This window comes from Ammodytes marinus, assembly GCF_949987685.1.
Source record: "Ammodytes marinus genome assembly, chromosome: 16".
NCBI classification, from domain to species: domain Eukaryota; kingdom Metazoa; phylum Chordata; class Actinopteri; order Uranoscopiformes; family Ammodytidae; genus Ammodytes; species Ammodytes marinus.
In genome coordinates this window covers 20,211,605-20,335,464 of record NC_137220.1, presented here as the reverse complement: position 1 = coordinate 20,335,464, position 123,860 = coordinate 20,211,605, and the positions used below count along the sequence as shown (strand labels likewise).

At 41.1% G+C, this 123,860-nt stretch overlaps 6 protein-coding genes across 7 annotated transcripts; 1 reads left to right on the top strand and 5 right to left on the bottom strand.

The window, feature by feature from the left end:
- Nucleotides 1–14,895: 14,895 nt before the first annotated feature.
- On the bottom strand, nt 14,896–30,664 carry LOC307263231 (ral guanine nucleotide dissociation stimulator-like 1). Its single transcript, XM_080044339.1, has 17 exons — nt 30,351–30,664; nt 27,026–27,318; nt 26,082–26,126; nt 25,720–25,919; nt 25,395–25,552; nt 25,043–25,291; nt 24,753–24,856; nt 24,281–24,365; nt 22,871–22,942; nt 22,244–22,330; nt 21,891–21,923; nt 19,218–19,339; nt 18,071–18,160; nt 17,725–17,854; nt 16,163–16,468; nt 15,581–15,695; nt 14,896–15,470 (listed from the first exon to the last, which is right to left on the bottom strand). The coding sequence occupies exons 1-17, from the start codon at nt 30,372–30,374 to the stop codon at nt 15,331–15,333; spliced, it is 2,253 nt and encodes a 750-aa protein (XP_079900465.1). The 5' UTR covers nt 30,375–30,664; the 3' UTR covers nt 14,896–15,330.
- Nucleotides 30,665–37,439: 6,775 nt separating this feature from the next.
- Nucleotides 37,440–57,607, bottom strand: LOC307263315 (choline transporter-like protein 2). Of its 2 annotated transcripts, none has more exons than XM_080044444.1 (22): nt 57,457–57,607; nt 49,024–49,072; nt 48,858–48,931; nt 48,659–48,743; nt 48,059–48,143; nt 47,760–47,873; nt 47,564–47,624; nt 47,300–47,423; nt 46,699–46,782; nt 46,449–46,561; nt 44,353–44,484; nt 44,161–44,260; nt 43,983–44,075; nt 42,857–42,941; nt 42,306–42,568; nt 41,998–42,092; nt 41,651–41,754; nt 41,462–41,535; nt 41,275–41,345; nt 40,653–40,741; nt 40,439–40,523; nt 37,440–38,195 (listed from the first exon to the last, which is right to left on the bottom strand). In XM_080044444.1, exons 1-22 carry the CDS (start codon nt 57,482–57,484, stop codon nt 38,089–38,091), a joined length of 2,115 nt encoding a protein of 704 aa, XP_079900570.1. In that variant the 5' UTR covers nt 57,485–57,607; the 3' UTR covers nt 37,440–38,088. The 2 variants fall into 2 exon arrangements, with proteins under 2 accessions (XP_079900570.1, XP_079900569.1); XM_080044443.1 differs by lacking the exon at nt 57,457–57,607 and adding an exon at nt 51,017–51,397.
- A 2,658-nt stretch (nt 57,608–60,265) lies between these two features.
- Nucleotides 60,266–67,048, top strand: gcdhb (glutaryl-CoA dehydrogenase b). The gene is made up of 12 exons (XM_080043807.1): nt 60,266–60,324; nt 60,945–61,060; nt 61,565–61,591; nt 61,690–61,830; nt 62,146–62,208; nt 62,583–62,753; nt 63,285–63,414; nt 64,456–64,672; nt 65,052–65,155; nt 65,254–65,379; nt 65,860–66,020; nt 66,370–67,048. Exons 2-12 carry the CDS (start codon nt 60,958–60,960, stop codon nt 66,441–66,443), a joined length of 1,317 nt encoding a protein of 438 aa, XP_079899933.1. The 5' UTR covers nt 60,266–60,324; nt 60,945–60,957; the 3' UTR covers nt 66,444–67,048.
- Nucleotides 67,049–72,157: 5,109 nt separating this feature from the next.
- On the bottom strand, nt 72,158–78,848 carry farsa (phenylalanyl-tRNA synthetase subunit alpha). Its single transcript, XM_080044170.1, has 13 exons — nt 78,685–78,848; nt 78,313–78,450; nt 77,654–77,752; nt 77,425–77,543; nt 76,154–76,246; nt 75,381–75,509; nt 75,042–75,157; nt 74,869–74,953; nt 74,690–74,789; nt 73,998–74,166; nt 73,831–73,908; nt 73,391–73,505; nt 72,158–72,622 (listed from the first exon to the last, which is right to left on the bottom strand). The coding sequence occupies exons 1-13, from the start codon at nt 78,829–78,831 to the stop codon at nt 72,517–72,519; spliced, it is 1,494 nt and encodes a 497-aa protein (XP_079900296.1). The 5' UTR covers nt 78,832–78,848; the 3' UTR covers nt 72,158–72,516.
- Nucleotides 78,849–79,436: 588 nt separating this feature from the next.
- ilf3b (interleukin enhancer binding factor 3b) lies at nt 79,437–94,046 on the bottom strand. Its single transcript, XM_080043916.1, has 18 exons — nt 93,987–94,046; nt 92,461–92,558; nt 91,360–91,571; nt 91,045–91,219; nt 89,525–89,666; nt 88,084–88,175; nt 86,879–86,974; nt 86,439–86,550; nt 86,213–86,310; nt 86,019–86,130; nt 85,782–85,895; nt 85,271–85,476; nt 84,981–85,151; nt 84,620–84,901; nt 84,006–84,138; nt 83,835–83,882; nt 81,788–82,207; nt 79,437–80,248 (listed from the first exon to the last, which is right to left on the bottom strand). Exons 2-18 carry the CDS (start codon nt 92,467–92,469, stop codon nt 80,106–80,108), a joined length of 2,565 nt encoding a protein of 854 aa, XP_079900042.1. The 5' UTR covers nt 92,470–92,558; nt 93,987–94,046; the 3' UTR covers nt 79,437–80,105.
- Nucleotides 94,047–95,152: 1,106 nt separating this feature from the next.
- Nucleotides 95,153–100,633, bottom strand: LOC307262656 (prostaglandin E2 receptor EP1 subtype-like). Its single transcript, XM_080043608.1, has 3 exons — nt 100,462–100,633; nt 97,586–98,514; nt 95,153–96,087 (listed from the first exon to the last, which is right to left on the bottom strand). The coding sequence occupies exons 2-3, from the start codon at nt 98,462–98,464 to the stop codon at nt 95,764–95,766; spliced, it is 1,203 nt and encodes a 400-aa protein (XP_079899734.1). The 5' UTR covers nt 98,465–98,514; nt 100,462–100,633; the 3' UTR covers nt 95,153–95,763.
- Between the last annotated feature and the right edge of the window lie 23,227 nt (nt 100,634–123,860).

Here is a 123,860-nt window from a genome sequence, read left to right as displayed (position 1 = left end):
CACTGGAAGCAGCTGGCAAAATGTAGGTCAGCTCCTCCTATCGTCGACATGGCCCTGCCTTGCCTTGGCCTTCTATCAAATATGTAGCGGGAGCCTCAAGTGAACCCACGCGCCAACGCAGAGCAGCTGATGCCTGTGAGACTGTGGGCTAACACAGTGGTAAAGGAATAAAGTGGGGGATGTGGGGCAGTTGGTCAGTGGCAAAGAGAAACTCCAGCAGAAGGAGGGCATGCTTAAAAATCTAGATTTGTCCCACCTAACATGGCTCTGTCCCCTTACGACCCCCCTCCTCACTTTTTTCCTCTCGCACTTCTAAAGAAACCTCCTCTCTGCTCCAAGAATCCTGACCATATACAGCAGCCAGTGGGATCGCACACAGACTACAGACTAAACTGTACAGTCACGTGTCTCCGCTGGCTTTGATTCTGCCTCAACGGCCCCGACTGCAGGAATGCCAGGTCTCTGCTGTGACCCCTCTAGAGAGCAGCCGTTATCTATGAGCGGGTTCAAGTCAGTTTCCACTGGTGTTAACGCAGTGCCACGACTGTTTAGTCTATGAGGCATTAACAAGGCCACCTTTTAAGGAGGCAAAAACAATGTTTGATGTCTGGTACAAGAGTTAGGATGGAGTCAGAAAAAAAGAGAGAGGAAGGATGGGGGGGATTTTTATTTTCTCCTCAGACTGGAATGTGTGCAGAGATGCTCTTGGGGCCCCCTCCAGCAGCTGACTGCGCTGTCGCCACCACCGTGGGTGGGTGACTAGCAGTGTTGGGAATAACGCCGTTTAAAAGAACGGCGTTACGTAACGCCATTCTTTTTTCAGTAACGGGGTAATCTAACTAATTACTTTTTCCGCCGTTACACCGCCGTTATCGTTACTGAACGTTAAATGCGGTGCGTTACTTTAAATTGATTGAATAAACGGTGTAATCCGAACGCACCCCTGGCTCCATACTACACAAACTGCTAGTGAGGAGACCGGTGTGTGGATGACATTAGAACTGTCAGTTAGCGCCGTCACGTCAGCGCCTGTTTAGTGAAGTTTCTTTTTCTTTCTCTCTCTGTTGTGAGCTACGAGCGTGCACGTTGGCGCAGTAACCACCTATCAATCCACGATTGAAACGTGCTCTCCCTGAGTTTGTTTGCATCGCCCTTGTGAGTAAATGCATTGAGTTTCCCGATCTCTATAAATTATAATTTATGCACGCTATTAAACGGACGTGATTCGCCGGTTGCAACAGCTGTTTAGCGTGTCATCACGAGCCGAATATTGCTATTGTTCTTTTCCTGGGATCTGTATGCTGCTGTGCTTGTTAAAGAAGGAAATAAACAGCGGATACATCCTTACTCCTCCTCTCATCGTCTCATGCTTCATAGTCTGACGTTTTTGGCCTGAAGTGGTGTTTTAGCTGACACCCCTGAAGTGAATCCAGTGATATAGCAGATCAGCACGGTACATTCAGCAGTTTCCTCTACTACTTTTGTTGAGAACAAAATACTGCAGGTGCAGGATAAACCTCTTGCTGTCTGTTGATGTGCAATACATATTGAAGGTGATGTAGCTTACAAGTAGGCCTACCTGTCTGTTCTACTCATTTCAACTGACTTGTGAAAACTGCTCAGAAAAATCAAAATTTTGACATATAGCAACTTTTTTTTTCAGTAGGCTAACGCAAATAGTTACTTTCCCTGGTAACTAGTTACTTCTATTATAAAGTAATTCAGTTAGTAACTCAGTTACTTTTCGGAACAAGTAGTGAGTAACTATAACTAATTACTTTTTTAAAGTAACGTTCCCAACACTGGTGACTAGTGACTACACCCTTACGCTATGAGCCTGCTGTTCAGGGCAGTGTGTCAAAGACTGGGGGGGAGCACACTTTCTCTCCATCACCATCACACCACTGGCAGCCAATCAGATTCAAACAACAGGGAAGTTAAATCATATGGTATGCATCAACAACAGCTGATGAACATATTAAGGCGGAGGATTAAGTCACTGAGATCACAGCGATCAGTCAATGTCCTTAAGATAATGATAGGCCTTCAAACCAATATTATTTATGAGGAGAATGAAAGTTTACGTCAATCAAATTTAAGTTGGATGCAGAAAAGGGATCACCTTTTTCCCCCTCACCATTTCCATACCTATTGAATGATTTAAAAGGTCAGAAATGCTAATTTTCTGGTTCAAAATAGTCATTCGGTTTCCTACGAGAAACAGTTTTCATAGTGTAGTGTCCAAATAAAACCTTTATATTTCTCAGAGTGCCATTGCTGAATTTCCTCTTTTTAGCCTCTGTCTGAAATGCCCCGTTTTGGAGCCTGGAGATGGAGAAAAAGAGAAAGGGTGGTTTTTCTCATACTTGTGGAGTCTCTAGTCACTCCGGGTACTCATATTCATTTTGAAAAAACGTGGAAAAGTGCTCATAGCCAACCTGTAACTTGAACCGCTTAGCGATTAAACAAGCAGTGATACAAGTGTTCCACACAGCAGTGGGGTATCAGCATCGCCACTCCCAGTGAGGTAACAATAACATAATCTGATAGCAGGGAAGCTAACCTGCATCCAGTGGCCTGTTACACAACTTGGAACAAAGAGAACCTTTGTTATTAGTCTGTCAGCACAGAATAGCTCCATCTAATCCATGGAGGCCTTTGTATAGCAAAGAGATGAGGCTCACAAACAAACGGAACAACTCAAAAGAGGGTGTATACATTGTGGCTGACAGATTGTGGTTATATTCCTTGGCGTACTGCCGGAGCATAACAAGTTGTGTACAGCGTCTTATTAAATTCATATGCATAGAGATTGCCCTGACCTCCATTCAGTGACATACATACAGTACACACTGTTGACATAGATTTTCTGCTAACGTTGCCTGTTGCCTTTTCTTACATGGTTGTTAATCACACACACACCTGAGTGTGTCACAGTGTAACAGATGCTTCTTCCCACACACAAAGCTATTTAACCTAGTTTCTCAATCAGTACAATCCAGTTTGTCAACAAGCAGCACACAATGGGCCTCAGGTGAGAGAGACTTGAAAGGACTACTGAGCGGACATTCCAGAGAGCGTTGACTAAGATTATTTCTGGGATCAAGTTTCAGTAAGGGGAAAGAAGGCTCTTGCATTTCCTAACAGGGTCAAAGGTGAAAGCAACACTGGTCAAACATCACATGAAGAGCAGAAGCAACCACATACAAAAGTCAACATAAGGTTGGTTCTGTTGCAATAAAGTAACGTCTGGCTGCCTGTCATGGTCTTGGTTACAAACAGATACGCTGCAGTTGGTCAGCCATATTGAATGGTTGGGATGCAGGAATACAGAAATGAATTTTTTGTAAAGAAACGTACTACTAATTTATTTTAAGACTGGTAAAAGGGGGAAACTGCTGGCTTAGCTCTGTCCAAAGGTTAAAAAAATATGCCTACCGGCACATCATTAGCTCACTCTAACGTAATGTAATATCTAATTTAATTTGTTTAATCAGTAGGCATGCTAGCTGTTTTCCAGTTTCCAGTCTTTGAGCTTAGTTTAGCTAAGCAAACCAGCTCAAGATGTGTATCCCTCTACCGCAGCTCAGCATGGAAACTCAATATGGAATCAGACAATTTCATACTAGCATACTAAAGACAGTCATTTTGTAACAGAAACCACTTAATTAGGTGAATTTGTGTCATATGCACTTTAGCTCAACTTCACAATGATGATTTTAGATTCAAAGTTAAAGGAGCCGCATAGTTTTTACAATTCATCCAGAGGGAGACATGATTGTCTGTACCAAATTCCTTCTGTTGGCTCTAGAGGAAAAGAATGTAGGAAAATAATTAAGAAGTGAAAGAAACCTCACACACAAAGAACCCTAAACACAGTGGGATCCATAGGAACACATGATAGATGCAGGTGTCCTATTGACATACATGTTTCAGGATATGTTAACCGCCCCCACAGTGGTGATGGCTTCCTGCCACAGACAAAAGACCGGGCAAGGGGTGTGGATTCCACGTAGGCCTCCATGTGTATCTGGTATATTGTGCCAGTCAGACACTAGCTCTAAGACAATGAAAGGCCTTGTTTCTCAGTCCATGTCTCTGTAGCTCACCATCGTTCTCTATCACATGCTATTTGTCTGCTTACTTTACCCTCCATTCTCAGTCTCTTGCTCTCTCTTAAAGCCTTCCCTCAGTAGTCCAGGTCCAAATAAGATTCATGCTGTAACAGCTGTTCATTGTTCACACAGACATCTGCCTTGACCTTGGAGCAAAGACGTAAGTCAATGTTTTTATAAGACAAATAAATAACAAAACAGAGCAATAATGAGGGGGCAAGGACTCTTTATGATTGTTTGGTAGCTTTGTTTATGGTGCCTTTTCCGCAAAAACATTACAGCATATAAGATAGGGCACACTTTATTGCATGAGGCTTATGTTTGAATCAGTAATGGATTTTTACATGTTGTAAATCAAATGTATGTTATCATTACCAAAGCTATTTTGTGTCTGATTACCAATAACAGTAACATCACTTCTACATCTGACACAACTCAAATGTATATAATAAAAGATGTTGATTAGATAAACTACTTCAAATTAGACAATTGGACAGCTCACTTTAAATGGTACAGCACATGGTGATGATGTTGAGGTTGTCTTGGTCCTGCCAGAGTCTGCAAAAACATTCAATACCCAAACTCCCTGTGACTCACAAACATATTTGAATCATTTTCAGTGAGATGTGTTTCATGTTTATGAGAGTCCTCTGACATTCTGCACACAAAGAAATTCATTTAGCCATTCAGCTATCGCAACTGCACGTGTGCACATTTACTTGTTTTCGCCAAATAAAACTTATCATCAAGTTTGAATCATCTTCAATTGAACAATTATCATAAAGTCATCTTTAGCAATTGTAACTAAAAAACAGTTTTAGTTCTGTTGGTTGGCCTTCACATGACTTTCCACTTCTCTATTGATTAAACATTGACAGAAATAATCAGATAAAAAGGAAATCCCTGGTGTCCTGGTTCCTTGTTCCTACTCTTGTCTTTTGAACCAAGGTCTTGCACATGTCTCAGCAAAAATAACCACTTGCATCATCTTTGTAACAACACGTAGGACCCTGGTGCACACACGTAACAACTTGCCTTGTAAGGATAATAACTAATAAATTGTTAATCAGAGAACAGGGAGTTTTTGATAAATTCTTAAAAACAATTTGGTCAACTTGGAGAATAATTGAATGTCATGGTGAAGTTATCAGTGATTTTGTACGCTTGGCGGCCTTCATAGGTTAAGTGTATAAAATATTGATTAAATGTTGTCACTTCAAACTCATTTAAGTCCCGGCATTGACATACTATATTACTGCAAGGTGTAAATGCAAAAAGAACACATTGTGATGAGAAAGTGATCCTATTAGCAGACCACATCTGGCCTCTAAAGTATACTTTACACTTTAGTTTATTAAGAAATATCTGCAATACCTTGTGTTTGGAGCTACTTAGCAAATCATTGTCATTTTTAGCATGTACTGTAAGCACTGCTGATGTAAGCATTTGGCTCAAAGCACTGCTGGGGGATTAACAATTGGGACATTTTTGGGCTGGGCTGGCAAACAATTAACAGTATACTTCATAGATAATTATACATAATGGCTATAATAGGCCACCCACCCCACGCACACTCACACACATGCACATAAATCCAAGGATAAAGAAGACTATAGAATGTATCAATGATCAAATCAGTTGGTAATGTGAGCAGCACGCACACGCGCGCACACACACACACACGCACACGCTGCATTTTACAGTCCCCTTTACTTCTGGGAAAGAAGCAGCAAGTACGCTTGGCCTTGTTTTAGTGCCACGTGAGTTGTTGGGTAAGTAGGTCAGTCAGTAAGTCAGGAGTGGCAGGGAAGGAGTGCACAAACGCAGGCTAACTCCATTACCTCACACAGTGGATTAGTGTCAACAAGCCCATCCATCTGTCTAGAGCCGTCCTGTTTTAAGTGACCATAAGGAGAGCAGCGCTTACTCATGTGTGTGCCTGCCCTACGGTTTGGCTCCATAAAGCAACGCAACCGCACACATACCTGTGAGCAATACACATAACACATCCAAGTGTGTGTGTCCATCCATACACACACACAAAACATAAGGTTGACAGCACACTGATTCAGGCCAGCAAGGTTACACCTGCAGCCCTCTAGTCTGAATTAGTGTGAACAGCCGGCAGACCAAAGGAGTCTTTCCTGTTTCTTGAACGAACTGAACTAAGAGACAACAACACAAGAGAAGGAGGGGCTTTCCGGTGCAATAAACCCTTCAAAAGTGTGCCGACTGCTGACAAACGCATAAGCCTAATACAGGAAATGTCTGATTGCAACGTGTCCAGTCAAACCAGTAAATGAGAAATTTCCAATGAGGAAGTTATCTGGTTTCTATAACCTATTAAAATAATAACTAAGCTATTACTTTTATTATTTCAATTCTGATCACCTGGGGCCAGCAGAAACAAGCTGTGCCTAATTATTTACACATACAACAGTTACAGAGCAGCTTTAATAATGTATCATAATTGTAGCTCTGTTTTGGTCTCTACGAACTCCTGGAGGAAATGTCTGGTACTATAGCTGATAAATGACCCACTGTGTTCCCCGGCTAGTTTACATCTTTGTCTGTCTTTTGTTAGTGCTCACTGGGTTTGGAAGGCACCGTGAACAGCTGCATGAGAGCCAGGAGAGTGAATCACAATAGCTAAATTGCTAGCCATAACAATAAATCAGTCGGGCTTAGTTCTCTATGGGTTTGTCGGTAGGACGGTTGGAATAAATTGTGAGGACATTTTGAAATTGGTGAATTGCCGAAAATTCTTCTTTCTCGAGATACCTATTTTGAGAAACTATACCAAGCAATATGGCAATAATATGTATTCTGTCATATTTATTTTCCACTCAAACACTTGGGAGCAATTATGATGAACTTTGAGCTTTTTTGTTTTTCTGAGTTTATAACCTGTAACTAATAGCCTAAATGATGGTGAATCTATATTTTACCTCAGCTTTATACATGAATCATATGAATACTATATGGGTGTCCTATGATTGTAGATTAAATATCGTCAGGTTCAAACTGGTCAGAAAAAAGCCGACATCTGAACACGTCCTCTTGGAATTGAGAAGATAATTGGTAGCACTATATTTATTTAAGTTCAATTATTGCCAAATAAAAAAGTACAGTTTAAAGACTGATGGGAAAGGGGAAAACCTGACAAACCAGAACTATATTCATTTCAACAGCCGGACATTATTTATTAACCAATAACAAAGCCATATAAACCTTATATGTGGTACTGATTTACTAATTGCTGTTATGTTGTCTGTCTAGAGAGGATCTAATACAGTAAATCTTATCGACCACAACCTTGAATTCATTTCCTTGATGTGTTGATAACAAAAACACACCCTAACAGTTGCATAACTTTAATCTAAGAGTAAAGGAGTGTTGCAGTTTCAAAATAGCAGTTAGGAATGAATAGCTGCCCGGGGAGATGTTTATGAAATGTTGCCTTTAGAAGCACTGGGTCTTATTGGTCGTCAAGAAAAACTGGAGCATGCTCGATAGTGCTCAGCTCACCAACAGTAAAAAGAAAGAAAGAAAGATAAGCAGATAAGATAACAGAAGCAGAACACATAAAGTCATGGCAGTCAAGCAAACACTGCACATAAAGGTCAGAGAGCTTTGACACGGATTGAGACAAACTAAGAGAAAGAAGGAAGTCGAGGCAGAAGTGGGTTACCAGTGTAGCCTACACAGTGACAGCCCAGGAGTTGGTTTACATTAGGGGCCTCTCCGCTCCTCCCCGCCATTCAATCCTTCCTCTTCTAATCCAAACACCTGGAAGGGTTGGAGGGAGGAGGGGCCACAGGCAGGCTCCATGTGAGCCCTCACTCACATGCTGTCGGTACACAACGTGTTACAGTAACACATTTTACTCCGGGCCAAGGCGGGCGCTTACGCAAAGTGCAAACACACGCATTTACGCAAGCACAGTGTAAGAAGGGCTGGGGTGGTTGGGTTAGCAGGTGGGTCAATTTGAACAGGGGGGAGGGGGGGGGATTTACAGTATGAGCTTTTGTTTGCGTCTGCTCTTTCACTGCTTACGTGTGCCACAATTAGCTCCATCACTGTAAACACAGTGCTACCAAAGCAACACAATGTGTGAGTAGTTTACATTCAACAGCTTTAGTGGAGGTGAGATGATGGTTGCAGATAGTCAGACAAAGTATTAGAGCCAAGGTGAGGAAAATAGAAAAATAAAATTACAACTTTTTCTTCGTAAAATGATGACTTTATTCTCGTAATATTGAGCTCTCACTTTGTCGTAGAATTACGACTTTTTTCAAAATTTTTCTAAAAAAATTCTCTCTAATATTGAACAATTGCTTCTTTTTTTTATTACGACTTCATTCTAGTAATTTATCGGTCGTTGTTAGATGCAATAACAATAAAGTAACACAAATAAAATTGTAGAGACTAACAAGGATTATCATTTTTCCATAATAACGTACAGTGTTTCACACTGGTATTCATGGTTTTTACACTGTGTCTTGCTGTGACTGACACATCTGAACAGAAAAGAGACTACACCAGAGACAAACACACATTGCATTCCTAGAAGGTTAAGCTGGGATTTCTCTTAGATCATGTGGGTTACTGAACCGGTAGTACCAGGTTTCTCAGACTCTTTCATAATGCTGGCAATGACAATTAAACAGGACGGCCATGTTGGTTCAAATGCTTCACTGCTGCAGGCTGAGTGACCTTCAGCCTCAGCCGTCAGCAAATAAATGCTGCAATGCTGCTCTTTGTCTCACTGTGGGAACACAGTAGCTGCTGTTAATTTGCATGGAGCATTTTCTAGCTATTATTTCATGAGCTGGTTGAGAAGCTTCCCTAATTTGATCTGACCTCCAATCCTGTACACACTCAACACATGTCCAAAGAATCCCTCCCACTTCCAGAAAAACCACTGGAATTCATGGGAAAGATAGTTATTTTTCCAGCTCTTAAGCAACTCCTGCCCAGAGAGATCACTCATCACAGCGACAGAATGAAAAGAGTAAGACATGTTTATATTCAGTAGGGGGAGGACTGTCGTGTGTTACAACAGAGGTGGTGAACAATCGCCACACTTCATGGTGGGAAATATAATTTATTTTAAAGAAAAAAAGGGGAGAGTGAGGTTGGGGCAGAAGAATAATGTGGACCGTGAAAACAGGGGAGGGGGAGAAACAGCCCTTCCTCTCCTTGTTGAGCTTGTTGTTGAGAAACTAGGTTAATCGATAGGTAAATCAGGGGATAATAATGGTTGCCATTGTGTGGGAAGGAACAGAGGGAAAGGAAGGGTGGAGGAGGAGTGCACGTGAAGGCAGGGAGTGTGTCGCCGGAGAGCCATGTGCTTGGGCCAAGTGTGTGAGTGATCGAAGCTGTTCACGTCACTCTATGACTCATCCTGCAGGAGGCAAACCATCCACACCAATTTGTCCGTCAAGGTAATGTGCGCAAGTATCGTCTAAAAATAGACACGCACAACACACACACACACACAAACACTCAACAACATAAATACACACAATAACCAGAAAAGGCAGGAAACTACAAGGAAAACATTAAGCCTGTTTACAAGTGAAGGAGGAAGGAATGGAAGTGTTGAAGTCTTCTCCTGAGCTGACAACTGGCACACTTGAGGACTTTGATAAACATGAACTCCTGTACCAGTATTAATTCATAGTAATTATTAATAAGGAAATATGACTGTGACGTAAGTGTTCTTCTCACTGAACTCCACGTTCTTTCCCTAAGTCACTCAAACAGGACAATGTGGGTTTTAAACTAAGAAGAGCAGCGAGACAACATGCTATTTAGTATAAATAAATGAATGAATTGTATTCATTTATTAGAGTACAAACATTATAAGCCGTTAGCTAAGAAGATTGATGATTTACACAATTGAAAGCCTTCTGCTCAGTATAAGGATGGGTCACGTGAAGTCATTAAAGACTTTATAGAGAAGCAGTGGCAACTATCATTATATTGAAAAACACATAGCACAACCCATCTGCACCTGCCAAGAATATCAAGGGCTGCATGAGGGCAAACAGGCACGACTGTCACTCATGGTGTTTAGTGTGAATGTGTACAGGGTCAGGACGCCCCGCTTCCTCTTCTGAAAATAGGGAAGAAAGATATCATCACCTATGCAAACAGGGCTTGCAGCTGGCTTTTTTTTTTACAGCTTTTACAGCCACATGTGTGACATCTATAAAAAAAAAATCAAAACATGGCAGTAACTCACTGACTTCAATCAACACACATTCAATATCTCTCACACACACACACACACACACACACACACACACACACACACACACACACACACACACACACACACACACACACACACACACACACACACGTGCAAGTTGTAAAGTCAGCTGAATGCCTGTGTCTTCCAATGGGGGAGAGCAGCAGTCCAGGTGAGGCATGGAGGGGTAGCTGTCTGTCATCAGCTTTACTGGCTTTGCTCGAGCAGAGATCAGATGAAACTATTGCCTACAACTTTGGGGGCTTCCACACTCTCATACGATATCAGGAAGAAATGCTACTGTAAATGCGATAACACTGTTGAATATTTTGATGACTATATCACTTACGAGGAGCATTGAGTTTCTGTTGATTCTAGCGGTAGCTTTTGATGAAAGCGGTAGTGTTTTTATGACACCAGCGCCTAAGCTTGTGGCGACAGCTTGAGGACACTTGATTAGGAAGCGAGTGGTAAAGAGAGAACCATGATGGAAAATGTATTCATACGTGACTAGGTCAGATTAATAATAATATGATGATGGGGAAGCACAATAAACTTTGATTTAGTATTTTGTCGGGATTCGGGAAACAGGCTTTTTCCCAGCTGTAAATTCCCTGGAAAAACTGTTTCACTGATGGCCTTGATTGCTGTTGCACTGCAGGTCATTTATGATCATCTGAGGAAAGAATGAGACCATTTCATAAACATTTAAAAGTTCCTATTAGGAGGTTTAACTAAAAAAAGAAAAATGGTGATCATGACCTCTGATACAAAACTAACCATCCTCATGCTGCTTTGTTTTTACTACTTCCTTATTACCCAATACACAGGGCCTGATGTCTTCACACATTGTGCTTGGCCGGCCCCTTTGATTTGCTATCAATAGTCCATGACCATATTGAGATCTTGATATTACATCTGTGTGAGGAAACAAGAAGCTCAACAACAGGCCAATGATTGTTTGAAAAATAAAATGGCTTCTCTGTCTTGCCCAACTCGCTTCAAGATTGCAAGCTGCAGCCTTGAACCTGAAACGCCTCCGACTTCCTCACACACTCTTGGGTCAACAGAGGTGAAGATCATCGATTGTATTGGCAAGTCAACTCCACGTCTCATCAATCCTCATTAGAGAGAAGCTACACGCCCATTTCCTGGCCAAATCCAGATAAGACCTTGAAGCTTTTCGTCTGGTCTGCAGAACACTGCTCGTAAAGGCTGGTAAACACTAGTTTGAATGTCCCAGGGCTAAGGGCAGCTGTCGATACGAGTGCCTCCATGACTACATGTAGCTCTCATACACACGTCCGGAAATCACAGGCATGCATAATACATGAGAAAGTGAGGGGCAGTGTCCTGTATCACCTCCAGAACTGCTGACCTGTGCGTCCCCCTCTTACACACACACACACACACACACACACACACACACACACACACACACACACACACACACACACACACACACACACACACACACACACACACAGGAGGAGCTGCTGGATTCAGTCCATGGAGATGTCATTATTTTTTGGAATATAAAAAAGAACGGGTTATAAAATCCCCTCCACTTAAAGCAAACTTCACTATCAGGTTTGATGTAATGAAGAGGTGGGTGCCCCGGGGGTCTCAGGTTATGCAACGGCCGCCTGGTTGTTGTTGCACTATAAAAACATCTTTATTTCACACAAAAGCTACTTCACTGCCAAATATATAAAGAGCCCAACGTGAGACTCTTCTGCACCCGCGTGGCGTCTCCATGTCAATACAGTGTGCTGGTAAATGAGCTCACAACAGGCTAATCATACAGCTCTCTGCCGCCATCTAGTGACGACGTTTAACTGTTGAGAGTTTTGTAAACATGAAAAACTTGACCTACTCATGGACATATTATAAAACGACCTACTCCACTATGTGGCCGGTAAGGCATTTTTTAAATTTAAGCTAGCTAGTTAGAATTGGTTAGCTCTTTGTCTTACCTTTATAACTGCAGCTTCTCTCCTTCGTCGTGTCTGGCTCTCTAGGACATGTTGGGTCTTTACTGGTGAGGTAGTCAACTCGTCGTAGAAAATGTTTTTTCAATTAGTAAAACGCATTTTACCGAATGGCAGACACACATTTAGGTGGTTTAAGGTGTGTGTTTTTTTTTCTTTTTTACTTAAAAAAATAGGGCCTTCAGGAGCATAGATATAGAACACGTTCAGGATTGGCGAGGCCTCGATGTAGCCTTCCGAGCACGAGCGACTGCATGGGTCACTGACGTCACACGAAGCAGGTGAACCAAAACCGCAAAAATAAAACGTTTAAAATGTTTATTAAAGCACTTCCAATGGGAGTTATTATTCTGCTGTAATTTTTTAAATCAAGAAAAAAGGGAAGTAAAATTTCTTGTAAAAGTTTAAAAAAGACGTATTGGATTTACCCTGAATGCTTTGCTTAATTGTTGTGTTTGCTGGCCTATATGCTAGCACACACACACACACACACAAGGATTTCCCTAACAAAAAAGACTCAAGCTTTCAGAAATCAATCTTGTTTAGAGCTCATTTAAATGAAGATTAGATGAAGAAAAAAGCTTTGTTGACTCCCAAAAAATAATAAAAATTAAAACTCATGATTGCCTTTGTATATAAACGTAGCATGTTGTACAATACACTCTATATTTTGTATTGATTTATATTATTTTTGTAAATGTTATTGTTCTCATTGTAATACACCTTATGACTAGGCCTACAGTAGGTCATTTATATCATGTTCTACTCTGCCTATAGGCCTAGTGTGTTATGAGGTTCAATAATCAAAAGAAGACAGTATACTACTAAAAACTTGCACAAACTTTTTTTGTTGGGGTATGTTACAATTTATGATGGCTTGCATTTGGGAGATGAAAATGTATCTTAAGCACTTCTATGATTAAAAAACATACAGGGTGGCGCCCTTAGCTCAGTTGGTAGGGCGTCCCCCCCATGGGCCTCGGCCAGCAGCAGACCGGGGTTCGATTCCAGCCTGTGGTCGTTCTCTGCATGTCACTCCCCCATTTCAACTCTGTTTCTACACTATCAATAAAGCATAAAAATGCCAAAAAGAAATCTTAAAAAAAATAAAATAAACATACAGGGTCTAAAAGTGAAGATGAATCTACATAAAAAGACAAATGGGGAGAAAATAACCTCATTTGAAATGTAAGGATGTTATAATAAATCATAAAGGAAACACTTTATCATGATAGTTTACATTGAGCTTAATAGCAGAAACCAGTCAAGACAAGTAAGAATGAAAATACATTTATTTGGAAAATATCAATAGTGTGAAATATATCAGTTCATGGATACTTTTGTGTGTTTGTATATCTGTGTCTTCAAAAGTGTCTGAACAAAAAACTGTTTATATTGATAAGCCAAGAAGTACCTTTCATTCATTCAGCTGTGATGACGTCTGTTCCTTTTCTTCCACAACTATCTTAACCCCTTTAATAGGGCTCTTGACTCCCAGACACTCCAGGGAAACTGAGTGGTAAAACTCATGATTTCTCTCTTAAAGTGTTATCTGTTCATTGTGCAACTCATCTCTTGCGAATACTCCCAACTTTAAGATGAAAGACAATATGATCGCTATCAACTATCTAACTCGAGTCTCGGCCTCAATTGTCGTCATTGAAATGATAGCATCACTCAACTCACCGTTCGGCTTTTAACCAAGCCATTTAAGCACCAGTTACATCCAGGCTTCACAAGTCTGAACCTAATTTGTTATATACAATTTACATAAAAAATAAAAAAAATCATTAAAATATTGTTCAAATATTTCAATATGCATTGTAGAATAAGACATTTCTAAAATAACAACCTCACTAATCAAAGCAGTTTCAAAATAAACTTTTGATTCTCAAAAAATACTTTACGCTCCAAGTCAATTGACAAATTAAATCCAACTAGTGAGTCGTCCCAGTGCTCATCAAAAGAAGGTGCAAATATCAACAGTGAGATAATCAACAGTGACATAAAAGTGAACCAGAGTGAAATAAATACAAAAAATCTAAAGAGTCAAATTAGCTCAGAACAGTGAAGGCACATTCACTCACTCTCTCTCACACACACACACACACACACAGTTCACTCTTATTGTCGTTACATCTAGATACAGCAGCAATTTGCAGTTCTACCTCCCCTTCCATCAAAGTCTCTGCTGCCGTCATGGAAACCCATGGCTCAGGAATGCCATCCTTCCAGTCGGGGCTGCAGGCTGCACAGTGTGACAGCAGCGGCTGAGACTTTACAGGAACATAGTTTTCCCTGATGAGAACGTCCCCTGCACGGCAACACACCGGGCCAACACATCCCCATGAGCCCCAGGAGTCCAACGCCGACTGTGCGTCCTTTATGTCTGACCCATTTTCCCTTTTTAAAACACACAGGTTATAATTGGCACCCAGCTGCGTTGTGAAATGTCCAGGCGTTTGTCAATGTACAGTATATATAGGTCACTCTCTGGGGGGGGGGGGGGGGGGGGGGGGGGGGGGGGGGGGGTGTTTCTGTGCGTCTTCATAACCATAACGTTATTGGGAGATACGTCTAGCAGCAGTCTCAAGAGCTAAAAATCAATCAAATGCATCAAGGAATGAGCACATTTTTCCATACCAAGTTTATTCCAATAGGAAATAAAAGCATGTCCGATCCAGATGTATTTTTGGGTTAGGGTTAAGCTCCATCAGTTTCTGTTGAGGTGAGCTTTCTTCTTCATAAAGTGCTATTGCATCCTCAACTTGTCAGTTGTACCGATACCATAAAAATATTCACATATTTAAGTATTTGGCATCCCCCCTAAATAAAGGGATGTACCATCTTTCAGAACACATTTTTTTCCTTGTAAAAAAAAAACTACCAAAAGAAAAAGTCCCCATGTATCCGACATGAGCTCATTTCCTCTGCCAGGTGCAGAATTCCCAGACTATAGGGTGTGCTACTTTGTGAAGCGTCCGAGGCTAGACGTGGCTGTCAGTGGTTTCTTCTGGCCTTTGGAGAACTGCCGCAAAACAAAGTCAAAGTTCGCCGTCGTGCACATGGCGTAGAAGACGTTTGCTTTGTCCGGTATGAGCAACTCTGAAAAGGGGGAAAAAAGAAGAAAAAAAAATCGTAAGAAAGAGTTTTTTTTCCCCCTTTATTTTCAATACATTTCACTTTGATAGTAGAGTCAGTCTGATCGGTCTCACCTCTTTCCTGGGAGATGACCTGTGTCAGGGTGAAATCCCTCCAGTTCATATGCTCCAGGTGATGCTTCTCCAATGCCCTTTTAATCACCTGTGCCGTTTTGTCCTGGCTGGTCAACTAATGAAAGACAAAAAAAATTTCAACAGAACGTGATTAACAACTCTAGCTGCCATGTCAATGTCGTACAAGTACAATATTTATCTCAGAAAATGTAGTGATGTCTACATGTAAAAGGAGCATCACACGTAGTGGGATACATTCAGGTTACACTTTATAATAATAGTACATTAATTTACTGTTAGTTAATGCTTAGTAAATACATACTAAACATCATTAGGTTACCAAAAATAAATGATTTGGAAATGCTTAATAAGCATTAACTAACTAGTATTAAGCATTAGTTAAATTGGCATAGTTAATGCCTTACCAAACATTGACTAACAGTTAATAACTTAGCATTAACAGTAAGTTAATTAAACATTAACTAACCGGTAAATAGCATTGAGTAAGCATTAATTTACAGTTGATCAATGTACCCTTATTGTAAAGTGCTGCCTACATTCAATACCTGAGGATAAACTCACCAGGATGCTTTTGTACATGTTGCCGTTGTTGTGGCCCAGGTCCACGCTCACCCTGACTATACAGGAGTCGGCCACCTGCCGGTTATACACGGGCAGGGAGGTCATGGAGACGGAGCGCTTGTGGTGCAAGGCCTCGGGGGGCTTGGGCCGTGCTCCGCTGTGGGGAGCGGGGGCAGGGCAGGGGTCGGTCTGGCCTTCAGAGGAGGAGGAGATGGAGGGAACGGGGGAGTCAGAGGAGGAGGCAGCGGAGGACGAGGAGGACGAAGAGAAGGCCTCAGACACGTTGCCGCAAGAGCTGTGAAAGGACTGCAGGGGAAGATGGGGAGGAATATTAGGATGAGTGCGCAGGTAAATATATGGTCATCGTAGCATTAGTGGTGCGAGACAACAATAAAGCCTTTGATCCACTGTGCAGCAGTGACAACTCAGATTTTACAAAGCCTACTCTAGTTGAGCTAAGGACCGGCTCAATTGATACTCGACTTTTTTGAGGGCTTGCGCCTGGTTTCGATGGCCATTCAAAAGAGGATCGTCACTTAAGAGTGATGATACAAGTTTTCCCAAATTCTATAAGCCAGCCTGTGTGTTTTACTTCTCTTTGGAAATGCTTCAGGGTTTGTTTGGACTATTAAACGGGATGTTTGTTTGTGAAGTGCAAAGAGTGGACATTGTGCTCTACGCAAACAACCATTCAATCAATCAATCACACTTTATTTACATAGCACTTTTCATACAATCAAATGTAACACAAAGTGCCTAAGACAATCCCCCCCCCCCCCCCCACTGTCCCACGACAAACCCAGAGATATGCATGCAAAAACAAGCCCCCCCTCCCACCCATCCATATCCAAACAGGAAACGCCATCATCAGTAAAAAAAAATACAAGAGACTATATAAAGAGATGAAATAAATAAAAGCTCTTCATAGTGATTAATAAAAACATAAATATACATAGTAAAAATACATTAGATAGAAATTAATAAAATTATAATAAAATAACTAATAAAAGTAGTTATAAAAAGTAAATAGAAGCAGACGACATAAATAAATAAAATAAGCTATATTAGATGAAGGCAAATCACAACAAAGCTTTCTACAAAGACACCACCATTGGTAAGATTGAGGACAGAGGATGGACAGAAAACAAGGTATTTATATGGTATTTTATTTTTGTATTCTATGCTTATTATTATTATTTCTTCTTCTTCTTGAGCCTTGTGGGGGGAGGGGGTATATGTACATGTTTTTCTTCATCTTGTGTGGATGTCTATGTATTGTTTGTGTTATTTATATCCTAACACACACACACACACACACACACACACACACACACACACACACACACACACACACACACACACACACACACACACACACACACACACACACACACACACACACACACACACACACACACACACACACACACACACACACACACACACACACACACACACACACACACACACACACACACACACACACACACACACACACACACACACACACACACACACACACACACACACACACACACACACACACACACACGGCTGTTTACCTGGAGTCTGATGGAACAGGCTGAATTTGCGCAGGAGAGATCCTCCATCTCAGATCCACTGGACCCACAAGATGACACGCTGATCTGGTCCGCTGGCACTTTTTTCGAACCATCAGTCACTGTCAGGAGACTGGAGAGAGAGATTGAACTTTATTTATTTTTTAATCTTTTTACTGTGTATGAAGTACACCGCATACGCAAATCAACCAAATTAATTTAAAAAAATGTTGTCCCCTCTGTAACTTCAGTGTGTCAGCGTTGCATGTAGGGCAGTGCTTACAGTAAAATGTGTGCATGTACTCTGGCTGTTTGAATATCCAAATGAGACCACAGCATGATTACTCACGAGGAGAGTTTCTTTGTGAGCGTGCGATGGCTCCAGGGAGTCGGCGAACACAAGTCCACCGGAGGCTCCAGCTGCCGTGACAGTTCATAGCTGCAATAAAAACATAAATGAGTCCCGTGATCCTCCACCATATAGGCTTTCAGGTAGAGAGGGACACTTTAGCTTGATAGTGAATTGTCAGGTCTATATGCATTTTGAGCTGGGGTATCTTGTTGAAAAAGTAGTTGTCAACCCTATTCTTTTAAATACTCCGGGTGCACTGCAGTTTGTTGTAATCATGAACAGATATCAAAGAATGGGTTAAGTTTCTGATTGTAAATTCTTAATTAATTAATAAAACAAAACCTGAAAAAGAAAAGAAAAATGTTGCAGCTTGAATTAGTTGTAGAAAGACAAGACTACATATTATAAAATGTCCAGACTGTGTAATGGAGGCTCATATTTTCAAAACTGTAGTAAGTTGAAAAGAAAAAAATACTTTTTTTTGTTTGCCCTGAAAGGAACTAAGAAATTGCTACTGTTGTTTCTATTATATAAAGGTCTATGGTGAGGTGGTTGGAGAGGAAATGCACAAGACTTATTTACTTTTGCAACAGAAACAAGTCATGAGGATTTTTGTTTTGGTATTTCCTGTAGGTAGCAGACTCCCTGGTATCGATAAAGCCTTGTCGGCCTTCATGTTAGCTTCCCTTTGTTTCCCCTTCAGTTTCAAACACACACCTCTCTTGTATCAGTTAAAGATTGTATTAAGTGCACCAGGTTAGGTTAAGCAAGTATGCAACAAACTTTCTACATTAGAAAATATCCAACAAGTGGTTCATTCGTGACAAGGCTCCAACTGTGACGGGGTTACACCCGCATCTCAACTGATAACACGAACTGATTAACTAACCCGATGCCATTACGCATCACGCCAGGGACATTTTTATCAATTTGCTGCACCCAGCAACATATCTTTGAGTGGAAATGTATTAAAAAGCAACACACCTTCATTTGTCCACTCCACATGGAGAATTTTTTTTTTACAGCGCATGTTTCAGATTATGCAACTAAACTTTTATTGGGCTGTCAAGCAGGCTGTCCTCTGCTTATGGTTCCCAGGTATGTTATATGAAAGGGGGTAAATAAAACTCTCCCTTCAGCTCACCTCTCCTGGTCTGTGAGCAGCTTGTGTCCCTGCAGCCAGGCAGCGATTCTGGGGTGATGGGGCAGGTTGTACTGGGAGCTGGAAGCCTGCAACACGCAGATCTGTGACAAAACCTCAAACTCCTGCAGAAAGAGAGAGAGAGAGAGGGATAAGTGTCAGTGAATAAACAGAAAGAGGGAGAATGCAAGATGTCCTCCTAATCCCTGACATTTGTTTGTTTGCATAACCAGCCAGGAGCAACGAGATACACAGCTGTATTTGTATATGTATGTATATCAGGTAACAACGTTTTATATAAGTGTTACGTAAGGCGAGACACGGCAGGCAAAGGATAATTTTTCCAAGCACTGGTCTATGTAGCTTCCATAACATGTCTTCTTTCATACTATTATAAATAAAATGTCCAACATTTACATTTTGTGTGTGGTGTTAATTTGACTAAACCTTGTTCGTCTGAGTCTGAATATGTCTACCATTCAACCATCAACCATTATCTCAAAATTATTTTGTTCAATACTCTTTCTAAAGCATTTGCATCAACCGAACTTTCATTAATCATTCCTAGCACTATTCTGAAGGTTATTACAGAAGGATTTGTTCATATGTTGGGACCTGTCTGATATATGATACATTTTGTTCTTAAAAACTAGCAGAAAATGTATTTCTTTAAAAACCATACCCCTTGAACTTTTCCACATTTTGTCTCATCACAACCACACACGTGCATTTATTTTATTGGGATTTCATGTGATAGACCAGCACAAAGTGGCGCATAATTGTGAAGTGGAATGAAAATGAAATATGATTTACAATTATTTTTATAAATAACTGAAAAGTGTGGCGTGCAAAAGTATTCAGCCCCCCTGAGTCAATACGTTGTGGAACCACCTCTCGCTGCAATTACAGCTCCAAGTCTATTTGGGTATGTCTCTACCAGCTTTGTACATCTACAGACTGACATTTTTGCCCGTTCATCTTTGCAAAATAGCCCGAGCGTCAGATTCAGCGTCAGATTGGATGCAGAGTGTCTGTGAACAGCCATTTTCAAGTCTTTCCAGATATTCTCAATTGGATTTAGGTCTGGACTTTGACTGGACCATTGTAACACATGACTATGCTTTGATCTAAACCATTCCATTGTAGATATGGCTGTATGTTTAGGGTTGTTGTCCTCATTGAAGGTGAACTTCCACCCAGTCTCAAGTGTTTTGCAGACTCTAACTGTATATGAGTATTTGGCTCAATCCATCTTCCCATCAACTCTGACCTACTTCCCTGTCCCTGCTGAAGAACAGCCCACGGCATGATGCTGCCACCACCATGTTTCACGGTAGGGATGGTGTTTTCAGGGTGATGTGCAGTGTGAGTTTTCCGCCACACATTGCATTTTGCATTTAGGCCAGAAACTTCACGTTTGGTCTCATCTGAATATGCTGTGTCCACCGAATGGTTTGTGGCAAGGGTTGGAGGAAGGTGCTCTGGTCAGATGAGACCAAAATTTAAGTTTTTGGCCATAATGCAAAATGCAATGAGTGGTGGGAAACTCACACTGCACATCGCCCTATACACACACCATCCCCACTGTGAAACATGGTGGTGGCAGCATCATGCTGTGGGGGTCCTGTTCTTCAGCAGGGAAGGGGAAACTGGTTAGAGTTGATGTGAAGATGGATGGAGCCAAATACAGGGCAGACAACCGGTTAGAGTCTGCAACAGACTTGAGTGGGGTGAAAGTTCACCTTACAGCAGGACAACTACCCTAAACATACAGCCATATCTACAATGGAATGGTTTAGATCAAAGCATAGTCATGTGTTAAAATGGCCCAGTCAAAGTCCAGACCTAAATAAAATTGAGAATATCTGGAAAGACTTGAAAATTGCTGTTCACAGACGCTTTCCAACCAATCTGACGCTGAATCTGAAGCTCGAGCTATTTTGCAAAGAAGAATGGACAGAAATGTTAGTCTGTAGATGTACAAAGCTAGTAGAGACATACCCAAATAGACTTGGAGCTGTTATTGCAGCGAGAGGTGGTTCTACAACGTATTGACTCAGGGGGGCTGAATACTTTTGCACGCCACATGTTTCAGTTTTTTTATTTATAAAAAAAATTTAAAACCATGTTTCATTTTCATTCCACTTCACAATTATGCACCACTTTGTGTTGTTCAATCACATGAGATCCCAATAAAATAAATGTACGTGTGTGGTTGTTACGTGACAAAATGTGGAAAAGTTCAAGGGGTATGAATACTTTTTCAAGCCACTGTATATATGGCCTATTGCCAATTTGCTGAAAAAAAAAATACTAACACAAAAAAATATTGTTTTAATGTAATTAATCAACTGGCAAAGTTCCATAATTATATATATATAAGTTAACAATCACCCTATTCACCTGCAGTGCCTCACCTTAAAGAGAAATGTGAATGTTTGGAAAGGCGTGAAGAATAAACACAAGGGCCCTATAGCCTTCAGTATGTCATGAACCAAAGAACAAGTGTGAGAAAAAAATCTGGGTCTCTGTACTTTGACAATGCAAACACACTGCACACACCCAACCACACAAGCATGTAGTGTGCTGCTGACACGATGTTATGTGGACACCTTTGCACTTTCTTTCTGACTATTGGAGGGGGGAAAAAATGAACACAAAGAGGAAAACACTTACCCTCCTTCTCTTCTCAAAGTTGATCAGCCCACCCTGTCAAAAGAGTCCATTGTTAGTACGCTACTCATTCAGTGCATTAATCAAAGTGTATAAACGCCCTTTTGATATATTGGATCAAAGAGGAAAAAAAGGAAACCACCAATACTCAAAACCCATATAATATAGCATTTATAAGCAGAATATTAATAATTAATTCATAAATAGTCTATTACATACTGCACTTTAATTGTAAGTATAGTTGACAACCCTTGAAGCATTTACTATATATATATTTTTTTTTAATAGAATTGTGCACAATATGAAAACAATATTGTCAAATATAATGCAGAGCTGCTAACAATATGTCCTACTACCTCCAAATTGTCTGGCAGAGCGGTGTCCAGCATGGTGAGGACGGTCAGATAGGTGCCCAGGTATGGAACCACCCCGCTGGAGGCACTCTGTGGGAAAAGAACGCAAGCACAACTGCCCATCAGAATAACAGCAGTAGTTTTCCATATGGCTCAAGTTACAGCCCAGGGGGACTTGTGCAATGCATTTGACTCATAAAAAAGACCCCGGACACGTCTATTATTACTGTCCTATAACCCTGATGATCTAAGGCTATTCGAAACTCGTTCAAACACAGAGCCAGGCTAAAGATAGGTTTGGGTCTCTGCCATGCTAGGAGATAGGAGACACACCACCCACCACACCGAGAGAGAAATCAGCCCACTTGTGTCTTTTGGAGTTATGGAATACTGAAGGGCCTAAAGTAACCCCTGCATAAGGTATAAATGGCTCCCAGACAACGTCACATGATAAATGGAGAATATTTTCCAACATTATAACTACAGTTTGGTGTGGCAAATGGAGAAAAAGGGAGGTTGATGCTAAAGAATTTTAGGTCAAAGTACACCCCTAGTGATATATGGCACCGGGCTTCATGTCATGTCTTCCCAAAAACTTCCCCTCTTTTCTCAACCTGAAGTATGGCTTACCATCTGTCTGTGGATCGGAGTCCGCTTGGATATCTTTGGAGAAATGTTATCCACCGTGGCTTGGTTTCCATCCTGTCAAAGTAGGTCAGACAGAGACACATTCAGTTGGAGGTTGCAGACAGACGTAAAGAAAAAAAGAAAATAAATCGAGAATAATTTTTTTTATTGTGCAATCATGTGCATTCATAAGTACAAGCACACAAATATATGCATGCACACGTACAAGGGGGCTTAGAGCAAAGTGTAAAGTGGATTATGAAGCAAGTTCTTCTATACAAACATTATGATACATTAGCTTGGACATCCCGTTTAATAATTATCTTGAGGGGGGGGGGACTTTCAGGCCTTTTCTTTATGTATTTTAATGATAATGTGAAGCAGTAAATACTAGTCCCGGTTGCTTGGCAGGTGTGCAGAGAGAACTTGTCTATGATATATTGACTTTAGAGTCCTATAGTAACTGTAACTGGACGGAGCCGCTTAAAGGAGAGACTACATAAAAGAAAAAAAAGGGAACACAATGTGCTTAAGGCCCCTAGTTTCCACTCTGTTACACATTTCTGCAAAATATTAACTCAAAAATGAAATTGAGTAATGATTAAAAAGAAAAATCCATGTACTCCCGAGGGCTCAGGGAGACAATCATTTCTAAACATGTTTTTTTAATATGTGAAACATTCTTTGTACTGTTTTCTTAAATCAGCAGTTCATATCCTGTATTGACATTTTAAAAATGTCTGTGCTGAAAACTGCCGTACAAGCCTATTGGTAGTATTAGTTACTTAATTACCCTTATGTTCAGCTCACTATAGCCCCCAACCCTGATCTCAAATGGACTGCTGCTGGGACTGAAAATATGTGACAGCTGCAGAGGATTGACCTGCATTTGTAAACGTTGACCATTGAAAAAAAGGAATTGTAGGTGCTATTCATTTAAGAAATCTATATTAGGAATATTTCCTCCTTATCAGTTACTGCTGTCAGGTAAAGGCTATACAGAATGTACCTACTGTGAACCAAATTGAAATATGTATCTGCTATTATAATCAAAATGACTCTTCTTCATGGCTTGCTAACCTTGGCTAACCCTAACATTGTATTGTGGATGAACTGTTCCATAAACAAGTAGCTTAGCGCGCTCAGTAGTTAAAAAGCATAACTGAGACATACAGACTATTAATTGTAGGCTACTCATAGGTTGTATAATTTGATCATGAAAATGCTAAATATTCCAAATGTTATATCGTGCTTGTGTGAACGTACAGTATATTTTGAGAATCCTTATGAAGATGGTATTATTTTCAAAACAAATAAAAGGTTCCAATGACCTTTGTTTTTAAAAAGGGTTAACACTAAAACACTGCAGTAAATGTTGGCTGTTTTGTGTGCAACAAGTGGTTTCATCCTCACCTCCACCAGAAGCTCTCTGTTGGTCAGAACACAGTTCTCGTCAGGGAAGGTTTCCCACAGGTTATCAAACACTGTCATGCTCTCCCTTTAGAAAACAAAAACAGACAGAAATTGTTGTGAACACGCAGCTATTAAGTCCAGAATCCGGTCCTTTATTCAATAACTGTTGTTAAAATGTTACATGACACTACTTGGCCTATGAACAGATCTCAACACCATAAAGACAGCCAACAAGTTACTTAAGTTTATCCTTGACACTATAATAGCTTACTGCAGTGGCCAGGAAAATGAAAACGGGTCAGCCAAAAGTCAGAAATTTGCTGACTCGCTCCGTCAGTGGCATTCAATTGCTCTTGATGGTGGGTTCAATGTCCTCATTAAAAAGACGCTTATGTAGGACACAGGACAGGCAAAACTATAAAGACCGACAACAGCTGTGGCATATATATAAATGGCAATAAAGCAACCATACCTGCTGACATAAGCCCAGGTCTTTCTCAGCCTATAAACTGCATTAGACTGAAGGGCCGACAGGATGGCCCTCAGGGAGGAGAAGTTCTTCAACCGGCGACAGTCCTGCAGGAGAAAACCACTTGCGTTCAGTCAATTCACGTCATTTAAAGTAGTCGATGGTTTGTCCACTTGGATAAAGTATTTTCTAATAAAAATAGGTGTGCACATACATTAAAAGCCAGTTGCAACCTATAGGGGTCAGAACTAAGAATACAGCCTAATCGTTATGCACTTCTCACACACACACACCTGTGCTACTCTGATCCACTTCTCTATGATGCGTGCCCGTTGGGAGGGTGTAGTGATGGGGCGGCGAGAGGCATTGGGACTGGAGGTGGGGTCTGTCGGCCGGCAGAGCAGGGACAGGATGACCTGGTTGGTGATGGCGTTGAATTGCGCGATGGTGGCCCGGATGGTGGAGGAAATGTTCTCCTTCTTGTCTCTTTGCGACCACACGCAGCCCAGACACTGGTAGGGCACCACTTTGACAAACAGAGCCTGAAACACCATTAAAAACAAAACTATAGTCAGCCTCTAATCATCGATGTAAAACCAGAGAAATGTTGGGAACGTAAAAACATAGCCCACATAGCTCACTTACAGAGTCCGTTCGGGTGAGCTGTTCGGCGATGGCAGCAGCGGAGAAATCCATGATGCCTCCTTGTTCGGGAAAGTTTTCACAGCCTGAATCCTCATCGGTGGAACCCTCCTCATCTAGATCCAGCTCCGCCTGGGCAAGACTCACATTTGTCTCAGATTCTAAAAGGTAAACACACAAAGCGTAATTCAAGAGAGTTTGAGCCTTGGCTTAAAGTATTGGAGGAGAGGTTTTTCCCCACATTGCTGATTTCTACCATAATGGTTTGTGGCTTGCAGACAAACTGGCCTCATCACTTTTAATGACATGTCATGTGGCGGAGAATCACCTTCTTTCTGTAAGGTCCTGAGCAGCTCATCAGCTTGCCCAGCCAACGAGCAGTAGTTGGGCTGGGTGCGAATGTCGCAGTGGACTGCCGAGCTTATGCTAAGGTGGTCCAGTAGCAGCTTGAGTGCAGTGTGCAGGGGAGGATCCCTGAAGTCCTCACTGTACTCATCCAACCATGTCTGGACAAAGGCCAACAGAGGGCTGAGGAGGCAGAGGGAGAGAAGTTACAGGTTAACCCTTTAAATCACACTTACAGCCAGAGTGACACACTCGTGAAATGAACTAGAAAAGGTTTCCAGCACACTTAAATTTGAGTTTTATTTAATTTAATTTAATTTAATCTTTTAAAGGTCATCCACCTACCTCCTGTAGCACTCACTGTTGCCCAGAGCTGAAGCAGCACTGTCTCTGTTAGGGGAAAAACAGGGAATAATGTAAGAGAAAAAAAGATAATAAGACACACGACACTTAGTACATACTTGTTTTATTTTTTTTTTTAAATATCAAATCGATTCCTTTTAATCATTATTTGTCCTTGCTCTGCAGCCAACCCCAGTCTAAAAGCGCTCTGTGCATAATTGTTGTTGTTGAAAGCCTCCTGGTAATGAGCACCTGCTAGCTACTCATTATTACATCAAAGCTGGCAGGGGATGGGCTGCTCTGTCAGCGATACAATGTATAAAAAGGTCCTGACGCAACACGGTGACTTAGCATGTGCAACAACCAAAGTTGTTTTCCTAAAATCAAGCACGAAAAGTGACTCCTCATCATGTTTAAGAAATAAGGCTGTACTTTTGTTTCCTTTCTTGCAGAGACTTGAAGGTGGAGTCATTGATTCTGGAGGACGCCTGTTGTCAAAATCCCTTTTTGTCAAAATCAGTGAATATCTCTTCAAGAGCCGCTACTTCTGGTGTTACAAAGCCTAGTCTCGGTAAATGGGCATGTAAACAGAGGGGGCCCACTGTAGCTAGCAAAGTGCCCCTTTACAGAGAATGTGCTAACACTGGATTTTGTTTTTTCAACACACACACAATGTATACAGATACCGGATCGTAAAGAGATACTCACTCTTTTGGAAGAAAAAAACCGAGCATTCTCCAGAATCGCTGACCCCATTTTTAAATGAGGAGACTCTCATGCTGAACATAGAGCTACAGCCAGCTGCATGGGGAAACATCTAGCTAACCAGAAATCAAAAACCACCAACCAAATCCTCTACAGCTAACGGATTGTGATGTAACTGTCAAACAAACAAAAGAAAAAAACAGACAAAACTAGGACATTCAGCGTGACAGACAGTATTGTACCTCTGGAAGATCAGCTCAATGAGCTCCGAGGTACTGGTGAAGGTTCTATATGTGGAGAGGAAGATCCTGCCATAGTCCTGCTCCTGGCAGCCGGGGTCTAGGAGGTGGTTGACCAGCCGGTCCAGGGTAGAAGCCTTCAGGCGCCGCACCTTACAGGTTCTGTACTGGACAAAAGCCAGGCCCGGACTAGTCACGTCTCCGGGGCATGGGGAAGAGAGGACGGGCTCCCGGTGCAGTGTCACCCCATACACTGCACCATCTTCAATCTCCTCACCCCATTCCTGCACTGGGTTCTGGGGACAAAAATGTTTAAAGTTTACACTCACTTATTCAGATGTCTCTATGGCCACATCCTCCATCCTCCCAACCCAGAAAAACGGCCATTCTATAGGCTGGTTCAAGACAACTTTAAGTCAATGGAAAGCTCTGTCGATCCAGTATGGGATGGTGATCGCGGGGGGAAAAATATTCTTAAAAAGGTTTGGAACCAAGAGGTAGCCTCCTGTTTTGACATCTGGCTCTTAGAGTTCTCCAGTACTCTACATATGGAGACAATTCTATATGAGATTTCAGGGGAAGCAAAGAGGTTTAAACAAATGTGGCAGCCTATTCAGTTCTGAAGGGACCTACTTGACACCTCAAATAACTTTAATTTTCAGTTTGACATTTGCCATAGAAACCTGTTTCTCGTTTATTTTATCTTATATTTTTGTATTCCCTTTTGTAGTGTTTTGTATGTGTTTTATTCATTTAAAAAAATTTAAGAGTTTACACTCACATCTTGGGAGTCGCCTATACCATCGAAGGTTGTGTCTCGAAATATATAGAGATACTGGTCAAGTACACAAAAGGTATAAATAGTTCTGTTACTGGTCAAAACATTAGGGTCATGAGGAGGTTTAAAATAGCAGCATGACCAAACAGCCAGGTGAGCCTACACACACGCAAACATGTGACACACAAACCACAGAGACCCACAGGCTGATCCCATATGAACCACACTGGTAATATTTGTTTACACGCACAGCGATCATTTGAAAAGCGTCAGTGACTGCACAAACAGGTTGGCGTGTAATGGTGATAATGATCAGATGTTCTTCCACTTTATATGCGGGTGTTAGCTACTTTTTCCCAGCAACCAAGCGACCTGAGGTTTCCCAGAATTTTCGAAGTTCACATGAATGTTTGTGGACAAATACGGGATTATCGAAAAGTTGGGCGGATTAAAATGGTACATGACAAAAAAAAAACAAGAAACAAAAAAAACAGTAAACATCAAACAAAATGCAAAACACTGTCTAAATGTCAGGGAGCTTGTACTCTCGTCACATGATCTGCTCGGCACCAAATGTTGTGATTGTATTCAAACATAGGGCCTACTGCTTCTTTATTACATATTCAGATAAGAGCTTGTTTGATATATTAGATAATATACTCAGCAATATACTCAGCAGCAGCACCTAACATGGAGTTGATCAATATGAATAGGAAGCGCCTTGTTCAGACTTTTAATCATTCACAGTTTAAACAAAGCAACAGCTCTGGCAAAAAGAAAAAGCAAAAGAATAATCAATTTTTAGTTTGTTTGCATGAGCTATACCACCTCTGAAGAATGAACATACTGAATTTACAGGTCAGGTCAATGCTCTAAAAATGTAAAGTAAGTCAAATTCAAGGGGGACATTTTAACAACACCGGTCCTTTCACACGCAGAACACAAGATATGCATTGATTCCACTTGAAGACACCCACATCTGCCCTCTTCATCCTCATTATAGAAAACACTTCAGTGATGTGAGTTAGTGTTACACTTTAACAGAGGAGTCTTGTGAAGACAAAGTAAAACATTTCAAATCTTAGCATCTTTCTTTTTTTTAACCAATGTGAGTGAAGCTCTGAAAACAGTGGATCCCACATTTCCCCCACCACCCATTCTCCTGCCTGATAAAAACCCCATGACTTCCAAACTTCATGACCCCATTTGTAACCCAAACTTCCTGTTCTAAATGTTTTAAACAGAGGTAATTTCATTGGCTCAGACTTCAGAAAAAGCATCCCCCAAAACAACAGAACACATTATGTAGCTGCATTCACTTGTTGAGCAGCATGATAAGGAAACCAGACTCCAAAAGGGGGTCACTAAAGGGGTGCAATGCTCCTTTAAATGCCTCATGCGTTATATAATAACCCCAAGCGTCCATTACAAATCTAGCATGACGCCCATCTGATCCGTGTGCTTCACATGCAAATGATTCACAAATATAGACAGAGGCCTCGCAATGAAAGCAAGTACGACATTCACGGTTTATAATGAACTTTCCAATTTGTATCCATCTGAATATATCTTGAGTAAATAGTATTTGTTAACTGGTAGCTTTGTGTTAAAGGGTATTTGTGCACAGCAGAGGGGATGAAAGACAGCGCCTGTGCTCACCACAAAAATGATTTAAATTCAGTATTCCACATGAGAGGACTTGAATGCATCCTCTTATGTAAATAATTATTGAAATGACCTTGTGTAAAAAAAAAAAAAAGACAATTGCTTGGCCTCCTTGTGTGCTAGTGCTAGCCAGTATCACACAAATCAACCCATTGTCCATCACAGCAACTAGGCTATACACAGATGGGGGAATTGTGCATTGTGTCTTCTACTGGTTACTCTGTGGCAGCGATGGAGGCACTAAGCACTGCTAACAGCCACATCTACATCAGCACTAAATACACACTCATGGGATTTCTCTGGTGTGTTTGATATGAATGAAGAATCAAATAAATATAGTCCCAGACTGCAATTTCTCGAGTTGTCTGAACCAAACTTAAACCTTTTACATTATACACTTACATACTGTCACCCTAGATTAGGACAATGGCCTATCATTTTAAATGTTTCAATTTGTTTTCATTTTATCAATGCAACAGATTGAGGATGCAGAACAGCATTAGGAGTTTCTAAAAAAGTTCTTCTTCTGGGGTTTTTTAAGCCTTGCACACAGAAATGATGCCTATCTCTGTGAGTGGAATGTAATGTGCAAACAGCCTGTCAGGGGCTGCAGATTCCCAGATAGACAACGCACTATATATCCACATTACATTTACATTAAACAGAGCCATGTGTCCAAAGGTCGCCCTAACACAGAGATTACAGGAAAAAGTGGCTTCAAATGCCCACTAATTGGGCTTCTTATTAGTGCATGCTGCGAAAACAATGTATTTGCATCTTTTTACATTCAATGGGAAATAAATGATGGCCTAAATACAACTCTACTGTTGAGAGCATATATCGATCTCTCCACTCCTGTATAATAACAATCGGTAGTAGTCTTACCATTGTCAACTCCCATTTTCCCATCTCGTGTCTTCGTCTAAGGACTGTTGCTTTCCATCTTGACAGGAATTGTTGACTGAGGAAAAATCGGCTTCCAGCGCGCGGAACAGCGAGTTTTTAAGGCTGCATCTTGATTATATATATATATTTTAAAAAAATCTTCTTTGGGACTACATTAACGCGCCTGTATTACAATTAGCCTACAAAGAACGACTTTCGCTGCAAAGTTTCGGCTACATTTTACGCCTCTATATAAACGCGTAGGGCTGCTCCCATGTTTTGGTCTGTGGCAAAAATTAACTTTTTTTCTTCTTCTTCCCTTTTCTCCGCGCAGTGATACGCCTTGAATCCTCAGTGTGTGTGACTGACTGCAGACAGCTGGCGGAAACTCTCAAGGCTTTATGTCGGCTGGGGGTGTCCGCTGTAGGAGGAGGGTTAGAGAGAGAGGTGTGTCTGTACAGGCTGTGGTCTGCCCGGGTGTTCGGGTGGAAATGTGTGGGGAGGGGGTGCTGCTTTGGAGCCATTGTAGCGTGGCAATGCCATGATATTATAAAGCAATAATTTTGGAAATATTCAAAATAAGCATATTTATTATTTATGTATTTATTGTAGGGGTTAATTGTTCACTCTCACATAAGTAGCCTACACTGATGGATGCCAATCAAATTTATATTATCTATGAATAAGGTAGGCCTATATAAATGAAAGGGGGTAGGACAAGTTATACTTGGAGAGTACTTTTATAGGGTGGTATACTCATGAACCTATAAAGAAAGGGTATAATGCTACTCTTATGTATGTAGATTATCTCAAAGCTTCTTCTCCCACTGTGGTTGTATCCTAATTAGGGTTGCAAAGGGGTGGAAAGTTTCCGGTACATTTCCGGAAACTTTCCAGAAACTTTCCACGGGAACTTTCGCTCAGGAATTTTGGTAGGCCTAATATTCAAAATTGGAAATGATAGGAATTAACTAAATGGCGGTAATTCAACTGATTTTTTTTCATATCCCAACATAAATCTAAACATTTAAACACTATGTTTGGTCATAGGCAGACATCCATGCAAAATAATACAATTAAAAAACATTACATTTGAACAGATTTATTTGTAAGAAGAACTTTATCAAGTTTTGATTATTTTATGAACAATCAATAATTTCACTGAACAACAAAAAGATTAATGTTGAGTAAAATATTACTCACCTGTCTGACCCCACCCATTCAATAAATAAAGTCAAATGCCCCCCTATGTGATGGAGGAATGCGCAGTGCATGTAGGGGGCGTGGCCTCAGTACCCCTGCAATAAGCAGTGTGCTATGTGCAATTTGCCAAGTGTACTTGCATAAAATCTGGTTGTTTTAGTCAAGATTATGCTAAAATATATTTTCCCCAACTATATTTAAAATCACAGTTTAAGCCTCTGTAAACCTGGTCTAGTAAATATATATGTATGATGTCAAGTTTGGTGTCTCAATAAACTAAAAAAAAAATCTGATTTGAAATTAAATGTTCATAAATACTATAAAACTTATTTGAAAACACTGCTTTTTACTGTCTAGAACGTTTGCCTGGACTGAAATAACATAGTTAGAAGGATTTAGTGCATTTGGGTTGCTTTGAATTTAGTAAATTCCAGTTTATTCCCGTTAATTCCCCAAATTCCCGTTAATTCCCCAAATTCCCGTTAATTCCCATAAATTCCCGTTAATTCCCATGGAAAGTTTCCAACTTTGAAAATTCCCGGAATTTTGCAACCCTAATCCTAATTCACTTAAAAAGTCCATTTTAAGCATGTGTGCACTGTACACAGCCACATCCTCGAATGGCCTGGGGGATGTGTCACCGCTCCTTTCCTTACTTGCTTATATAATAAAATAGTTTGTCCTCCTGTTTTCGGTGGTTGGGTTGCTAGGCCTTCTGGACATACAAGAACACAACAAGCACATGCACATTTAAGAAGCCTAAAGGTTGTCAGGGTCATATGACTGTGCTCGATGGTGAAGATATGTACACAACTGAGATCATGGGAATTCCAGATATATATCTCTAATACAATGAAAGCATTGTGAAGATTCCTGATGGGATGCTGCTCAAACTCATATTCATGTATTTATATTTCATTGCATTGTGGGAAATGTAGGATGATGTTGTTTTTTTGGAGTTTGACCCACACTAGGGGCTAAAGGTCTTCTTTGAAAGATCTTCTGTCTGTCCGTCAGCCTAGTGTGTGTGTGTGTGTGTGTGTGTGTGTGTGTGTGTGTGTGTGTGTGTGTGTGTGTGTGTGTGTGTGTGTGTGTGTGTGTGTGTGTGTGTGTGTGTGTGTGTTGTGTGTGTATTTCAGACAACAGCTTCACAACCTGACCTAAAGCACAGGATGCTGGCTTTTCCAAGAAAGTGAAAACAAGCTTAACTCTTCTATGAAAGATGGCTGTTGTTTCCCGAGTGTGTGACATTTCGCGCTGCGTCATCCTCACAGCTGATGCGTGGTCTTCCTATTCGCACCCGAAGGTAACGAACAACAAACAACCCACACGCCTCTCTCTTGAGGCCAGGCAACACAAAGCACTGAGCAACACAGGGGAGTTGTGTCACAAACAAACTCCAAATATTTTGAGGTCAGGTTACAAGAAAAGGCCTGTACACGCGCATCAAACACCGCTGGGGTGATATTTAGATCTTTTGTCTTCAAAAAAGCACTGGAAACGACTGACACCAGACACTTTTATCTAAAATGTTGGCAAAGATTAAGTTTCCATTATCCAGCCAAAGCGTTTACGCCACTGCTTTGAATCCTCTGACGCCGTTAGGTGCCTTTTTTATTCATGATAGCGATGGTATCATATTTTAGCGCTAAGTGTTAAAACAAATGTGACACCATCCATTAAGATCCCCACTGACACCTGCAATTAACATCTCAGGCCTTCTAATGTGTTGTATAAGCTCAAGTGAAGGACTTTTCTGCAGGTATGAGCAGACATTCCTTATTTTGATCCTAGTAACTATGGAAAGGTTTTTATATTGAAAAGACCAGTCAACTCAGTTGTTTTCAGTGGACTAGAACATTTTCAGTCGAGTTAAAGGACAACCCTACGCATCACATAGACAAGCGCCTACAGCCATATAATAGCTTTGTGGGGTGGTACTTAGTGGTGCGTTGAGCCAATGTCAGCAGGCTAACAATGACAAAGCTTATGTACTGATGTACCATATGATATTGAGAAGGGGCCTTTAGAATCGGCGATATTGTCTGATGAAAAGAAATGTTGGCCAATGAGTTCCTGCTGCTCCTGTCAGAAAGAAAGACAACAAACAAAATCAACCAACAAGAATTGGAGCATTTGGGCTCTGCATTATGGAATCCAAAGACTTCAGAGGACAGCTCACGCAAATGGTTACAGCAGTGGTAAAGAATGCTGACAGACAGTTCTTATCACAAGTGTCAAATACCTTTTGAAACTCTTAGCATTCATGAGCCTCATAACAGGAGCCGGCCTGTATTGCAGTATGGTGTGTTCATTGTTTGTGTGTGTTAATTCCTTAAAGCTGTGTTATTCAGTGGGAATGAGAAAAAATTACTTATGGCCCATGTGTAATATCCAATGAGTTGCTTGTATTGGCGATGAACAACTGACTCTGCAGTTTACCTTCACTGGTTTTATAGCTATGGTAAACCCTCACCACCTGGCAAGCACAAAACAGCAGGCAGACAATGTCAGCAACTAGCCAGTGAAAACAGTGTAGCATTTAGTAGCCAAAGAACCAAGTATTTCCCTCAGGAGATCAAAGGGAAACAAAGACTTCAAAGGAATATAGAAAATAGATCCTTGATTTATGCTCTGCTGATGTTGCTCCTTGTATGCAGAATGTATAAATAAGCAGTAGGCTAATACATTCAACCTTTCCCTCGGTGAATATGTCAATGTTGTGTTTAAAGCTGGTTGTGCAGCCCCCAAATGGCCCCAAAGAAATCTGTTCATGCAGATTTTAGTCAAGTAAATAAAACCATTTCTGGTCTCAGGCCAATATCCAGATACTTATATTATTATGACTAAATGGCCGCAGTGTTCCACATAAGTCCGTAATGACATTTCCTGCAGTAGGTTAATATATAAGCTTGAGTGCCACATGTAGTCCAATAAAGTGGACAAAATGACAGAAAAACTCTTATAAAGAGCCTATGCCTTAACAACTATTTTTGACCTTTGGATCGCTGTTATGCAAACTTCAACACATGACAGCAGATCTTGATTCCTTTGGCTTTCTCAAAATGTGAATCTCTCCAGACAAAATAAAAAGTGGTAAAACATCAATCATTCAACATTACTGAACATAAAAACGTTGGAAATGGAAACATTTATCAGGCTTATTGAAAGGCAGTTGACATATTTCTTATTGTTCAGGTTGCCGGGGGCCCACGGTGGCACATATCAAGTGCATACCAATCACTCTCAAGAACTCCACCACTCCTGCTTATGACTCAACCACTCAGGCTGTTCAGGTGTTCTCCATGGAAACTGGAATGACAGAAAAGCCCTCACTGTCCAACAAGCACTGTTAACCACTCAGCACCTCTGACGCTAAAAAAAAAAAAATACTGAGAAAACAGCATCTTTTGTGAGTTGAGGCCTGTATTATGCGCACTGTTTGACTGCAAACAAAATGAAAAGTGGTTGAATTCCGTGGGAACTGTATCGATGCCGGTGAGTCATCTGGAATCCTTTGCCACATAATGTGATAAAAAGAAAACAGTACTCAACCCGTTGTGTTGAAAGCTATACCTCCATGTAAACCACAGAGAGTCCAGGCCAAACAAGGGGGTAATGTGACACAGGTCACAGAAAAAACAATATCTCAGTGCAGAGTTTTGTCCTGAATTAAAATAAACTATCAACATGCCCATGTATTGAAACACAGTGATGTCAAGTGATTCTGCCAATGTTGGTTTTTGACATGCCACTGTTGTTTGATTGGTTTATTAATGGCCTCACTCATGTACCACTGTAATACATGCTTTAAAAAAAATTATTAGGAATGTGTTATATTTTATTGGGCCAGTAGTGATAAAAGCAGTGTATTAGGCATACCGTTACTACAAGAGTGGCATAATGTCAAGAGTTGTCACACGTGTGCTAATGGGGAGTGATATGTAGGAAAATGTGGCATGATATGCTGTTTTTAAGTGCCATATGCCGATGATTCATTGTATTAATCATGAATGTTCCTATCAACAAACTTGGTCATTTCTAATCAAGTACTGACTAGTCTGACGCACCTCTTCTAGCTGTGAAACACTGACATTTGACATTTATGGCTCAACATTGCTGCTGTCTTTGTGCATGTCATTTGATTTCTTACTGTATTTGAATGAATAGTTTGACGTTTTGGATACATTCAGATACACTTATTGACTTTCTTACCAAGTAGTTAGAAGACCAGAATGAATAAATACATAAAATGGAACTTAATTTTGTGGAGTACAGAGGGAAACATCCTTGGGCCTTCATCAGTACATCACAGAGCCAACTCAGATAGACAAGCCAAACCCATTAGACTTATGTCAGCAGTTCACCCACAGGGCAAGCTTTGGCATGACAGCACTAGTGATGTGCTGCTTGTCGATGAGGTGCCGATACGGCTTTCAGGGGCATGATAGTGATCTTAGCAAGGCGAAACCAGCCGTCATGTCATCTGACACCTTCATCCAGCAGGCCTAGCAGCCAGCCACACAGGATATAACACCTGCCTCTGCCATACTGACTGGCCTGCACTGAGAGCAGATTGGGACCAACTGAACCCTTCACATGGATGATACACTCCATCTCATGGCCAATGGTAGAACAGCAGGCGGAATCTGTGAGTGTTGTTGGTGAGTCTATCATGATGAGGTAGATCGCCATAAGTGCTTTAATAAGATGAGTCATGTAGTTTTGAAACCAGAGTCAGGTTATACAGAGAGACTGTATAAAACACTGAACACACTAATACTTTGAATGAATGTCATGAAAACATTGCATGTAGCTTTAGAGTGTAACATAATATGAGCAATATACTGTATAGCTTTAAAGTAGCCAGGTCCTACCAGACCATCATACCTCATTTCATTTGTACAGAAGGTCTGGAATCACTCAATTGACAAACGTTAACTCACTTGAAGGCGGGTGTCTGTTGAAGTTTAAATCTATTGATTGTGCCCAGTGCCACTCTGGATCTACTAACCAATCGCATAACGTTTGGTCGTGACGTATGTCATGCGCCGGCTTCTGAGCCACTTCCTCTGCTCGCTGGTTGGACCGGCAAAAAACTGGCTGGAGAAAACCTACGGTTGCGTTCCGAATCGCATACTTTCTACTATATAGTATGTAGAAAAAAGATTTAGGATGTCCCGATTCTTGTGGACAGATTTAGGATGGTTAGAAGTACCCGGATGTTCTACTTCATCCGGCCAAGATTGTTAGTGTTGAAAACTGCATCGTATTTGGGCGATTCTGACCCACAATCCAATGCGCACGTGAAGTGACGTCACATCGACGAAGCCTCCATATGAAAACAAACGGGGATGCGATGGATATAAAAGCAAGAGGCAAGATCAAGGCGCAATGTCATGATGAAATAAGAGAGTAAAAGAATGTCCCAATAGTATGCCTACTGCATCCTAACTAGATTATTTTTATCGTCGGATGTAGTATGTAGAATAGAAAAAATAAAGAGTATGCAATTCGGAACGCAACCTAAGAATATACCGCAGCCTCAGACTGACTACTGAAGGAAAATGAAAATTGAGCGGAAGTTAGTAGGCAGGCAGTGCCAGGCTAGCTTTAAAGTGCACTCTGCAATAAAGTACATTTTGAAAAAGTTTTTTTTTTAAACTTTAAAGCTAAAAGAAACTGGGTTAAAACATTAGTAACATGCTAACTCATTGTTGATTTTTTTAGCAAACACACATTACGGACAGGTAGCTGATCGTGAGGAGATATACATTTGATTTCGACAACAAGCGTTCTCAAGAATCGCTGACTCCACGAGCAGTTGCATTTGGAACAGACACAAATAGTTGGTCCAAGGAGGGAGACAGCCTCACACAATTATGTACAAAACTATGTTTTATTTCAAAAACACTCAGTTCCACTCCACAAACATAAAACAGTTATACATAAAATACAATAAAAAGTTTACTTTGGTTCTTATTTATAGTTCTCTCCATACACTTGATGGTAAAAAGTTTTACAACAGCATAAGTTGCTAATGTTTATGTAAGACCTCCACTATGTGTGTGGCACTTTAATGGCTTTGGTGACATAAGGATAAATATGTAATCAAATAAGATTACACATTTTAAAAAAAGACAAAAAAAAACTGTTTGGATAAAGGCACAACGCATTATAAACAACCTCGAGTACATTTAAGCTTAACCTTCATGTAGTAAAAACACTCAATTTCAACGCCATCTTTCATCAAAATGTACAACATGCTAAAAACATATTCAAAATAGAAATACTCAAGGCTTTAAATCAAATGACCAAGCATGATGATAAACCTAAAGTGTGTCTGATTCATAAAAATAATAAAAAATGGATAAAGACATGGGAATTAAATATTTGGTAGTAACAAAACATGACACTAGTGATTGTCACCTTAGGTTCTTGTCCAAGCACGTTTCCACTGAACAAAACCAAAGTGCAGTTTCAGCCCACAGTCTGGTCTCACTTGGGCTCTTACAGTTAAAGCGGAGACGCTCTACTAGTCAGCCACTGGGGTCTTGTTCTTCTTGTTGAGGACTTTGCGGAGGCTTTCAGACATCATGTAGGGCCTCTCTGCACTGCCATCGTTTCTCTCAAGATCCTCACCTGGAAAAGAGATCAAATAGTATGGCGTTAAACTTTAAGTCGTTGGAGGTGCAGAGATATTCAGGAGACTAGTTCTTTTTAAACATGGATCAAGCTACACATTTCATCATAACTAGTAAATCTAGTGTACAAAAGAGAATAAGAGTCATTTCAAGTTTCACAGAAGAAAAGTTCCATTTGCATTTAAAAAAAACATTATATAACTTTAATCAATAGTTCAGACAATAGACAAGTACATAGTTTGTTATTTATGCAGTGGAGAAACAATACAACTACACTTCCAGTTGCACATTCTAAGTTAATAGGTACCGAGTGCAAAACTGTATTCTTTACAGTAAAAACAGTAACATGAGTGCAAACCGCTTGCCTTAAAAAAAAGAAAAAAAAAAGCATTCATTTTTCTACAGGTAATCATGACTTGGGGTGAACATAAATTCGAAGTGCATTGATACTGCAGCATACTAAAGAAGCTGCACTAATTTCACGTGAATCTGATGCAGAAACTGAAAATAATTAGGTTCCCTTAAAAAAAAAAATTAGGTTAAAATGTGCAAACGGACCAAGATAGGCACATGAGCGGCTTCAAGTTTCTATTGGACAGTGGCAATTTACTTTAGGAGGAAGCCGTTCAATCAGTGGAGACAGTTTTCCAACAAAATAAAGAGAAGCATAAACCAAGTCCAGACATTTCAACGCACCATTTTGTAAAAGTGAGGTAAGTGCAAAGTCTCCTCAGCTTTAATAAGAAACCACTATTCTATCATTTAAATCGTGCAACTATAATTACCTATGTACAAAATTCCTGAGCACATTTCAGAACGCTCATACACATGCTTGATGTTCAATTGATCATTTGCAAAGCCCCACCCACCATACTTTCGGTTGCTTCACCAGTCTATGCATTTCCTTACACTGCTCATGTTCAGTTTACTACAATAACACCGGACCTTCATTTCTATCCACTGACTCTCCATTTTTCGGTCCAAAACTACGCCCCATCGCTGGAAGATGCAACTACAGTAGTTAGCCAATTAAGCTAACGTTAGCACCATGAGTACATTTAAAAAGAAAAAAGATGTCTCTGGCTTGCTTTTCAGTGTTTAAAGCTGACTTGTTTTGAAAACAAAAACACTGTCAAAAGATATGCAGACTGCAGTCAATGTTTCGGGCGGGGTTTAAGGAACGATCTGAAACATCTTGTTCCCATGATTCCATGGGTTGAAGTATAAGACCAATGTAAATATGCACCGCTCGTCTGAACAGAGGAAGCATTAAGGTGTGGTTTTCTGTGTAGCTGCACCACTATGTGCCATTGACAGATGAGCGGTACAGGTGCAAAGGAGAAAGTTTCCCTATGGGCAACCACAAAGTACCAGCTCCTTTTAGTCTCATAAATTACGATAGTCTTGAACTACATCAGTTACAAAAAGTGCAGCATGGACTATGTTATGCCTGTAACTCAGTGATGACACTCGTAAACAGTGTCTTTGGCCAACACAAACTAAGCTGTGTTCTCCTCCTGAGCCTGCTGTCCTTTTAGCTGGTTGTCCTTATCGTCCGGTTGCTGAGCCCAAGACGAAGACGGATCCTCGGACTTGTCCTCCCACAGAATCTCACGAAGAGTTGCGGACACGTAATAAGGCCTCTCGGCTGAACCGTCATTGCGCTCCAGGTCTTCACCTTATATTGTGTGTGCGTGTGTGTTTGTTTTTTTGTACGTGTTAATGAATAGAACAGAAGATTAGTATAGAAAAAAAAGAATTGTGTTATAGAGCCAGTAAGAAGGGGAAGTAATGAATTGTGGCAAGTGAGAAACAAAAAGGAGGGAGAGACAAAAAGAGAAAGAAAGTCAAATGGCAAGCAAGCAAAAGGCACCCACAGGCATTTTATAAAAAGTCAACAATTTAACACCAAGCAGAAGCAATTCCCAGATTAACAAACTAAGCACCAGACTGTTATTTTTAAAAAGGTGACATTTTCAAGCGTTTGCCCCCCCGCCCACACATTCATGGCATGCCATTTAGAATTAGTTTACAGCCCAACACCAAAAGCAATGTGAGACTTGAAGCAGTGAGGAAACTTTGGATTCATTAAGGCTTTGCATTTTACCTCAAATCACTTGGTTCAATGCAACATTGTCTGCGATGATTGTTTCATTTGTTGTAGAGTACTAACTGACACACGTGGATATAATATGTAGGTAATACATGGAAGTTAACGATGGCTGAGGAAGTGTTACTTACAGAAACAGAGGAAGAGTGTGTCCACACACATGGCGTACACACTGAAGAATCCATGGGCAATGAGGTAAGAGCCGATCACCACAGTCTGGTGAGGACAACAACATACACGAGTCATTTAAAAAGCGCACACTGCAACATCATAAATTCAGAAATAAAAATGAAAAGCAGAGAAACATTAATTGTACTCATTATTAGAGAACCATATCCCACTCACCAGGATGGGAACCCAGTAGTAGTTGAGATGTGGAGCGGTATCCTCAAAGGCCTTCACTCTCCCCGAGAAGAAAAAGAAGGCAAAGACCCCTGTGGACCAAAAAAATAATAATCACACTTTGATGTAACACGTTAAATTATCGCTCTTGTCATAAAAGAGGGCTGTTATATTAATACAGAGATAGCATGAGTTGAGTTACAATCCCCCATATTCCAGCCACTGTATAAAATGCATTGACATTTCAAAATAAAGGTGCATTACGATGACAGTTTACAATGTATTATGAGTTATTTCTTGTCTTAATGTCTATGGAGGCCCATTCAGTCCCACTATATGACATAGCACAGTACAAAAGCTGGAGCAAACTAGCTCTGTTCAAACAGTGATTGGCTGGGAAGAAGCCCCTTGCAATAACCGGTGAAGTTTCAGTTTTAAACTTTAATGCAGAAAAAAAGTCAAATGCTTTACTAATGCATTGCATCAGTAAATAGGTTTATATGATTAAATACAACACTTGTGCCAACCAGCATTAATGCACATTGCACACTATATAACACATTTTCATTCGGAAATATTTTTCTAGTCTAAAATGTTGTAAATGATTAATGGAAATACGACTCACCCACGAGCCCAACAACGAGCAGTTTGCCCAAAAACAAGAGGAAATCTGTCACTTTGTCCAAGACGGCCACCCTGGGGAGTAAGCGATTCATTTATAGTTTGACCAACAACAAAAAACAACTGCTGACCATATAAAATCAGACATGGAAAAAAGACATTCATACATGGAAAAGTATACACCCTCTCACCTTATCATGTTCCTCATGAGGAGGAAGAAGGCATCTCTGGCAGAGGAGCAAAAGTTTTTGCCATAAATCGCCACCTAGGAGGGCAAATTACATTTGTCACATTAAAAATACTTCCACATTATAAATAACACCTTTCTGTTTTAAATGATGGGCTGAGTACAGTGAAACAAATGAATACACCACACACACCATGATGTAGGCATTTCTGTTTAGGAACTTGATACATTTCTCCAGGCACCAGAAGCAGCACTTCAGACAGCACATCAGGAACCTGGTGCATTTATTGTGGGCGTCTGTAAAGAAAGATCCCAAAAAAGGTGCATCAGAAGGTAGGCAATTGCCGCCCTAGCCTTTGGACATTTTGCAAATGAAATACCGATTAAGAAAATACAAATCATTGTTACACTTCACTTCATTTCATTTCTTTTCTACCTGCAAGTAAACCTGTGTGAATAGTATTGCATGATGCGGTTCAGTATGCTTTACAAACAGTGGTGTGTAGCCTTGAGCAGATATGTAACAGTAGTCAAACTGACCTTTCAGCTTGTGGTCCAGATACTCCAGCAAAACTCTGATGATCTGAATGATTGAGAGGATGAGGGAGCCAAACGCCAGAGATCCTGTATGATACCTGAAAACAAGATAACATGCCACTTTCAAGCAAGGCACAAAAACAGCACCACAGAGTTGTGTGTCATGGGAGTCAGCTAAAGGAATAGCCACTATTGTTGTAAAAAAATAAATTAAAAAAATAATAAATTACAAGGCAATCACAGGGGAGACACTGTAGAAAAATAAACAAAACAAAAACAAAACATCCTCCACTCCACTCACGCATACACACCTGAGAGATCTCCCTAGGCTAGAAAAGACCGGGAAGGCAGGCATGTCGTCTGGCTTGACGAAGGCCCAGTAGTACGAGGCAAAGGCCCCGGCCAGGGTCATCTGTCCCAGAGCGGTGACAAAGTTGGCACACCAGAAGAAGAGGAAGACGTTGTAGAACTGCAGGCCGATCAGATACTTGTGGTAAATGGTCTCTCCACCGTAGAAGGCAAAAAGGCACTCGGAGGCAGGGCACTCCGCTTTCTCAGGACTGGTCGTGTAGTTCTGGGCACAGATACAAGTTACATAGAGACCAGGTATAAACACACACACAGGAAATAACTTGTGTTGGCTATTCAATCCAATGGCATCACCATTAATATTCAATCAATATGAGCATCAAAAAGCTTTAGGGAAGTGTAGTGTCAGAAAGGTCAAAAGAAAAAGAATTAGGGTTCAAAAGAGCAATATGAGGATGAACAATTATGTTGTCTAAAAACTGTAGTGAGATTTAAAAAAAATGTTGCCTGGGAGGTTCCAATATTCATTGACTAATGACATGGGAAAACTTACAGCTGGTTCACAAGTCTTCCTTGAGTGCTCGCAGACAGTGTCATTGAATATTTTGTAGATGGGTTCATTTGAGGTAGACAAGAAGCTGAGCAGTGCAGTCAAGGACAACCTTCATAAGGATTTTCAATGACCAAAACCCCCCAAACTCGTTCAAAATCCCACAAGTATTACATCACATTCAATTAGGCACACTTTTGTCCAAAATGACTTAAAATGTTTCCCCACAACTATGGGGGAGCAATCTAGGGTTCAATGTCTTGTGCAAGTTTCAGAAACCTATGACTCTATATCTATGTTAGATATAGAGATGCCAACACAAAAGAAAGGACTAATATATGAACAATTATAATGTGCCGTATGTATTTATGTATTTTGGGGGAAATTTGAGGTTTGATATTGCACATACGAAATATGCATAGGCATGTACATAATATTAGCAGTGTTTAACAGCTATGAAAAACATTATAACCTGTGGAATGCCGATGTTTTTACCGTGCTATTAAGAACTATTCGAAAAAGTAACATTACACAGGGTGCAATAGAACATTCTTGTGTAAAAATGTTCCACTGTCGTTGCCCAGCAGGTGTTGGATGCTATTTAAAGCGAAGCGGTGGGATTTGGCCTTACACTTTAAAATTCTTGACAAAGAAAGATACTGAGGAAGAAATATACATAGAGCTATGATTGCACAGAGTGAAACGAGCACAGCCCATGTGCAAATGACTGACTGAATATTGCAGTAAACTCTTGGAAGACAGTTCTCTCTTTATAAAAATCCATCTCCATTACAGGAATATCCATGACAAAGGTTTTAAAGTCATATCTATGGAAGGGTTGACTTTGTGCATTTTTAAATGACTCAGACGGAGCTGACAATGACTTCCATTACCACAACTATAATGTTCTTTGTCAAGTCAAAGACAATGAGTGTCAAGTGTCACCATTCATGCAGTTCATTCATCTCTAATAAGTTATTCAAAATGATCGATTGGAAAATATCACCCAGTTATTTTCTTTGAAAAGGAATTATTCATGCAAAGGTAATGTTTTCTACCTCATCCTGCGTTTTTGACTTCAGTCAACCCTTAATATTTACATAGACTTGACAGTAACTTGAAAGGATACACTGCAGTGACTGCCCAGTAGGCGATGACCATGGCCAGGAGGACGAAGGTGAACAGTGGGTAGAAAAGGGATGACATCACATGGCCGATGGCTCTGTAAACACAAATACAACATCACAACGGAGCCAAAAACAACAGGGTATATCATATCTATGAGTTCTATTTGGAGGACTTCTGACCTGCTGGCTTCTTTGATGAGAGCAATGGCGATGAGGATCCTCTTCCTGAGGAAGATGAGCAGCAGGATGATGACGAGCTCCACAATGGCCAGGATGATCACTGCAATGAGAAGCGAGGCAGAGGTCATGTGTGTGTCCCAGGTGTACAGCAGCTTTGAACCTGTATGGATGGACTATGTGCTGTGTACTGACCAAAGGCCAGCCACGTCTGTCTGATCTGCAGGTAGATTGTCAAGTCTGTCTGGAAGCCCAGGTCTTGTAGGGTGACATTAGAGCCTGGCTCTCCTTTCAGGGCGATGTACTCCATGACGCAGTGGAAGATACCTAAACAGCCATGAAAAACGCAACACAAAACAAGTGCATGGTATCAGTAAGCATCTGGATTATGTGACCGAAAAAGGAATAGAGGCAGTGTGTGTGTGTGTGTGTGTGTGTGTGTACAATATTTGGCACCGGAGAACAGAAGTGTTAGAAAAGGGGGGGGGGAAAGAAGCCTGTAAACTTATTGTGTCTGTCCGTAAAAAAACAATCTACAGCAACATCTCATGAATCTAAAAATAACCATCATACCAGTGCTTACCTCCCAAAGAGACAGCAGAATTTATTCAAAAACTTCTGAAGTCACAGCTTGCTTGATGTCTGTCAGTATAAGCATTTTTATAGAATGGTAAAATATTTTCCATCTATTTCTAACCAACTGCCAAACCAGGATACTATATGTAATGTGTAGTACATCCGAATCAGAATCTCTTTGTTGTCATTGCACAAAGCGCAACGAAATTAGTTTGATATATGTAACTGTATGGAACACAGCATTATGGAGTCAGCGATTATGGAGAATGCCTGTTGTCAAAATAACCTTTTGTCAAAATTTGTGAATATCTCCTCACAATCTACTACTTGGTCGTGCTGTTTATGTGCTGAAATAAATAAATAAATAAATAAATTATTACTGGACTGTTTACATAAAGAAAATCCAGTCTTAATACACAGCCTAGGCTGTGTAAACGGGTATGTTAACAAATGTTATAAACAAAAGGGGCCCACGGTAGCTGGCAACATGTCAGTTTACAGAGCCTAAACTGTGTATTAACACTGGAGTTTTTTTCCAGAGTACACACAAGACCTACAGGAGGCAGATCGTGAGGAGATATTCACCGCTTTTGACAAAAAGTGATTTTGACAAGCAGTCTTCAGAATTGCCAACCCCACACCAAAAAAGGCAGATAAGGTACAAAATCATACAAAAATAACACACCACCAGTCCACCACACATTCTAGTGGGGCATAAATTATCATTTAAGAGGGATTATTTTTGTATGACCTTTAAATTGAGTTTATTCTTGTTGTTTTAGCAAAGATAATGACCGGGGGCCTATCCGAAAAGTCCAATCTCCTAACCTATAAGCCTCCTTTCCTATACCTTAACCCCTAAACGTCATCGGGGTTAAGGAGAGATGAAAGGTGCTTCCTATCGAACATAGGAAAGGACAGCGCTGTTTCAAATGAATTCGACTCCACTTTTCCTAACCGACGTCATTGCGCGACGGCGAGTATTGCTGACGTGAGTCACTAGCGTGAAACTACACTATAGCCTATTCTCCGAAAATTGACTACAACAAGCGCTCGGTTGATCCATGCGTTCTTTTCATATTGATTTTAATCAGGTTGTCGCCAACAGAGTGAGAATCACTCCCATATATCCCAATTCACATGTGGAATAAAAAGAGGCTACACTTGTGTTGATGTTGAAATGAACTGCCCCCTGTAACTTCATTAAATGTGAAGTTGGTATTTTATTTTCTTATGGTGTAAATTATGTGCTACGAAAATAACTATTATGATGTTGGTCTTTTATGAGTTCTTTATTATCTTTAGCCTGTGTGTGTGTGTGTGTGGGGGGGGGGGGGGGGGGGGGGGGTATTTTGTTTTAGCCGAGTTAAATCTTCCTCTCTTCTCCTCTCCTCTCTTCTGTTTTACCTCTCGTTCGTATTCGTGTAGAGTCGGTAAACTCCGGCGGTGGCCTGTTGCTTTAAATCTTGCCGCCGTAAAGGATTATGGGATACCACTATCTCCTTTCCTTTAGCATAGGTTGGTCAGGAGTAACCTATGCTAAAGGAGGGTTAAAGGATGAATCGAGGCTCCTTTCCTATGCCTTTCCTAAGCATTTGGAGAATTCGGATCACCTATCCGCCGAGTACTTCCGGTTCATCTCGATAGGAAAGGAAATTTCCTATGCAAAAAAAGTTTTCGGATAAGACCTTGGTCTTGTGTGCTTTGGCCCTTACCATATCCTATGACCACTATCACCAAGGCAATTATGATCCAGACCATGATCCCTGCCAGGAAACGCAGGAGGATGATGAAGAGCAGGCTGGTGAGCATGGCGATAACCAAACCTCTGGAGAAAGTGAATGGTGAGGGTAGGGAAGACACACACACACACACACACACACACACTGAATGAGCTGAGGTGTCCTTCATTGCAGTCACATTGGATCAAGACGCAGCTTTGCAAATGACAAGTGAGTGACTTACAAAAGGATCCAGTACCAGGACTGTGTGTAATCCTCAAAGATCTTCATGACCACCTGACGAGCCTCGATAGCCACAGTGGCATTCCTATTGGGAGACATGTTTATGTGATTAATAAGCGCTATGGAATTCCCCTTCAAGTAGACATTTGTGAAATCTAAAAAGGCAGGTTGGGACAGGCTGGGCCACACAGCTATGTATCAAAACAGTGTTCGATTATATTTATCATGCCGTCTCATTTATTTAAGAGGGACAATGCACAGCACATAAGCAGTACTAGAGTTAGCTATAAGCTAATTTTCATCTGTAGTCCCTGGGCAGGAAACAGAGTATTACATCTCTGTCAAGATGGGAACCTAACACTGAAGTATAAAAACAATAACACACAATTTCACAACAGTAAAACACAACAACACAATACGAACAATAAAATCACAACATTTAGGACACCACAACAACATCACAACAGTAAGACACCAAGAAAACAGGACATCACAACATTAAGAAAACAATCTATGCATGATGGGTACATGCTTGGGTTAATTTGAGCCATGATTTCATCTTACATTTAAAACCAGCAAATTAAATCCAATGATGTGCTCACTTTACTCCATCCAGCAGATCCTTGGCATCTTTCATTGTTCCGCTTCCGTCGTCAAACTGAGTGACGTTTCCCACAGTTATCTTTCCCCCTATCTGGCCCAAAGCAGGGAAACACCTACGAGTGACTGACAGAGAGCAGAGAAAAATGGCAAGAATATTAAAAAGAGGCTGCTCAATTTAAGGGTAAAATTCATTAAATACATTTTTTAAATGCCAGAAATGATATATTTTGTGACAACAAAGATTTTTTCCATATCAAACTCACATGGTTTGCTGGGGGTCAGCATTGCAGGACAGAGACCTTGCCTTAGGATTTCTGGTACACTCTGAAACACAACACATCCATAAACAGGTAAGATGATATGTAGGAAACCTTTGGACAATCTAAACTGTTTATAAAAAGGAAAGAAGCGTCCAAGGGATTTTAATTAATCGTTTCCACAACATGACGTTTAACTCACCATTGTATTAGTCACACCTTCCTTGCAGAATTTCTTGTAGTATTCAAAGTCTTTACTGTTGGAGTAGGCTTTGATCAATGTCATGAACTTTTCGGGGCATGTCTCCACACACATCTAAAAACAGAGGAAGCAACATTTTACAGCAGGACACATCGGTGATAAAAAGGTGAAATGAAACACAATAGCTGGGTCTTGAAATTACGATTACTCAAAATAGTCCACATGCAGGATACAAATGATTTAAAAAGCTGTGGTGTTGATGGACACGCATTGTTCACCAGAAATGGAGCGGTTCACACCTGTGTGGTCGGACACTGGAACTCCAGCAGCACCATGGGGCTGGCACACTTCATGATGTTGAAGTAAAACAACATGCGCTTGTTCCTGTTAAAGAAAAAAAACACAGAAATACAAAAAGATCAGAGGAAGTGCACGAGAGATGTTTAGGCAACTAACAGTTGACTAACAGTTTCCATTCAAGTGAAAACATAACCATCCTGAGCGCAACCTGCTTTTTTTCGTGCTTTTGGCAATAGGCCTTTATCAGATCTGTGCCTTTCCGATCATTTTTGGTTTAATCTTAATCCTATTAGTTATGACAAAACACAACCCGTCTTGCATATCAACTAAGAGTAATGGTATTTTGTAAAAACTATTTTTGAAGGAAAGGGGTAATATTTATTGTTTTATATATCTATGGTGATTTCCCATCCAGAGAGGTTGTACTGGAGAGAAATTGTGTGATGTCTTTTCATTTTTAAAAAGGAACATTTGATGTGCTGAAGCTCACAGCGGATCGGCCCTCGCTGTGTGTACGTTCTCAAAGTCAGAACAAAATGTCCAGCGGGTGATAACAGGGAGAATTATAATTATAATGTATGTTTGGAAAAGCAACTCACTCAAGTGGGGTTCCAGCCTGCCCACAGAACTGGCCACGACTGTCTGTGGGATAGATCACCTTCCTTGGGTCGCCCTGGGACCAGGCTAAAAAGCATATGAATAGAAGGTTAAAAGCAGGCAACAAGTGGTTTTAATGGGTAGGTTTTTATATAGTATTCTTTTTGAAGGTAAGCCAGACTTGCTGTGCTGTTTGCTTACCGAGTATCCCCACTGCAATATAACCCAGTATGGCAATGATGAAGAGGATGCAGCACACAATGTCCGTGCAGCCCCTAAAATGGAGAGAGCAAAGTTTGAAGGATTAAAACATTTTGACTATTTGTAGCCACTTATATACCACAAAAGCAAAAAAAAAATATCTCACCTGTTTTGGATCGGACCCTTGAAGCTTGCGTCATACTTCCTTGGCTCGCCTACATGAAAAAATAAGTGCATCACTCAGTGATTTCTTAGCATTGTGCCTAATGACAGCATAGTTGGGTGATACAAGTGTACGTGCAACATGTGTTAAAATCAGACACGCTCCTTTCGGCCACATTTTATATTTTAAAAAGGGAGCCAACTTCAAGGTTAAGAAACAGAACGCCCCCGTCTTCCTCCCATTCTCCTGGCAGATGACTTTTCCCCCGATGCAGACACGCCTGGCAACACAACAAATTCCTCCCCAGTGACTAAGCATAAGCTAACCCATGTCAACGACAGGGCCAACATAACCTCCACAGCCACTAGAGGGGGCCCACATTGTTGTGTGCAGAACATCTAGTTTTTCATGGGATAATGTCATGTTGATACAAGATTTTAAAAAGGCGGATTCAGCAATTCTGGAGAACGATTGTTTACAAAATAACTTTGTCAAATATCATGTCCACTCAAGATCTACTACTTTGTGCGCTGAAAAAAAAATGTTGTACATACACAGCCTAGGTTCTGTAAACAGGTATGTAAACAACGGATATGTAAACAAGGGGGCACACTGCAGCAAGCAACATGCCCGTTTACAGAGGCTAAGCTGTGTATTGACACCAGATATTTTTCCAGCGCACACACACAGTATGGACAGGTAGCGAATCATCTGGAGATGACACAAAGTAATTTTGTCAACGAACATTCTCCAGAATTGCTGACTCCTCCTTTAAGTCAAAACTAAATATTTTATTATTTGGGTTGAAAGAAATTACATTTTCTAAACTTTAAATGTGGTTGGTCAACAACAACTTCTGCCTACAGACCGTCAAGAGCAAAGCATCATGTCTAATTTACTGTATGAGCATAAAGTCTTTTGAATCTTGAATCTCTTGACTTCCACAGAGTTACAATGAATCAAGTTAAGACAATGCCTCAATGTTTTACTATCAGGACTGCCATGTTCTGAGTGACCAACCAACTGATATTCTATTTGTTCTCAAAATAATTGCAGGCTCGGGAATATACGTTTCATTTGCTGCAGGTTATATGAGGTCAACATGTCCAATGCAGGAAGGCAAGAGTGTTCCATGATGTATGCAAATTCCATTCACTGCCTTGTTAAGGCTTTAAATCTCTCATACAACCATCCCATGTTACCACAGTCTCTCTGTGGACATTTGTAGCGTTGGATCTTGACAAATTAAAAAGAGTCTTGACAATGGTTATGATATTCTCTATGGCGTCTTTGCATATTAATTATGCATGTGGTCTGGAGGATAATGCTACAGCTAGCATTTTACCAGAAGAGCGCTTAAGAGAGCTAGGTCACGGCTTCCTGTGAGACAGAGCATGGGTGTAGTATTTCATGACGTCGTCTGTATTGTCACTCCGAGATGCTACTTTGGACAAGTTTCACTGTTCTTCTGATATATGGCATTTGTATTGATGAATGTAAAAAGTAAATCTATTCCAGAGACTCAGCAACAACACAGGGGAGGCCTTGTTAACTTCAATGTGCAGCCTGTAGAAAGCAGTCACAGGCTTATTAATAAGGCACTAAATACATTTTACAAGAAAGGCCCACTCTTGATTATCCACACACACACACACACACACACACACACACACACATACACACATACACACAGAGTACGGTGTGAGGAAAAACACTGATCAAAAACAGCTTCCTGCTCTCACTCACACCTGTGTAATCAGAGCAAAGCAGCCCCAGCAGTAGCAAGTTCCACACAAACACAAACACACACCCATTCTTTTCCCCCACAATGTTGACATGCTGATACTGCCGCTCCGGTTTCACTCACAGCAAATTACAAAAGAGTGAAGAAAGACTAACCAACAATCCTCCGGTTTGTTGACCTTTCTTAGATGGATACAGAATGGAAAAAGACAAGAATCAATTGGAAACTAAAGCTAAACACAGCAGTAGTTACCATTTTTTCCATAATACGCCGCATCCTCAGGCATGTTGAAAAAATTCCTTTCTTGGTCCAAATGTTGAAATGCACTATACAGAGAGCCCTTCTAGTTATACTCTTTTTCCACAGCCTCCTCTCCTTTATCTGGTTCACTTCTTTTCCCTCCGCTGTTCAAAATGACAGAGCGCGGTTGGAAACACAAGTATTGTGGAGGGTAGAAAGAAACCAGTCCAACCTGTCCCTGAATAGCCTGCAGAGCTCCACCTCACCTCAGACCTCAGTGTCTTTCCTCAAACAAATACCTCTTTCCAATCTGTGCTCCACCTGTGCATCTCCCTCTGTCGCCTCCCACTTCCAAACCACCTCTTTCTGTCCCTTTTTTCCACACAAAGAAGAAGAAAAAGCATCAAATCCACACAGGAAAACGGAGAGATCTACAGGGAAGGCTGCGAGTGAAAGAGAAGAGGCGTGGACATGTGGAAGGCAGGGTGGGGACTGGTGCTGTTGTGAAGTCAACTTGTTTAGATGTTATCTGAAACATGTGTTTGGGGGAAAACAAGGAGAGATCCCGGGTGGCACTGTTGCCTCCGGTGGTGTTTTGTGTAGCTAGCTGCTGCTGCTGCTGTGTAGGGAGTAGCGATTATTAGATTCAGGTGTGAAGGATATTTTGGGCTGCCATCACCTGCTGCAGAGAACTGAAAGCACACACGCCATAGATAAAGAATGACTCATTTGCAGGGCTGCTATCCTTTTTTTAGCACCGACCGAAATGCTTTCATAGCTTCAAGTGTCGAAAAATGTCTTGACGACGTTCAATACCAAATGTAAATACCTAAGGGGTAAAATCTCATCAATTTCAGTGAGCACAGTAAACAGTATGCATCAGTGAGCCTTACATACTGACTTACACCTTTTCATTATGCACTGAAAACTATGTGCACTAATTCATGGTGTTGTTCACATTTTGCTCTAATATTTTGCCTCCAACTGCCTTGTGGAGCTTCTCAAATAGGATCCACTCAAATATCTTCCTCTCTTAGTGTTTTATCCCATCTAGTGGGGACATGGCAGTATTGTACAGAGCGAGGTCAATACACACTTTTCAGCTCTCAGTTTTTTTCTGCTTTTCATTTCAGAGTTTTCAAGCAACAGAAATGTTAGGATCCCTCTCTGTTCTGTGTTCAACATCAAAAGGCAATCAGAGCATGTTAAGTTCCTCCCCAATGTTAACAAAGAGTCTACAGAGGAACTAAAGGCCTCAAATGTTTCTCACAGAGAAAGAGAAAATACAGCCGGATGGAGTGACTGAAAGTTTCCATCTATTCTGTTGTTGGTGTGAAGCCAATGGTGCTGCGCATTCCCACAAAAAGAACCACAGGCTTTGCTGTAATTTCCAAAACAAAAAAAAATTCTTTAACAGGGGACTCAAAAAAGAAAGGCTGGTAGTTTCCAATGATTTGGATTTCTCGGATGACAATATCAGAGATGGCTCATGACTGACAGACAGCACATGACAACAATAGTTTGAAAAAAAAACAGTTTTGGTTTTTAAACAGGCTAGATTAATTATTAGTATAATTAGATTTATTTGGTGGCAGTGAGTAACAGTTTTAATATTCTAAAAGCTCTCTAAGGGATCTAATCTAATTCTAGTGAAGCACCACACCCCGCAGGCATTCACTTAAATCAATAAAAAAAAACATGTCTAGAGCTTTGATTAAATTACCAAATGCCATGCGTTTTTTTCTATACAAGGGCATGCGACGCGTTAACAGAGAAACAACCTTCATTCATATTGGTTTTTTTGGGCTTTTTTGTATTAATTTGAGGTACAAGATGATGAATGTGTTAACTCGGTTATCATTTTAAAAAAGGTAGAGTCAGCGATTCTAGAGAACGATTGTTGTAGAAATGAGTTAATATCTCCTCACAATCCACTATCTGTCCGTACTGTGTGTTCGTCCGCTGAACAAACATCTGGTGTTAATACACAGCCTATAGGCTCTGTAAACTGGTATGTAAACAAAGGGGTCCACCATAGCTAGCAGGCCAGATAACAGAGCCTAGGGTGTGTATTAATTAACACTGGATTTTTATTTTTTTTTAAAGGCACACACACACAGTATGGACAGGTAGCGGATCTTGAGGAGATATTCACTGATTTTGAGGCTTTCTCCAGAATCGCTGACCTTTGACAATTGTTCACATTATAAAAAGGAAGAAAAAAACGTGCCAGGAACATATGAAAAAGTCAAATTATACCTGCTTTGTATAGTTTATGGTCAGTTTATGTTATGTTGGAAGTGTTTCTATTTCCACAGAAACAATATAAAAAGTGAAACTGAAACCAAACTTGTGGTTCCTCTCCAGAGACATCAGGACATCATTTTACGCTTCCTGAGTTTCCCTGCTGTAATTTCTTGCCAACGCCCCTCACATCCCGATTATTATTCAACATCCTATAATTAGCTGCTTCAGTTTAAATGCATTGGAATGGTGAATCCTTGCTCACTGTCACTGGCTACTGGGGACACTTAATGTTATTATTAGTAACACACTTGTGCTTTTCCCACCATGGCAGGTCAACATTTTTGCTGTAGAAAAAGGCCTCTTGTCAACTAGAAACTGTACAGCACAGATAGCTAGTGTATTAAACCTGATATTTAGAATTAGGAAGCTGAAATAAAATATTGCCCCTACGCCTTAACTCGTAAGTTTAATTATTTTCTAAACGTATGACCGCCTCCCAGCGTTGACTCCCACTGCTGAACTCTGCCCAACTCACGCAGGTCTTTCATTACAGTAAGAGGGTGTGGAGTCTAGAGTGTTTTAAGTTCAAGTTTGGGGTCTATTTATGGTGTTCAAAAGGAAGCAGCACCACAATTCCCACACAAATCTGATCCACAGTCAATATGTTCTATCCTTTTCAACACCAACATTTTGGTGAATTGGTCTGGATAATATTTGTTGTTGAGTTATGCAATAATGTTTCCTCGTTTCTAAAAACAAAGCTGGCATTTGGACATTTGATATTCTTCTCACACAACATATGGAACATGGTCTCAACACTCTGCTGGTCTCTTGGGAACCGACTGACCTCACAACAGTGTGTGAGGGTGAAACGTTAGCTTTCATTTCCATTGAAAAGCCCAACGTCATAAAACTCTTATCTGTGTGGGGTTCCACCTGCTTTAGCCATCTATTGTAACTCATACACAGACAACAGCAAGTGTAGCCAGATCCAATTCATGTAGGCTATATGAATCATACAGAATTAGCTTAACACAAACACACCTTCAAGACTAAATGTTCTCTCATTTCCTAGATACAAATGCAAACGCCTGTCTACAGCAATAATAATAATAACAACAATAATAATAATAATAATAATAATAATAATAATAATAATAATAATAATAATAATAATAATAATAATAATAATAATAATTGATAGGATTTATATAGCCCTGTTTTTGGAGGTCACTCAAAGACGCTTTACATCACATAGAATATTTTCAAGGAAAATTGTGATAGTGCCTGTTGTCCTAAAGATCTTGGTAGCATGGGTCTGCTGCGCGCACGTATATATTTGTTTAGGAAGCGAGTGAAAGAGAGACCCCAGGATGCATGGCGATGATCTAATGTATTTGTATCTGACTATGTCAGATTAATAATGGTATGACAATGGTGAAGCAAAGTAAACTTTGATTTAGTAACATTAGGGAAACACAGGGTGTTTCGGTATGTCTGACGTCAAACGTTTTGTCTTAAAGAGCACCCATTATGCTTTTTCAACTTTTATGACCTATAAACGTTGTTATAATGATTTATAGTCATGTTTAACCATACTAAAGTGTCAAATGATGACTTATATGCATTAAGACGTATTCCCTGCTGACCGTCTGGGGTGGCTGTGCAGAGCGCTAAACACTATAACGCCGGTCGCGATTCACTTGTTCAAATTTCCGGAATGTATCTACATAGATCAATCCGGATTTTCCATGTATGGTAATGCTGCAACGTGCTCAGGCACGCTCCTGCCATGCCCCCATCTGCCTGCTCAAATCTGCCCATGCCGCTGAAAGTCTTCCGGAAGGTAACCAATCACAACGGAGTGGGGTTTGCAGGAGGGGGGCGAGGGGGAGGAGAAGGACGAAGCCCAGTGTTGACAGAGAATGCTGAAATCGCCCAGATGAAAGGAAGAGTTTCCCGAAAATCTACATAGTTTTTTGTGCTGTGATTCGTGTCAGGTTGCTCCATAGGAGTCATTAATGAGAACTTAAGACCAGAAAATAATAGGAGATCTTTAAGTTCCCAGTGAAAATTGGACCTGAGCAAAGGCTTTAATAACAACTATATAAAAATAGCATTGTTTTCACTGATGTTCTGGTTCGCAGTTACGGGTCATTTATGATCACCAGATGAAAATGAGACTGTTTCATAAACATTTAAAAGTTCCTCGTAGTCACTTTTTTTTAAACCTGTTGCTTTTCTTTAAACAAAGAGAGACATTCCTCATCCTTAAGGAGGGTCAGAAAGCTCAGCCAAGATCAACAAACACAGCTACTGACTGGACAGAGGATGGCTCACTGAGATGAGCTGGACACACATCCAAAAATCCTGTCCCCATACTCCATTTGCCCTGACCTTAATAACCAATCAACTTCCCAATGCTCTGAACATGCCTTTGTATCTCAGACTGTTGTAGGCAAGTTGGCAGAACCTCTCTAGACAGTAAGCCCAGTCACATGATCCAGTTGGGTGGTTGTTGAAGCACAATAAAGTGAAAACGGGTGTCTGCAATGGCCGAGATGGGTTTTTTGGGCTGTTTGTTATAATAAGTCCAGTACAGGAAGTGAACGGAAAACAAATAAATTCCCAAAACGAGCTATGAAAAAAAGAACCGCACAAACATGAAAGAGAGGCCAGAGAAGCTGGGGTATCAGGTTTCAACCGCCACTCTCCTAAATATGGCCCGTAATTACAGCTAATCTGCACCCGGGCACTGCTGCCTGCCTGCCTGCTTCAAATCCTGTCATTGTGGGTTTCTTGATATAAACTTAGCCTGAAATTACTGCTTCAACATATGGAAACTCTGCTTAAATCCTACAGTGTGTTCTGTAATGTTCTCCCTGTGTGTGGCATGTATAATAGGCCGTTATCCCGGCCTCTTTCTTTAGCTGGTTTGCCTAAAGTCTCAAGACTCACGATCTCTGCACTTACTTTTTTACACTACGCTATATTTTTTAGTGAGGTCTCAGGTGGCTCTCTTCACATGTGTGTTTCTCTTAAACATTTCCTGCAGTAATGAAGGGAGTCCGAGACTCAAAATGTCATTGCAAATGCTGCAAATGCTGTAATTGTTGGGCATATGACAACATAAACAATCTTGAATCCTACGGCAACTCCCTGCATTTGTTAAACATGTTAAAGCAATGCAGACTGCAATAGGCTAATTCCTGAAGGAGTTCATTTTATTCATCATTGTATACAAAAGGCGAGAGTATGGGCTCAAAACAATGCCTTTCGGGGCATACAAATGCTCCCATAACATGCCCTTTCTTCTGTCTGTGTTGTCTTATCGCTTAATGTGTCTTGATGAAATGCACTTCCCAATGAAAGATAAGCAAAGAGCAGCTAGCACACCCATAATACAACAGGGTGTGTCACTCTAAAAAAAACGTTATAATGCAAAATAGGGGGGAATGATTACAAGCCCACAGAAGGAACTCCACATTGTTTTGAACATTAGACTATGTTGAAATGGGGATTTAAACAAAACATGCAGCCTGCGTCTGCGTGTGTCACTAGGTATATCTCTAATATGACACCACCAAGGGAGTGAAGGCAGGCAGTTGATAAACAGCGACCCTCTTCTTCTTCACATGATTCATGAAGGAGGTATTTTCTAATAAGCTCTATACATAGCGCGTCAGCTCCAATTGCCTGCCATACCAGTCGGAGGAATGTTGCAGCAACTGGACAAGCACATGATAAACTGGGACATTGTACACCATATGGTACAATGGACCATAGGCACGTTGTAGGCTACTGCACTGCCAGGGTTGTAACTTGGGGGAATACAACTTTAAACCCACGCATTGTGTCCACACGGTCCACACAAGTGTAGGTTACTCTCAGTTGGGGCAGAATGCACAAGTTCACACGGTAACGTCACGAGAGAAAACGGTCCTTAAAGGCTACGTGCGCGATAGTAAACAATACAGTAGGCCTATGCAGCAGTGAAAACGCAAAATAAATAAACAATGTATTTTAAACACTGAAACTATTTTAAGAACTATTTATGGTTTCATAAACGAGTAGAGTTGTCGTCTTGCGCCGAAACAAAACAAACTACACTGGGTTATAACGTTAAAGTAACGGAGTTGTTAAGTTAGCTTTCCCAGGACAAAATTAAGTTTAACATGTCCCGCGCTGGACTTTTAAATAATTACCATATTTCGGTTTCTCCTCCAGTTCCATGGTTATAGCCTACTGTGTGTATCTTCTGGACCAAAGATGATGACGACTACCGCATATTTCCACCAGACTCTCCGCTCTTCTGTCACTTTCGAGCCCACTTGACAGAGAGTGAAATCCGCTCCAAAAATCTCGACTGTCCTGCTAACGTTTAAAGGGAGATTATTTAGAGGAGGGAGCTGGGCCAATAAGAACGCAGTACGACGTGATTGACGAGGTGCTAAACCAATCACTCTGCGGAGGCGGGAGTTTTTTTTTTAGTTTTTGTTATCAGGACTTTTCAGCACCCAGGCGTTAACTGTCCCATGCCCTGTTGTGTCAATACCACAAATGAAAGACATCCCAATATTTAATTAACCATAACGAAGTGCATACCGCCTGTGTTTGTCCATCATTAATAATCCACAGGGAAAACGTGTTTCCGTCAGCAACACGTGCAACAAGTCAATGACATCATCACTTTTATTGACCAGATGAAATTCAAGACAACATTAATTATAAAAGCAATCTATTCATTTATAATTCAACGCACTGGCCTATCATTGCCTGGTATGACTCTGCACTCTGTGAGTCAAGACAGCTGCTGGTAGGTTTAAGAGTCATTTAGATCCAAAGTTAAAGTAGCCTGTGAGAAATAGCCTACCACCATTTTAATAAATCTCCATTTGCATATTTAAAAAATAGAATTACAATAAAAACTTACATTCTGAAGTTTACTGGAGTAATTATTCTATAGTATTGTAAGCAAACTGCACATACAAATAATGTAGGCTATATGCAGAATGACCAAGATGAGGGAGGTGGGATTTTTGGATGGACCAGGAGGACTAAGCTGAACACTATCTCCATCCATCCTGGGAGAAGGGGTTGACGTGGCGGAGGGTCACAAACACCTGGGCATTCACCTGCAGACTGGACTGAATATGTAACATGGAGGCTGTCTTCGAAAAGGGACAGAGCAGACTCTATTCACAACGATCCTATACAATATAGCTCTATCTAAATCTATCTATCTATCTATCTATCTGTCTGTCTGTCTGTCTGTCTGTCTGTCTGTCTGTCTGTCCGTCCGTCCGTCCGTCCGTCCGTCCGTCCGTCCGTCCGTCCGTCCGTCCGTCCATCTATCTATCTATCTATCTATCTATCTATCTATCTATCTATCTATCTATCTATCTATCTATCTATCTATCTATCTATCTATCTACCATGTATTTCAGTTTTTCTCAGTCGCTTTGGTGCTTTTCTCACATCACTATTAACATTTGCACAGCAGTTAGTGCATTTCTCAAAACAATTAGTGCAAACTGCAAAACCTAGTGGATAACCTGCAAAAGTACATCACTTGCTCAAAATGGATAGTCTATTCCTCAAAAGCAAGTATTCATGTCAATCAAACTGCCAGTCTCATCAAAATGAGAAGTCTTGACACCATCATTTATGAACATGATAGTCAAATGGCTTTGTCATGTTTTCATTATAACAGTTTATTCTCTCAGTGTTTTCCAATTCAAAAAAAAGGTCAGAACTCGGTGAATGCTCAAGAATGCTGCCACTCTTCACCACCGTGTAAATGTTTCAATTGTTTTTCTCTTCACCTGTTGTTGTGTATTTGATGTATTTTGCATTGAATATTGTTTATGTATTGTTGTTTTTCCTTTGAATTTGTTTGATCTCGACGTCATTGTAAATGAGGGTCACCCCTCAATTGGTCTCTCGAGGATAAATAAAAGTTAAATAAATTTGAAAACTACAGTAAAGTTACACATTGCTGTAGTTAGGGGAGTAAGTGAGTACAAGACACTGAATACGTATGTTTCACATTTTTACTGTATATGCTCTTTGCAATTCTACAGAATTGTGCAAAAGAAAAATACACTTCAGTCACTTATTTAGAACAAACATAAAAAACACCCTTTTGGTATGCACAAATGTGAACAATATAACAGGACATATTGTAACTGAACATATATAGGTAAATCATTCTGGCACATCCAGACGTTCCTATCCGTCTGGCCACATATTTTCATCTACATCACAACGGATATTATCCCTTGCAATGCAGCGAGGAAAGTATCTATGATAAAGAAAAGGTATAACATTTGCTTGACATAATTTGATAACTAGTTCAACAATTTTGTATGTAATGACTCAAGCAATGAAATGAAGACTATTAGTTTTATTGGGAACAACTATTCAGCATCCATAAGTATAGTCCATTTTGACTGACATGACATAAGCAAATGACAATGTTATAAAACAGCAGAGAATTTAAGTTGAAAACAAGCTTTAAAAAATCTCAGGTCACTGGTCCTGTAGGCCTAGATGTTGAGGAGTAGGCTGTTGATATGAGAACAACTGGAGAACTTATTGTGTCTGGTCTGGTGCTGCTACTTCTATCCTTGGACCTTGGGTGCTTCAATTCTTGGAAGTGAAATCTGAATAAAGCCACAGATGTCCCCTCCTCCAAAACCCACGCCTCCGCTAATGAGCCAATCAGAGAGGGTTTCAGAGGCTGAAGTGTCCTCTGAAAGCAGCCATCTTGGGTGATGATGGATACAAACAAACAAAGAACTCACCCCTATTTAAATGTCTTGGCGTCATTCTTTTGCGTACATTGCCTTCACAAAGACAGAGCGACTGCTTCTGTACATAAATAGTTAACCAGGGTGTATTATGTGGCCTGTGGTTCAGTTACTTTGCCACACTCATTATGGCACACACAGCAGGTCTGCTTTGCGCGATGACGTCAGGCTGTGTTTTGACGTAGAGTGTCGCTGGCTGCGTAGTCAACCTGAGGCAAGGAAAGTGAAGTCAGGACAAGGGTTGTTGTCCCATTAATACAGGTAAATGCTCTTATACATATTCGTCCATGTCTTTTCTTTACAGCTATGTTCAAACTTGACTGCTGCTACCGTACACTGTTACAATGGTTATCTGAAAATAATGCTGTAAACACCAGTAGCTAGCTAACTTTCGTGAGCTGGCGCTGTTAGCATGTCGCTACAGTAATGTTACTTAACACAGGTTAGCTGAGCTAGGTTACCTGAGCTAGGTTACCTTAGCTTGGCTGCATACCAAACAGAGCTGGCTGTCAGAACTAAGGTCTGTTAACTTGACACTGTGTGACTAACAGGTCGCTTCATGATCTGTTTCATGGAGTAGTATGGCATCGTCATTATCTCTTCAGTGTTTCCATTGCAGCTGGCATTTTCACTTATAATCCAGACCAGTAGTCAGACACTGTTTCAGGGTTATTACACCTAGCTCTTCTTCTGACATCTTGACACCATGAGCTCATTTTGAGGCTCCTAATTCTCAGTTTAGGGAGATAGCTGTGAAGGTTATTGCCAATGCTTTCTCTGCCAGCACCATGGTTGACAATGACACTGTAATACTATTGCACTTTTAATTTGAATCTAGTTGAGTGAATGTATACCAAACGTGGAACATGTATGTTTTACAGACTTGTCTTCATTATGGCATTGAGGAGCGCTGTGTGCCGTCTCTTGGTCAACCCTCAAAGATGTGCCATCGTCTCTGCTTCCAGAGCACAGGGAACTGCAGCGGCTGCCAGATTGGGTAAGTGCTATGACACCATGCCAGCCAGCGACACCACACTGTGACAGTGACATTGTGACAGTGCACCACCCACTGGTGATTTAAGAATTTAATTGCCAACAACTGCACCTGTAATTAACGTGCTTATACCGTACTTGAACTTGAATTTGAGTTGCCCATTTCCATCCTGATGGTTTCAATGTCATTTGAATAACATTCACACCCACACACACACACACTCACAGGGAGAGCCATGCATTTCCTTTGAAGCTATATTTGATACAGGGTAATCTGTAATTTGACAAATAGTAACAAAATTGTAACTAAATGTACCTTAGTAATAACTGTGCTATATTACAACTATGGGAAGGGACCTTTTTTCTTAATTACTTAGAAAATCAGGAAACAGTGCGATATCTTCTTACAATGCATTTTGTTATTTCTAAAAGTTTTTGGCATATGAAATCCTTGCATTCCTTTCACAATGTTAATGATTTTCATCGTTTCAATTTTCCACATACGCAGAAAAGACTGAGCAGAAGCCTAAAGCACGTAAGACATTATGTTTTGATCGGCGATTCTCACCAGAGCATGTTTGTAACAGTGGTTTTTAAGTTTGAGTAATTGCTCCTCTTCCAAATGTGTGACAGCTAAAGTCCAGTTCAACTGGCAGGATGGCCTGGAGCTGGAGAGCCAGCTGACGGAAGATGAGATCATGATCAGGGATTCTTTCCGGACATACTGCCAAGAGAAACTGATGCCTCGCATCCTTTTGGCAAACAGAAATGAAGGTGATTGAGGTGTTCGATTTCATCAGGGTCCTTTTCTCAAAATCCTTTAATGTCTTATATACTTTTTTTTCAGATACTTGCATTATTTACTTGTATACATTCTGTGCAGCATTGTTGGAGAGAGCACTAGAACTGAATTGAAATTGAATTGCCAAATACTGCTTCAGTAATTGTTGTGCACACTACAAATAAGAGCTTTAAACTTTGATCAGTTCTCCCCTTGCTGCTTTCACATGCATAATGCCCATTTTTCGTGTCTATGTTTCTAAATACAGGTTCTTTATGAGATCTTAACCTTGTGACATTTCTTTTCAGTGTTTCACAGAGACATTGTGTCCGAGATGGGAGAAATGGGTGTCCTGGGCCCAACCATTAAAGGTGAGACTGAACGGGGTATATTTGATTTGACAGGCAAACTGTTCGCGGCTGATTGCATGTAGGATACAGAGGCAGGCAATCCCATTTACATTTTTGATTCCATTAACATTATATTCCACAGGTGTGTGTTTTATTGTAGCATTAAATTGTACAATACAATAATGGTGGTATTGTAAAACAGCCAGATTTCTGTCACACAAATGACTCTCTGAAATGGACTTTGGCCTTGTGCACACTGGACCGGTGCGTTGTTTGTTTTTTGAGAAAGCTTAAAGCGTGTCTGTGACAAAACTCTGAACCTCACTTTATTTATTGTGTAACACTCCATTGTGAATGACACTGACAAAAACACTCTTCCTGTGTTTGATGTGAAGGTTATGGCTGCGCTGGGACAAGCTATGTGGCCTATGGTTTGATTGCCAGAGAGGTGGAGAGAGTGGACAGCGGCTATCGCTCCGTGATGAGCGTGCAGTCGTCACTGGTCATGCACCCCATCTATGCCTATGGCACAGAGGAGCAGAGACAGAAGTGGCTCCCCAGGCTAGGTAAGAGGAGAAAACAACTAAATTTTTTCTATCAACAGTCAGTCAGCTTATCTTTCAACAATAGATGGGGGAAATGAAATTCAAAGTGCTTTATTGAGTAAAAACAAAAAGAGGTCATTGAAAAAAATAAACAGAAACCTATTACAATTTGACTGCAATTAAAAGTATGCAAGAATATCAAAAATAATAATAATAATAAATGAAAAAAAAAACATATTAAAGTAAGACGATTAAAAATGAAACCAAATACAGATATAAAATAGATAGGACAAAGATCAGGCAATACATATAGCCGTATAGGTCATTTTAAAAGCCGAGTTGAGCAGTAATGTTTTAAGACCAGATTTAATAGATTGTAGAGTTGTAGCTGACCTCAGAGTTTCTGGGAGGTTAACTAACACATTAACCTTGACATTCAAACAATGACTGACTGACCTGCTGGTTTATTCTTGGTTTATTGCAAACAACTTTTGAGTTTCCAGAAAAGCGGAATATAAAAATCCAATATATTATCATAATTATTGTTAATAGCTCGTGGAGAGATCCTGGGTTGCTTTGGTTTGACGGAGCCCAACCACGGCAGCGACCCCAGCGGCATGGAAACCAGAGCCAAATACAATCCGTCCAGTCGCACCTACACCCTCACCGGCTCCAAGACCTGGTGAGTAGTGGATATGTGCCAAACAGTAAGAGATGATTGTTGAGCTATGCCTTAATTGATAACGTCTCATTGGAAGGTGAACCGTTTTTCTTTACTCTAATGGACAGGATTTGAAGTAGATTTTTCAGCAACAATAGAGGCCAATTGTGTCATCATTTCACGGTATACACTTTGTAGTTTTCTCGTAACTCACTTTAGACTTGGATAACTTTTTAGTTTTTAGTGAAAATAAGTCATTCTAATAGCTGGGTGTATGTTTTCAAACCTTTTTAAAAGAAGGCATGTAGGATTGTATTTCAGGCTATTTATTACACCTTACTGCCAGTGTGTGCCAAGAACACTTTCGGGTCAGGAGGTCTATTTTAAGGAAGCATGAAACTGCAACATAATAAACAGAGACAACAGTGGGATGTGTCTGACATAGCAGGTATCTGCATGCACTTAATCACCTCCTGATGACAGGGTTACATTAGGTATCGGGGGTTAATGTCAAGTGTATTAACATCCAGTAAATGAATTAATTATTTGGGAACTACGTCGTCACAACAACAGCTAACAGATGTTTTAATTTTAATGTCTTTGCTTTATTCAGTCATTTTTTCTTGCATCTAATATGATGTTTTACATTTTAGTAAGAAGACATTCCTGATGTCACGATGCAGGATTTTGCTTTGGCACAGGGCTCGACATGGCATTAGTTGTCCACATGGTGGTGCTCTTTACAGCCAAAGTGATGTATGACATTTGGCTGTATGACATTAACAGAGACTCGTTTTTTCTAATCGAGGAGAGTACTTTTTTTCAATATTTGTATAAGTTAATGAATGTATTATGCTGTAGGTCCAAGTGTTTAAGAACATGCAGAACGGATTACAGAATATTTTCAGTAGTTGGTAAATGCAGGTCATAAAGTTGACCCACCACTACATTGCATAATTACAGTTCAAATGAGTGTCACTTATTCTTTAATAGAAAAATGTGGTCTACCAGTGCATACACAAAGGCGTGTGCCCCTCACATGCCCTCTGCTTCCACCACCAGGATCACCAACTCCCCTGTGGCGGATGTGGCCGTAGTCTGGGCCAAATGTGACGACGGGAAGATCCGCGGCTTCATCCTGGAGCGCGGCATGAAGGGCTTCTCCACGCCTAAGATCGAGGGCAAGTTCTCCCTGAGAGCCTCCGCCACTGGCATGATCGTCATGGACGAGGTGGAAGTGCCAGAGGAGAACCTGCTGCCTAACGTCTCAGGCCTTGGGGTGAGAGTGACAGCAGTTCAGTTGGAGGGATGTGTTGTAGGAAGATGGTTTTAAATGACTGTACACGCCTGTGTTCTGTTACATGAAATGAAGTCTTGATTCGGAACGATTTGGTAAAAAATGAATAGAAGATGAACAAAAAGGAAAAAAATATGAATATAATAAATGATATAAGCTTTTAATAAAAAAAAAAAAACATATATTTATTATATTAATGTGTTCAGGATATCCTACATTGTTTATGGCTCTTTTTGTTTGTGTGTGCTTAATGATTGAGATACATTTTTTGGCTCAACAGCGTCCATTTTCTATTAGGCATTTTGTTTCATGTGAAAGACACACAGCAGTAAAAGCCCTCTCTCTCTCTTGCTGCTTCCAGGGTCCTTTTGGCTGCTTGAACAACGCTCGCTACGGTATCGCATGGGGCGCTCTGGGCGCTGCAGAGTTCTGTTTCCACGCAGCTCGACAGTACACTCTTGACAGGTCAGATGTCCCAGCTCTCCCAGTGTAATGTTACAGATTTTCACGTTACCTTGTTATTTATTCATTAACATGAGGACGTTGTTGTTTTTCTAAACCAGAATCCAGTTCGGGGTGCCACTGGCAAGGAATCAGCTGATGCAGAAGAAAATGGCCGACATGCTGACGGAGATCACTATCGGCCTTCAGTCCTGTCTGCAGCTGGGGAGACTTATCGATGACAAGAGGTAAAGACCTCTTGATCCTCTAGCAGAAGTCTATTTGATAGGATCGGACATGCTATCAGACATAGGATCAGACATGGTATATATGGCATTTCCTATTTTCCTTTCTTTAGACCCTTTTACAAAGCAATTCCGGATATCACCGTGCCTGTCAGCAGCTTTTTAAAAATGTTTTTTTTGACATTTAACTTTTCTTTCTTTGACTACAGAAATTGTTGCTACCTCAGAGATATTTAAAATCCCGGTTGCAGTCTGACTTTTAGCTCGTCTTGAAAACGTGGCCACGCCCCTGTTCCACAACTTCCCGATTTAATTATTCACACATAGAGCGTTCCGGGAATGTTGCGGGAATCCTACCACTACAGTGTCAAAGGGGCTTTATGGTTGTTAAAATGTTTCAGTGTGGTCCAAATCGGCGGACAAGCGTCTTGCCTGAAATTAAAGTTAAGTAAATTCTGTTTTTTTTTTTTTTTTGGTCAACAGAGCAGCGCCAGAGATGATCTCCATGCTGAAGAGGAACAGCTGCGGTAAATCCCTGGACATCGCCCGGCAGGCCAGAGACATGCTGGGAGGAAACGGCATCTCAGACGAATACCACATCATCCGCCACGTCATGAACCTGGAGGCTGTCAACACATACGAAGGTGAGGAGTGACACATTGAGAAAATAGTCCACTTGGTCGAGACGAGTTTGCACGTGCCCTAGTATAAAATACTTTAGGCATAGTCAAAATGGAAATTAATTATCTGAAAGATTTTTAAAAGGAAATTACCCACGGTAAAAATAAGATTTAAAAAAATTAAGAAACCAAAAAAGACATTCCATTAGCTTCTGCAAACAAAAGCTTAGGGATTAGTTAGAAGTATTACTGTTTTGGGGGCGCCTTTAGCTCAGTTGGTAAGGCGTCCCCCTCCCTTATTACTGTTTTATTAACCGTATTTTTGGTGTTGCACTTTTTAATCTAGTATGATTTGGGTCCTCTCCCCCTCCAGGTACTCATGACATCCACGCCCTGATCCTGGGCCGAGCCATCACCGGCCTGCAGTCCTTCACTGTGGACAAATAGATCCCTCCTCTCTAAATGCTGCCACCAGGAAGCTGCTGTTAGAACTGTAACTCGCATGTCAAACTCAGCGGCAAATTATTGTGACGATTCCGAATACTTATCTGTATAGTTTTGACGTTTGCTTTCTCTCCGGTTTGTAGAATATATGTTTGAGTGCTTTATTTGGAGAGAAAGTAGATAGTTTTTAATTAAAAAAGGGCTATTTTTCTACTCTACTTAAACAAATAAATAATTGTATAGACTTCCATGGACACTACTGTAGTGACATATTGACGGTTCTGAATGAAATTTGCTGCTAGTTACAGAGGTATGCAACAGTATTACTGTATAAAAACATCTTATCAGACAGTAAATGCCCACAACTTGTTTGGAATTGCCTGTGAAGCAATCTTAATTTAAATTTCAATGACATGACTCAGAGGTTGTCCCTCTGCACTTGGTGTAATCTTGCATGAATGATAACATCAGCTACTATTGTTACATGATTGCCTTTGGCACTTTACTGGCTTGGTTTAATAAAGATGTAAGTCAGAGCTTGAATAAAATAAAATTTATTTTTAAGCCATGAATATATTGCTTATTTGAAATAATAAATTAAAGGTGCTCCGAGGAACTTTCAGTTTGTGTTCATTCTTGCTTCCCCTTTGGACAAAAGTGATGGTGTTTTTACTACGTCAGCTGTTGTTCCTGTGTGAGCGTCACCCATGGCATTAAGAAAAACTATATAAAAATACTATTCTTTGACCTGATGGTCTCGTTTGCTGTTACATGTAATTCATGATCATTTTCTGAAAATCTTCAGTTTCAGAAATATTTAAAAGTTCCTCGTAGTACCTTTTAATATAAGTAATAGAATAAAATGTACTGTTCTGATTTATATATTAGGCTCCATGATAGGGAGTTACTTTTACTCAGGGGTGGTACTCGGGTAGTAAAAAAGGGAACAGTGAATAATACTGTAAGTGAAAAATGTTAGTAAGAACGCAGTTAGTCCAGTGGTATTATAGGTCAGGCCCCCTCCAATAGGTCACCAGATTCATCTGAGGGGTTGTGAGATGATTAATGGGAGAGGAAAGAAGAAAACGATTACATTTGTATTACATTTTTGGGACTTCTCTCTAATCTTTTGTGTAATATAAGATCGTTTGACCTCAAACCGTTATTTTTTTTAAAGATTATTTTTTGGGATTTTCAATGCATCTTATTAATAGTGCAGAGAGACAGAGATGAAATGGGGTAGAGAGGGGAATGGCATGCAGAGAACCGACCTGTTGATTCCGAACCGGGTCTGCTGCTTCTGAGGACTGAGCCTCTAGGGGGACGCTCTGACCACCTCACTACAAATGGATCGAGGAAACAGTGAATAACTTCACCACTATGTTTATGTGTATGTGACTCACACACATAAACACAACATTTCTAGGCTGACATCATCCCAAAATAGACAGGGAGAGGTTGAGAAACTAATACCACTCCTAAAAAAGAATAGGAACCTACTGTAGGCTATAAAAAAAATTCAAATGGGCCATGCAAACACAATTTTGGCATGAGGGCCCTGCCTCCTACTTTAGGTCAGCTTCTGCCCCCAGTCAAACCAGTAGTCAGTAGTGTTTTGTTGACGTGTTTTTCTTCAGGGTTGGTGAACATCATGGGGAACCGACCCCACTGGTGTACACTGTTACATTAAGATGGAAGGTTAAATGTACAATGTGAATTTAATTACTTTATACCACACAGGAACACTATTTTCACAAGTGTTTACAGGTGGCTGATTGATATCCTGCTAATGGCTTCACGCTGCTTGACAGATTGACAGTTGGGGTCACACACCAACAAAGGCTGGGAAATATGCCAGATGTAAACAATGCGGCATCTAACAGAGGCTATGGGCCTCATATCGTCTTTGGATCTGTTGTGCCTCAAGGATGTGTTTTGATGAGAAATATTGGCCTGTATTTAAAAAATTTAAAATAGAGCTTTACTTTGTTTTCAAGAAAACTACAGTGCATGGGGCTCTATTAAAACAATCCAGCATAGTCCAGCAGATGCACGATTTTAAGCTGCTGCTAATTGTTCCTACTTGGGTCTAGATTTACAAGGGTAAAAATCAAATCTATTTTGAATTAGCGTACCTCTCACGTGAAACAGATTGTTGGCACCTTCAGGCGATAGGCCTGACTGTTCCCTTTACTTCAGACAAAGCTGGATTGACTGATTTTTTTCCTGCGAGACGACTTCTAGGTAAGATGAAGGAATTAAGCGCAGTAAGCCTGGGTCAGACATGTTGACAGAGCAGAGTAGGATGGACCTATAGTGGGCGGATCAGACGGTTTACTACTGCTGGAGGAGGGCACGCTTCATTTCAGCACCAAGGACAGAGGGACTTTTGAGAAGACGTGTTTGGAGAGATTTGGAGCTTTGGAACAAGGTTGGAATTGAAATGCAAAGTCTAAATGCTGTTACTGAAATGACTTTCCTTGTAGGCCTACATGTTTCTTTTGTTTTCTTTGCAGGAATGGATACATTTGCCATGTAAGGAGAACAGAGCAGCTTTGATTGAGGAGGGAAACAAAGGGAACAGTCAATCATTGACAGTTCATAAATCTCAAGTCATGGATATCTACAATGTCTACGATGTCTATAATGTCACGGGCTTGATTCCCGTGGCTGTAGGAAAAGGTTCCCCGTATGTACCGCCAACAGAAGAGCCTATGTACAGGCAGTACAGGCCCCCACCCAAGGATCTCATCCCTTTGCCCAAGGGTGTGCTGTACCTGCTCATGGCTGGAGTGGTAGTCGTTGGAGTGGCCTATGCTATTGTTGGACATCTCATAAAGGACCTGGCCATTGACATAGCAGGTATTGCCTTCTTGTGACTTAATAGGCGAGACACTGCAGATGAATAGTGTAATATTTTAAACTTAAAATACATCATCATGCAACGTTACCAGTCAATAACAAACAATCATTTTTTTGTATTATATCTTTCAGAAATGTTTGAATTAATGTGGAAATTTGGCAATACCTGAGCAATTATGTAAACAACGAAAATCTAGATGTTGGATAAAGTCAGTAACATCTTTATTTTGTTTTGCCTGCGGCGTCTCAAAATAAGGTGTAATATACAGTTTATTTGAGTCAACCAACTATTTCAAATAGACGTTCACATCTAGAGTGGATTGTATGAATTGTCATATTTATATTCCCAAAAGCCCCATCATATGAACAGAATAACTCCTTTCGTCATGTTCCAAGGGATAGGGTTATGTTCAAACTGTCCTTTGAAAAAAAAAGCGTATATTGTTACATTTCTTTGTTAATTGAACTGTCAGTGTTTGGGTTAGTTTGGTCAAGTTTACAGTTAAGTCACTGTAGTATCTATCTATCTATCTATCCATCTATCCATCGTTATGGCAATATTCATTTCCATAACACTATCCATCTATTTATTTCTCTATCCTAGAATACATGTGCCCCTGGTTGGGAATACCTGTTATCCACTGACCTCATATCCTTTTGTTACCGTTGGTAGTAGGCTGCAATCTTTAACCACTGTCTCCGGTGTTTAGATTGTTTGTTGGGTCCGCTTGAGGAAGAAGAGACCAAGGACAGCACCCCGCAGAATGTGGCCACCAGCCATCCTCCCACAGTGCACCCCTTTGCCCACAACGCCTTCCACGTGTGGGACTCGGACGACGTGGTCGTAGCCCTGCCCGTCTTCCACGATGGCAGCCCCCAGATGAGCCCAATGCTAATGAGCGGCATGCCCCACATGCCCCACCTCCCCCACCTCCCCCATTTCTTCCCACACTCGCACAGCATGACTAACAGCCCTCTGACTTTCTCCACAAGCCCGGGGGGACTCAAAGAGGTCCTCATCCCCAAGGACATGTGATATTGTGTTTGACAAGGGCCGTGATCATGCACAGGAACCCAAAACACATATGACACGTGAAGATCTGACTACTGTGATGTGTTCCATGTGGCCCTCAACAGGTGTTTGTCATGTATGATGTGTAGAAACCCCAGTCTCATGTTTCCCTCCTAAAGTGACACTGGGAAATCCTCTGCATTGACCACACCGCGCTGTGGCCTGCTCCTTTATATTCTGAATGGAGAATGCTTGTGGTCAAAATTACAATTTGACAACATAGGCTCTGTAAACGGGTATGTAAACAAAATGTCTGTAAACAAAAGGGCCCACCGTAGCTAGCAACATGCCCGTTAACAGAGCCTAGCACGGATAAAAAGTCAAAGCAATCACCCTAAAGAAGTGAAAAACCAAGGACCAAAGAGGATTAAAAGAGGTCACTGTGTATTGTCTCTGCGTGCCTATAGGCTTCAGAGAGAAGCTGTTCGACATGTCAGATTGAGTGTAACAGACACTATTTGTTGGTTTTACGCTGATGAAATAAAGCTTTTTCTTATCGAAGCCCAGCATCAGTGGGAGTGACTTGTTAACTGTTTTGCACTGGTGGCATGAGATTGAAAGATTGGGTGTGATCATGTACCAATAATCTCCCTGCGCAACTAGAGATTAACCTGTGGGCTCAGGACACCAGCTCACAGGTTTCTGAGTATATCGTGTCATACTGCTGGAATTTAGTGTCAGTGTTCCTGTTGTCACTGATCTTAAGGTTCTGGTAAAAAAAAAAGTCCCGGGAGATCCGAATCTTCCTGGGACTTGAGAGGGGGTACTTAGGACTATGTTATAGTCGCATGGACAAAGCTGCTTCAGAACTGTTAAACCAACCAGCTGGTCGTCTCATGAGTAAAATGTTATTTCAAGACACTGGGGGGGGATTAGGTTAAGAGGAAGACTTAGTAGTTCCTCAAGAACACAACACAGCTTAGTGTCACAACCTTTATATTAAGTGTCACAGGTGCTTATAGATTTCCAACTGCGGTGTGCGTAGCCAATCAGGGCAGCCCGTAGCACAACAGGTAAACAGTAGTATGGCATGCTGGGAAAGTGAGCTTTAATATCAGCTCTCTGCAGCCTCTATTCTCAGACTTCCTCCTTTTTTTTTAAATAAGGGGTAAGGGGCCGGAAAAACATGTTCCGAATGCAGAATTACAAAATCCAAAAAAGTGGGCGGTCTGCTTGCCTTTAGGAGGTTGTGTTCTCCACATAGTTGAAAAGATCAAGCCCTCTAAAGACAGAGGTGAGAAGGTTCTGGGCTGTTTCAATTTTATTTGCAGAAATGGGGGGGCACAGCGGGGCCTACGTGCCCTTTTTTTAAATCTTTATTCAAGCCACTGTTTTTAACCTGTCAGCTAACGGGACTTCCACACAGAATTAAAATGTCTACATAGTCAACATTTAGGCTTTGATTGCTGGTGTCACTTTAAGTTGAACATCTTGGCTCAGCCTTCATTAATGTGAACAAGCTCACATTAAATGAAGGCTGAGTCCTATTAAGTGTCCCAGCCAGTAGGATATTCAACTAAGCCGGCACGCACAACACCAGGACTTACGCAGATTAATTGATTAATTCGCCTGCATGTTTTTTTCCCCATTATATGTTAAAAATTATTATAGTAGACATCAATTTGAGGGGTTGAAAACGATTATTTCCAGCTTTGACATCAGTCACGGTAGATGTATTTTTAGTTTTTATATTAATAAAGCAGAAGTCAGATATAACTAACTTAGAAATACAATATGGCATGTTTACAACAAGTTAACAAAACACACATTGAGTCACATTGTGTTATTTGGAAAAAAAGCTTTTTATTGGACCTTTGTTCCAAAAGTTGTATTGTTTCCTGTACAATAAGGTTGTTTGCTGTTCCGTAGCATGTAACAAGACTTTGACTGATGTTTTCTATGGTAGCACAGTTTCAAGTTGATCCAATGGCTGCTCCTATCATTAAGTCCCCTTTAAGAACAATTTACTGTGGTCGGTCTGAAGGAGGGGCGATGGAGGAAAACGGACCCTATTTTCTGCTACAGTCACAGGTTTAGGGGCTTCCTCCAGTGAGACAGAAATGTAGGAGTCACGCGATGGAGGTAAGGCGAGTCCATCCAAAATAATAATTATTATAACGAGGGTTATGGTTAGGCGATACCTCAGGAGTCCAGTCGACATATGGGGCCGTCGTAGACCATTTGTAGGTTGACCTTGTGTCCCACCAGTTCTCTGATGTTGTTGATGCCGTATTTAATCATAGTGGGCCTGTGGGGTCAGAGGAGAAAGGCTGAGTGAGCAACAGTTATCCATGGAGAATATACCGTTTGTGTTGTGTGTATTACAGAAACAACAGAAGGCTGTATGGAAGAGGCAGGATTACTCCGAGTGGATTATAGAGCCTATCCCAGCCTGTTTACTCCGTACTTATGAGCCATAGCCGTTGTCCCCCAGTTAAAAGTCAGTTACAACAACTTTACATTAAATTAAAGTATTCTCTACAAGCAGCACTAGTGTGACCGACAGGACTTTGATTAGCTGTAAACAGCCAAAACAGTATCTGCAGTCTCTCAACAAAAAAATGTATAATCTAACTTGAAATATATAAGTAGAAAGTGAATTTAAATAATTTATAAACAAGAATAATCCAATTACGACAAAATAAATCTTAAAAATGTAAGTTGCTGGCTGAATTTTTAATTTTCCTTTATTTATTCTCAAAAGATCAATTGAGGGTTACCCTCTTTTACAATGACGTCGAGACAGATACACAATATACAATGAGAATACACAACAAGCTTACAAAGAGACAACAACAATTAAAACATTCAGATCAATTGAATAAAACAGAACAATAGCCTAATTAAAACAGTTACAAGTGGAGTGGGGAATAAATCCTTAAAATGGAATTATTGAAAATTAATAAAATTCAGGTCAGCTAAGATCTCTCAAAACCTTTAAGCCTGTAGAGCACACTTTGTATTCGCTCTGTTAGGAACAAATTCTTATTGTGTGTGTGTGTGTTGGCGTGCTCACCTCTCCAGAGACAGGCCCCAGGCAATGACCGACACGTCCTCAGGCAGACCCATGGGCAGCAGCATCTCCGGCCTGAAGACGCCAGAGTTCCCTACTTCCACCCACTTTTTGAGTCCTGTACGAACGGAGAGAAAGAGATCAAACCAAAACCACAAAACAGAACTGTCTCACACAAGGCACAGATGTAGTAACTAGAGGAGCAGGTGAGCTGAGAAAAAAAGGATTGAAAGTTTTCTGACATTAGTTGTAGCTGTAGCCACCTCATAGCGTTCACTTTATGCAGATGTTTCAGGGCACAACTTGTGTTTATGTTACTGTGTTTTGCCTTTGTTGAGCAGAACCTTTAAACATTTTATTTAAAAAAAGCTATTTAAATTTATTGGATTAATTTTCCAGCTGGAAAGCGATTGGTTGGATGAAACTTTTTAGTGGTACTTTACCTTCATGGTAGCTGAACACTTCCATGCTGGGCTCTGTGTACGGGTTGTAGGCAGGCTTGAAGCGTAGTTTGGTAATTCCTAGAAAACAAAAAGGGGGCTTTATTTGTGTGTTTTGGGATTTTTTTCTTTTTTTTTTGACAGTTTGACTTTTTTTTTGTCTTGCTGACCTAGTTTGGTGAAGAACTGATGCAGGATTCCCATGAGGTCTCCCAGTGTCAGGCCGTAGTCTGCCACCACACCTTCGATCTGGTGGAACTCTGCCAGATGGGTGGCATCCAGGGTCTCGTTCCTGAACACACGGTCGATGGAGAAATACTTGACCGGGGTGAACTTCTCCTGGTGGGAAAACAGGAGGAGGGAGAGAAGAGAGGGAGAATGGTTAATGACTTAATGGTTAATAAAAACTCATTGACAACACATACGCTTTGAACGTTAACAAAAATGTGTGAACGGTTACACAACTGCATTTTTGCTGTTTCATGCACGTCCTTGTGTCCACTCCCCTAATTTTTATTTTTATAAAATATACATCTCAGTCCAAAATGAATAATAAAAATACATTGCATGTATATAGAACTAATCTGGAACTCAAAGTTACACTTTTTTTAGCCTCAAACCGGGCTGCAGGGATTTGTTGCCACGACAGCAGCCATGAGGTTGGGCTTAAGGACCGACTTTGGGAGTCCAAAAAAGATAGTGATTCATGGGTAAGAGTTCAGTCTTAAGATGCATTCTAAAAAAAATAAATGCTAGTGTTCTATGCTAGTGTTCTTAAAAGGATATAAAAAAAGGGAAAACTCCTTTAAAAACATTACCACAAAAAAAATGCAAACCTGTAAAGTATGTGTGTCCAACTCACCTGTTGGGCAAGTTTATACAACATGCGTGCGCTGACGGCTGTAGTGTGAGTGCGGAGGATGTTCTTCTGAGCCTCCTCTATCTTCCACTCACACTTGTACCTGAAGGACAGCAGTTTATTAGGCAAGCTTGTCCTGGGGCTGAATGGTATTGTTTGTTATGTGATGATGGCTGTCTCACCCTTGTGAACCATAGCCTCCCTTGGAGTGGACAGTCTTCACTCTCTCCAGGTAGTCCGGAGGGAAGTCATGGGCCAGTGCTGGGTCTGGGAAACAATGGCGTTCAGGAGAAATGATCATTGAGATGACTTGAAGGCATCCCAGGGCTGAGGGAGAGACAGGTAAGACACTCACCTGACAGGAAGAAGGTGTCGTGCTGGTCTCTGGCCGGGTGCTGCTGGGGCTGGAACAGGGAGTCAAAGTTCCAGAAAGAGCTCTCTATGAAGTTGTTGGTGGGCATCTCTGTGAAGCTACGAAATGAAGAGAATTAACTGTGTGAGTGTTTTGTATGCCTGTATGGTGTGTGCGAGTGTGTGTGTTTTTTATTCCTCTGTGTTGGTGTGTGTGTGTTTTATGTATGTGTGTGTGTGCCTGCGTGTGCCTGTGTGTGTGTGTGTGTGCCTGTGTACATGTGCTTGTGTGTGTGTGTGAAATGGCTTGTTTCACTTGGATATTTACAGCTCCAGTCCTCACCCCATCTCCAGGAAGATCTGCCTGAACTGCGTCCGCACCTTCATCAGCGGGTGCAGGTGGCCAGAGTCTGGAGCCACGCCCAGAGCCTCAAAGTTATAAGGCTTAAAGCTCTTCTCTTTCCAGCTGCCACTGAAAACACAACACAAACAAAGAGTCAGCTGCTTTGACTTCTGTAAACCACAGCATCCTTCTTCTTTATAGTCAGTAGCTTACACACACACACACACACACGCACGCACACACACGCACACACACGCACACGCACACACACACACACACGCACACGCTCCAGTTCATTTGAAAGTAAAAGCATCGATTTGAATGTTGTGGTAGAAGGAACATCTCAAGGCTTAAGCTCAATCTATGATACAGTATGATTCAATGCGGGCTAAAATTAATGCATATATTCATTAACCATTATTTTTAATTTAAAAGTATATAATGGAAACAGCGACTGTTACAGGGCACCCAAAAGATACAAAGCAACAAGCCGCACTACAGAGAGAATAGGAACGTCAAAAGACCATTGAGATATAAAAAGGCTTTTTAGTGCACACTCCGTTTGTCCTGCCCTGCCTTTAGGACAAAGTCCAAATCTTTGGACTTGTCCCCATATATGGGCAGAGTTTCTCTGTGTCCCCTTGTCTGATATCCTGCACACCGTCACTGAGAGATGGAGCAGGACGGACGGGTCACACACACCATGTCACGTTGAGCTAGACAGAGAACGGTACACCAAATATGAAAACCAAATGAATAGCAGCTGTCCTTACCTGGCAATCATCTCAGGAGTGAGCTCCGTCTCCTGTTTGGTGACGGAGGTGCTGAAGGAGTTGCCCTTAGAGATCCAGTAAGACTTCACCGTCCTAAAAAACAGACACAAAACAGTTGCTGTTGTATGCTTACTCAACCCTATGGAAGTGTTTGGTGGTGCTGTACTGAAATGCATGATAAAGACAGACAGTGCTTTTAGGCACTCAAAGCACTTTACAGGGTTCCAGGTTCCATTCATTCACACTCAGTCATACCGGTGGTGGTAAACTACGACAGTAGTCACAGATGCCCTGGGGCAGACTGACGGAAGCGTGGCTGCCATTCCATGCCGACGGCCCCTCTGACCACCACCTCAAACATACAGCAGTCATACACATTCACACAAGGCAAGGTGGGTGTCTTGCCCAAGGACACAACAACCATGACACAAGTGGTTGGGCGAGGATCGAACCGCCAACCCTTCGATCATTGGCCGACCCGCTCTTCCACCTGAGCCACAGTCGCCCAAATATGTCTACATGAACCCCACTGGCATATCTGCGAGTTTCTCTGCTACACCTCTCATCTTTGTCTGTCTCTATGATGAGGATTTAGACATCAAAAACACACACGCGACATATTTGGTAACTGAGTTAATCTAGAGACATGTTTTTTTATTCTCCTTCCCTTCCCTGTACACAGTACATTCTGGAGCAAGGCTCACTTTGGACCCTAACATGGTCTTAAAGACGTTGCATTTATGCAAGGTGTTGTAGGTGACAGCAGCTTGCACCATATTCCAAACATCTATGCGATTAACTGTCTCACTTTATCCACTGTCCCTCTGATCAGGTTGACACAAATAAAAGATGAAACTCTACTAGCTCTGCTGGAAGAATTCAGCTGTTTGACTATACAACTCAGTGTTTCCCCTGGAATTTTTTTTAGGCCCGGTGGTAAAAGCATTATACAGGCCTGGCGGCCCCGCCAGGCCTGTATAATGCTTTTACAATGGTAGGGGAAACACTGCAACTGTGTTATGAAATGGAAGGAATCCAGTCCCAAAGCATCTGCCACAAAAGTCACAGATACCAAAACACAATCCATGGTTCTTCCATAAACATATGTTATAAACGTTATTTAACGAAACTGTTGAAGCCGAACGTCTGACAAGTTTTAGATATAATCCCAACCTCACAGAGGCCACAGTAAACCTCCTACTGCCCCCTACTGGCCGACAAAGGCACACAACCATCACCCTGCTGTGCAAAAGGGTCTGCTGGGGACTCACACTTCTGACAGCAGCTTTCTCTTCTTCAGCTCGTTCTTCTCCTTCTCTTCCAGCTGAGACGTGTTGCCTTTCAATACCAGAAGCAGCTTCTCTCTCACCTGGTCCTCTATGCTCTCCACCTGGGGATCAACACATAACCACACACACACAGACACACACACTTTAGAACTGGTATCGGCAGGAAAAGAAATGCACCATGATTTCCTAGGCTGATGTGAAGTTGACATACGGTCTTGAATATCCTGGGGCCGCCTTCGTGTGCCTTGTCCAATCTGATCCACTTGTTGGACATGGCCTTGCTGAAGCCGATCTTCCCAAAGGACAGCTTCTGCACAGGGACAGACACAGAGGAGCAACCGTGTCAGAGTGAAAATATCAGATATTCACATTTGCAACAGTGCGTGGTGTAAATTCTGTGTACAAGTTAAATGACAACTATAGACATATTCAATTATCTAAAACATCATGTAATAATGATTAAGAGTTTGTCACTTTTTGTCAAAATCAGTGAATATCTCAAGATCCGCATCGGTGTGCGCTGCGGAAAAAACCGGTGTGAATACACAGCCTGACTCTGTAAACGGGTATGTAAACAAAGCACCAGAGCTAGAAACATGATCGTTTACTATGGTGTGTATTAATACTGGATTTATTTTATCAGGACAGACATTGTAGCAGATCGTGAAGAGATATCCACTGATGGTATTGGTAACAAGCTTCAAAAGACACCTGGTAAATACATGTACGGTACAACAGAGACTAAATCAGGCTGAACGTTCCCATTAGTTTGTTCAGCATCAGACCGGCTGCAGGTGTGAGAGTGTGTGTGTTTGTTTCACTGTCACAGTGGTCAACCTATCCTGTCCTCGACCTGCAGCACTCACTCACCATGAGCTCGCTCTGTGCCAGACCCTCCAGCGGGATGGAGCTGAAGACCCGGGCTTCCTGGCTGCCCTGCTCGGCTATCTCCGTTCCTTCCTCCGTCAGCTCCCATCGCTTGGTGGAGCGCTGCTCGGCTGAAATGATCTGCACAGGTAGGAAACAAACAGCAGGTGTCAGCTCCCTTAAATATGACTTCTTCAGCAGAGTAAATACTCATCCTAACTGTGCTGTATAACTGAACGCCGAGGCGTCTAAACAACTATATCTGACAGGTCTCTGTAAAAGCGTCGTGACGTTATTGCATCAGTCAAACTAAATGAACACTGTTGACGATGACAGACTCGACTTCCGCCGGGCCGTCAGAACCCCTAAACTCACGTCTCCGAGAGTCTGCAGACTCTTCACGGCTCCAACGATGACCTGGTGGTCCACACCGAGGCCTGATGCCACTTCCAGGCTGTCCACGCCATCGTCCACCTTCTCTATCCGCCGTAGGAGCGTCTCCACCACACCGGTGTCCGCCATGCTGGAGCACTGCTGAACCTTGAAGAGACAGGACGTGACGTTGCGTTCGGAAAGGCCGAATGTATTGGAGTAGAGACGCGTCAGAAAAAGAAAAAAACAAACAGCAGAGATTGACTACCGTAAGTACTGTTGTCAGATTTCTTTTGTACTGTACTTTTAATGTTATTTTGGAAAAATACTGCCATGTATATATAATAAAAACTAATTATTTTAGCTGTTCAATTCTAAAATGTATTTTATTTAGATTTAATATTTCACTTATTTCCTAAATACAAAAGACATTTGAAATGGTATGACAATGGAGGTCCAACTCTGTATTTACTTGACTAATTACATTTCTGTATATCAGAAATACTATGACTTTTTTAAGACTTTGTATTAAATGTAACTTATTTTAACTGTATTCCTTAAATAAATTGAGAAAACATTCATTTTTCTTTTAATTTTGTTTCATTGATCAGTTATAAAACAAGTAGGCCTTGATTTGGTTACTCGGGTGTAAAAAAAAACTAATCTAATAATTCAGCAATTTATAACAGGTCATGAATTTAATAGTATCAATAGTAGGCTAGTAGTACAAATAGTTGATACTGAAAGTGAAAACTCAAATTCAGACCGCCATTCAAAATAAAATCATTTATTAATACAAACACAGTTTGTTATACATTGACAGGAATAAATCCCACCCAATCAAAAAGCTACATTGAGTGGAAACAACGATTTAATATCAGAATGTAAGTATAATCTTCAAAACCACTTAATAAAATAACTATTTGACTATTACGAAAAAAAGCAAAAATCACGTGATGCAGGAAATAAAACAAGCCATTTGGGGTTCTTACAAAAAAGTAATACAACAACCTTTGCAGTTTAAAACCACAAGATTTTACTAGTTTCACAGGAAAAAAATGAATCACCACACAAGTCTTCATATAAAGGAAACCCAGTCAGAGCTAGTGAGTGAAACATTTGTAGCAACAGCCTTCATATTTAGTGATGAGGACGAGGACTGGTAGTAGCAGAGATTAAAAAAATAGGAGTAGCCTAAAAACACAAGACTAAGCACTGACCAGACCACTATACTCAGCCCTGAAACCTAACAAAGTCCAGACATCTTGAATTTGTGCCCACATGTGCCACATATAAACCCAAAAGCACCTAAGAAGCGAACATGGAAAAGGCAGAGAGCACAGTCAGTCACTTTCTTTGGAGAAGGCTCGAGACACTGATGCGGGGTGCTTGGTGCCGATGATTTGCAGACGGAGTGACACAGTCTATCTGTACTGGTAATTCATGGTGCTGTCTCCCCTGCCGTAGCCCACTGCTGGGTTGTGGTACTGAGAGTTGTTGGTGCCAAAGCCCTGGCTGCTTCCTGCTGCACCGCCCTGGGAGTTGTAATTGGACTGGTTGTTGAAACCTACAAGGAACAGGTGTGACAGTTAAATGTATATAGTTATAGAGCTTAACATTTTCCTAACAACTGAAATGTACAAGTTGCCAATAAAAAAAATAAATAATTATGTTGTACTGACGGAGTTTATCTTGTTCATGCTTTTATTTCAGTTGATTTAGTAAATTGAATATTTAGATTAAATCTCAATAATTCCTAAACTACCAAGTGATTTTGCCCTTTTGGAGAAAGGCAGAATCCCCGACAAGGGTCACACAACAGGTCTGGCAAATTTAAATAAACATAAAAAGTTAAACATTTAGTTCAGCAACCTCTAACTGTCATCAGTGAAGCAGAGACTATTAGACCTGAATACCACTCTTGACCACACTCTGCACCAGTGTACAGATTATTTGTGTTTCAGTGTATGCAGAAAACCTGAGGTACCCAGTTCTGAGTCCAACATATAGTCACACCACCATTTTGCTTGGACCAGAGACAGAAAACTGCTGAGTTGTTAGATTTGCTATTATTGTTAGGTAGGTGATAATATATGTAAACTCTTATAGTGGCCACTAAAACACTCAGTGATTGAGTATGCTAACTAGTCTAAACAAATCAGATCAGAGGCTGGTGACGTCCAGGGCGAGCCTGCTGCCCACTGTGAACAGATTCAGTGACAATAACAGAGGATCAAGGTTCCGGTCACTGTACATCATGTTAAGCATGAATAATAACTTAAAAAAACCATTGTATTTAGGCTACAGTTTATTTTCCTTAAGGAAGCTTCTGGTAATACATGGCAATTTAGCTTGTGACCTTCTACTTTATCATTTTAATGATATAGGATGGAATGATGTAGAAGTATTTACATCTAGAGTTGTGCAAATTACAAGAATTTTGTGGGATAATGCAAGCTTAAAAGGTGAAGTAAGCGATTTATTTAAGTGTTAAATCGCTCTTTATTCATACAGTGATCACTTATATAGTGTGCGCGTTTCATAGAGCTGATCTCTCTGTCACCTGCTCTGCATGTAATCAGCAAATAAACTTTTCAGGGATCCCACTAATGATAACCATCAGAAGAGAGAACGCTACAAACCGGCACCCGTCTCACTGCCGGTGCACTTGCAGAGCGACGGAGGGGTGAATGTTTATGTTTAATGGCGGAGCAGGTAAAAATCCTTCCCAATGTCCGTTTTGATGGTTTATATCATGTTTTATCACACTTACGGATCAGAGATGACGCTAGATAACTCGCTATGTGGTGACATGGGGACGAGGGAGGGGACTGCTAACAGGAAGTTAGCTAAACTGACCATTCCGCTTACTGAACCTTTAAGTGATGTTATTACAACATACCAAATGATTTGATCTTCACTTCTCTTTTCATAATGTAAATTTCAAAAAATTTAGAAAAGTGTTGCTACTCGTAAATAATCTGTTAAAAACAAGAAGGAAATCCTAGCAACAAAAAATAGATTTTTACACATTTAAAATATGATTCCATGATAATGTTTTCAGAACCTTATCTTGGAATTTCCTTCATAAATCCCCTTAACCCACCTTCATAACTGTATTCTTGTTTAGGTGTAGCACCGCCCGTCACTTGGCTGGGGTAGGCAGTGCTGTAGGAGTATCCAGCCGCTCCACCCTGGTTCTGGGTGAAGGTCTTCTTCCCCTGCCCGTAGCTCTGGGTGTACTGGTTATAGGAGGCCTGCCCTGGAGGGGGGGTGGACTGGTAGCCCGCCGCACCTCCGGTGTTGGCCACTGGAGGACTTGGAAAGGGGGACTTTGCTCCCTTGTGCATGGGGGGTTTCTTTTTGGGAACTTTGGCCGCAAGAGTGGAGGTGAATGCGCCTTCATTCTGATAGTATGAACCGAAGGAGCCCTGTGCTGACCCTGGTGCTGGGCTCACTGCAGGGCCACCCGATGGGCTGCTTGCTGCCCCGGCTCCTCCATTTGTACCACCATTGTTGTAGTAATCTGGGAAATCACATCATTGCACATCTTAAAATAAGAATAACTTGATATATTCTTACAGCTACTCCTTACACACATGCCACATACTTCAATAATTCAGACCTTTGAGTAACAATGATGAATGGTGATGTCACATTTATTTAAAAAAAACAAACGCATTAAAAAAAGGAGCTAGAGCAAGAAGTATTCCCTTCACAAACATACATCAGATTTTCTAATTTGGCCAATCCATGAGTGCAAACGTAATGCTGCCAACAGTCTCATTCATCGATGCCTAATGCTGTTACACTTGGGATACTCCTAGTACCAAACACTTCCAAAGTAAGACCATCATGCATTCAGTGTAGCCATGACTTAACGGTGTTGCTGATATGAGACACAGAAACATCAGATTCAACAGAGATTTGAAAAGCAACAGAAAACAAAGAAAACTGCGCTATCATGATTAAAAGGGATTAAAAGGCATTAGAATGACATAATTCCAAAGTTCTCAGTATTGTCATGTAGGTAAACAGAAGAGAGGGATAGATAAATAAAGAGAGGGTTGCTTTGGCAATGTTAACTTGTTGTTTTCCATGCCAGTAAAGTCCCCTTGAATTGAATTGAGAGAGAGAACAGGCTATTGAAAGGCAGTATGATGTCCAGCTCCTACAGGCCTTCACTTCATTCATTTAAATCATGATCCAAATGAACCCCATCAAAGCCCTGTCCTGGGGCTGACACATAGTGGCCATAGACAATGCAGTTTGCGGAGGTCCACGTGCTCAGGTACGTCCACTGCAGGTCAAGACAAACGAGGGTGACTTGTGGCTACATGCATGCAGAGGCAGACCGTCCCCCCGAGGCGCCAGGACATGATTGTGGATTGTGGCGACACAGGGCGGAGGGGTCGTTGTCACTTTGTTGCGGACTTGTGGGTTGTGAAGGGAGTTCATGATGCTGCTGGAACACTACAGAGTATTTTGTCCATTTGTATCCTCTCTAAAAAAGGAGTGTTTTTGATTTTCTAAAACTGGGGGAAGATCTATGTTGCAAACTCGTGGTAGCCATAGCAGTCTGAGACAAAGTCACCTAAAGAGTGAGACAGGGCAGAGAAGGGAAAGAAATATCAAAATTAGATTTGTTTATTGGGATTTTTTTAATTTTTGGTTTTCTGCCATAAAGGTGGCAGTTGAATGACTCATTTGGTCAGATTGCTTTCAAACTGAGTTGTTGGGTTAAATGTTTCTTTCTTTTTAGATTTCTCTGCTCCTGTCACGCTCATGTAGGTCAGTCCCCAGGACAGGCTGCCAGAGGGAAGAAAAGGGGCTCTCAAAAGAGGGGGCCTGTCAAAAACACATTCAATCATGTGGCTTAAAGCAGAGAAATTTAAAATCATTGAACTCGGATCACCCCAAAATCTGTTATCCTTGTTTGCCGCGGATTCACACACTTTTCTATAATAGGCCACATTTCCTAGTTTTTTCACAGCTCTGGCCAGGTGCACCATCCTGCCCGAAGACACAACGTCATCAGTGCTGACACACCGACTGAGACATTTGTTTTGCATGGTGAAGAAAAGCCAAAGTGCAGCACACACAAAGAGCACACCTCCAGTCAAACCAGGATTATAATGGAAATGAATACTCACTGTATCCGGAGTTAGCATTGTTCCCGTATCCATATGATCCAAATCCACCTGGGAGGACGACACAAAGGTATAATGCTGACTTGTACACCCGTCAATTACGTTAAGCATGTCTATGTCTACTAACTTTATATAGGTATACAGATGTTGGCTGCAGTCGAAGTGTGTTGTTACCTCCTTGGCCGTAGCCTCCTCCATTGTTGAAGCCCCTGCCTCTTCCACGACTTCGTCCTCCTCTCCCTCGGCCCCTGGGCGAAGCTGCATCTCCATCTGCAGAGTCTCCCATCATATCGTAGCCTGAACCGTGCTGGAGAGAAGAGAAACATTATACATGGATTTATCACATACACTGAGCAGCAATTTACCTCTCCATGAGGATCATTGCTTGATCCCATGAAGCCAGGCACATGCAATAATCGTGAAGAACATTATTTTTAATGTTGATTTAAAACGTTTTGACAAAGTATATTTTCTAAGTTAATATTTGATTTAGAGGTATATCTTTCAATTGTGTCACTTGTTTATGTCTATGTTCGAGATCTATTATAAGAATTATTATACAGGAGTTTTACATGCTAACTGGCTCCATCTCCACTCCCAGACCACTGTTAAAATTCATTGTAATTTAAATCTTTATTTTACCAGAAAATTGGCCTATAACACCTACTGTATCATTTGATACACATTTTTACCATATGAAAAAAATCTTCATCATCTTGCATCAAATTTGATTGAAGCCTGGGTCTAAATAATCCTATTCTTTTCTGTTTTACTGGGTGTTTGTTTACCATGGGTGGTCCCTTCTTCTTTTTAGAAGCGTCAGCAAAAGCGCCTTCAGGGAAGAGCCGCTCCAGAGCAGCCAGTGCAGCGTGAGCCTTCGCCACCTTCTTATTGGATCCCGTCCCCTGGAACTTCTGACCGTCAATCTCCACCTCCATGACAAAGCGCTTGTCGTGGCTGCCGCCGGTCTCAGAGATGAGCTCATACTTGAGGCCGCGGCGCTTCTCGTTCAGCTCCATCACGGGGTTCTTGCCGTGTTTAGTGAGGATTGGTCCCTGTTGGCGGGCCGCCTGAGAGGAGAGGCAGATGGTGAGTGTAAGAAAAAGAAAAGAGAAATGGTCACTCGACACATCGCCAGCTGCTTTGTACCTCTGCAGCATCAGTGGCGTCTGCGTTGGCTGTTCCCATGGCAGCAGAGCCTGTTTCAGTCGGCGTTACTGTCCTCATTTCTTCCACGGTGACGGCTACTTCTGTCTCCTCCAGTTTTATCAACTCAGTCTTTACTTCTGCTCCTGTGGGCAGTCCCATATCCTGGAGGACCTGTCATTGTACACACAGATTCATGGTTTAAACAATGCGGGAAAATATAAAAAATAAAAACATTCATTTGAGTTTGAAACGGTCAAAATGTACTATTTACTTTAGGATGCCGTACTCACCTTTACAGCGACATGCAGCTTGGCAGTGCGTTTGGATGGGCCAGAAGCCTCAAAGGGCTTCCCATCCACTTCTACAGACATAGTGAAGACGGGAACGTGAACCGGGCCGGTCTGAGAGATCAGTTTGTACTGGAGTCCTGGCTTCAGCTGATTGAGCCTCATCAGAGCGTTCATGGCCTGGGGAGGCTCAGCCTTCTCCTCTGGAGCTGGTGGAACAGCACGACATACGCTATCAAACAATGGTTGCGTTTGTAAAGGGCTTCAAATAACAAATGACCTATTATCTCAGTCTATTCATCGTTAAGTCTTTAGGGCGTCATGCAATTGTGTTGACACTTTTTTCTTTTCTTCCTGGCAATTAACTACCGATTGATATACTACTCCTTTAACCACAACCTTCCTTTTAACTCACAAGCTCATTACATCTCACGAGCATTTTAATTTAGATCTGGTTTATAACCTGTATTTTGATTAAGTTTCAACAAATATACTGTACCAAAACAGCACTTACATTTTTTCTGCAGCTTTTTCTTCTTCTTATTTGGACTCTTGTCATCCATTCCCTCCTCCTCCTCGATGGGCCTTTTCATTGGTGGGGCATATGTTGTGCTTGGTGGGATTTGCACTGCATCACAGACACACACAGAATATTGGCCCAAGAACATTCGAGGCAGCACCTTATTGCATTGCATCTACACCATAAATCTAAAAACAAACAATAACCAAGAGGAGAGCTGGCCTTGTTTACCTGTGTAATCGATAGGATTCTCACTACGAGGTTTCTTGGGCATCTTTGAGGGCAGGGGATCCATTCCCAGCACTTTGTGAAGCTGTCCGAAAGCCGACAGCCTTAAGGCATGCTGAAGATACAAGAGATACAATGTGAATCACATGTTCACTACATTTTAACTGCACACAAACACACCATTGTATCTTACTCACTTGTGCACTCGCTGTAATGTCTTCTCTCTGCTGGTGGTCCAAGTGACTGATAGCATTTGTGAGCTCCTTTTCACATGGATCACAGATACCAGCAGCATCTGCAACACAACCAGATGACACTTTTAGATCGCCCTTTATAATGTACAAGACAGTGCTTACACAATGACATGATGCCATTAGGACCTAGAATTAGATAACATTAGAAGAGCCTCCGTCACATACACACCTGCCATGATAATGCCTGAAGCCAGACACTCTAATACTCTGCGCAGAGCTTCTCCTGCCCCCATGGGCCGGTTCCCTGTGCCAATGGCTTTCTCACAGATCAGCTCCAGTGGCTGAAAAGCAGGAGAGGGAGGGAAACAATCTCATGAGGATGCTATTTTTAAGCTCAGTCGCTAGCACAAAGCGATTTCAGCTCAGTGCGTTTGATAGTATCTCTTTATATTAAGAACTGGAATTGTGGCTACTTGCATTTTTTGTATATTGGAAAGACAAAGCCTTATCAAAAGGAAATGGTCACGGAGAGCTTCTCGGTTCTAAACAGCCAACTTGGTCTGAAGAAAGCTACCTCCTACATTCTGAACGTTTATCAGAAGCAATGATCCCAGGAGGTTTAAAAAAGGACTTTGGTGTATCGAGGCAAGTATTGAGGCTTTCACTCACCCAGCCACGGAGCGGGGCCCATGTAGGGACGCGGGCACACAGGTCCCTTAGGATCCGGATGACGATGACACAGGAGCGCAGTCCATTGGCCCTGGCCTGGGGACACAAGCAGGGAGGGGGGAGGGAGGGGCATGGGGAGGAAAAGCACCCTTAGTTTAAGTGGAAGACTATGTGAGGCTTCAACACAAAAATAAACTTAAGTAAATGAAAAATGAAGCCACACGGACTATAGAAGCTTAGTCTTGTCATTATGGTAATGTAGAGAAACATTGGATGATAGAATAATGTTTGATCACCCGGTTGGGAGAATCTAATAATGATCATGATCGATGGTGTGGCTTTCAGACAATTCTGTTTGTAGGTGAAAACATGTTTAGGAATTAAGTCCAGGTAAAAAAAAGTGTAAATAAAGCCACCTCAATTTTAATACAAGGTTTAATGTGAGGGCCATGTGAACTATCTCAAAGCACTGTGCAATGTTGTGGTTGTAATGGTTAAGTCGGTGGCAGCCAAACAAAAAGAAATACTCAAGGTGCAATATTCCTGTTGATTTTGTGGCACACAGTAACGGACTCAGCCAGAGAGCAGGGAGAGTTGAGGTCACATACACTGAAGAGATGGAGCATTATAAAAGTGTGGAAGCCAAAGATGACAAAAGGCCACAGTACTACCAAGAGTAATAAACATGGTTCAAATCACTACAAAAACTGTTTATCGTCAAAACCACAAAATGTGGCAGCAGAAACGACTCTACAAGTAGCTCGCATAAATGGGAAAATAACAACAACAACAACAACAACAACTCACACCAACACTGACATTAGAGAAATATTGCACCTGGATACATAGTATATTAGTCCCAGATTATTATTTTTTTCAGTGATTGAGTTAAGCAGGAGTGAGGGAGACTAATGCACTATGACTATAAAGCAGAATTTAGCTTTTTTTTTTAAATGACACTGCAGTAGAACCTGTTAAGTGAGCAAAGCAACTCTACAACAGTGGAATGACAAAGGTTTCCTAAGACACAATATATCCGGAGCATCAATTATTACTACAGGAAGTACACTTCAAAAGAGTAAATTAAGAGAGAAAAAAAAACAAAAAGAAAACACATGGAGACGCCGAAATAAATGACAAAAGGAACATACAGCATAGAACCAAACTCAGTCTGTTTTAGAGACAAATAAAGACAAGATCCAAACCTGGAACCACTTAGCGTGGCGGAGAGACGCCAAGGCAGTTAGGCATTTCTGCCTGTCCAGAACATCCGGGGGATCGTTGCATGAAAGCGATTCTATTGGCAGGTGGAATAAGAAGACAAGGTACAGTTTGACCAAGGGGAGTTCTGTCAGCCGGCCAGGGGGAACACAGGCAGCCTTCCCAGACCACAGGCAGGAGGGGGAAGGGGAGGGGGGCCCCTCCACTGCACAACCACCAAGTTAATATGGATTTGCACGGTCAGGCACACAGTGATTAAGACTTAGAACCCACCAGAACGACAGCATTGTGAAGCTGGGTTTAACTTGACTAGGGGAAAAAACCCTGGCATAAAAAAATGTGCCTTTATTGTGGGGTGGTTGGTTGTTTCAAATGGGAGGATGCCTCTCCATGGATGCTTAAATAAAATGTGTGCTTTTTCTTTTCTGGCGTTAACAGGAGGTAGAGCCCCTCCCCTTTGCCCCTGTACTGGGTACACTGCACTTTGCCCCTTCCGAGACAGAGAGCGGCCAGTTGGTCAAAGGTCCAGCGTCCCTAAAAATTGACAAACTAGAAGGCTTGACAAAGAGAATCAGAATTGGAACCACAGGCAGAAGTTATCAGATGCACAAAAACGTGGGTATCAAAACAGGTCCACACTGCAGCAAAACTGATGGCTTTCAATGAAACAAAGACCCAAACTGGGCATCACTGTTTGCACCGGGCTACAGATAAGGTCAAGGTCAACACCTGCTCAAAATGAGATGCTTAATACTGTTGAGTGCTCCCAAACAGAGTGTTGGCAATTTTACTTTGTTTTTATACAGTAAAGGGACTTTGCGCAATTGTTACATGGCTGAGTCTATCATAACCTAACAACTGGGGCAAATTCCTGTGGATTTTGAGCGCAGTTGGGCATAGATGCAGATTCCAAGTGTCTCTCGTCATTATCTGTAACCCAGAGCCTTCCCTGCTAAAAGGAACAATAGCCCACTGTTGGGTCTGACTTCCAAGGACGGTTGCACCACATGTTTTGCTACTCATTTTTGCTGCAATGCAAACCGTTCATCATCAATGATAAAACACATGCAAACAAGTGGTCTCTCTTTTTGTATTTGATTAAATTCTCAGTAAGCCTTCATTTCGTTGGTGACCTTGAATATCAAGGGGCAAGAGAAAGCCCCGTCTTCAGCAGTCAGTAAACTACCTGCCCTATACTGTATATTGGGCCATCAAAAATGTACAATTACATTACATGGAACTACGAGAGTGTCTATAGGGCTATAAGTATAGCGCAGTTGCATAATGTGACATGTGCATTCCTGTCCCCTAGCTCCATTGAAGGCCCAATAAACAATATCTGTCTATTCTGGTTGCCTGGCCTGGCTTCCCTGCTGGAGGAGGGGAGCCACTAAAGAACACTGAGGCCTCAGTGTAGGAGCTTACCTCCAGCAGCAACCTTCTCAATCTCCTCACGAACCAGAGGAGATGTCAGGTGAATGGTGAGGTTGAGAGGGGGCTCCTTGGTGTTCTTGATGACGATACTGGCCTCACGGACGTGCTGGGTCACCACATACTTGTCTTCTGTCTGTGAAAGACCAAAGTGTTTAAAAACGCAACAATAGTGAGGCCACTGCAGATTTGGAGATGTTTGTTTTAAAAGATCATAGACCATCTGATTTCTCACTAAACAAAATGGTTGGCCCATTTTAGTTTGTACTAGGGCTGTCAAACGATTAACATTTTTAATCAGATTAATCACAGGACTGTGGATTAATCACGATTAATTTTACCATTTGAAAAATCCAAATGATGGTTTTTATACTGAAAATAAATTTAAATCAAACTAAAATATATACCTACCACACCATAATTCAATTGGTCTGTCTCTTTACTATGTCTTTGGGCAAATATAGGCTATATAATGGCATTTATTTTGTGAATCTATAGGTTGTGCATTCTTGAATACAGTCCGCGGGTGTGCGTGCGTGTGTGTGCGCGACCACGTCCTAGGGGACTGTTCATGTGTGCCAGGAAGCCGACGTTATGTTGACGTCTACTCTCACACACACACACCTCTGAAAAATGCAGACGTTTGTGTCCTCGCGGGCTCTGAACAGAGCGGACAATGTTTCTCCTCCTGTTGCTCCCGACATCAACTGCCACCCGCGGCAGTTGATTTTATGCTATCAAAGCCCCCGACACATATGTGACCGTTAGCAGTTTAAAGCACGGCATGGGCTAGCGTGCTGTTATGTTTGGCTGCCCGCAGCTACTGATCCTGGGTCAGTCACAAAGTTAGAGAGAGTGTAGTACAGAGCGGGTGGGATGCACGGGGCGGATCATTCTGCACATGCGTTAATTGGGATAAAAAAATGAACGCTGATAATTCCAGAAATTAATCACCCTGCGTTAACGCGATAATTTTGACAGCCCTAGTTTGTACTAAAATAATATGAAAACCATGCACATTATGAATTCCCGGGTCCAAAGTCGACAAAATAGTTTGTATTAGGAATTCTAATTAACTATTTATTTAGCACTATGCAAAGTATAAAATAGAAATCTGCCCCAGCATTGTAGAACAAAAACAATGTTTGGCTCTATGTATGGAAATACAAGCACATGTTTTTGTAATTAAATCAAATCTAATCTTAACGTAACCCTACAGATGAAAGCGTCATCTATCCCAATAAGTCATACACTCTGCTATTCTAATTAAGAAATATACCTAAACATGATTGAAAAGAGTGATGTAAGCTTAACTTTTCCATTGGTGAATCAAGTGTGTGTTTACTCCATTATCCGTTGACAGAGATGTAAAAAATACTTTGAGGATGGATACAAACCACCCCCCCCCAAATTTCTAAATCTGTATTGTCCAAAAAAAAACATGATTGGGCCATAATGAAAATGTGATTCACATCGACCAGTGAACTAAATAATTAGCAGAGACACCTTCTCACCTTGAGCTGCGCGACAAGGTTTTCAGACACTTTCTTCAGCAGACTGATGGTGGGCTTGTCCTTACAGAGGAGCACCAGCTCCAGGTCCAGGTCCCCCTTCAATAGCAGGCCCTTGGCAACCAGGCCCACCCTCATTACACCGCGAAGAGAGCGAGTGAACTGGTCTTTTTGCTCGCTATCAGAAGACACAGCCGTTACAGGGGAGAAGGCAAAGACAGACAGACAGTCAGGAGGTGTTCACTTAAACCATTTCTTATTGACAGGGAAAATTTTCTCCAAACTGAACATGAGAAGCACTACCCAACATCTCCTCACTTTTCCTTATCCGTGTCTCCGTTGTCAGAGTCAGTCTTCTCCTGCTTGTCCAGCCAGTCAGAGACAGACTTGAGGGCCCGCTCGGTGTGGGAGACCATGTTCTGTACATTTTCCAGTTCCTCTTGAGTTGGGTAGATGAGGGAGTGTTTTGCCATGACATGACGGTCATCATTCATGAAGACTCGCATGGAGCGGTGGCGCATTGTGGGAGGCTATGGGTGAAGAGACATTCAAATATTTAACAAAGAAGAAGACATACCAGAGCAGTTCATGTTGGGACAGGGTGGGCATTGTATCGTTGATAAGAGCAAACAAGATTATTATATCTCAAAACATACATATCAATTGTGACATCATGGTCTAATTGTTATGGCAGACAGACAAGAAAGCTGACATCTACTTTTGATAATGTTGAAACACCCCGCTGTGCGAATTAAAACAGATCATCACTGTTTAATCAAAAGCAGGCCGGTTCACAAAGCAGGATTTCTTAAGTATCTGGCTTCCTGGACAGAATGCAACACAGAGCAGCTCTTTCAACTCCTGTCCACATTTCAGGCTTTAACATTTTCCAAGTGATCTGTTTATTTATTTTATTTTTTACAAAATAGCTTTTTAATTAACTTCATTGATCGTGCTTTACGGGACAGGCTCTGTGTCAACCTGGAAAATACATTGATCCTGATTTAAAAAAAAATACCTTCTTTTCCTTTCACTTGCTACTTTGATTAATTAAAAAAAGAAAAAAGGGAATAACAAGGCCTCTTGTCTTGGCCAAGCTTCCACCACCAGTGATTACACAAGCAGAGTGTACGCACAGGCAGCCAAAGCCAATTTACAGAGAGCGAGCGGCGAAGTGGAAGCTGCAGCATGTGTTTGTAAAGCCCCGGGCAGACTGGCGCATCAGAAAGCTGGCACTAGCCCTGTGACCTAAAATAGATGTGACACATTTATTTGTCCTGTTAACAGTGACATTTAACGACGAGGCCAGCGTGCCGTGCCCCGTGTTTTGGCTGCCTGTCTGTTCGTCAGAGACATACAACAACAACACACAGATGCATCATTTCAAATGGAATACAGAGGGAAAAGGGAAGTTATTACCATTACCATTGTTGTTCTAGAGACTTTGGTGACTCCTATATCCAGTGAAAGACTGCGTTCAAATATTCTCGGCAGTAGGTGACAATGTTGTGCTCCGTCTGTACAGGGAAGGGGGAAAGCAGGCACACATTTTAACACCATGGTGAGGCGGAATTCATTCATTTAAGGTTTGTGAGCCGATTAATACAATGGAGCATAAACATACAATAATAACTAAACAATAGGGTGCCGTACTGCATGGTAAAAATACAACAAATATTACTTAAACAATGGGAAGACATTTTTCAAGGAAGCACCTTCACACCAAAAGCAAAACAAATGTACACATAGATGGGCAGTTCACATAACACTATGGCAGGTACCCTTTCCTATAATGTCACTGTGGGAACTGTGCAGGCAAACTAAACTAGATACACAATAGGATGCATGGGATGGAGTTTCTGTTGATGAAATATACTTAACAACTAGTATTTCTGAGGCCTACAAAAACACTGGAGACAGGAGGTGTGATGTTCAAATGTGACTTTGAACTTAACCGAAAAGAGACAAGTTCTGACGAAATACGAATGTTCTCTTCTCCTCAAAGAGGGCAACCAATGTGCCTTCAGGGAAGACTGGCTGTTTATGCATGACTGCAAGCGTGTCACTCAATACAACTAACTCATGTGACGTGATCAGGGTGAAATAGTGAGATTAAGAGGGCAGGCAGGCAGCCAGGACATGGCATTAAATGTTGGAGACACACCCACTGGTGTAAACTTTGCAAAGATAACACACAACATTAAAAGAGGATAGTTTTGTCTACTGGCGCATTACAGTCAAATCATGTGGATATATATGACGAGCACAAGCATGTTATTGTTTATTTATTTCGTCGGCGACCCAGTGATGCGTACGCACCAAGCAAACCTGGCCTGCTGTGACCTACACGCCACCGTTACACCTGTTAACACTGCGAGGACACAAAGCCTTTATCAGCTGGGTGAATAAGTGAGTTATGAATAAGTGGGATCGAGACCCCATAGACTGGAAAAACAAAAAAAAACAGACGCCATTTTAATTCAGCTAGCGACGGCACCCAGCTAACAACCCCCACCGAAAAGAAAGAAGAAAAAACGGATCACCCATCATCGTTGAAAGCTGCGCCGTGCAGACACGCTCGCCAAACTACTAAACACGCAAAAAACAACCTGTACCTATCAGGCTTGTCAGCTGAATAGCTAAAAAAAGAAGTGCAAACACATTGCAGAAAATTATGTTTGTGTTTGGACAATGGTATGTTGCCTATCACACACCAAAATGGTCGAGACGACAAAATCGAGACCCCATAGAAAGAGCCGCAACAGTTAGCACTTAGCAGGTTAGCTTAGCCCAACAAAGCCAAATGGAACCATATCTGAAGCACACTTACACTAACGCGCAACGACACAATAAAATGCCGTGTTAGTTTCCTTGGATTCCAGCTCCCAGCTAATAACTATTTCCGTTTATCTTAAGTACTAAAATACTGTATGATTCTTACTCACCGTGGTATCGTTGCTGCTAAAAGGGACGCTGCTGCACGCTAGCACCCCGGTCTCGAGTCGGCAGCAAGGAGGAGCAGAGGCGGAAACGCCCACGACATTAAAATACGAATAAGCTCATTGGACAGGACTTTGCGTGTGACTGCCAGTCTAGCCAATCAGAAAAAGGGGCTACCGACCCAGGGGCGTGGCTAGTAATGTCTCGCCTGCTCAACCACAGCTGGCTTTGCCTTTGCTGATCATATCGACTAGTATACACAATAATTACTACATTGTAACGATTGTATAACGACAGGTTATTCTTTCCTGCACGTGACGAGCGTTATGGGTAATTCTACAGTTTTTGACCCAAGACTAGGCCTGCTGAAACGAGGCTACTATGTGCAAATGTTTGATCATGCTCACTCGCTCCTGCACAATTGGAGCCTACAGGTATTCTTTTAAATAGATAGTCTAGAAAATTGCACACGTCTCCCTATTTTAATATGTTATTGTACATTTTATTTTTATGTTTTCTGATCTGATGTGATGATCTCTAGGCCTATGTTTATTGTAGGCCTATATATTGTGTGCAATACTAGACCATTGCAAATGTCTTGTAGGCTATGTGTCAAAGTACTACTAGCTGTTGTTTGGTTGGTTGTGCGAGAATAGGCTATGTTTGAACGTACCTTGCAATAAACTCTATTCTGATTGATTGTAATCATAGTGGAGTGGCCTCTAGCTTTTGGCATCATGGAGAATAACTGGCAACATAGAGGTCTGATATGATGGCAAGTCACACTATAAATAAGACTTGATATATATAAAATGATATTACCTACAGAGGGATATTATTTGTGTGTTGAATCAAAATGTATAGCAGTTTTAATTTTTAACATTTGGACAGAGCCAGACCCTAACTTTTAAGTCTTTGTGCTAGGCTAACTAGCTGCTATAAGACTATATACATTATGCCTTACCTTACTCTGTCAGAAAGAATAAAGCTTGACAAAGTTGTAATATATTGACTTCAACTATGATCCACAATGAAATTAAAAATGAACATATAACGCTTTATTGTGTAATCATACATTCCCTTTTGCTAGCAATATCACAGTCAATTTACTTTTGCAACACACATATATAGCTTCACTTCAGTCCCCAGACACTCGAGGGGGGGGGGGGGGCACTGTAAATAGATACATACACAAACACACACACACACACACACACACACACACACACACACACACACACACACACACACACACACACACACACACATTTAATAGCACTCATTCACATTCATTTCACAGCACTGCTTTGGACACACACAGGGTGTTGTTTTTTTCACATCTTTTATAGCTGAGGTAAAAGCACAACCTTTTTTCTTTTGCTCTCTATGTGAGCGTTTACACAAGTCATTGACTTTTATGTTACATCAGAGAACAGAACAAATGGCACATTTACTGACAACAACCTTTGAGTTGAGATGTTAGCTTTAAGACTGGACACAGTCTTCACTTCAACAGAAATATAACACATTACTCTACAACTAACAAGATCTTTAATATTTACACCTGCTCTCACAGAGGACAGTTAAATTAGCATTAAAAGCAGTTTATAAAGAGCTGGGGCTTTTTTTGTAGGGTTTACAATACTGGCTCATACATCAAATCTTCAATGTTTTGACCACTTCGGATCCAAACACATATAGCCTACTTGACACATTAACCAGGGGGACTCTCACTCCCCCCTAGCCAAGAGCAAAAATCTCTGATAGGTGACAGAGCGTCTGTTACAAACCGATTGTTGACACGTCCCCTTCCTTCCTCTGTAAGTCCACGGAAATCTTATTCACGCTGTTTTTCTCTGAGTTCAGAAAAGAGCCGACCTCCCAGCGTACAGAGCGGAAGGTGCTGCCCTTAAAGCTGGCCTGTCTCTTGGTGATCCTGTAGATCTTCTTGAGGATGGCGCGTCGCAGCAGGATGTAGACCCACGGGTCCAGTATCTGGTTGCACGAGGCCATCCTGACCCCCGTCATAACCAGCTTCCTGTAAGTGTCCTTGTCGCTGCCCATGGTGCCACTGTAGGAACGTATGGCTGACATCAGTCCAAAGACCTGAAAAAAGCAATACCGTTTAAATGTTGAGGCTCCTGTAACATTGAAATAAACTCATTAATTAAGAAATATGCAAGTAGACTCATATGTCATTTATTATTTCATGAAATAAAGAGTGGCTTGAGTTTACTTGTGCAAATATTCTCTGGCTCACAACCGGCATTTCATAACTGCATTGATTACATCCTTTTCAACATCCCACATCAGAATCATCTAAAATGTATACCAAATTATGGAAATACATGTTGCTGTATCAATGCAGTAAATGCATCCATTGATTAATCGCACTCAATTTAGTTCATACAATAAGGAACTAAGAACCATAAAGTAGTCTCCCTTTATTCTTTTGTGTGGAAAACAAAAGATGGCTTGCATGACCCAAAACTGGATCATGCTATTTGACCCTTAAAACCTCACTGATGTTAGCCATTACAAATGTATTCTGTTGGTGCAGCGTAACATTATTGAAATCCACAGCAATGTTATTTTAAAGCCTGGCGGAGATCCTAAAGTTTCCAAAGATATCAAATGTTTCTGCCTGAAATTTAGGGAAATTGGCATACAATGATGCATAGGACATGTACAGTGTGCTTGGGTTTGAATGTTTCACTCCTTGTAAACATCACAAAGCTTAAGAAAACAAAAAGATGCCAAATATACGAATATGAGACAATTAATTTTCTGGCCTTAAAGCAGTTTAGTGGAATCGAAGAGGGGAAAACTGCCTGCTATGGCATTTTAGAATATTGTTTGGCAGTATTACAGAATAAAACAATTCTTATAGGCAGCTGCTGAGCCAACAAAAATGTTTAATCTTATCAAGGCAACAAACTCTTCTCATTGTTATTAGTGTCACTGACAGAAAACTGTGTCAATGACCAGTAAAGTGAATTGAAAAATTCTGATAATTTTCTTATAGAATCGAGTGATTGCATTTTAAATAGCAATGGTGCTACTTAAGTCAGTTGGAATTATTAAGAAAGTCAAAACTTTCAGTTTCCTGCTGTTCTAAACAGCTTAATGTGATGCAAAGTTGTATGCAAATTAGATTATTACTGGACTGTGTTTTGGTGCAATTATTAACATGCCACAACCAGAGGATTTGAATCCTTAAGTTTCCATGTTTCTTAAGTTCTGCTGATCCCTTTGTCTTTTGGGTTGAGATTTCTTCTGTAAAAACCCTCCAGAGTTCTGTTATTGACAGTGGATCAGCTGCAGACCAACTGTAGATGACTAATCAACAAATGTCTTCATCTAAAGCATACATTTTTCTCAAATAAAGGTTGTGTAAACATGACAAACTTTAGTTTAGTTTATATCTTTTCACCTGAATGATTTTAAAGGGCATGCAGAATATTTGATAATCCCTAAAATATATGTTTACCTAGGCCTACATTTTAGAAACTAGCAGTACTTGTACCTCATTGATCTCTAAGAAACAATAATCTTTTTTTTAAATGGGATTCAACATCTGTTCAACACTTTTCCCCACACTCACCAGCAGAGGGCTCCAGCAGATGCAGGAGGTGACCATAATTCCCACCAGCTGGACCACCATCTCTGTGTCATGAGACGTGGCCGAGCGGCGCTGGGAGCAGGATCTTTTCTTTAGCCGGGCCCTGACTAGTGTGATCCCGCTGATAGTGTTGCACACAAAGGCAGAGGCCAGGGTGCTCCAAGCCAGCCCAGAGAACAGCAATACAAAGGCCAGATCCGTCACTGTGGTGTCCTCCATCACCCTGATAAAACACCACGTCCCAGGGTACTGGTACGTATAGGCACCCAGGTTAAAGTATGGCAGAAGGGCCACGCTTAACGCCAGTAGCCAAATCAGGATCAGTGCCACTTTAGTCCGCGCTGTGGTCACCAGATGGGCATGAAGCAGAGGCTTGGTGACGCCCAGGCAGCGCTCTGCGGCCATGCCACAGCCCAGGAAGAGAGGGCACAGGCCAAAGAACACCATGCAACCTCCCAGAAACAGACAGGACGCGTCCGGGTTGTCTGGATCGCCTCTAAAGATGGATGCAGTCTCCCCCACGGAGCCACCAGTGCCCGAGGAGTATAACCTCATCACAATGGCTCCGGTGATAAGATGTCCGGCCAGGTCTGTTGCCACCAAGGAGCTGGCAAAGAGCAGGAACGTAGCCTTGGATCGCCGGCGGAAGCGACGGTAAGCCTTGGCCAGAATGACGAGGGCCACCACGTTGAACAGGATGCCCAGGGTCATGCTGAGGCCGGCGGCAGTGGGGTTGGAAGGCGGACGGGTGGCGTTGTATGCCACGGCCTTCACCTCAGACACCTGGCCCATGGTGGTGTGGTTAGAGAGGGGAAAGGGGCCGAGCAGGCCAGAGGAGTTGTAGTGCTGCATGGCAAGCATCACTGCTGGACTCTGCTGGGCCTGATGTGGTTGCTCTGGTGGTGCAGATACTGAGAAAGGGCAAAAAAAAAGACTGGATCAGCTTTGGGACTGAATGTCAATGTTTGGTGGGGAGGATTCTTATGTTTGACTTTTTAAACAAGCAAGATCTTTCCCAGCATGATCAATGTTTTATTGTGTCAACCCCCTTGACTTAATAAAGACTGCAACCTCCTCCACAGTATGTCAATAATATTGAACTGGGACAACTTTACAAATCGTATACCCCAATTTCAAACCCCCAATATCCTAACACAACATAACAGCAACCAATCTACTCACTACCTGAGAAGCTAGGAAAACATTGAGATACTCTATTTGATGGCTGGTTATTGCTGCCACGGAAGGTTTCTTTAAAGGCGTTGAGGGATTCGGATTGAAGGGGGTGTGGTACGTTTAAAAAATTTTTTACCCTGCACACAAAACTCAGTCTTAATGCAAAAAATAAGAATAGATTTGTGAATTGTGTTTCTGATTGAATGTTATTTAACGAACAACACAATGAATGAGTTGCATAGCCCTGGTGTGACTATCAAGGGATTGCTTAAAAATAAATCTAATAAATCAATCCAGAGGTAGAAAAATAAAAGGACCCAACTCCACCTTTCCCCCTGTCCGCTCTCCCACATACGTCAAAACTCCCACAGGAGTCATTTTTAAATGTTTGATGAATATTTTGACATTGCAGTAACATCATCCCTTTACGGTAATTTAGCTTTAAAACAACAAATAAGTTCCCAGCCTCTCTGTGGGGTTTAGGCACAAAGAGGCTTCACTTCTCACTTCATACCAGACAACATTGGGAGTGTGAACAAGTTTGGACAGTTTGAGTTGGCACTGCACACTGCTGCACACATTCCTCTCAAAGCACTGGTAGCAGTAATTACACTCTCATTAGGCAAATGTGCCAGTATGCAAAATAAGAAAGATTCATACATGAGAGTCAGTAACGTATTGGACTTGCTTGGAGAGCGAGCCAAGAAAGACTGATCATTGTATTTTCTAAAGCAAACATATTAATTAACATCACGTAGTTGACCATTACATTTTAAACTGATTCTGAATTGTAACTTTGTCAACTGATTTCCTATTCTGTGTATGCAAAGATTTTTTTTCCATTTGTATTCAACCAGACAAGGTTTTTATAAAATCATCCTTTCTTTTTATTTTAATTTATAGACGTTTATTACTCAGAACTTTGTTTTAATCTTTGTTTATATATACATTTACATTATATATATTACCATTTGCTTTTATATACGTATATAAGCAATACCTATTGTAGGGAGAGAGTAATCAGACAATTCTGGCTGTACAAAGTTTAGCATGAGAGTTTAATTCAAAACAATGGTTTTACTCGCAAGGATCATTTCGGATTGCACGGACAAGCCTTACAATCAAAAATTATCCAGTTCAAGCGGAAACACAGGTGATTTAAAGAACTTCCCCGAAGCAGCAACACATGACACAATCAAAAAATGTGGTTAGTTTACTCTTCAACAATAGATACAGTCACAAAATGCTCACTAAAGGATTCAGGATGTCTCCTGGTTGAATGACAAAGCAGGGAATGTATGGGGATGAACAATGGACTGGCCCTATGATTAATGTATGAAATGCATGGAGGAGGGGGAGACTGCAATGTAGCTGCTTGTATCATCACCTTGTGTTAATTTCATCTTACATATTACAAAAAAAAATGATAATGATGATTACTAAACCCCTGTAGCCCCATCGAGTGTAAAGAATCATTATCCTTCCACCAGTGTGTTGGAATCTTTTTATGACTTAAAGTTGACTTTCTCCAAATGTGTTGGCAAACCACTAACCATAAACTGTTTCAATAGATCCAAACTGTCAATATTACCATAAAATGTCTAAATGAACTTGGAATAATAGCTACGCAGCGTACCGTGTTTCCTTTCCATTTGCCTTGCCATGAAAGATATTCAACCTACCTTTGAAATAAGAAATCCATTGAGATGATCTGGATCACTGTTGATCATTCTGACAATTACTCATAACAAAAGTAAGTTAAAAATTTAAATTAATTCCAGGGTTTTACTTGATGTCCTCTGTGCGTTGTTGTTCCAAAGTAAGAGCACTTCTTCACCTGAAGAGTTTCCTCATTCTGCAACAACCAACAAGACCCAGGTTCACACTCTCCTCCTCCCAGAGCAAGCAGCCTCCCTGTGACATTGCACAAGCATGTCCTCTGTTTCTCTGTCTGCTGCCGGCTGCTTTTATACGGCGGAGCTGCACCGAGCTCACACCGCCTCTGGGTGTCTCAGGCGGTGAATAGCAGACACTTCTTCCTCGCAGCAGACTGACAGAGACTCCCTGGAGCGGACACCATGAATGTGCCACTCAACTTAAAAATTCAACTTTTTAAAAACTCCAGCTGCCTCGCCCCCCCAACTCAACGCCAGTAAACAATTAAGAGATGCAGGGGCTTAGATATTAAGCCAACAACAACAACAAGCTGTAGAAATTGTGAATCAAAGGGGTGGACTTTTGCCTAAGGCTGCAGGAAAACAGGCCTTTCAACTATGGCTTTTATGAGCAGCTAAGTAGTTTTGAACTAAAATGGGCATGACATCACATCAGATTAGACCAAAATGAGTCAATAGTGTTTGCTGATGAATGCCAGGGTAGACATCTTCAAAGCAAAAGCTGCCTGAATTGACCTAAGTTGTATACCTTAAAGCGATTGAGCGTTATTTTTTTCATTTAAATGAATGTTGGTTCATCTGTCTGAGTGCAGGCAGGCTAAACTCCACCCTGGATTGGACCCGACCTGTATTAAGTGCAGACTGGACAAATCTAACCTCAGCCACACATTCTTGCTTTGCCCCGAGCTGTACCAATTTTGGACAGGTATATTCAATAATTTTTTTTAACCATTTGCAAGGAAGTCATCCCAATCCCAATCCATTGACAGCTTTAGTTTGGTGTAGTTTCTGAGGAGACATCTATAACATCTGACCAGGCTGAGATCATAGTGTTTACCACCTTGCTCGCTAGATGCTTGATACTGGAAAAATTGCCTCGCCCCCATCCCACAGACAATCTGCTTGTATTTTATTTGGGAGCATTGAGCATTGAAAACCGATACAAATATTTGAATATTAATAATAAATCAATGACGGTTACATTCAAGCCATAGCCAAACAAGTTGAGACAAAGTTGTTCAAGCCTATATCAGCTCCACAGAACTCTCTCTGTATTTCTCAGTATGGCAGCGTTTACAAAATGGTGTCGCCCCCCCTGACACTGGCGCAGGAGCTCAGAAATATCCCAAGAAGCGCCCACCAAAAGTTTCAGTTGTTGATTCTACAGCTAAGAAAAAACCTTGCAAACAGCAGAAGGAATAAAATCCATGTGTGACCACTGATGACTTACCTCATGTAGATGCACCGACACTGTTGTTGATATGAGTCAGAATTCCTCATGGGGGGTAAAAGAAGTTGCACACTATAGCTTTAATTGCTCTTATTGTTTTAAGCTCTTACTTGTCCCTCGCCTGTTAACTCTAGTGACATCTAAACTCTCCTTTGCTCTGCAGAGCCACATCTGAACAACCTACAACATCCCTGTGGTCAGCTCTCATCAATGCAAAGCAGCTGTGCTCGCACGCCACTACAAACAAATCTGTCTTAGTCTGTATGGCCGCAGCTGTGGCCGCAAATGATTTTCCACATCTTTGGAGGACTGGCCAGACTTCTGCTGCTGCTGCTGCGGGAGATTTAGGATTGAATGCTCCAGGCCTCTCCTCAGGGAGATTCTCAATTCCCATTTCCAATCGGTGAAATCCCTGGTATTATTCCGGGAAAAAGCTTGCAGAATAAATATGTACACCACTCAAACGATGAAAAGAGCTCCTCAGGTTCCCATCATCACCAGTCACTCACATTGTATCTCTGCATTCATCTGGAATTCCTCTTCCAGTAGACTATACCTGCCCTCCTGTTATTTCACTGTCAACTATGCAAAGTGGTTCAAGGACTCCGCTATAAAATGATGTGCCAATGTACACAATACAGCTCTTTGTTCACACACACACACACACACACACACACACACACACACACACACACACACACACACACACACACACACACACACACACTAGAGCTGTGTGTCCAGATTTGTCTACTTTGACTGGCAGTGCGGTGAGGACTGGAACATGTGTGCATGCACTGATGACGTGCCAGAATGTATAAAAACTGTTGGAATAATAATGTGTTTGGAAAGCGCATTGCAAAGCGGAGATTAAGTTGTCTGATGCCTATGTGCACGTCTGCGCTCACTTTGCAGGTATGTAAAGCCTGCCAAAGAGTCAGACGGCCATGCCATTAGAGACAGGTGCAGCTGCGGCAGTGTTAATAGCCAGGGTTAATGCATCCTTGTCAGTGTGCCGGGGCTATAAAAACCTGGAGCACGTCTGAGATGTCTAAATGGAGAAATTCAGCAGTCGTGAATGGAAAAAAGTAGCCCGGGAGACGATGGGCCTTTTAGGATCGGTGGGGCAAGTAGCAAGTCTGCTCTGCAAAAGAACAAAACAAAAGGACATAGAAGGCCACTTTATATGACCACAAGTAGAAGGGGCGAATATGCAACAAGTCCACAGAATAGCCAACCTGGTGATAGGGTGTACTGTACAACTCCTGACACAAATCGTCCGATTCACTTGGATTTTAAGAACTTTTTCCCCCCTCTGCGTTTGCTATTGTTTGTCTGCAGAACCATGGAAAGACTCACACTCAATTGCTTCTCATTGTGGCGGAGTATTCATTCAGTCTGCATGTTTTTATTTGCACCAAAGGGGCCCACCATAAAACAGGAAACCACATGCCAAAACACTGGTAAGTCGATTCTTACGAAGGGTTCTGTGTAGTCCACAGTACTGGACAAGAACGTACATGATATTCGACAGTAATTCTCGCTTTTCGAAAAACCACCCCCTTCCTTGGCCGATCCAGAGGCCTCAGAAACTATGAGAACGGCCTTGGTTGTCCATGGTTGTGCTTTTGGACATTGAACGCCTTGCTTCATTACACAGGAATCTGCTGGCTGAATGACACTGCCATGCAACCAGAAAAAAATGCCGGAATAATACAGTAATTTCAGTCTTCAATAATCAACAGCGGCCTGGTCAGTTATGCTTGATTTCAGTAGTCTGTCACACCAATCGCTGCATCTCTGCAAATCGCCAACAAAAAAATTCCAGGATTTGTTTGTTGAAAACCTCACAATTTTCATGCTATTTAGACTAGACCTTTTTGCAATTATGCATGGCCAGCTTGTTAGTTTTCATACTCCATCAATTGTTCAAGTCTCCAGGAAAGTGCATTTTGATTAAATGAGTTCCAGTCAGAATAATAATTGGTTCAAATGACTTATATTATCAAATGAGATAATTTCCCTTTCTTGCAAAGTGTCTGGCATTTGACCCGTGTGCCGTTTCGTTTGGATGTGGACACTGATGGTTGTCCTTCCCGGCAGTGTGATTGTTAGGTCTTATTTTGGATGTGTTATGTTTCTTAGGAGCATTTCTCAGTAGACAAACAAATATAAAGCTTTATTGCAGACACAGGTCCATATGAAACATCATACAGTATACATAAATACATGTGAAGAATGACATTTAACTGGAACTGGTGTCTATTTGTTTTCAAAATATCCCTCCTAAAATCCTATGAAACAACAGCAGCAAAGGAGAAAGAAGAGATGTCTTGCTCAGGCCCCTTTGGGAGTTGATAGAAACACATCGGATATCCGCGACACCCACTACAAGTGACCATTAAACCTCAGCTTCCTCTGTACTATTTGTCCCAGAAGCATGGGAACCTACAGTGACGTGTACCCTGCACACTGTAAGTTCATGTGCAAGCATTTGCTACAGTATATCTTATACTGTACACACATTTGAAGGGTTTCAATTTCATTTTGTTTTACTGACGAAAACGTTTACCTGCTGAACCCACAGAGAAAGATCACAACGACTCATTAGTTCCACTCGGCTTGGTGGAGATTTATCGCATCTTTAAGCGCTTTGTTTTGGTTTTATGGTGTGGCAGACACAGCCACCTAGTTATAGGTCTGGGGTTTCCCGCACACATCACCAGCATTGCCACATGTTCATTTATATTCATGCAGTCACATACAACTCAATCAGTCTGAACTATTTATTAGAAAATGTAACATCTAACATTTGTTTTTGCATTGCTTGTTATATGATTGAAGTTGTATTCATTAATTTCTCTCTCTTTTTTCCCCTTTTTTTTTAGTTACCTGACCTTTAAGACAACAGATGAGGGTGCTGAGGATCACACAGAGTTTTCTGTCGATTAGACTTTCTGTTTATGACGTTTCATGTATTGTCTATGGTGTAATCCACTGTGTTTGTTCTTGGTCAGGTAGGTCACAGTAGCCTATATAAGTCTCCCTTAGTTGAAGTTCTGGCAGGCCTGTTTGTGGAGTTAGCATGTTTTGGTACTTAAGTTCCAGTTATGTTTAGAGTTACGTTTAGACTGACCTCTTTTAAAGGGCTATACAACTCTATTTATTTGGTTATATTCAATTGTTTGTTTTCAGCGATACTTTAAGGGGAAAACCCCCAGCCTGCTGTGTTGGAGTGGTGTTTTCTTTTTGTTGTTGCCAAAAACCTCTTAAAACCCTCTGTACTATACTTGTCCAGCCCAAAAGGGTAAACACAAAGTGAGCGACTATAGCTTGTGAACATAGTGGAGCATTTAGCGGCATGAGAGCCAGATACTTTAGGAGTTGGAGAAGAAGAAAACAGTGCCAAGAGGAAGAGGACTCTTATTCAGAAAATAGCCAGAAACATGTCTCCAATTGAATTCTTATGTCGATGCTGGATATGTAATTAAACAACTGTTAGCTAAAGCATTGGCCACAAAGCGATATGCTAATGCTGTATTTACAGCTTGCTCACACAAGTATCAAAAAACAATTGGAAAACTGTTTAAATTGTATCTTATATTGTTCATGTAAATAAATATATGTATAATATTTTCTCATGACTGCTTGCTTACATATTAGCGACAACTCTATGAGCTTATAATATGTCAGTGTTGTGTTTACAAGTTGTGCCAAAGGTGAGCAAAATCTTTAAAAACATTTATAAAGATTCTTTCGATTTTTTCTTTTAATAGAGAATTTATAAAATTATAATAGAACTTACTGGTTCTCTGGAGTAAATATACAAAATCACTGTGCAATGTAGTGCATTTAATTTTTGATAGGTCAAAAAGTGCAGCCATTGTTTTTGGATGTGGTTTTTTTGTGCCTCAGCAGAAGATGTAAAGTGCCTCAGCAGACCTCTCTGTTAGGCGCCTCCGGGTGCCACTCGTCATCACTTCCCTCGTCATTGCAGAATTAAAACGTCAAAATTATTCATTACATGGTGACATGATTACAATTACATCCAAAGATGCTTCTCCTTCATTCACTTTTGGTGAATGTGGCCTTGGCCAGAAGGTGTTGATGTCGTCAGGCGGTCTCCATCGATCATTGGGTGTTTCGACCCTGAACCGCAACACCCTCCCGATGGTGGGTCGGCAGTGGTGGCCAAATCACTGCAACTCCTCCTGGCTTCCAGCCAAACTACTCCCTCCTGCTCAACAACCAGCAAGAGGCTCTTTCTGCTGCCTCCCCCAACCTGCGAGCTGTCGTCTTTCTCTCCCTCCCCGTCACCCCAATTGCTGCGAGCATCCTCCACACTGACTGGGCAGGGACCTACAGCCGACCTCGACTGGGAAGAGCCATGCCTGCCATCCTTTCTCCCTGCAGTCATGCATGATATCCTGGTATTTGCTGCTCTTTCTCTCAAACGCCTGATCACAACCCTCTTCCCATGGGACTGTAAGTTCAATGAGGATGATCTTCTTTGCCTCTTCAGACCACAGTACCGCGTCTGGCCTCAGGGTTGTCTGGACAACCGGGGGGAATTGCAGTCTTCCCCCCAGGTCTACCTTCATTTCCCATGATTGGGCCTTTTGCAGCAGATTGCTTCTTGTTGTTGCTGTGGTTGATGGCTTTTGTCCCTCCCTTACAAAGTTGACAGCTGGTATTGCTTTCCCATGTGGTTGGCGTTTATTGCGTCTCTCCTGCTCCAGGGTGTTAGCGAGTGTCATGAGCACCTTGTCATGGCGCCACCTGTATCTTCCTTGGGCCAGTGCTGTTTTACACCCTGACATGATGTGTGCCATGGTACCCCTCTCCCCACAAAGCTTGCACAATGGGTCCTTCCTCAGACCCCACTTGTGCAAGTTTGTCGGTGTTGGGAGTGCGTCATACACCGATCTTAGCAGGAAGGAGATGCGGAAAGGCTCCAATCGCCATAGATCTCCCCATGTGATCTTCCTCTTGGGTAAGTCCCATTTGGTCCATGCCCCCTGGGACGCAAGCTCCACTGCTTTTGCCCTCCGTCCTTCCTCCTCCAGGTTCCTTACTTCCTCCTGGATCATGGCCCTTTTGTCCTTGGATCCTGCCTTCCCCCATTTCTGGGCATGGGAAGTTCACAGACCCTGTCTTCCAATGCATGGCGTTCCAATGATGTCACGTAGCTTCAACATACTCTCGGCTTGTGCAACAGATGAGTCAGCTGCCCACTTGCGTCCTGATCGTGTTTGGATGCCTGCGTGTTTGACTTGTTCATCCTGGGAGTCTCTGTATGTCATTATGACTCTGCACTTTGCTACCTTAAACTCCTCCACCACAGATGACAGAGGAAGTTGGAGCTGACCTGATCTTATGTAGAGGCCTACTGTAGTGAAGCTTGGAGGGATTCCCAACCATCTTCGGAGGTACTTATTGATCTTCCTCTCCACTCCTTCAACGCTTGTCATAGGAACTTCATACACTGTCAACAGCCACATGAGTCTTGGCAGCAATCCATGTTGGTAAAGCCATGCTTTAAACTTCCCCGGGAGCCCTGATTTTTCGATCCTCCTCAGCCATTCCTCTGTCTGTTTTTCTGTACTGGTGATGTTGTTCCTATCAGTAAGTGAGTCATCGAACCACTTCCCAAGGCACTTGATTGGATTCTCCTTGATCGATGGAATCACTTCTCCTTGCACCTGCAGCATGACCCTGTTCGTCAATTTTCCTTTCCTGATCACCATGCACCTGGATTTCTTTGGCTTAAACTTCATTCTGGCCCACGTTGCCATGCGGTCCAGAACTGTTAGCACCCACCTCGCCTCCACATGTAGTACAGGCATTTTGTGAGAAAATATGGGTGGACCTCTCAAAAATTGCAACAGAAACCGTTTCAACTGTTTTTGACTCATGAATATGTAATTAATAACATACTAAAAGTCTTAAGGAATCCAAGTGGTGGAAAGTAATTTTCTAAGGGGTTTCTTAACCACACCTTTTTTCGGCTTCCTAAAGTACTGTTTTATGGTAGAGGGGATATATGCAAAATTGTTAACCTTTTCAGAAAAGCTTGAAACTTGGTACACTTATACAGTTTGGGGCTCTGAACATTTTCAGATATTAAGCCATTGCAAAATTTTATCATGGTTGCCATGGAGACCATTTTACTTTCCGCCATAGCCTAATTATGCATTTTTCATCATAACTCCTGAACCAAACATAATACCACATAACTAGTGATGTCTAACCCTATGTTTTCATGGTCAGGGATTACTATGATACCACACAACATCACAAACAGTTAAGGTCAATAGTTAAGGGTGAATCCAATGTTAATTTTTATTTATTTATACATTCTTTTCTGATATCCACACAAATCGTTCATTACTGTCCATATCAACCGACAACTTTGTTTAACAAGAGATATGGTGCAATGCATGTGCAAATAAATGATTAATTATGAAGTCATAATATTCATTTGATTTAATTTTCTTGCCATAAATGTATTAAATGTTTTCAAGATAACAATGTCAAGTTATTTTTGGGTAATTTTTGCCTTTATTAGTTAGAGAGAGAGAGATCAGAACCATATGACCCGACAGCAGACCTGGAACTCATATGGAAAACTGCAATCCTCTTTGTCTCACAAAGGCCAGCATGGTCTAGTATGATGCAATTTGCACAGCATGGCAATCACCCGGGTAAACATCCTTTGTGTTTACCCCATTGGTTGATATGAGACGTAGTGACCCTACATGCATCTACTCCGCATGTAAGTTCCTATGTGAACATGCCCACTGCCACAATTCCACCCCAATCATCAAATTTTATCAACCACTGGTGGAAGGCATTTTCTTATGAAAGCAGCTGAGCCAGAGGTTAGTGACTTGGGGGCTTCCACACTGATATGAGTTGTTGGGGTCCATTGGGCATGTTATGGTTGATGCTGGGAAGAGGAAGTGATAATGATTTTCTATGCAGCCGTTGTGCATATTATGACAGGGAAGATGTTTGGATGGGATTTGCATTGAAAGAGTCCTTAATTGCCTGTAACTCCCCATTAGCTACAAGGAGATCCAAAATACCATGATGAAGAGATGTCATCAGCAGATGATACCTGCTGGAGATCGTTTATAAAACTCTGGTGTCAATTAAGTTGCTGCAATATATGCAAAGCTGATAGACGATGTCTGCAGAGAAGGCTTGCCATTCTGATGTGATTCTCAGAACAAGATGACTTCTCAAATGCAAAACTGAATCCTTAAAATCCATTGGTAGACATATTTTGCAAGTTTCTGAGAATTGGGAACTTCACCTTGAAACAATATCAGAAATGCTTCCTTTCATGGCAGTATCAGGGCATAATCTCTACACAAAATCAGCTCACATCTACAGTATGTGCAGACAGGGCCGCCCATAAGGGGTAGAAAGTGTGAAAGCTTTCTAGGGCCCAGCCACTTGGGGGGCCCATAGTCTTTGGAAGCCAAGAACCTACCTAGATAACCTTTATTTTTTGATTTTTAGATATTTATGTCAATATCTATTCAAAGTTGGGTGTTTACACAGAGCCGGGCTCCGCTTAAGGCCATTTAAAAAGCAGTAGAAAAGCTACTTGTGTCTGGGTGTGGATGTGAAAAGTATTTGGACCCCATGAAAAAACAGGTCGGGTACCTTTTGTAGTTCTTCTACATTCTTATAAACAGGACAGGCTAGTTACTCTGTACCTGAGTCTACAAACAGGTTTAAATTCTCTCTACCCATAACGTACATTTTTGTGAAAAAGAATTTCCCTTTGGGGACTATAACTTCTAAAGGCTTTGACAAAAGTCTTCAGGTTGACACGGCCAGCCAGGTCTGACCAGTTTTTCAGAAACCTGGCCAATTGACCAACCAGCCGAGTGATACCACAATGAAGCTGACGAGCAGCATCATCCTGTTTTAATCATTGTAACCACCAAGGTCCTGCTTTCTGTATTGTTTCTAAAAATAAAAAATGAAAATAGACCTAAAAAAGTTCTTAATGCAAAGAAAGATACAAGGCACAAAGAAGTTGGAAATAACTGAAGGAACAGATTTGTGTTCAAAGATTAAGAACTTTTTTGTAATGATTTCAGTAATGTTTTCAGTAATTTTGCAGTGATGAGAGCATAATGAACTAAGCCTAAATGTCGCAACCAAATATAGGCCAACTTTATAGTTTTGAAGGGAAGGTTGGTTTGGTTATTCATGTAGAGAACCGCCTTTTTTTTCTTTTTTGTGTGAAGAATTTGTTGTTGATGTTAATTTTTAAGCGTTATTTATTCCAACAATACCACCAAAATATTTCAAATGATTTATTGTCATGTGCAGAAATACAAAAGAGTGCAATATTTGGTGCAGTCAATTAGTGTAAATGTATCTTATACCAGAAACTAGTAGCATAGAAAACGTGCAAATTGTGAAAAAACTTTTAGATTGCTTTAGTGGATACTAAAGAAGAACAATGTCTCTGTGTGATGTGAACTGATTATTTTGTAGAGATCTGCTGATCTGTTAAACAATTGTGTGAGTGGGTATTCAAAATAAATTGGTAGGTATGCTGGGCTTAGTCAGAAATGTACGTGCTACTATTGTAAAATAATAAGCCCTTGCTCCCCCAACTGTCCCTGCTTGATAAGATAGTTATTCTCTCTACAAATACATGTATGTGTTTTTTTTTAAGATATTTTTTGGGCATTGTTATGCTTTATTGATAGTGCAGAGAGACAGAGGTGAAATGGGGCAGAGAGGGGAGTGACATGCAGAGAACGACCGCGGGCCGGAATCGAACCAGGATCTGCTGCTGGGCCCGGCCCGGGGGGGGACGCCCTACCAACTGAGCTAAGGGCGCCCAACCTTAACTGTTTCTGATGTTGTATGTGGTATCATAGTAATCCCTGACCATGAAAACATAGGGTTAGACATCACTAGTTATGTGGTATTGTGTTTGGTTCAGGAGTTATGATGAAAAATGCATAATTAGGCTATGGCGGAAAGTAAAATGGTCGCCATGGCAACCATGATTCGATTTTGCAATGGCTTAATATCTGAAAATGTTCAGAGCCCCAAACTATATAAGTGTACCAAGTTTCAAGCTTTTCTGAAAAGGTTAACAATTTTGCACATATCCCCTCTACCATAAAACTTTAGGAAGCTGAAAATTGACATAAAGGTATGGTTAAGAAACCCCTTAGAAAATAACTTTCCACCACTTGGATTCCTTAAGACTTTTAGTATGTTATTTATTACATATTCATGAGTCAAAAACAGTTGGAATGGTTTCTGTTGCAATTTTTGAGAGGTCAGGTTATATAATGCCTGGACTAATGGGTTGTGGACACATTTAAGCTACCATGAAAATATTGGCATCTTTGGTTTGTCCTCTTGGCCTTGTACACATTCACACGTGTAAAAAAAAACGCACGACCATCATTTCTGTTTATATGCTATGCTGTATAATCTCTGCTGCTGTGATGAACAGTAGTCACGAGCGGCTATTATCATTCCTGTCTTTCGCCGAGCGTACGTAATGAATGGGCACTTTCTTGCCTCAACCAAGTGTGAAATAGCCGCAGCACAAGACCACAGGCCCCTTATCATTCAGTAACTCTATAATTCAAGTGACAACTCTATTAGTGGATATGAATGTGGGGGAAAAATGTGTGAGAGAGATCGCAACCCAAAAATGGTCTGAGAGGACCTTGGGGCATAACTCCATTTAATGCTATACCTAATTAATTAGGGCCTGAGTAGGTGATGAGGCCCGCAATGTAAAGCATGTGAAGAATGGTTAACCTGTAGGACAGGCGCATCACCAAGGCCCTAAGAACAATGACTCTTAAATGTCTTCCGGTCAGTTTACTAAGTGAAAACTTTTCCTTTGTTAAAGGCCTACTTCACCGGTTTGAATATGAAGGTGTATTGAATTCTGAGATCCTATGTAGTATAAATGTGCAAAAAAAAATAAAATCGGTTCATCCTAGCCTGAGAAAAGGCAGAAAGAGTGTTTTTTTTTAACCCTATATTTCTCTTTCTCGTGACATCACAGAAAGAGAAATATAGGGTTAAAAAAAACGTACTTTGTAAATATTACTGTGATGTCACAGTAAAAGACATCACAGTAATATTTACAAAGTAAGTTTTTTTTTAACCCTATATTTCTCTTTCTGTGATGTCACGAGAAAGAGAAATATAGGGTTAAAAAAAACACTCTTTCTGCCTTTTCTCAGGCTAGGATGAACCGATTTCAATTTTTTTCGCACATTTATACTACATAGGATCTCAGAATTCTATACACCTTCATATTCAAACCGGTGAAGTAGGCCTTTAAGAGTTTTTTTTAATTCATCTCATTTTTATTATCATAACATGCTATTATAGAGTCAACTTTCATAATGCAGGCTCACTGATGGAATGAAAGCCATTACATATCTTTATTTTCACTATTTTACAGACCATTGTTCCTCCTGAGTAGAGACGCCATTTTTTTTCTTGTGCGGTTAGTCTGAGCTATTTTAAACTTCACTGCTTCACACCATCCTCAGTCTCTGCTTCAGGCAGTGATATTAATCTTATTCCTCCTATTTCCCATTGTAGCCTACTGAATGGTAGGCACGAGATGGGTTCACTTATCTGTGTGCCTCCTTTTCGCCATCGCTTTGCCGCAATTGATTAAGTCAAAGGTCATCATGATTAGTTGATTCATTGGGATATGATGTGTCATTTGTAGTTCATTTACAAGGCGATGTTTTGTGTTGGGCACAGGTAGCACAGTTGGGTTATCAGAGCTTTCTTACTACAAGCAGGCATTTGAAACAAATCTGATGAGAGCAAAGAGAGCGAACCAAACCAGTTCAGTTGCAAGCCCTTAAACCAGTGAAACAATGACCTTAAAGGCGCTAAAACTCTGATTGGAATGGACAATGAAAAGCTGCTAATATAACAATGTCATTTTCTTCCTGTTTGCAAAGATCTTTTTCCTGAAGTATTATCGTGCATAAAAAGGGCAAAACAACACACAATACAGGGAATATTTGCTTGTACATCTCTCCTTGTACAAATCTTCTCTGATTATGCTGACATTACTAATCCCACTTACCATAACAGCTAAGAAGAGACCTTTAGTAAATCACAGGAACACTTTCACTGGAGTGTGCAGTCCAAATTCTCTGTCGTGTGCAATCACAATTTTTTTCTCTCTGCCCTCGGATTTTCCACAGCGCAGTTGAGTCACTTGCCGGACTGGCGGTGTGCAGAGCCCCAAAGCCTGTCAACACAAGTCAAACATAATGACAAAGACCACATACCAGAAACAGCAAAGGACACACTGGGGAAAGTTTCGTAATCACGTCACATTGGACCAGGTGTTGGATAATGCAAGACCCAAACATCTTTTGTTGTATCCGATAAATTTTTGTAGTTTTGGCCATTCATTGCCTTTACAAGGACAGTTAGAATCATAAAATAGCTTATTTTGTGTCAGCCCAATCTGCCTCGATCCAAATGCAAAACTTTCTTAACAAATTGTGTTGCAATAAAAAGTTCATAGTGGATCTCTCAAGTGACGGAGAAACACATTTACTGATCCCATCGGGCTGCCTTAGCACAGCTTCACAGAGCTGCTAGCATTGCCGTAGACTCTTTGTTTGGGTTCAGAAAAGGCCCTTTGGTTATACAGTGTCCTCATATTCCATTATCTTTGGCTTTCTTGTCTCTGTGTGTACTAGTTCAAACCCCTGTTCTGCGCACAGCTTACAAAGTTGTCATAAATGACGGCTATTATTTCTTCACAATCATTCAATAAACTGGACAACATGTTCTCAGTGCATATGAGCCAAAGGTTTCTTTAAAAAAAAAAAAAAAAAAAACCTTGAGATCAATCTGGTCTTTCATTTTGTGGAAACACACTTAGCTGGTCCCGTTCAGCAAACCTAACCCAGGGGGGGCACCTTGGGGCTCACAGATGCACCTTGTTAAATGGTAGAGTTTGGAACAGACCTGCAGTGGTTCTCCTTATCGACACTTAAATAAGTTGTTTTGACTAAACTAATCAGAACTGCTAGGAAACTGCAAAATAAGAAACGGACCCTCTTTGCACCACGCAAATAGACTTAATGGGCAGATTGACCAATTAGACTGATTTGTGTACGTGTACTGTTTATACCTTTTCTTCGCAAGATGGGGCATCATATGTGTTAGGCCTGTGTCTGTTTAAGCACTGCTATTTCTATTTATGTCCATTTGATGAAAATGTCCAGTGTTTTTGCATGTTTTTACGCCAGCCCCCAATCCTGACAACCATTTTCCAAACATAGCAGATTTTTTGATTTTCTGAAAGAATTTACTGCTGTACCTCCTAGGGGCATGTTTGGTTTCCAATCATTTTAGTTTGTTTTTGGAGGTAATTTTGTCTGAGTTTATTTTTCTATACCACAATTTTTGCCTGGAATTCAAAGCAACACACTTAAAAAATGTGCAGCCTTGCATGATTTGGACATTAGAAAGCCGTAATAATGCATAATATCTATGTCATTTGTAGGAAAGAAGTACAAACCATTAAGTTTATAAATTTTCCCATCCAAAAAAAGTCAAATTTCAGTTGCGCCCATCAACATCTGAACCACAAATATTTGATATTGATGAACTACACGGCTGTAAAGAGGAACAAGAGAAGGATCTGCATGAAAGTAGACAATAGACAAAATTATTTCGATGAGATAGAAAGTATCAAACAGGGTGAGGCTCTTTAAGCAGAAAAGGACTGCTCATTCCTCCAAAGTCAGCGGCTATGTCCACACTTCACTGCAAATCAAGGCAATGAAGTCAATAACATGTAATTACCTAGTTTACATTCCATCTATAAATTCCATGTTATTAGGTCGTGCCCCTTTACATGTGAAATACACAGTGAATTTAACACACACTCCCCCAGCGCACACCTTATATGGCTTTCCTTCTACGTGGTTATTTTGTGTTGCTGGTTTCCTAGGAAATGGCGCATGGATCGCCTGCATCTTGTAACAGTCGAGAAAAATCAAATGCCCGTACAAATAAACTAATCAAGAACACCCACACAGAGACAAGTCATGATTTTCCTGGAACAACAAGTAAAGCTACTAAAATAGTTCAAGAGAGAACTTCCAGTGAAGCATCTAATCACAGCACCACCTGTATGGTATAAGCCAATCCTGCCAGGAAAAGAAAAGCTATAAATGAAATAAAAATTGAAATAATAAATGATTGGTCTATGTTATGATATGGTAGGCTATGTCACTTAATCAAAATTATGAGACAATAATTTAATGTATTAAGACAAAATAAGGAAAAATTATAAGTAGTAATGTTATCACATAATTCTGTCTTTTTACTTAAAAAGTACCGATTTGGAGCTTAATACTTATAATTAATACTTAAAAGTCAGAATGTTGTTATGAAATTATGATTTTATATTAGTAAAACATTTTAACCTAATAACCCCAAATTTCTCATAAAAAATCAAACTTCTGAATAATTATCTCATAATAATGACTTGCTGTTACTATATTTATACTATACTTGCCTAATGAAATTCGGGCTAAATTTCTACGTCTTCAAAGTCAAATGTTTACTTTGTTTTAATTTTGTGTGATTATGTACAGAAGCCATGATGAAGGGCCGTGTTTGAAACTCATTTTTTAATGATGTGATGTCATCAAGAGAAAACTAGCTTTTTTTCAACTAAATAAAAACTCAATATTTAATATTGTATCATCATGATAATAAAACATATATGTTTTTGTATTATATCATAATTATGATTTGTAAAGTTTAGCTTAGTATATAATAATTTTGACTTTTATGACTATCATAATTCCTAACTTTTTATCCATTTATTCAATTTGCATGTGACACATCTTAATATGCACAGTCAGAATGCAAAATATAAAATAAATGTTAACATTACGCCAGTCTTCTTTAATGGAACAGTAAAAGGTGTTAAAAGAAAACAGGAAGGCTGGTACTTAAATATAATTTTACATCGTTCAGGAAGACTTTAGTGCCAGTGTGCTCAGAAGAAACATGTTTTTTATGGAACAGCCTCATTATGTGCTGATTTTGCATGTTCGTTTGACAAGGACATGTTTTTCACTTAATATATACCGGAATGTTGTTTATGAGACATGCTCACTCACCTACCATAATGTTTGTGTATGTACGGCGGCAAGAAATGGTCATGGCCAAAAGCAAATTTTATCGTGGCTTGAACTGACCTGAACTGAAACCTCTCATAAAGACCTTATTCACAAAGTGCCAGCCAGAGAGTAATAGTCTCTGCTGCCTGTGGCTAGTTGATTGAGACCAGATGCTTAAGACTCTCGCCAGTCCAACACGGCCCTGTATCGGTTCAACCATATTTTGTTGTAGTTGAAGATCGGGATTGACATTTGAATATCACTTCTCTATGGTTATTTTACGATGTCAAATGAAACGGATGCAGAAAGTGCATTCTGAAGAGAGAAACAAGACTAAAAAGGCTGCAACTTGTTGAGGCAAAAAGTCTAACAGTACAATGTACAGTCATTCTAATAGTGGTACATCGATGTGTTGCTCTACTGGTGGCTTTGCTCCGGCTTTTTTGAATTGCACATTGAAAGCTTCACCGATTTACCACTCAAAATGAGTGGTAATATTACGAAATATTTATTAATTTTTTCTCTCGTACAAAGGGGAAAAAAAGTGATTGTCCGTTGAAAAGACAGCTGTTGCTAGCAGGTTTTTTCGTCTGTAGCTAGCTAGCTTATCCAGAAATTATTAGCTCCAGGAGCCAACATTTGGCTGCTTTGGTCTATCAAGACAGAGTTGGATTTTCTGAGTTAGCCTATTGTTTGTATTTAAACAGTTTGTTTCACTTTAAAGATGTCCTATTATACTACTTTTCTGGTCTTAATTTCTCATTAATGACTCCTATAGAGCAACCTGACACGAATCACAGCACAAAAAACTATGTAGATTTTCGGGAAACTCTTCCTCTCATCTGGGCGCATTCAGCATTCTCTGTCAACACTCGGCTTTGTCCTTCTCCGCCCCCTCACCCCCATAGATATATATAGAACGTGTTCTATATATATATCTATACTCACCCCCCTCCTGCCAACCCCACTCTGTTGTGATTGGTTACCTTCCGGAAGACCTTCAGCGGCGTGGGCAGATTCGAGCAGGCAGATGGGGGCATGGCAGGAGCGTGCCTGAGCACGTTGCAGCATTACCATACATAGAAAATCCGGATTGATCTACGTAGATAAATCCCGGAAATTTGAACAAGTGAATCGCGACCAGCGTTATAGTGTTTAGCGCTCTGCACAGCCACCCCAGACGGTCAGCAGGGAATACGTCTTAATGCATCTAAGTCATTATTTGACACTTTAGTATGGTTAAACATGAAATCATCATAACAACGTTTATAGGTCATAAAAGTTGAAAAAGCATAATAGGTGCTCTTTAAGCATTAAAACCAAAAACCTTTAAAGATGGACTTGCCAGTGTGTCCGGCCAACATACCATTATGTTGGATAAAGAGTTTGGCTGTGCTAATCTGATTCTGAACAAAAAATAGACTTAAATGGTATGAAAAGCTTCTTGGCCTTGGAAGGAATGCAGTTTCCGTTAATTGTAGGTAGTTAGTCTGTTGGCATGACATGCTAATGTTTGCAGGACAGGCTAACAAGCGGGCACCAGTCTCTACACTCTCTATGAATGGAAAGTTGCTGGTACCACATTGTTTTAGCATGTGGAGAAATCCAAAGCTAGAGTTGCCTGATGTGTGCCTAGTTATGGTTGCTAAGATGACGAAACATGCCGATGCCTTCAAAGTTCAAAAACGGAATTTGAGACTGTCCAACTGTCCAAAATTACAGTCTTTCAAAATGTGTTTGAAAGATTTTCCTAGCTTACATTTTCAGACAGGGTGTGAACGGACCATTTTCCAATCGCAATAACAGATAATGATTTTTTTTTATATTGAAGGATTCAACCTACCTGCAGACAAATCTAGTCAGTCTACTGCCTGAGGTGATCACAGATCTGTTACCAGAATAAATAATGCACTCGATTGCAAATATGCCAAGACAGACCAGTGGTCATTAATCAGTTACTGCCTATGCCTTCAATGCATATATTTCTGCATGACGTCTGATGTGAGTATTGTGGGAGTCATTAGTCACCCATAGGCAAACACTGGCTGAATTATAAAGGCCAGCTTGTATGGAAATTCACATGACAAACAGCTACAATCTCCTGTGATGTAAGGTCACTCTTTGTCCATATCTGGCACAGAGTCCCAGCTGACAGAAAATAAAACAATAACACCATTGAAAGATAATATCTCACCGTGTTCCTCTCACTGTCCTTCAACTGTCAAACAATTAGATTTGCAATCCTTCTTAGTTCCGTATCATTCATTCAATCACCTGCTGCAATTCCCTCTTCACCTCCAACTATAAGGGCCGCTTCCTCCTGGGAGTGCCCTTTTACTTGAGGCCCATGGACCACAATCTGGCCCATTTCCCAGATGTCCTAGTTTTATTTTTAAGAAGACTTACTACACTTAAAACATGGGGGAGTACATATACAGACAAGTTAACATATGACAATAAGAGAAGAGGACAAGAAGACAGCTGTTGATGTCAGCATCTGTGATCTACATGCAGCCATAAGAGGAGCCCAGAGATGAAACACTCACCGAATGAGCACTTGTTCCAGTTTCAGGAGGCTGCTGCAAACAAGGTTGTCAGAAGCTGCAGGGACTTGATTTGTCACTCATGATGATGTTTTCTTATGTTTTTCAACCTTGCTGTGCACATTTGAGTAGAAAAACAGAGCGGCGCAGTATGTCTGTCTGTCTGAGGCCGAACATCTGGACTTCTGTCACCTTGACAAAATCGTTCTGAAAAACACATGTCATGGCACTAGCTGCTTCCAGTCCCAGAGGAAAAGATAGCCTCCAGACATTTTGGCATTTACCGGCAAATAGGCCCATCCTCTTGTTTACCAGCGAGCAAAGAGGGTGTGAGGGCCTCTTAGATGAGGTAATGCTTACCGGTTAAACCTGTCACATAATCACAAACCAGAGGAAGTCAACACTATCATATTTTATTGATCAAACAAATGCTTCTGCTCGGAGGGGTTGCTGGGACAACGATAATGGTGGAACGATTGGAGTGAAGGCGGTCAAACGGCCTTTTTTCAGGTAATGGTGTTTTTCAATAATTGCATGGGCCTTGGGAGAGAAATCTGAAATACTGTAACCTTGGGGAAGAAAAAAAACACATTCAAACAAACAGCTAAATCACAGTCCTACTGGAACAGGACTTGACTTGAAAAAGACTCTCCAGAGGAATCCCTCGCTCCCTACGGCGTCCTGTTCTTAAATCGCTGGAATCTAAATAAAAGTCCAAATGCTGAGCTTTTTTCGTGCAGGATTACAACCTGCAGCCAGACACCTAAAATACAGATCTGTTTTTGGGACCACTTGTGCCAATCCTGCTTTCTTTTCAAGCCGGGCATCACCTTCCATCGTGTTTCTGAATAGAGGGAGAGTCTCGCTGCTCTGCATGGTCGCTTCCAGCTCTTCTCATTTCAACACACTGAGCTATGTGCGTCAACTGCAGTTTACCAATACAAAATAAATCTTTTTCAGGATTGTCAAAATGGAAAGCACATGGGCTCGATCACCTCATGCTATTGTTGTTGTTTTTTAGTTTTTTGAAACCAGGAACAAGAAGCTTGTGTGTGCTACCATGTTTTATAAAAGACAACATTATGTTGCTTATACCCCGTGGACTGTGCAGTCGTAGGTGGGATGACCTTGTTTTATGAAGCCAGGGGGGGAAGTAGATAACAATGCAAGACAAGCAGGCTACTAAACAATAGTCATTATGCGAGGACAATAAACACTTCAGATACTCCATGCTGTCCCTGGCGGTGCCAACTCACTTTGTGCTCTTTCCTCCTTGCAGCACAATAACCCAGGGTTAATAACAGGGCTTGTATAGCGCGAGCCACGATCCAAGATATGTACAGAGATAAACAAGGGAGGGTCTGGGTTGTTGCTCGGCCCGTCTTCTATTTGGCAGCTGTGGAGCCTGACGATAGATATATGTGCTCCACAGCCTCAGGCCAAAGGGGTTAGCTGTGTGTCAAGAGAGAGAGAGAGAGAGAGAGAGAGAGAGAGAGAGAGAGAGAGAGAGAGAGAGAGAGAGAGGGAAAAAATAACTGTGACTAACAATTTTTAAACAGGGTAAGAAAGCGATTATGCAGAGTGTCCAGCTAAATTTCTTTCTCCACACATTTATAACCGAGAAGCCTGCTTTTTTGTCTACCTCTGTTTAAAGGACCTACTGTATCAATAAAGAAAAATGATATGTGCCAGTTCAATTCAGCAATTCAATATCTTGATACTGCCATCTATTGTATTGATGTTGTTCTGAACTGATAGAAAAATTAAGACGTGTTTAATTAATAACCTTTTCGTGACTGTTTCTTCAAAAGACCAGAGGCCCCTTCTGTGGTAATCTCATACCTCTGCAACGATCCAAATGATGAGTCAACCTCTCTGATCGATTTCCAGGGGAGGACAAGGTCGAATAAATCAAGCACGGATACGATTGAACGATTTTCTTGAAATGATTTGGCCTGAGCGACAGTGTGAGGGGCTTATAGGACCACAGTGTTGAGTGGAATAATACATTAACATGTTAAGGATGCGACTGTTACCGAAGCCCGATGCATGACGCAGCTTCATTAAAGGAGGGCTGACTTTACCCTCTCCCCCCTGACTCCCTTCAATTTTACTGTGCGAACGTGTTGAGTCCTTGCTGTGTTTTTCCTTTTGTGGTCAGACCCCTGTGTTAATCCGCAGCTGTGGAACCTCACCATCCACAGCCCCCCTCCTCCTCCTCCTCCTTCTCCTCCTCCTTCAGTAAATAAAAAAACTGTCATGACAAGACAGAAGCTTATTACTGGATCGTAGCGTCACATACTTCCGGTCCTGCCTTGTTTGGAGCACGGTATCTTGTCACCACACTGTAACAGTTGAGGGTGAGATCTGGTTTGGAAAATGACACCTCAGTCCATCTAAATGTAAGCGGAGTTGGTAATAATATCCAGGTGAGCAACCAAACCCGTGAGGTCAATACAACATAGCAAACTTAGCGTCTTTCCACACCATAGTACAATAATAATTCCTTTCCCTTTTTAATGGTCAGCCCGGTCAGACCTGGTTTACTCTTATTTGGAAATGAATCCGCGGAATGTCGAGTCTTTATTAATCCCAATGGGAAACTGCGAAATGTAGTTCCACGTGCTCGGTCATGTGGCACCTTCACCCAAGCGATTTTGGGTGGAGACCTTCTCGTTTCTCAAATTTAGCAGCAGTGGGGGTGTTGTACTATCCTTTGGTGGCCAAATATAGATGCTAAAGACTGTTTGTGCCTTTAAATGTAAAAATCCTATAATTGGCTGTATATGGACTTGATGATATTCGTGCACAGTTGAGAGATTTGATCAACAATGGCTCTGTGGGTTTTCACTTTAGATACATAGTTATACAAGGCAACACGCTGTCTTCGATTCCCAATTTGTATTCAAAGTGGATTTGTTTGTTGATAAGTAGCTTATATGAATATTTCTAATAAATGCTCAAATATGATTGCTTTTCTTCCACTCAGATGTGATGGCCCAAACTCCAGCTCTGCTATATTAAAATATGTGCTTGAAGGTGTCAGAATAAACAACATGGAAAATGATCAGTATTCTCTCTCAACCCTTTTGACAACTAAATGCATAATCATCAAGACAGTAGGCCTACAATTCTTTGAAAAAGCTTTTATTTTTTATCTTATGTTGTTACCGTATTCAAGCCCACATTTTTATGGTGTTTTTACGAGCCGCTTGATTCAACTTCCAGAAAGTTCCCCTCGATGTTTAGCAACAGTTATAAGGACAGGGGGTGGGCGTGCTAGATGTTTCTGGCATTTTAGAGCTTCAAAATGTATAAACAACGCCATAATACACTCTGACACACTCAGCATCACCACTTCTGCTGGTGTTCTTCTTCCATTATTTTTTTTTTTACTCTTTCCCTCCCTCTGTGTTTAAAACTGAAAAGTCCTGTTCAGTCACATCCACGGAATCTGCTATGTCTCCCATTGCGACGTCGAAGGGATCCATTACGGAGCCATTAGTTTATGTAATGTGTTATTCCTAGCAATCCACACAATCTTCCTCTGTGTAGCCTTTCCCCTCTAAAAGGAAGAAGTACAGGTCAAGCAAGGACAGCACAGCAGGCGGGCTAAACACACTGCCTGCTGAAAATATTGGGCCTAAATGAGTCATTAAATGAAATAAAACTAAAAAAAAAAGAATGGTTAATTCTTATCTACCCTGTTCCTTGTTCACAGAGGATGTTTAGTTTCCTTCATATCCCAGGACATCTTGTTCCCATGGCATGAGCCAAAGTTGCCCCTAAATCGCCGCCTGGCATTAAAATTAAACATCCTTTTGTCTAAGGAAGTACTGGTTTTATCCTCCCTTCCTATTTTAAAAGTTAGCGGAGGTATCAAGAGTGCATAAAAAAATAAAAATAAAAAAGAGGACTAAAGGCTCGCCAATATCTGGACGGCAGTGCGGCAAGGAGAAGTTAAGAAACCTTGAGATGCATGATTCACTGCTCACCCTGACAAAATACACATACACACATCTGGATGCTGGAATCACATCTAAATAAAGCGAGATCAAACAGTTAAATTTGCAGACATGATGTAAACTGCCTGATAAAGTCTTCGTGATTATGATTGTGATGATGACAGTGGCATTCTGTGTGATTATTATGATATTCAGATGGAATTTGGTGTTGAGAGAAAACAATCACACACACAATAACACATAATTCCAGCATGATGAAAATTGGAGTAATGCTGTGAAAGAAATGTAGCCTGCGAGTGAAAAAGAGTCACACCACAGGGAATGTATTAGAACTGTATTTCTTTCATGTTCATACAATGAGCGCTTTTTATTAAAAAAAAACAAAAAAAAAACAGCACAAACACAGATTCGCTTGCCCATCAACGGGACATTGGGTTGCATTGAATTGCATTTGGGAGTCAAATGTATAATCGATAGCCCATTCAGGCAACAATATACAAACAATAAACCACACCTCAGGTGGGGCAATATCATTACAGGCAGAAAATAAATGAAATGCAACCTATGCCATGTTTAAGGAGAAGAATCTATCAAGACAGCCAGAGAGAGATAAAGATGAATGTCAATAAAGATACATGAAGTTAAAAAATAGATGAATAAAATGAGAAATAATGTCAATAAAGATAAGTGCCGCAACCAGAGTGTCCAAGACAGTGTCCGCACAGACACACACACACACACACACACACACACACACACACACACACACACACACACACACACACACACACACACACACACACACACTGTTTAGTTGCATACTATATGAATTTGAATTGAATCCAAATGTGTTAAATGTTAATGTCACTGAAATTAGTCAATTGGCAAATATTTTTTATTTTTTAAAGGTGCTGTAAGCGAAATGGTTCTTTTAGCTAACTTCCTGTCAGTGACTGCAGTTAGCAGTCCCCTCCCTCATCCCTACGTCACCACATTAATGCACCGCAGTCTTCAAGCAGTGAGTTAGCTAGCATCATCTCAGATCTGTAAGTGGGTAAAACATGATAAAAAACATCAAAACAGACATAGGAAAGGATTTTTACCTGCTGCTCCGCCATTGTAGGCGCATAAACATTCACCTATCTGTCGCTCTGCGCGTGCATCGGCAGTGAGAGGTGCCGATTTGTTCTGATTGGATATCAGATGTGGGATCAGAAAAGTTTATTTGCCGATTACATGCAGAGCTGGTGACTGA

Excerpts from the sequence above, each read along its gene's own strand:
- LOC307263231 (XM_080044339.1), bottom strand. The coding sequence starts at position 30,374 with ATGGGAAAATGGGAGTTGACAATG. Across the intron at positions 25,553-25,719 it reads CAGGACCTTACAGAAAGAAG|AATCTGAGACAAATGTGAGT; the intron begins GTGATTCTCCGC and ends TTTACCTTTTAG. Across the intron at positions 24,857-25,042 it reads AGTGGATCAGAGTAGCACAG|GACTGTCGCCGGTTGAAGAA; the intron begins GTGTGTGTGTGT and ends TTTCTCCTGCAG.
- LOC307263315 (XM_080044443.1), bottom strand. The coding sequence starts at position 51,050 with ATGCCTGAGGATGCGGCGTATTATGGAAAAAATG. Across the intron at positions 41,346-41,461 it reads CTCATGAGGAACATGATAAG|GGTGGCCGTCTTGGACAAAG; the intron begins GTGAGAGGGTGT and ends CTTACTCCCCAG. Across the intron at positions 40,524-40,652 it reads ACTACTGGGTTCCCATCCTG|ACTGTGGTGATCGGCTCTTA; the intron begins GTGAGTGGGATA and ends TGTCCTCACCAG.
- gcdhb (XM_080043807.1), top strand. The coding sequence starts at position 60,958 with ATGGCATTGAGGAGCGCTGTGTGCCGTCTCTTGGTCAACCCTCAAAGA. Across the intron at positions 62,209-62,582 it reads CCTGGGCCCAACCATTAAAG|GTTATGGCTGCGCTGGGACA; the intron begins GTGAGACTGAAC and ends TTTGATGTGAAG. Across the intron at positions 62,754-63,284 it reads GAAGTGGCTCCCCAGGCTAG|CTCGTGGAGAGATCCTGGGT; the intron begins GTAAGAGGAGAA and ends TATTGTTAATAG.
- farsa (XM_080044170.1), bottom strand. The coding sequence starts at position 78,831 with ATGGCGGACACCGGTGTGGTGGAGACGCTCCTACGGCGGATAGAGAAG. Across the intron at positions 78,451-78,684 it reads GTCTGCAGACTCTCGGAGAC|ATCATTTCAGCCGAGCAGCG; the intron begins GTGAGTTTAGGG and ends CTACCTGTGCAG. Across the intron at positions 74,790-74,868 it reads GGAGGCTATGGTTCACAAGG|GTACAAGTGTGAGTGGAAGA; the intron begins GTGAGACAGCCA and ends GCTGTCCTTCAG.
- ilf3b (XM_080043916.1), bottom strand. Across the intron at positions 85,477-85,781 it reads GAAAAAGCTGCAGAAAAAAT|CTCCAGAGGAGAAGGCTGAG; the intron begins GTAAGTGCTGTT and ends CTGTTCCACCAG. Across the intron at positions 84,902-84,980 it reads ACGCCACTGATGCTGCAGAG|GCGGCCCGCCAACAGGGACC; the intron begins GTACAAAGCAGC and ends CTCTCCTCTCAG.
- LOC307262656 (XM_080043608.1), bottom strand. The coding sequence starts at position 98,464 with ATGCTTGCCATGCAGCACTACAACTCCTCTGGCCTGCTCGGCCCCTTT. Across the intron at positions 96,088-97,585 it reads TCTGCTGGAGCCCTCTGCTG|GTCTTTGGACTGATGTCAGC; the intron begins GTGAGTGTGGGG and ends TGCTTTTTTCAG.